Below are 144,179 nucleotides of genomic sequence, written 5' to 3'. Positions count from 1 at the left end.
ACTTGCTGACATAACCCACAGCTGTAAACAAACTAGAAAAATTCAAGCAAGATGTAGATGTATGGTTCCAATCAGTTTGTTACTGCTGAAAATCAAAATACCTCTGAAAAAGAAAAGAAAAGAAAAGAAAAGAAAAGAAAAGAAAAGAAAAGAAAAGAAAAGAAAAGAAAAGAAAAGAAAAGAAAAGAAAAGAAAAGAAAAGAAAAGAAAAGAAAAGAAAAGAAAAGAAAAGAAAAGAAAAGAAAAGAAAAGAAAAGAAAAGAAAAGAAAAGAAAAGAAAAGAAAAGACAATCATTATTTGTAAAATTATGCATTCAGGACCTGTAATTCACATTTCCACACAAGATCTTCTCTTATTAGTTTTTACATGTTTTATTACCACATTTGCCAATGTTCATGTTGCCTGGTAAGTTCCGTAGAGTAACAGTGCTCAGAATCCCTTGGACAAGAGATACAGCAAAAACAATTTTTATTAGGGAGAGGAAAGAGACATCAAGATAGAAAACAATCTGACAGTGGTATCAAAGAGATTGATTGACCTTGGGAAGTTCTACATAGAACTCTGTAAAGATTTAAAAGTAAGTTGTAAAACATCATATTGCAAGAGAAATTAAAGAATGTAGAGTACTGCACAGAGAAGAAAATGTTTGAGATATTAATACCCACTGATGAGTTCTACGTAGTGTAGACAAAGAAAACCAGATAGAAATCATATTAGAGAGCTCTGTGAAGATGTTAGGACAAACATACATGGTTTTCTCAAACTTACAGGGTTCCATCAACTTAATCAGTTTCCAGTTGTCACCTTAAATTTCTTTTGATACTGTAGCTAATTAAAAATTTTACTATAAAATTTACTATACTTTAGCATTCTTTTAAAGTAATGTAACACGTTAGTATTATTTACAAGTTCACAGTATTAAAAGATGTCACAAGTTTTGGTATATCAGTAAGGATTTTTAAATACACTGAAGAATAGTTAGTAGCACCATATAACAGCATACAGAAATAGCTATTTCAATTTATGAAAATGTGTTTTAATCACTACTTCTGCTGATGGTTTCATTATGGTGATCACAGTCAATAAATTTCAAGTTATCTTCTGCTTCCTAAGATTATCTGCACTTTTGAATTACTGCCATGAAGGTCACTTCTAGGTATCTGTGTAAAGAGATAAATGCATCTGAGGACTGAGAATTAGAGTATAGCAACCATCTTTGTTAGGATGCTTGTTCAAAGATCTTTAACAGGCAAGGATGGAACTGATTTTCACCACCAGAAGTGGTGAAGACTTCTCTAAGATAACATGAAGTAAATTTATAGAAGTTGTATAATTTACTATCACTACCAGCCCAGTACTAAAGTCTGCGAGTTGATGCCTTGTCTTCAGAAGACCGTAAGTTTTAGAACTTACATAAAAATTCTGATTACTTGGCCTCTTATTTAAATAAACCTTTAACATTCACCCAATTGAATCTCTGGAGTTAGGACTTTAATATAAAATATGAATTATAATTTTGTTTTGAGAAACTAAATGAAAACATGTATATATATATATATATATATATATATATATATATATATATATATACATACGTGTTGTAAAGATCATGACTCTTTTTGACTGGTATTATTTGGTTACATTCTAACACAAATGTAACTGTGTAAATTAATTATATTCTGCAGTTTTATTTGTGAACTGTGTAGAAAATAATACAGAAACTCTCAATTGACAAAATTATTTCTTCGTTACTTCATCCAAGTTTTCAGATCAACATTGCAAAACAGATATAAGGAAAAATAGGTAAACAAGAAAAGATAGGGATTGCACAGACAGTGAACTAGCTTCTCTGAAGGGAAAATTTTAAACAGTAACAAACTGCTATTCATCACAGCCAGTCAGCTTAGCAACCAGTTAGGTAAATCATGAGCAAAATTTTTTGTGAATAAAAGCTACAGTTGACTGTGAAGATGGGTGTGCAACCCATCTCTGAAGATTTTCCTTGTTCTGGAGCTTCCACAGTTGATAGGTATAATAAGCTGCCTTACAATTTCAAAGAGTCTTTCAAAACTAGAGAGCTTTGCAAGTTCATATGCACACAGATTTATACATATAAAATGCCTTACTTCTAATGTTAGCTATTAATCACTTAATCAGATATTATAAAATCCAGGTGACTGTAATAAAGGCATGAAGAACACAATGTACACAATGTGTAGAGTTCAGACAACAAGACACTAATGAAAATGGGCAGCAAGAAAAGAACTGTAAGCTACATAATCTTTGTAAAGAATTCTGAGGAGAGTCTGGAGCAAGGCAGAGAACAGAGGTGGGAGCAGTGGTCCCGTGAGTGTCTCAGCTGCCTGAAGCCAATCCTACAGGCATGATAGAGGACAACTATTGGAAAACTAGGCAGTGTTGTTGGCACTTGACAGGCCAAAGGGAAATAGTTTCAAATTGTAAGAGGGGAGATTTAGGTTGGATATTAGGAAAAAGTCTTCTACAGTGAGGGTGGTGAGGCACTGGAACAGGTTGGACAGTGATGGCTGCCTTATCCCTGGAATCATTCAAGTCCAGTCTGGATGGTGCTTTGAGCAACCTGATCTAGCTATAGGCATCTCTGGCCATTGAATGAGATGGCCTTTAAGCATCCCTTCCAATTCAAACAGTTCTATGATTTGATATTCAGTTTTTGTGAGCTAGAAGTTCTTCAAAATAAGAGAGGCAAAGCAGATAAAGAGGAAGTATGCTTCAGAATTTGTTTGAAATTCAGGGGATTTTTGTTTCCATCTCTAAAATCTTGATTTCTTATATAGAACAATGACCTTTTCTTTTTTTTCTCTTGAGAATGAGGGAGGAGTGACTGTATTGTTTTTGTTTTAACACTGTAATGCAAAGCGCCAGGACTTCTGCAAAAAGTTTAGTGATCCCAAAGAGAGTATGTGAAGGAAAATTAACATTAATCATTTTAATAGAGAGGTACCCACATTTGTTAGGGTGGCTGGCAGGTAGAGTGTCCACCTGTGTTTTCACCAGCAGATACTATTGGCAGCAGACTGGTAAGATGTCCAACAACACTCCCCAGCATCATAGCCATAGATGGTAGCAGGAGACAACGAAGCATAGCATATCAGAGTAAGCAAGGTCATCCACAGAAAGCAAGATACAGAACAGTTTCTCATAAACAAGTTTCTTCTATCTACATGCAGAAGTTAGAAGTAGTCTACCTGTGCTTCCAAGATAACAAGAGTCCTTTTTCATGGGTTGGAATGTTTATTTCAATCAGGTTTTTTATTAAGTTTCTTAAAAAACAGCAGGAAACTGCAAAGCTGCAATTATCCTTGAAGAGAAAAAAAGAAGTTTAATCTACTTTGAACCTGAAGACTCCTCACCCCTCCCCCACAAAACAAAAACAAACAAACCCACTTAAAATTGAACACCAGCAACTTAAGGCTCTTCTTTTCAGAGGTAACAGCTGTGGTGAGTTTTAAGAGTGCAATACAGTAGCCACATATGATATAGTTGCTAGTGATGACTAATCCACAGCTGTATGTCTAAGTACAAATACCTACTAAATGCTTCATCCTTCATAAAATGAGGTGAAAATTAGAAGTAGAGCTTCCATTTTCACTATCAAAGCTAAAATTAAAAGTAATTTTACTGTTGCAAAGAGGTACAAAATAGCTTTCCAGAGCTCTTTTCTGATATTTCTGTCTAATATTACACACGAATCAAATAAACATGATCACCAGAACAAAATTTTGACTTGCAAGTATTCACATCTATCACACCATAAAGCTATGCTCTGTAAGCATACACCTAGGCATTTAGCTTTTCTCCCTCTAGGTTCTCTGCTTCCTGTTCCCTTTCACTCTGTAAAAAAACAGTGATTCACTATTGCCTCAAGTAGTAAAGTTATATTTGGAAAGCCCATCTTTCCATGTCATTGTTGAGAACGATCCAGGAAAGATTAGTGTCTGTCGAGACTTTATACGGTTTAAATTTTCTTTCAACTGTAGGTCGTTATCCTGGCAAATCTTTAAATTCCATTGGCATTATTGCTTTATTAACCTTCTTTCTACTTATTTTGTCCACCTTCTTAGACTCTGTTATTCCTCTATATTATTTTGATGGTGTATTAGTTCTTTCTGTCTGCTCCACAGTTGTTTTTTTGTTTGTTTGTTTGTTTGTTTTTACAATAAGACATAAGACAAAGTAATAAGTCCAACACTTAAATAAATTGAGAATTGTCTTTTTTCACACCAGAGTGCTTGAGATACACAGAAAACATGCAAAGATATGCACTGTACGGAAGAAATGTTAAGTGGTGGTAAATATGTTGAAACATATCAAGCTGCCCAATCATAGGTTGCTATTATACTCAGTAAATCTTTCTGCTTTTAGCTTTACAGAAGAGGCTCTGCAAGCCAGGTAAATCTAGACATTCAGACACTCAGTGACTATTGACAGTCTTTTTATAAGCCTACGGATTCAGGTATTCAAATTTCCTGAGTCTTGTGAGTCTCCTGATTAAACAATTTCGTTGCACAGATATCTGTAACACTTTGATATATATTTTCAATTCAAATGTCTGAAGCACAGGAACAAATACCTCCTCAGCTGAAGAGTAATGCCATGTATACTGAATACTGCAGGAGTTTTGCTGCATTGCGTCATGACCAAAGAAAAAGAAAATGGTCCAACAGCAAATGGTTCATGAGCCAGTGCCACATTTTTCCTACCATTTAACAATCCCACAAGTTCCATTCTGTTTGTTATTTCTGGTCAGTTTTTGTAATGGTTTGGTGTGGACTTCTTTCCCCCGAGACTAGTTTTATGATGATCATAATAATATATCATCTTTTCAGATGATTAATTCACTTATATGACAAAGAGAAATCAGAACTTACATTTCAGAGTACAGAGCTGAGCTAGTGGCTGCTCTGAAAAACATGATCTAACCAATGACACTACCATCTTATCAAGTACAAGTTGATCCAGACATTGTCTAAACTACTTTGTTCTGCTTGTAAGGCATACACAAAGTAATCAATACGCCTGAATTCTCAGTTCCACTGATAATTTAGTTATTATAGATAACAATAACTTCAGTATTAGTAGGATTAATCTACATAAATGTAGTTTGGATTATCTCTTACAGAGTTGTACAGAGTAGTAATGGGTCATTGTTTCTGGTTTTTCTTCCTCCCTTCCCTCCCCCCCCCCCTACAGCCTTTCAATTTCTGGAAGATTTAAACCAATCTCGTCAGGGTAAATTTTTGACATGTAGGGTAGTTTTTGTTACCACTGAGGAAGTAACATAAATTTCATCAGTTATCTCCCCCCTCTCATTTCACTCAATTTGAAATAAATACTTGGGTTTTATGATTCAAAAAGGAAAAAGATGTAAGCATATTTGGCGTGAGTACAAACTGTTAACAAATACTTTACCGTGTGTAAATTTAAAAAAAAAAAAAAATCTTAAATAATTCTGTATTTATCCCTTTCATGTATCAAAATTAGCATTTAATTGACAAAGTAATTATTTCACAAATACTTTAGGGATAAAAAGCAGCATGTTTTTGAACTATGTAGATAAATATATTTAAATGCACTCTTAGAGAAATGATAAATTTGTCAAATCTTCACAGCGGAGGAGGGAAAAGGATCGTTTCACATTAATAAGGAAGAGAGAAGATGACTTCACGAGCAATTAAAGGTTTTGAGACAGTGTAATAAAAATAATTTCAAATACCTCATTAAGATTAAATTGAAAGTCAAAGAATATGATTTCTGCATTACTTTAACTGAAAGAATTTTTTGTTGTTCAAATTAGGTAATTAACCAAGTTGGAAATGAAAGTAGGGATTACTAAGGAAATAAAAACATTAAATAGATTTAAGGAAAAGAAAACCTTCCAGTAAAACTAAAATTAGTTTTAGATCATGTTTTCAAAAAATTAATCCATTTTAATTTGCTTCAGAGGGCAAATGTTGTGAAAGAAAGAATTATCTCCTGTTTCACCAAAGCACAGTGTTTACTGTGGTAGCTTTTAAATCTGGTGTTGTTAGATTAATGGATATGCTCTTGACAATAATTAGACACAACTGTTTTCATAAACTGGACTGGACCATATTGTTAATATTTCTGCTTCAGGAGCATCTACACATACTATGCATATGTTTCCATATATATATATATATATATATATAGTAATATCACATCACTTTCCTGAAAAACAGTCACAATTTACTAATTTTTTCTGTTTCAGTGTTTTTAACAGCACCTATATAATTCTTATTGATTAAAAGTCATTACTGAGCAGCTTCTCCATTTTATTATAGAAAAAAATCAATAATTATAAATGTTTTTTGTTATTGTTGTTGTTTATAACTTATCTCTTAAAACTGAATATATCTGGAATTTTATGTGGAATTGTAGTATTCCACACTACTCTTTAATTTGATATTTTTAATTCTTTTTCTTTGGAGTAAATGAAAAAGTGCATATTTTATGTTATCCATAACCTCGGTTGTTTGCAGATGACATAAAAGGTTTTCAATGTCCTCATCAATAAACATATTTTGTGCCAATTTTTAAAAACTTCTTTTATGAATTGCTTTCAACTTCCTTAGAGTTTATGTTTATTCATTTCATTCTTGCATTCTTTCCTATATCAGAATGAAGGGTTGGCTGTGGCCCTTGTGTGTGGATATTACAATGGCCTACAGAAATAGCAACTCACCACACTGTCTTTTCTCCCTAGACTTATAAGAGCAGAGAGTTGTAAGTCAGCCACAAACTTCTCAGCTCAAGTACTGTTGGCATCTCTTCCTGCAGGCTCTGGTCCATCCAACACAAGTCAGTTTTCCAGCCAGTTGGCTCCCAGGTATCTAGGCTTATTTCTTTGCAGATGCAAAACGTGGTATTTCCCTTTTCTAAACTTAAAGAGCTTCCTATTTGCCTGTTTCTCAAATCTGTGACCATTCTTCTTCTAGATCACATCATAACCATCTGGTACATGAACCTGTCCTCCAAGTTTTGCATCATGTGCAGGTTTTCTGTGAGTAAACTGTCCCAGCATCCAGATCATCATCCAGTCTTTTTCTCTTCAGACAGACAGCTCTGGCGTAGTTGCATTCTGCAGTGAAGCAAGGAATCACCTATGCAGGGCAATCAAATTCTTGTCAGCAAGAAGCAGCCAGGTACCACTGGGTTCGTGTGACAGTGGATCTGATGCAGCAGGGGCAGGGCCAGGCGTAGTGGCATCACACCGCACAGTTACAAAAGCGGCTACCAGTGGGTGCTGCAAAAAACAGGGAGCACTGTGAACAGGGTGTGGAAACAGGGCATGGCACATCAATAAGAGCATTGCATGGCAGTTGATGTAGGAAGCATGCTGCCTCCCTGCGGCCTAGGACAGGGACATTGAGAGGAGCCTCCCTAGTCTGATTCCTTTACTGACAGTTCGGGCCGGCAGCAAGGAAGTTGATGAGAGAAGCCTCAGGAATACCAAAAGGGACTTCGGGGGACTGAGGTGTTTAGTGGACAGGATAGGGGTACAGAGGTATATCCCTCTATCCTTTCACTCCAGCAAGAAATACCGAGAGGATCAGGAAAACCCACCTGATAAATACACAGTAAGAGGCTGGTGCTACCACAGGAATTTTGGCTTTTCTGACCAAAGGACAGTCTATTCTGTGCCTGGCCAGATGACTGTTGATGAGGTCCACCTGGGTCAAATGACAAAAAAATGACAGCCCAGGAGCTGCCTGGGCTTGTTAACAGGGCTTTAAACTAAAGATAAAGGGGGAAAGAGGGAGATAGCAAGCCTGCCTACAACAAGGTGTGGGACAGTAAGTATAGCTGAATTAAAAGGACAAAGTGTTAGCAGGGGCCCTCAGCATTCTTCATCTTACAATGATGATGAAGGTAACGGGGAGACTAAAGGCAAATACTTCAAAGGAATTCAGTAGTTATCCCCTAAAGCAGTGAAAGACCGTTTGCCCAGTTGAAGTGGTTCGACACCAACACACGCAGCTTAAGAAACAAACAGGAGGAGCTGGAAGCCACTGCATTACTGGAAAACTACAATGTAGCTGCTGTCACCTAAAGCTGGTGGGATAATGCCCATGACTGGAGCATAACTATCAATGACTACAGGATGTTCAGAAAAAAAATAGTCAATGAAGGTGGGAAGGGGATGTTACTTTCTGCATCAAGAAAGGAAAAGAATGTGAAGATCTGTCTCTGAAGAATTATAACGAGCAAATGGAAAGCCTGCGGGTGAGAGTTACAGACCAAGACAAGAAAGGGAGCCCTGTGGCTGGTGTCTACTAAAGGCCACCTGATCAACTGGAGCCTGTTGATGAAGACTTCTTCCTTAAGCCAGAGAACTTAACCACCCTGGCCTCTGCTGGAAAAGTAGCACAGTGAGCTGCAGGCAATTCAGGAAGCTCCTGGAGTGTATCTAGGTGACTTCTTAAGCCAAGTAACAGACAGACCCAACAGGGGGGAATGCAATGGTGGACCTATTTTTCACCAATGCAAGTGAACTGATTAGTGTCATTGGGACTGAAGGCTGTTTGGTCTGGATTGATAATGGAGTGATGATGGTGGAGTTCAAACTCTTGAGGGAAATTGGACAGGCAAAAGGTAAAATCAGGAAGCTTAGTTTTAGGAAAGTAAAATTCTAGCTCTGCAGGGAGTTAGTCCACAAAAACTGTTCAAATCTGTCCTCAAAGAAAGGGAGTGGAGCAGAACTGGCAGATCTTTAAGGAAGCTATTCTTAGGTGACAAGAATTCTTCATCTCCAGGTGTAGGAAGTCGGGAAAGGAAGGCAAGAGAACCTTGCCTGAATGGGAATCTACTGGTCACACTGGAAAGCAATACAAAAATCACAGACAGTAGAAGCAGGGACAAAAAATCTGAGAGGAATATAAAAATGTGGCTAGATTGTGAAGAGATGGAGTCAGGAATGCCAAAGTTCAGCTGGATTGTCAAGGAGCGCAAAGAATAAGAAAGGCTTCTATAGATACAATAACGGGAAAAGGAAAGTCAAGGAGGCTGTACACTCCCTAGAAAGCTATATAGATAGGTTAGTAACAATAGGAAAGGAGAAGTCTGAGGTATTCAACAGCAACTTTCCCACAGTCTTCACTGGCAACTGCTCTACAAAGAACCCTCAAGCAGATGATTCAGAAGGTGGGAATAAAATGAGCAATGGCCCACCTGCTGTAAGAAATTGTGCCTACATGAGGAGTGTGAACATTCACAAGCCTATGGGTCCCAAAGGGGTGCATCCCAGACTCCTGAGGGAATGGCCTGGTGTAGTCACCAGGCTACTCTTGCCTTTTGAGAAGTTATGGCAGTCAGATGAAGTCGCTGGTGGCTGGAAAAAAGGCAACATCATGCTCATTTGTAAGAAGGATAAAAAGGATGACCCTGACCTGTTAGCTCATCTCTGTGCCAGAGAAGATCATGGAGCAGATTCTTTTGGAAGCTATGCTAAGGCATGTGGAAGACAGGGAGGTGATACGGGAGAATGACTTCATGAAGGGCAGGTCCTGCCTGACCAACATGTTCACTTTTTATGATGGCATAACTGCATCAGTGGACATTGATGTCATCTTTCTGGGTTTCAGGAAGGCCTTTGACATGGTACCCCACAGCGGCCTTCTGTCCAAAGTGGAAAGACACGGTCTTGATGGGTGGACTGTTCAATGGAAGAAGAACTGACTGCGGGATCAAATCCATAGAGTGCTGTTCAATGGCTCCATGTCTGGATGGAGACTGGTGACAAGTGGTGTCCCTCCGGGATCAGTACTGGGACCAGTACTTCATCAGTGACATCACACTGGAGTTGAGCACACTCTCAGCAGGTTTTCTGATGACTCCAAGCTTTGTGGTGCAGTCGACACACCAGAGGGACAGGATGTCATTCAGAGGATCTAGACAGGCTTGAGCAGTCGGCCAGGAAAACCTCCTGAGGTTCAACCAATCCAGGTTCAAGGTCTGCACCTGGCTTGTGGCAGTCTTCATTACTAGAAAAAGCTGGGGGATATGAAGATGAAGTACAGTGCTGCCTATAAGGACCTGGGGGTGCTAGCAGATGGGAAGCAGGACATGAGCCAGCAGTGTGCCCTTGCAGCACAGAAAGCCAAGTGTGTCCTGGGCTGCATCAAAAGATGTGTAACCAGAATGCTGAGGGAGGTGGTCCTGTTCCTCTGCTCTGCGTTGGTGAGACCTCATCTGGAGAACTGTGCCCAGACAAGGAGTGTCCTCAGTATAGGAGAGATTTGAACCTGTTGGACTGTGTCCAGAGGAGGGTCTCAAAAATGATCCAAGAGAAGGAACACCTGCCCCTTTGAGGACAGGCTGAGAGAGTTGGGGCTGTTCAGACCGTAGAACAGAAGGCTCCGCAGATATCTGATAATGGCTCTTCAGTATCTAAAGATGGGGATATAAGAAGAAAGTGGACAGGTGAATTACAAAGCCTTTTTTCAAAAGTTCTTTTAAAATTGATTTTGGAAGGTCTTAGCTGAATAATTGTGCTATGTTCAGAGCAAGGTGACAGGAAAAAAAAAAAAAGGAAAAGAAGAGTAGAAACTACAGCAGAATTAAATCAGATACAGTATCAAACTATGTTGAGGAAAATGAAATCAATTACCAACAGATACGAGGAAAATCATTATTAAAAATATATCTTAAGTCCTCTACAATATAGCACCTTAACTAATTCCTTCAAAATATGTGGACTGGAAACAAGTGAAGTTATAATGGTGTTTTGGGAATAAACTCTTGTTGATTACTCTGAAGAAGAATCAGACTGTTTAGATACTTAGATTTTTTCCCCTAACTTCAGCCTGTCAAGGGAGAAAGATTAGAATGGTCAGGTGCCAGGATTGCTCAGCTGATTTCTCTGAACATAGTGGAACAAAAAGGAACTAGAATCCAGTTCCATCTGGGATTTACTCTTTTGGGAAAGATCATGAATAATAATCATTCAATTAATTCAGTGTGTTATAGTATCATCATAGAAAATTAGAGACACCCTTTCTTTCCGATAGTGAATTCAGAGAAACTCAAAGGTAGCCTGCTTACCAAAAAGTGAGTTGCTTTCAAAAGAATGGGTTCCCCTCTGAAGTTACTCAATTCCATTCTTTAAAATTACATAAAAAATTCATTTGACCACAAGTTGAATATCTCTGGTCTTTAAAGTTAGCATTCATGTACAGAAAACTGCAAGCTAGAATAGTTTTTTAACATAACTTTAACATAATTTTGCTTTGGATATGAGAAAAGATCTGTCAACAAAATCCAGAAGTGTATGAAGAAGTTCCTCATCCTCTCTCTCTTCTTCCCACAGAGTTTTTGTGGGTGCATCTATTCATCTCTATGTATTTGTAGAACACTCATATAACACAGCAATGTACCAACCTATTTTTGCAAGTCTGAAATTACACCCTTTCTGAATGTCATTATTCCTGCTAAACTTTCACCTTAACACAAATGGATTGAAGGTCATAATTTAACTTAATATTCCAAGTGTTCCTTGCTGGGGGGGAAAAAAAAAAAAAAAAAAAAAAAAAATCATTTCTTGAGAAAAAGCTTGCCTTTGAAACTCGTTATTCTGTGTATAATCTAAATATGGAGAAAATTTCTGTGGTGATTTCACAGTGATATGCAGCTCAGCTCCACTACGCTGCTTTCTCACTCCTCTTCCTCAGCTGGTTATGGGGAAAATGTATGCTGAAAAAGGCTCAGGGTTGAGATAAGGGCAGGGAGATCTCTCACCAGATACCATCAACACTCAGCATAAGGGAGGTTTGTGTAACTTATTGGCTGTTGATAAGAAATCAGGACAGTGAGAACTAAAAAATTTCTTCTCCCCACTCACTTTCTTCGACCTCTTCCTCTCGAGCAGTGCAAGGGAATGGGACGAGGAGGCAGGAATGGGGACTTCGGTCAGCCCATAACGCTCCATTTCTCTTCCAGCCTCTCGCAGGTCCCTCCCACGGCTGCCGTCCGCCCCCGAGCGATGCCCGCGGGTTTCCCACAGGCTGCAGCTCTACCAGCACCGCTCCGTAGCGCAGCGCCCACCCACAGGGCAGCGCTGCTGTGACCGGGCTGCTGGGTGCTGTTACCTAAAGCCTTCGCGTAAACCTAAAGCACTGATGTAAAACATTGTATTAGGAACAGTTTTCATACAAAGAGCACTCTTGGCAGACAACACGCTTGCATTCTTCCAGGCATTTAGAATGTTACTGTTCTGAAAGAAATATATTAAGCCAATAGCATCCAGACAAATCTAGTCGGTACTGATAAACTTGTACTTCTTTTTTTTTTTTTTTTTTTTGTAGTAATTTCAGCAACCAGAGAAAATGAATCAATAGTTGATCCAGAGAACAATGAATAGGAAATGTAATGAATGCTTACAACCACAAAAGCTGAAGTCTAAAAGATACAAATCATCAACTTTTGTAAAAGTGTAAAAACACACATCAAATTTAAAGCAATTTTCTAAAATCCAAGTGGAACAAAAAATTTTTAACAAGTAGTGCTTATTAATTTCCTGCAGAAGATTATAGTATGCTGAGTTAGTTTTAAGTAAGAGAATGAGCATTATGTAAGTAGTAGTTTTCATGATATTTAAATGACTACATGACAATAGGACAAAAAAAAAAAAAAAATCTTATAAAAATTTTGTAACATCACTGTATACTTCTGAAAACAGGAAAAGAAAGTATAATTTCATAAACCATCTGCAGACTGATTTTGCGATTATTTTTCTTGAATGCCCTTTCCTTTCAAATGCCACAGTTGGTTTCCTCTGTTGATGCAGTGGGCTGAGAATTTATGAAATTCATGTCAAGGCTGAAACAAAATCCAGTGCTTTGCCCAAGAGCATATCACCAAAAATGCCACCACAGTTGATGGCATTAGAACAAGAGTCTGCCTGAAGGACAACTATAATATTGGAGCTGACATATTTTAATAATGAAGAAAAAGTTCTTTAGACTGCCTTCAAATGATAATGTCACTTTTAAAACCCAATACAAACTGGAAGAATGAGATCCAAAGTAATTTTGTCTGTATTTGATATTGAAAAGTTTCTAAAGTGTCACTGCCCAGCAGGCTGATGAGCACTCTCATCTCTTTCTGAAGCCTTGAGGAAAGATAAGTGGAGATTCAGTCCTTGAAGTACTATTGCCACACTGTAGATATAATATAGAGATAATTTTAAACCTGATTTTTACAGATGAATGTTTGTCAGTACTTTCCTGATCAAAGACAATTATATGTAAAGTCACTATTTAATAAATATTAATAATAAAACATTATCTCTTCCATTCATTTTTAAACAGTATTCTCCAAGATATCAAGACTGAGGAAAGTACTTAAGGAAATATCACTGAAGTCAGGGACATCTAATATAAAATAACTTTAACTGTCAGTTACATCTAATGTAGATCCAGACTGCAGTAACATCACATTTATTTCCTTAATCAAATATCATAAATATTCTTACTGTGATAAAGTGGGATGGCGTCAGTACTGTGTTGCAACTCAGGAAGCTTACATGTATTTTATTGTGAATTTTATTGACAGACAAGGCAATAGTCAGGTCTACAAGCTAGATCTTCTTTCCATATTCTGCAAGTGACTCCATGCACACAAGTTCTAGGCGGTGTTATAAACCTACAAATGAATAGTTTAGGAAAGTGGAAGGTAAGGTGTCAAGTCCTCTCTGCCCCATACAGTTGAGAGTATAACTGTGCTTTTTTATTGTTGGGTGTTTTTTTGTTTGTTTTTGTTTGTTTTTTCCTGAAACTGGACATTACATTTAGGTAAAATCATAGACAATTCAATTAAGATTTCTTCACAGCTGATCTCTAAGAAATGAATAACAGAAACATTTAACTTGAAATATATCTTGAAGTGGTTTCTTAGTTCTTCTCTACTGATGGCTCAGAGTGCAATCAGTGCTGATATGACACTGATTGCATTATTTCAATAATACTTTCTGTTATCCTGATAAGCACAGCTAATTACTTATTGCAGAATAGCGCATCCTTTTGTTCTTTAGCAAGGAATCATTTTATGAAGGCTGTATTTAGTTCCTGTCTTATCATGGTGCATTTAAACCAGGAAATACGATCAGAGGAACATGCAATGCACTTTAAAACTTAATTTCTGAAGCATCTCAGCTGCCACCTTCGTATAGCATAATCACTTTTAAAAGGAAAAGGAGATGAGTTTTATTTGAAGTCTTGCTCATTTCTCACTTCTGCACTGGAATCTTCAGATTGTGATTGCAGCCACAACTCATCTGCGTGGGTGCAAACACTACTTTCTTGAAAATGAGAATAACACAAAATACCATTGATGTTCGCACTCCTTCAGCTCTCCAGTAAATCACACTTACTTGATCATGCCCCCAGCTCCACAGCTCAGTCTGAATAACGACCGATTTTGACTTCTCATTGGAAATAGGTCAATGTTGGAAAAACAGACCATTTTCTACAGAAACAACACAAGTGTGATTATTTTAGGAATGTAAGCTCGTCAGTTGCTTTGCATAGGTGTTATTTTTTTACAACATTCAGACCCTGATCAAAGCCTTTTGGAACTAGTAAAGTGTAACTATTAATAGCAATAATAACAACAATAAATGATAGACAGAAGCAACTTTGACTAGACATGCCATTAAATGGAAGAGTCAGTGCAGAAGAAAGTGCGTCAAACTGAAGTGATTTTCTTTGCAAATACAGAAGATGAAAAGTATCTGGAAACTTTTGATAAGTGATGAGTTATCATACAGGGCAATTGACAATAGAAACACTAGACCGCATGGGGGTACTAGAATAATTTAATCCTATTTACATTTAGTACTGCATAAGGAATTTGTGCAGTTAACTTTGAATAATGTATGCCTTTCTGGTGACCTTACTAGAGAGTAAGGTTCAGTTTAAGAAAAATGAGATTAATATTAAACTATTCAAAGTGGTATCATAAAGATTTACAGATTTAGAATATGAAAAGGGAAGATTTTCAGGTAGAAAATAAGAATTTGCATATGAACAGAAAACAGAAACTGCGGCTGCAATGGGCAGGAAACTAAATAATGAAACTTTGGCAGACTTATAATGACAGAAAGTAAAACAGATGTTTTGGGACAGGGAAGGTGACAAACAGCCCACTTAGTGACAGTTTCACTTTGTTCATAGATCTCTATAATTTAACACCCTTTGACAACTATTATGTGGCCTTGGAATAATACAAGGATGAAGTTCAGAAGTGGAAAGACGGGATCAGGAAAGCCAAAATGTAGACAGAACTGAATGAGGGATGTGAAAAATAACAAGAAGGGATTCTGTAGATGTGAAGCTCCTCCAAATGTAATGCCTTCTATTTTATGATTTTGGCCCACAGTGTCAGAGGCAGATGTTGGTGGTACAGCAGTAGGGGTCAAACCTTCCTGCCAATATTCCATTACATTTTGGTGCTGTGTGACAGATGGCAGCAGGGGGGCAATCTGACAGAATGGTGTCTGACATGGAAGTGCATATGAAAGAAAGGTGTGTTTCTGAATTCCTTCATGCAGAAAAAAATTGTATCCATCAACAGTCATTGATGCTTGCTGAATATTTATGGAGACCAAACAGTGGATGTGAGCACACTGATATGGGGTGGAAGGGGGAGGGGGGGAGATGGGGAAGGGTGTTTTATCAGTGACAACAGTGATATGTGAAAAACAAGCCATGTTCCAGATGGCCATACACAGCTGTCACACCATGAAATGAAAAGCATCTTGATCAACTCATTTGCAAAAATCAGCAGATTACAACCAGGGAACTGTATGTGGAGCTGAATATCGGCTTCACTGCATTGGAAATGATGGTGGCAACACTGGAGTATTGCAATGTTTGTGCCAAGTGGGTCCCATGACTGCTCATATAGAAACAGAAAGAACACCATATGCAAGTTTATAAGGACCTATTGAGTCTGTGGAGTGGTGACATGTGAATCCCCCATCAAAGAAAAAGTTAAAGTCTCTATCAGAGAAAGTGATGTGCAGTATCTTTTTGGGACAGGAAAGCAATGATCCTTCTGGATTCCCTGGAACCTGGACAAACCATCATTTCTGACCTCTGCATTGTGACACTGACAAAGCTGAAGGCTCAAACTTTCAGAGTTAGACCAGAGAGGAAGACAGTCTTTCTCCTGCAACACAACGAAACCAGGCCCAGTACTTGTTTGAAGGCTGTGGAGTACATTGATAATCTTGGCTGTACTGTCCTATCACACCCACGTTATAGTCTGGATTTGACAGCTTCTGACTTCCATCTGCTGGAGCTGTTGAAAGTTGGACTGCATGGACAACATTTTCCTAACAACAATACTACCATAACAGCTGTGAAACAGTGGCTCACCTTTGCTGTTGCAGATTTTTATAAGCACAGCATGCAGGCTCCTTTTATATTGCTGGGGAAAATGTGTTGCTAATGTTAGTGACTATGTTGAAAAGTAGCGTTTAATAGCTGAGAATTTTCACTATCAAATAAGTCATTGTGCTCATTATATTTCCATGGGAAGACATAGGAGGCATTACTTTTGGAGCAGTTGTCGTACATTTGTCAGAACAGGCCAAGAAGAGTGAACCCTCTCTGGTAAATAAGAAGGGAGAACTGGCTTCAACATAGATGGAGAAGGTGAAGGTATTTAATGAGTTCTTTGCCTCAGTCTTCACTGGCAGTCAGGATTCCAACACATCCCTGAATCTCTGTGCTGGGGTAAAGGAGAAAAATCCCTCCCACTGTAAGAGAAGAGCAAATCCAAGACTGTCTCATGAGACTCAATGTGTTTAAGTCTGGTGAACGGACAACATGCATCCCAGAGTTCTGAAGGAACTGGCTTGTGCTGTCAAGATACTCTCCATCATATCAGGAAAGTCCTGGTTGTTAGGAGAAGTCCCCAGTGTCTGGCAAAAAGGAAAACAATCACTCCCATTTTTAATAAAGAAAGAAAAGAATATCTAGGGCTAGTAAATCTCACTTCTATTCCTGGGAAGATCATGGAGCAGATCCTCCTGGAAGCAATGTTAAGGCAGTTACAAGATGAGGAGGTGATCTGAAACAGCCAGCATGGCTTCACTAAGGTCAGATCAGGTCCACATGAACCTTGTGAGGTTCAACAAGGCCAAGTGCAATACATTGCTTTTGGATCAAGGCCATCCCAGATATGTGTACAGACTGGAAGAAGAACTCCTTGAGAGCAGCCCCGCAAAGAAGGACTTGGGGATCCTGATGGGTGAAAAGATGGACATGAGCCAGCAGGGTGTGCCTGTAACCCAGAAGACCAACTATATCCTGGGCTGCATCAAAAGAAAGGTGGCCAGGAGGCTGAAGGAGGAAATTGCCTCCCTCTACTGTGCCTTCATGAGGCCACACCTGCAGTACTGTGTCCAAGCCTAGGGCGCCCAGCACAATAAAGTCATAGATCTATTGCAGCAGATCCAGAGGAGGGACATGAAGATGAACAGAGGGATGAAGCACCTCTCTTATGAAGACAGGTTGAGATAGCTGGACTTGTTTAGCTCAGAGAAGACTCTTTTGAGACCTCATTGTGGCTTTCCAGTACTTGAGAGAAACTCATAAACGGGTGGGAGACAACTTTTTACATGGTCTGATAGTGAAAGAACAAGGGGGATGTCTTTGAACTAAAAGAGGATAGACTTTGGTAAGATATTACCAGTACATTTTTTATTCAGAGGGCACAGGCTAGGGCCTAAAGAAGCTGTGCGTGCTCCATCCCTGGAGGCATTTAAAGGCCAGGTTGGATGGGGCCCTGGGCAGCCTGAAAAGGTGGGTGGCAGCACTGCCTATGGCAGGGGAATTGGAACTGGATGATCTTTAAGGTCCATTTCATCCTAAGCCATTCTATGAGTCTATGATTCTTTGATTCTGTAATTCTAAGACTACAGCTAAGCTACTTTAAGTAATAGCATGTTGGAATGTCATAGTACTTTATATACACATATTATCTTGAGTTAGATTTTTCTATGAAATACCTGTTTCAAGTACTACACATACACTGTTGTGGGTTTTTTTTTTCTTTTTTTCTTTTTTCCATATTTTTGTTTCCTACAGGGTTGTTGCAGCTGTGTTTTGAAGCCTGCATTATTCATATATGAATATATAGTGTAAATGTCATATTATCGGTCTCTGCATGAGCTTAGATTTTTGTAAATTCTTCTTCCCATCCTAGAATAACTGACTTCTGGAGCTTTTAATTTAAGTCTTCCGTAATTACTAGATTTTCAGTCTATCATTTTTCAGACTATGGTTAAAATAAAGCTGTTGATTTTGCTGTAGATAAACGCAGAGCCTCTGACACTTAGCATTCACAAAACATTTATGGATAGATTTCCTGAGTTTAAAACTGAAAGCTAATTGCACTGAACACTGAGAATATTGTAAATGTTCTGATCCAAATCCAGACCATGATCCCAACAGAATTATTTGTTCATCAGTTATGTGGAGGGAATTCACACCACCACTGAGTGCTGCTGTACTGGACATGGTTGAACTCCAGTATGAACTGGAGTCAAAGGCAGCCAGGTGGTATGCCACAACTAACATTTCCAATGCATTCTTTTCCATCCCTTTGACTGTAGTTTGCCTTCATTTGGAGAGGCATTTTGCATACCTGGAACTGTTTTCTCCAGGGATGAAAACACAGTCCTACCATTTGCCATGGGCTGATTCAGGCTACCCTAGAACAGGGCAGAGCTCCTAAACACCTGAAATACATAATTGATGATATTGTCATATGGGGAAATACAACAAAGGAATTTTTCAAGAAAGGAGAGAAAATTATCCAAACTCTACTGCAAGCCAGTTTCACTATTAAGTAAAAGACCAGCACGGGAAATTCAGTCCCTAGGAATAAAAGGGCAGAATGGACGTTGTCACATTCTGATCAATAAAATCCCTGCTATGTCTCAGCCAAATAGTAAGAAGGAAACACAATCCCTCGTACGTGTAGTGGGTTTTTGGAGGATACATAGGCAGACTACAGCCTTAAGTCCCCTCCATCAAGTGACCTGGAAGAGGAACAATTTTGTGTGGGGCCCTGAACGCCAACAGGCTTTTGAACAAATTAAGTGGAAAACAGCCTGTGCAGTAGCCCTGGGATCAGTCCATGTGGGACTTGATGTAATAAACATGCTCTACATTGCAGCTAGGGAGAAGGATCCCACTTAGATCCTTTGGCAAAAAGCCTCAGGGGAGAACCGAAGTCCACCCCTTACATTATGGAGTCAGTGATAGAGAAGGTCCAAAGAATGCTACACTCCAACTGAAAAGGAGATATTAGCAGCATAAGATGAGGTTTGGGATGCTTCAGAAGTGATTGGTACTGAAGTGCAACTTATATTACCACCTCAACTACCAGTGCTAAACTGTATGTTCAAAGGGAAGGTCTCCTCCACATACCATGCTATTGGGAGCAAGTGGATTGAGTTGATTACACAATGGGCTTGGATGGGGAACCCCAATCATCCAGGAGTCTTGGAAGTGATCATGGACTGGCCTGACGGCAAAAACTTTGGAATATCATCAGGGGAAGAGGTAACGTGTGGAAAGGCCATGCCATTTAAGGAATTACCAGAGTGAAAAGAAATATGCCCAGTTCACTGATGGGTGTTGCTGTCTTGTGAGAAGTATCGAAGATGGAAAACTGCTGGTTGGGATCCTAAACAAAAAGTTTCAGAGGCTAATGAAGGAGAAAGAGATTCGAGCCAATTTGCAGAGGTAAAGGCTATCCAACTAGACTTACATGCTCTCGAGTGTGAAAGGTGGACAGTACTCTATACTGACTCGTGGATGGTGACAAATGCCCTTTGGGCTGGTTACAGCAGTGGAAACAAAACAATTGGTAGTGTCGAGGTAAACCAATTCGGGCTGCTGAATTATAGAAAGACATTCCTAGCTGAGTGGAGAATTTGGCCATAAAGGTTCATCACATAGCGCTTACGTACCCAGGAGCTGGGCCACTCAAGGACATGAAAACAACCAGCAGGTAAATCAGACTGCTAGAACACTTCAAACCATGACACTGATTAATTCACTTTCTTTTGAAATCAAATGTGAAGAACAAATAAAATGAAATGAATCTAGAAATGTTCTTTCTTGTAAGGCAAGAGGTTTTTTTTTATTATTTTTTTTTATTTTTTTTATATATTGTGAATGGAAAGATTATGTAAGGTTTTACGTCTGTGACAGTACATGTACTCCATCTTTACATAACAAACATGAAGCCATATCTCCTGTGTGTAACTTCACTTTTTCATAAGTTTTCAGAAAACAGTAAGAGAAGTAGAGGCATAATCTGAAGCCCTTTTAAAGAAGAAGGAAATCAAAAGGAAAAAGGAGAACCTGAGGGAGCTGGATCTGTTAACCTGGTGACAAAGAGTCTTGAGCGGAGCTTGTGAATGTCTGTAAGTACCTGAAGGAGAGTACAAAAAGACAGAGCCAGGCTCCTTTCAGCAGTGCCCAGTACCATTACTGGAAGCAATGGGCACAAACTGGAACACAGCAAGTTCTTTCTGAACATCAGGAAGCACTTCTGTGCTGTACAGATAATGGAACACTGGTACAGGTTGCCCAGAGATTATATGAAAGAAATCTTCTTCTTTAATGTATTTGAAAACCATCTGGAGATAGTCTTGGGCAACTTGCCCTAGATGTCTGTGCTTGTACAGAGAAGTTGGACCAGATGACATCCAGAGGTCCCTTCCAATGTCAACCACTTAATGATTTTATGGGATTTCACAGATGCTTACTTAACTTTGGATCTTTCCAGGTAAGCGTGTCATTTACATGTGCTTTTTAGTTCCCAGCTCTGAATGCAGAGGAAAATCATTTACTGATGACAATGTTTCAGTTTTCTTTATCAAAAACATTTTAAGGTACATAGAAAATGCAGTGGTTTTGCAAAGACTAAGCTGACCAGAGGATCAGAGAACTGTAAGACTGTTTTCACTCTCAGAGAAAATACCAGAAGAACAATCAGGAATGTGACTGAAGGGTACTTAGGGAGGCATAGTTAGATTAAAGATAGTCACAACATAGTCTCAGAAAAGCCTTTGCTTGTGTAATAAATCTCACAGAATCTTTTGAAAACCTGATACAAAGAGTTGGCAGGGAAAAGCAGGGGACATAATTTACTGCCATTTTAAGAGAGCTTTCAATGCAGCAGAACACAGAAAAGATTCATCTACAAGCTTAGAAGATCTGATGTGAAGAAGCAAACTGTCTGAGTGCAAAACTGATTGGGAGTTGAAAACAGATGGTCCTGAAGAGTAAAAACACATGAGAATATGCAGATGAAGGCTACAAGTGGTCAGCCACAAAGTTAAGGGCTGAATTCTATTCAATTTCTCTCCCACTGACCTAGAACAAAAGAAAATTAAGAAAAGCAATAGAAAATGCAGAAAACCAAAAGAAAACATGAATGAATTCTAAAGATTAAAATAGAACAGAATGTGTTGAAGAGGCAACAGATTATGTTTAATGCTATTTATCTGAGGACTAATGCAAATACACCGGTAAGTACATGTGTGTATATATCTCTGTACATATTCATGCAATTTTTGTTATGTGTGTTGTGTTCTTTTGCCATATACTTCTTCCATCATTGGTTTATTTCAAGTAATGGTTTTCAGAAGTTACCACTTAGTTGGGCTACAGTCATTCACAAAGATGATGAGGGATTAACTCTCCTCTACAGTAATGCTGTACATTCCTCCAACCTTTTATCATTAGATTCCAAGTTCTTTATAAGGTAAAGCCCTGCCTTGCTCCTTTGTCACGAGTGATCTCAATACTTTCCTAGATCGTGGGTAAAATTTTCAACTTTGTGACAGAATGAGTAAATGATTCCCCTGAATTTACTCAGCCTTCTGAATGACCTACCTTTCTTTTGGGAACTTAATTCACGCCAATTCTATGAAAGATGTCATAGGGACATTGTATCAGTTTCTGAGTGAAATTATTTTGGTATCAGAAAACATTTCCTTTGGTTCAGAAGGATGCTACCTGTACATTATTTTGCCATAAGCAATCAATGACAACTCTTACCTAAGGTGTTAGGATGCAGTCTCCTTCTTTTTCTTCCTCACAAAAAATGTATATCCAGAATATAGGCATCCCTTGTTGGACACTTTTATTTACAAGGAAGCAAAAAATATGTATGAATTAGACAAACATTCTCAATTACTTATTATTTTGCCATTAAATTGTTAACCTTTACATACTTATTTTAAACAATTAGTAGAGCACAATATTCCTTCTATGCTTTCAGTAATTCAGCCCCCACATAACCTTTCAGTGATGCCAGTAGGACTGTTAAGTCAGTTTATACTCTCTCAGGAAAATCAGAATTTGAGGACTGACTTGTAGCTCATGTGCATGTACGTGCATATATATTTTCTCTTTTTGAAAAAAATATGAGATTCCCTGGATTTGCTTCAGGCATTATTACTTTTTTTCCCTGCAGCATACACTATAGTTGGTAAACACTTTAGCAAAACCTTCAAAAACAAAATGTGCTGCACTTTTAGAAATGTCTGTGATTTTCTTCCTACACCAAGTACTCCTCTTTGCTTTTGTGCTTTTACAATATTTCAGTAACACAGCCCAGTTCTGTCATGTAGTTATCCAGACTCTCTTATCTTTTGTAGTGAAAACTGATTGCCCTTTCTTTTCTCTCTCATCTCATAAATAACCTCATATGCTGGCCACATGAGGTAAAGCCATTAGCCTGAATCAGTCCTCGTTGATTAATCTGTTAAAACTTCTTCAGCAAGTTATGTGAACAAACAAAACTTATAGATCAATAGATTGATGCATTAGATTATCAAGCAAGATACCTATATTCAAATGCCCTTTTCAGCTTTTCAGCTCCTCAGCTGAAAGAATGCAGATAACTTGAAGAGGTCTATTCATTTCACTGAATAAGTAGAAAAAAAGAATAATGTTACAAAGATACAACTTCAGATAATATTGCAGCATGGTTTCAAAATTCAGATCTGATACATCATTTTTTTCTTATTAATGAGAGTCTGCATTTCAGCATTCAAGAGAACCATTCCAGTATGCTTGCCTGCTTAACAGATAGATAACTACTGATCTAATATGACATGAAATTCCTTTTCCCTTTTTGGGAACCACATGTATAGTGCCTCTAGGTACCAAACCATTTATGTTATGCCAGCATACACGTGTTAAGAAAGATCATTCATACAAATGTTATGTTGGAAATAAATGCTCTTAGCTCATTATTAACCTTTCACTGAGATTAGACAAGACAATAGCCACACTAAAAGTAATCATCTTTTTTTCTGTAGATATAAATAAAAACAGCAGTTAGGATTCAGCTTTTACCTTTAGGTCTAGAAAAATATGTACCTTCCTGATTCAGACCCTGGTTAACACTTGCATAACGTAGGGAGGTTGGACAGGTAGTGGTGCACCAAATCACCAACCATCAGTTATTCTGTGGCTTCTCAGTGAAGCTAACAAGGCAGTTCAAAGGCAATCATGATTCTGACCCTGAATCACTGGCTTGCACTCCTGCCTTGACAACAGCTCATGCCTATCCTCAGGAAGGTTCTTGACACACAGGAATGGAACTACCTCCAGTTGACCCCATGGACTGTCCCCTGGCTGGTGATTCCTTGTCATGGCTACTCCAAGGGGAGCCCTCACTTGTCCTGGTTCCCAGACATAACAAAGCAGCTGGACTGCTCTGCACCCCAAAGAAGTGCAGTCATCAACCCAACAAATATATTAACTGCTTATGTTTAATTTTCTTATAAACAATTCTGAAAGTGTTCATCAACACATGACCTACTGAATTCTTATACATACTAATTCATCCACTTCATAAGGATATCATCTCTTATGATATGACATGCCAATATTTACAGATACAAGATAGAGAAGGAATGCGAGAAACCAAACTAACTCAGGCTAGATGCAAAAGCCAAGCCAAGCGCCTTCTTCAAATTCATGTCCTCAAAACTGAGGTACAACTACTCTACCTCTTTGAAGGTCAGAACATTTATTTCTGCCCACTAGCTTCACTTAAATGTTTCCAAAATCAGCTTACTTGTTGACAATGCTAGTGAGCTTAGTGCCTAAGCTCTGCCAGAAAGCTAATTGTGCCATTTTCCCTCACTCTTCACCCACAAGTCCACCCCAATATACTCAGATACCCTGAAATATGTCTAGAAGATTTGAACAACCCAGATTTTCACAACCCCCACTCAAGCAATTTGATAGTGATATAGTATCTTTAGCAACAAGAATTGAAGGGGATTGTGGAATAGATTCCAGCTTTTCCTACAGGAACCTAAATGAACATGTCTCAGCTTCCAAGAAAATTCCCTAATTACTCAGTTATTTGGTATTTTTTGAATGGATCAAATCTCTCCTCTATTAGCTCATGCATGAATAAATTCTTTGCCTCTGAACAGTAGGAAGTATTGTGAATAACAAAGAATCTCCCCATGTGAAATTCATGCAAAGTGATTTGTCTACAGACACCCAGAAAAGCTGTTACTTTTAGGAAATAAAAAAGATGCTCTGAATAGCATATACGAAGATTCATTCTCTGGACTTCATTTCTAGCTACTGGTAGAAGTAATCATCTCATATTTATGAAATCATTCATGGTTTTGTTTTAATTTATGGTAGCCTTCAACTTTCATATTCTTAAATGCCTTTTTTTTTCATCTGCTGTGAAGGAGATGAAGCAAATCTCCCTTTCTTCCTTCTTCTATTTTGTCTTATTTGAAGGCAAGCAATCCTTCAGTCTTCCAGATTACCTCCAGAGAAAGTTTCCATAGTAGCAGACAATAACTATTCTACCAAGGCCATTTGTTTATTTACAGTTTCTTTGGAGATGTTTCCTCTAAGACAATGATTTTTCTGTAACACATTTAGTAAGTAAATTGGCTTTGTTCTTTATTAGGCCCTTAATTTAACTTGGAAGATGTGTTAAGGCACACGAGGGATGAGCAGGTGATCCAAGACAGCCAGCACAGCTTTACCAAGCGAATGTCATGCCTGACCAGTTTAGTGACCTTCAGTGGTGGAATGGACAAAGAGAAGACAAATCATGTCATCTACCTGGATTTGTGCAAGGCCTTTGTTATGGTCCCCATCACGTCCATATCTCTAAATTGGAGAGATATGGATTTAAGGGGTAGACTGTTCAGTGGATAAAGAGTTGGTGAACATCTCAAACAGAAGGTTATGGTCAATAGTTCCATGTCAAAGTGGAGGGTGATAAAGAGCACTGTCCCCCAGGGATCCGTCTCGGGACTGGTACTCCATAACGTTTTTATCAGTGACTTAGATGTTGGGATCAAGTGCACCCTCAGCAAGTGTGCTGATGACACTAAGCTGATTGGCGCAGTTGATATGGCAGGGAAGGGATGTGGAGCAGGAAAGGGCCCAGTGGAGGGCCACAAAGATGATCAGAGAGTTCAAGCAATTCTCCTGTGAAGACAGGCTGAAGGTGATAGGGTTATTCAGCATGGAGAAAACAGTTCTGCAAGGAGAGCTCATTACTGCCTTCCAGTATTTGAAAGGAGATTAGAAACAAGAGAGAAATCAATTTTTTTACATGGGTAGAAAGTGACACGACAAGGGGGAATGATTTTAAACTGAAGAAGGAAAGACTTAGATTAGATTTGAGGAGCAAGATTTTTACTGAGAAGGTGGTGAGCTGCTGGAACAGGTTGCCCAGAGAGGTTGTGCCTTATCCCTGTAGGTGCTCGGGCCAGGTAGCATGGTGCTCTGGGCAATCTGATCCAGTTCATGACCTAGCAGTTGCCAACCCTCTCTGTAACAAGGGAGTTGGAACTTGATTTTCCTTGAGGTCTCCTCCAAACCAAACCATTCTATCATTCTATCATTCTATTAAAGACTTCTTTATGTCATATGTCACCTTTTTTTTTTTTTTTTTTTTTTTTAATGCCACTGATTTTATGGATAGTGATGAAAGAACTTCTGAATTGCTAGAATACTGTGAAGCCTTTTCTTTTTTTCTTCTTTCTTTTTTTCTTTTCTTTTTTTCTCAATAAAAAACAGGATATGTGTAGTTCTTTCCTTCACCACACTCACGTTTTTTTTCCATCTTCATCTTGTGACTCGATGTTGACCCTTCTAAAGTGTTTGAAAAACAAACTGGGAAACATAAAACCTATGGAATCTTCCTAATAGAAGTAAATAGTTTGAGAATTGAAATACAGAGCTACTTTACTACATAGAACATTATGGTTTTCTCTTTTGTTGATTAAACAATAAGAGGATATTTTTCTTTAAGGCAGAATGTTTGTATTATTAGCTAGTGCTGTCTTTTGGTTAGTGTCAAAGAACGAGATTTTATTGTTACAACAAAATTAAAGCAATATTTATGCTGCTGTAAAACCATATGAAGTGATTTGTACAGCCACTAAGAGGTTATTGTGTTAATCAGTTTTGTTGGGGACCTAACGGTCCCTGACTAAAGAATGATCCTGGGATAGAACAAAGTATTCCGACAGTTTTAAGGAAAGTGATATTTGCAGATACAAATATCTGCAATATTTGTAGATACATCTGCAAATTGTTTTGTAGAGAGAGCTGACCTCACTAGTTTACCTTGTTTTATGAAGACCCGTTTTACAAGCAGGTGTTCCACTTGGGCTCTGTACCATGCATTGGCCATGCAGCTACAGCATGCAAGTGGAAAAAAACCTGCAGACTCTGGGGAGGCTCTCTGGAGAGAGGCTGTGGTGGGAGAGAGGAAAAGTACATTTTGAAGCAGGGGACACCCTGCTGGCACTACTATCAAATCCATCGCTGGTATATTCCTTCTCCCTCACCTTGGCATTTCACTGTCTCCTAAGTGTCAGTAAGTAATAGTGCACTTCCTTAGTGCACTAATTTACTGGGATTATCTAAAAGAGATGCATATGTGTGTGTGTGTGTGTGTGTTTATGTTGAATAAAATTTGTAACCCTCTGTGCTGCTCTGAGTGTAGTTTGCTCGCCTCTACTCCTGAGACATCCTGTCTCTTGGATCTAAATGTACCATGAAACATCTGTTGTACACCATTAATCATGTTTGAGGCACTGGAACATCTGCCCAGGGAAGCTGTGATTGCCCCATCTCTGAGGCAAGTTCAGGCTTGGTGAGTTCCTTGGTAGTCTTATCTAGTGATTGGCATGCCTACTCGTGGCAGTACGGTTTGGAACTAGATGATCTTTCAGGTCCCTTCCAAACCAAGCCATTCAATGACTCTGTGATTCTGTATTTATTATTATGTTAACTGCAGTTATGCAAAGTTCAAAAATGAACATACATATTGAGAAGAAGCACTCTGGAATATCTTCTCAGAGGACTATTTCATGCTATTTCCGTACATAGTATTGTTCTGATTTTAATATGAAAATGTTCATTGCACTTCTTAATTCCTGTATAAACAAAGCTCTAATTTATTGCTTTATTTATAGAATTATTAACTGGAGATATATAAATGGAGGTATTAATTAGTCCCTGGTTAATCTCCATCTAATCTGGAGATTAAATTCATCCACTAAAGATTCCCTCTTTGTGCCTATGAGATATAGAATCCTAGAATCATACAATCACAGAATCCTTATAGTTGGAAGGTACCTTTAAAATACATCTAGTCCAACTGCCCTGCAGAGGACAGGGACATCCACAGCCAGATCAAATTGCTCAGAGCCGTGTCCAGCCTGGCCTTGACAGTCTCCAGAGATGTGGCATCCACCACATTTCTGAGCAACCTAATCCAGTGCCTCACCACTGTCAGTACAAAAGCCATTTTACTTATATCCAACCTAAATCTACCCTCTCTAAATTTGAAACCATTTCCCTTTATTCTCTCACAACATACTGTGCTAATGAGTTTGTGCGCTTCTTTCTTATAGCCCCCCTCCAGATACTAGAAAAGCTGATAACAAGTCACCTTGGAGAGTTTTCGTCTCCAGGTTGAACAGCTCCAGCTCTTTCAGCCTGTCCTCATAGCATAAGTGTTCCATCCCTTGGTCCATTTTTGAGACCCTCCTCTGGACACAGTCCAACAGGTTCAAATCTCTCCTATACTGAGGACACTCCTTGTCTGGGCACAGTTCTCCAGATGAGGTCTCACCAACGCAGAGCAGAGGAACAGGACCACCTCCCTCAGCATTCTGGTTACACATCTTTTGATGCAGCCCAGGACACACTTGGCTTTCTGTGCTGCAAGGGCACACTGCTGGCTCATGTCCTGCTTCCCATCTGCTAGCACCCCCAGGTCCTTATAGGCAGCACTGTACTTCATCTTCATATCCCCCAGCTTGTTCTAGTAATGAAGGTTGCCACAAGCCAGGTGCAGACCTTGCACTTGGATTGGTTGAACCTCAGGAGGTTTTCCTGGCCTACTGCTCAAGCCTGTCTAGATCCTCTGAATGGCATCCTGTCCCTCTGGTGTGTCGACTGCACCACAAAGCTTGGAGTCATCAGCAAACCTGCTGAGAGTGTGCTCAACTCCAGTGTGATGTCACTGATGAAGTACTGGTCCCAGTACTGATCCCGGAGGGACACCACTTGTCACCAGTCTCCATCCAGACATGGAGCCATTGAACAGCACTCTATGGATTTGATCCCGCAGTCAGTTCTTCTTCCATTGAACAGTCCACCCATCAAGACCGTGTCTTTCCACTTTGGACAGAAGGCCGCTGTGGGGTACCATGTCAAAGGCCTTCCTGAAACCCAGAAAGATGACATCAATGTCCACTGATGCAGTTATGCCATCATAAAAAGTGAACATGTTGGTCAGGCAGGACCTGCCCTTCGTGAAGTCATTCTCCCGTATCACCTCCCTGTCTTCCACATGCCTTAGCATAGCTTCCAAAAGAATGATCTTCCCTGGCACAGAGGTGAGGCTAACAAGTCAGTAGTTTTCAGGGTCATCCTTTTTATCCTTCTTACAAATGAGCATGATGTTGCCTTTTTTCCAGCCACCAGTGACTTCATCTGACTGCCATGACTTTTCAAATGTCATCAAGAAGGGCTTGGCTACTACATCAGGCCATTCCCTCAGGACTCCGGGATGCATCTCATCAGGTCCCATAGGCTTGTAGATGTTCAGGTTTCACAGGTGGTCATGAACATGATCTTCATTTACAGTGGGAGGGATATTTCTTCTTCAGTCCCCTCCTTCCAAACCAAGCATTTCAAGGCCATATGATGAGCAGTTACCAGAGAAGACTGAGGCAAAAATAGTTGCTGAGTACTTCAGTTTTATCCTTGTCTGTTGTTACCAGCTTGCCTTTGTCATATGCAGCATAAAAGTGGCTATGGAGAACAATCATGTCTCTTGTTTGTCCGTACTCTTCAGAGTACTTTATAGTTTTGGTAGTGAAAAGTAGTCTAGCTTTCCAAGAAGTTGTAACTATACAGAAATGCTTACTTACTTGTAGGGGAAATAAATGGATTTATTCTACCCATATTTATTTAAAATCACTTTACATTTATGTAACTCTTTACCTCTGGATAAATTAGACAAACTGACTAACATGCCAGCACAGAAGTATTTCTAATTTACTTAACCTGATGCAGACAGAAAACAAAGCTTTCAAATCTGGTCACCTTTCACCAGTCAGCGCAAGCATTTCCTACTCAGTTCCTGTTTGAACAGGGAATTTTGACACTGGTCCTAACTTGCTAGTTTTCATTAGTGTTTGTAGTCTTTATTTCTAAACTTCAACAATGAGTTAAGAATTGAAGAGAAAAAAAAATGTTCAGAACCTAGTCTTGCTGGTACATCTGTTAAATAAAGTCTGTGTCTTGCACTTCACTGACCTTCCAATCGTACATATTTCATGTACACTGTACAAATTGCCCATTAGCATTGTCCATTTTACTAAAACTATTTTTGCTTTTTTATATATAATAAATGCATATCCACCCTTTTCCACTATTACTTTATATGCAAATATGTATGAAACCTCCACAACAAATCTACCCTTCCTGTCATGTCTTCTCAGTACACCCTATAAATCCAAACTTCAAATTAAAATTAATCACAGAATTACTTCATGTACTTGCATGTCTGCATACAACTGAATGTTTTTTTTATCATAACAGTTGTCAGCTCAGCAGAATACAATCGTACAAGATCACAATACTTAATTTGACATTTATTCTTTGGAAATATCAATTAAAAAACTGTAATACTACTGGAACTCTCCAAAACTAAAATGAGACTTATGAGTCTACCTCAAATTGACTTACTATTTTTAGTTTATCTGACTTCATCTGCAGATAAAAGCAAAATTTTTTATTCTTGGATTGTTTTCATTCCTTCTTCCTTTCTTTAAATCATGAAATTAAGTATTTTCTTCAAATTTACAGCAGTACTGGAATTTGCCAGGTTATGAGGAAGACAAGAAGGAATTCAAACCAGCATATTACTATTACAGTGCCTATTGAATGTGTTTCAGCTTTTGTTTAAGGAAAACAACTGTTTACAAACATCTTCAGGGATCTGCCCTAAGGCAGAATAGTACTGAGTGCTGGGAAGTGTGGGATGGTGGGGCAGGTACCTCGAGCAGCAGGCACTGTAGTGGTTTGGAACTTCACCTCTGAGCAACTGCATAATCTTGAAAAACTATCGGAATATTGGGAAGTCTGCTGTCGCCCCAACAGTTGTAGAAAAACACAAATAAGTGCAGTGTTCTGGGGCCAGGCCCATGCCTACCAAGTTCAGCACTAGTCAGCACCTTGAAAGGAAAGAGGTCTCTAAATTTGATGTCAGTGCAACAGGCCCTGCAGTTGCTCCAACTCATGTGAAAGGCTTTCAAGTCGAAGAACAAATCTATGCCAGTATCAGTCACCCTTCTACAGAAGACAAAAACAAAAAAAACAACAACAACAAAAACAGCTGCAAAAGTCAGCTTAATGAACATGAACATAAAATATTAAAATTAGGATGGAAGGGGAAGATAACGATGAAGCAAGAACATTATGAGGACGGGAGAAGGAAGAGTCAGAGTCTACGCATCCTTGGCGTAGACTATATCAGGAGAGAGTACTTCAAGGACTCAAAAAGTTAGTTTTGGTACAGCTGCACTGGAGATGGAGGACATTAAGCAGCTGTCTACATTCTCTGGTCTTTCAGAAAATCCCTCTGTTGTGGGATTGCTAAGAGTACAGGAACAGCAGGTGCTGATTTCTACTACAACAGTGCACTAGCAGGAATACTGCACCAGTTGGGACTCTCTGATTCCCATGCATAAGCTGATTCATCAACTGCGAGCCAAGTAGAAATCAGCAAGAGTTGCTTACCCTTTAATAGTCCCATATGGCCAGTCAAAAATCCAATTGAAAGTGGAGGCTGACAGTGGACTGTTGCAGCCTGAATGAAGTCGCACCACTGCTAAGAGCTTCTGTTCCAGGCATGCTAGAACTCCAATATGAATTGGAGTCGAAGGCAGCCAAGTAGTGTGACACCACTGACATAGCTAATGTGTTTTTCTCAGTCCCTCTGGAAGCAGAGTGCAGGCCATGGTTTGCTTTCTCCTAAAGGATCATCTAGGATACCTGGAATTGACTGCCCCAGAGGTGGAAACATGCCCATATCATTCAGCATGTGCTGATCCAGACTGCACTGGAACATGAAGAAACTCATGGACACCTGCAATACACTGATGACATCGTGTGGGGCAACACAGAAGAGGAAAGTTTTTAGAAAGGGAAGTAAATAATTCAAATCCTACTAAAAACTGTTTTGCCATAAAGTAAAGTATGGTCAAGGGACTTTCATGGGAGATGCAATTCTTGGGAATAAAATGGTGAGGTGGATTTTGTCAGACACTCATGGATGTGATCAACATAATAACTGCTATGTCCCCACAGACTAGCAAAAAGGAAACTCAAGCTTTCTTAGGTGTTGTGGTTTTTGAAGAATGCATTTTCTGAAGTCTGTTGTAAACCAATCTGGCAAGACAAGATGTAAAAAACATGCTCTACACCACAGTCAGCAAGAACTGCCTGACATGGAACCTCTAGCAGAAAGTAGCAGCATTGAAAATTTTGGAGATATTCCTACAGTTCCAATCTGACCTTAAATTCTTCAACTAAACTTCTCAACACAGATTTTTGTGTTGTTCATCTTGATCAAGGTGTAACTTGTCTGATATTCTGGCCATTCCAAACAGTGCTGTCCATGAGATGAATTCATATGAGTCTGTCAAAAATATGGAAAGTGAAAGCAAATGATAATTGTTCTTTGCTGCTCTGTGAATTAGAATAGTTGTTATTTTCTGACTTAAAATAATAGCTGAACATATTCCATTTGTGGATTGAAAATGGAATTCTAGTGAAAGGCTCTCAAAGGAAATCTAGCTTTTAAAATTAAAGCTGAAATTTATTTTAAGTGTATTTGCTAAAAAGACATGCAAAAACTGGACTGCCTGCAAACATACAGAATTAAGTCTTGAAAAATGGCTGGTGTTCACAGTTAAGTTGAGGTCATGCCAAGGAAAAATGTGAGTTTAAGTCTCTGAAATGACTGACAGGCTTCTCACAGCATGTGCTTTGAGATGACTTTAACTCAGAGAACACCTCTCAAATAACTGAATGAGAAACAGAAACTTATAAAAGCAAGATTTTTCATACTCTGCTGCATCCCAGCATGCTCCACATTGCCCCAGAATAGCAAAATATTTGCACAGGAGAATTCCTCACCCAATCTCAAACACTAGGATTTACTAGCTTAGACTTTCAAAAGTGGCCTCCACTTATCAACTGAAGAGCATAAAACCAATGGTCCTGCACCAATTATGGAGAAATATTTTCTCTTTTTCTCTTTTCTCTGCAGTCAGAAAATTTTTATTACTTCAGTTCTTATATTTTTTTATTTCCAGGGTTGTTATGGAGAGTTTTGTTGATGTTGACTGTGAAACACATGAAAATTATTTACAGATTTGTTAATTATCATTGTTTATCTCTCAGTGACAACCTAGGAAGAAACATCATCTCAGGTGACACTTTTGTATAAAAACCAAATTTGTCTCTCCTTCAGCTGTGAAGCACCACAAGAATGCTAGATGACCCATTTACAAGTTTAATTGATGTATTTTTATGAGTAATTGTTAATGGTAATTATAATACTCCTGCATAATAAAGACATTTTTTAAAATATTTCATGCCACATTAACCAGGATTTAATCAGATAATATAAACAAACCATTCAGCATACCATGTATTAGTAGTGTGTGAAATGGTATTTGTGGTTTAGCAAACATAAAAACACATTCAGAAAAGAATAAACTTCATTAAAATATCATTAGATGCAGCACGTAATGTCAAGGGAAAATAAGTATCAAATCAACATCCACTGTGGGCAGATGAACTAGGCACTGACTGCAAGAAAAGTCTGTATTACTAAATAGCCTTCACTTCTGTCAAGGAGCTAGCAAGTACTTCTGTGGCAGTCCACCTTTTCATAAGAAAGAAGTAGTGAAAATTGGGGCTTCTAGGAGCTTTTTACATATGGCTGTAAGGTAAGCAGACTTTCTTCTATGCAGAGTCTTTGGGGCAAGTTTTCCACAGAATACTGTTTTATTCCTTTGTTTCTAAAAGAAAGTACTGTCTCTTTTGTTCCTTTCTTCCTCTGAACGTGTGCTGTGCAGTTCCTAATCTGATTAACTTCAAGAGATGAATATAGAAAACCTTGGAACAACGATTACACTTAGAGGAAAGTCTGAATAACTGCCTACCTACCCATTAAACTATCACTTTTATTTGTATTTTCTATTGTTATTTTGTTCAGAATTCCACCTCTTCCTTTTCATATCAATGTATGTTAACAAGAATCACTACAAAATTGGTAAGTTTGTAATGTTATACGATCTTTAATTCAAAAACTAATGTAGTGAACAACTGGTGTAGTGTCTGACAAAGTGTGAGTAATTTAAGAAGTTAACTGTATATATCTATTGTACGTGTCATCTTAAGTACAAATTCTGTTGTACCTGTAGCAGACACTTACATACAGAGAAGCAGGAGGACCCTGAGATCACAAATAGTGTAGGAAGAAAGAGAGAAAATTAGGATATTTGCTCACACTTATTTCTAAACATTAGAAAATTCGATCAGGAAAAAAAAAAAGTTTTACCTATTTAACAATGTTTTAGCAATGTCACATGAAAATCAATTTTAATTCTGATACAAGAGAAGTGCTAGTTGATGCTTTTAAGACCTAGCATTAGGCCAGGAGTAATTAAATGCTATGAATTTGGAGCTATGTCAGAAACATCAATTCCTTACTGAACCTACCAATGTATTTTCATAGTCCACTTCACCCTCAATTTCATACAGCCATCTCCTATCACTCTACAACTGCTGCAGGGAAGTAAGAGGAACAGTAATCGTAGCTGCCTCAAAGTAATTTGTGCAGAAGAAAACTCATAGTCTTCCTCTTCATAGGAGGTACAGACAAGTCCAGTTATCAACAAGGGAAATTTACACCATTCCCCTTTCACAAATGCAGCAGTTTTTAACAAATATAAATTCAAATTGTGGAACAATTTGGTGTAGAAGTGTAGCCATTCTTTCCTACGTGATTGAATCCAAAGATACTTAGTCCTGAGATGGATAGGAAATTGGCAGTTTGTAGGAAGCTGACTACCATCTTCAAATGGCAGCCTGTCAGTAATAATTCTCAAAGAGAGTAAGCTATAACACACAAAATAAGGTGCTTGCTCCTGCAACTCCAGAGCCTGGTCACCAGGGCACTCTCTTCTGAATGTGCACAAGGCAACAGACTGCTGTTCTCAGAAAGATGGCTAGCTGCCCTGATGCTGCCATAAACTATGAACTTGTTTTTCATAAATACATGTAAAGGCAGTAAAATGTAGAAGATGTTTATCACTATTTCTTGTTGCTTTGGAAAGCTCAGAGAAGAAATCTGTATCTTTTCTATACAATTTAAAAACAACAACAAAACAAACAAACAAAAACACTGATACACAGAAAACGGATACTGCATTTATGCAATTTTGGTCTTACTTGTGGCATCTTTCCAAAACACTGAATGAAGAGTCAATGTGGAGGAGAAAGCACTTTCTTCCTATTACAACTGGATTAAAAAGTATCTTCAGTGGCATGCTTTACCCTACACATCCAAAGGGTAATTCAGGAATCACATTTTGAATGTTTTTAAGTGAACTTTATTAAGAATTAGCTGGAGAACTGTAGAACAGCAGGGAGTTCTATTCTGTAAGTAATATATAATCATTGCCACTTTAAAGAGACTCTGACACGTGAGACATGGAAGTGGCATCTAGTTTGTAACACAGGAATGTTTTATTCCAATTTCTTTGGACCTACTCTTAAAGGATATAATTAACATCCCTATTAATATCTAACATCATTGTTCTCCTAAACAGAAAACTGAGCTTTGCAAACAGAACGTAGCAAACCAGCTTGAGAAACTGGACATGACTACGGATCATGTTACTGTCACTACATTTGTAGCAATTCAGAGTTGTTGATTTTTTGAAAATTATTCCTAGCTTTTCCCAAGCAGGGCCGAAGATCAGCAGGCATGAGGAACTAATTGACATCTCACATGCAGATTCTGTTACAAATGCTGTAGCAAGCACGTGGTGAACATGCACAGGTGAGGGACCTGAACATTTATGCTTGGAGGAAAATGAGTAAATGTTACGAATAAGTAATGAGTGATTTTCTGTAAAGTTTTGGCATAACTCAAGCAGTATCTCATTTTGTTTAATTTCTGTTTAGTTTCTGTTTGCTGAACGTTTTGCAGACAAAGCAGTGGGTGAAAACTATTTCAGGAACAATAACATGGAAGTGTTTACAGACTGCAAAGAAAGCTGTTCATTGTGAGGGAAGATTTTCAGTTGTCAAAATGAGACAAATCTCAGTTCTGTAAGATGTTAACACCCATAGACAGCTGATTACAGAACCTGAGGGGAAGAGGGAGGTGACGAGGGCAAACAATTAAAGTCAAATACAGAAACAGTATAAAAGGAGCAGGACCATTATTAGATAAAGTGCTTTTTAACCTAGTAATTTTTGTTCTACGCGTGGCCTTTCAAAAAAATTCACTTCTAATCTACTAACATATGTTTAATTACATTAAAATTAAACGGAGTTAGCTGTTTGGAGCTTGTCCCTCTGCCACCCGGTAATTAGCACATCAGCGTATGCAGTTCCTGTTATTCCACCGAAAACCAAACCGCTTCTGAACAAGGCAGAGTTGGGTGAGCAATACTCCCACCTAGCGATAGAACTGTAACCCATGTGGAAATGTACTTGAATCAGAAAGACAAAATCCGGAGCACCTTCCACTGTGTGTCACGAGTAGTAACAGCTTATTCAACATCGTCAGTCTGCAAATATAAAGTGCATACGCTATATCGAGAAATAAAAGGCTTGTTCTTATGATGTCCTGAACTATAAGGACACCTTTTAATCGGCGATAACAAATAATGTGTTATTCCCAGCCAGCCTCTGCATTTCTTCTAAAAACTATCAGCATGCTTGAGAGAGAATGTTTTTTTTCTAAAAGACTTTGAAGTACATTGCTTCACTTGGCCATCAAAAATTGTATAGCCCCCCAAATTCCCATATTACTGTCCCAAAAGTTGTCAAAGGATGGCAAAATCACTACTTTTGTGTTTTGAAAATGCTGAGAGACATGAGGTATTTTCTGAATAGGGAGACAATAACATTCTGATACCTCTGTTTCTTTGCACAAACCAGCCTTTGAACATAATGCCTTCAAGCAATGTTGTATCATGCTTATTGGAAAACAATTTTAAAATCACCTCTGCATCTTAACTCTCCAACTTCTGAAAGCAAACCAGTCTTGACTATGTGCAACATCACTGATGATTAAGTAGTAACACAGCATTTATCAAAACAGAGAAGTAGCAATTTTAATGTTTTTAACAAGTCTATTCACTTAACAAATAGTGTAAATGTGACCAATTTTAAGGAGTATTTAAATGTTATTTAGCTTAATACATGAAAAAGTTCAACTAACTTTTTTTTTTCTTCTTTTCAAAATGGCATCCTAAATTTCTTTTAACATGTCCACTCCATTCAATGGAATTCAGTCAATTTTTGAATATTGTTAATCTGATGTTTAAGGAAGGGGGAAAATAAAAAAAAATAATAATAAAAAAAAAAAAAAAAAAAAAAAAAAAAAAAAAAGATCTATTGAGGACTTCCTTTGCTAAGCCTACTCAGAAACTAAAGGTACCCCTAGCTAGAACTGCATTCTGCTTGAAACTCCAAACAGTATTTCTGTTTGGACTGATTCAGTGCAGTATCTACTACTGGTTCTAGGGTTTTCATTCTTTTCATTTGTCCACCTAGGATACATGAAATATCCATAGCATAGCCACATTTTGTTTCTTCTTTCTATTTTTCTGAGAGAGAATAAAAAATGCTGCATAGTTTTTCTCTTTTGTTATTTCTGCTTCTGTTATTTTCTTGTTTGTTTTATATAAGCTTTAAAAACATATGTCTGTATAGTGCCTCGTGCTTATGGAATGCCTTAGGCCTTAGACCTTCTATTGTCTGTCAGCATTCTACCCTTAGGTAATTCACATTCCTTTAAAATTAATTGGACTGTGAAATGAGATACTTTCCATTGTCTGATGATAAAATAAAAATAAAAAAAAAAACTTGCTTTGCTTGCTTTGCTTATATATTCTGTGTAATATGGAAATATGACTGACAGCTTCTACTTCCCTAACGCTGCCAGGGAATTCATTTCCTCCTCAGCTTGCATTGCATGGCTGGATTTTATTTTGGATTTGTTTGGGTGTGGGTGAGGAAACTGAAGATTTTCCCCAAGTCTTCAACTAGACTAAAATGTATATATCATAAATTCCATCAATACAAACCACGTATGTACCCTTAGTGATTTTACCTATGTATGTGCTAGCTAGTTACAATCTTCTAGGTACCTGTACTCTCTTAGGTGAGGAAATCTAAACTCAAATGACTGGACTTTTGAGGGATGTAAACAGCAGAGTGAAAAAATAATTATTCCATGGTACTGACCAGTACTCAATTTTGTCAGTCATCCAACCTCTGTATACCATTATATAAGCAAACAAGTTCAATATACTTGTCAAAAATACTAAAATTTTTATACTAAAATACTAAAATTTTTGACAAATGCTATTTAGAATGAATCATTTTTAAACAGTGCCTGCAAAATAAATCTTATTAATGTTTTGTAGATTTAGTATATTGTTTGTTGCTGTGTTTCATTAATCATTATTCTGAGGTATGGACAGAGATATGACAGTGCTTTGGAAGATCAGTTAAGTATTAGATGGTTTTCTAATTAACAAGGTCCTGTTGCTCAGATATGATTATATTATTTATTGGTACTTGGCAGTCTAAAATAATTGATAAGATAATGATGAGACTTAAGATCTCAAGTGAATTTCAATGTCTTCCAGAAATTTCAGGCAGAAGCTTACTTCCTCCAGTCCTTGCCTCTACTGCTCTCCAAACAGCTATACTGAACATCTGTTGCAGGCTTCCCAGAAATCTGCCAATTTTGAAGTTTGAAAACCACTCTGCACTCAAGAGGAGAGAAAAAGCTTTCATGGATAACATTCTGCCAACTACTATGTCTCTTATATATCAGTTGGTAGCAGCTGTGGCTAAACAGCACGAGGATAGACTTAATTCTTGATAGGCCATTTAGGACTTCATGGGTCATAACCAGCATCTTAAATTCCATCTGGAGACCACAAAGGAGACACTGTAAATACCACAGAAGTATATCAATTGGTCCCAATAAAATACCCTCTTCAGTAAGTGATGATTATGCACTGCCTGAGTGTCAGCTCCTAAGAGATTCTAAGGTAGAACCTAAGTGTAAGAAAATAACTCCCTTCACGCCTCCACATTTGGGGGGAAAAAAAAAAAAAAAAAAAAAAAGACATAAACATAAATCAGACTCCAAAAAGTAGAAAAGTCACAATGTGAGAGATAAATCTAAGAAACACATAATGTTAAAATAAAAATGGGGAATCCATGCATCCAAATTACCAAATATTATATATGTCTTACAAATGCCGTCACCATTTTGGTAACTGAATATGTGCCTGCTAATAGTCACGTTTCATCTAGAATGTGTTTTCTCTCACCTTGGGGGGCTTGAGAATTGTTTCTTTAATACAGAGTTGAGGCAGATAGTTCAGCATCACTGGAGCAAGGAGAATGTGTTTCCATTCTCTGTTGTTAAACAGTTAGTAGCAGCTTATATGGATATGCATTTGTTATCCTAATCTCACTACCCATCTAGATGTATCTTGTACTGGATAGTTTTAGTCTTATTTCTTTATCCCCAAAATGTTCAATTTAAGTCTTAATGACTCATTCAACACTCTAGTGTCTGGTCTGAGACATAATTGCCTCATCTTATGTCTTTGTGGTCAGCATAACTGTACTGTACCAGTATTAGACTCACTGATTGATAAACACTATGTATGAACAAATACAGATGGAAGCAAATCAGTGTTCATTCTGATTTGATGTCATTCAGATATAAAAAACTTACATAACTATGTTAGTAAACTATATACAGATATAATTATTATTATTATTATTTTTCAAAATGAAGGTTACCCACAGATGTAGCTTCTCCAGGAAGCCTCTTTCATTAGGAAAAAAAAAAAAAAAAGTTTATGAGTAAGTATAAAACAGCCTATTTTGCCCCTCTCTGCAGCTGTATTCCTTTGCTTTTGTCACTGTACCACTGTACCACTTTTTCTGCACATATGGTTCAAAATATCCTCCAACTGCTTTGAGACACTTTAAATACCTCAGCACCTGCCACTGCAACCTAAATCCTGCTCCCTCCTGTGTACATATAAATACTGAGGCACATATGGTACTTTATCAAAGTCCTGAACACCTAGTCTATATTATTTTATGCAGAGTGATAATTTGCTTTCAGAAAGCTCTAACATTCATCAGATCACAAATTCAGACACATCTCCTCTTGAGACCTTTAGAACTACTACTGTGCTTCATCAAGCGAATTAAAGAAAAGAAAGTCTACATCACATGGAGAAAGAAGAAGCTTTGCTTGATTACTGGAGAAAAGACTGTCAGAGCCCTCTTAATAGGTACGATACATTCCAGTTCAGACTTTAATAAAATGTGCTGCTCTTACTTTTTTTTTTTTCACTTGTATTCAGAAGCTTGAAGTACAGATTTTTCTGTTTTGCAAAGTTTGCGATTCAGTGCTAAAAGCCACCTACCTTTGTTCAGTTTCAAAATAGTCATAACTTCAATATTTCAAGATTCCAAGCTCATCATGAAAACAACCTCAGTAATCAAACGTTCTACTACAAACCAAAGGAAAAACATGCTCCAGTTAATGTTTCTCAGAATTGGGGCAGCAATACTGTAGAATAATAATATGCATAGAACAAGTTTCCATAGAGCTAATAAGCAAATCTGACAGAATAAAAGAAGAAAGGGAAGAAAAAATAATGTGGGAAAAGAAAGAATTAAATGTTACATTTGACATTTGAACATGGAAGCGAATATAACAGAGCTCAGAGTTTCATATAAGCAGGATAAATATCAGCAAGAAAACAGAGCAACAGGAAAATGTAGCTGTAATATTAACTACATTGTTTGGTTGCTACCCATGACAAGGCATGTGCAAATGAACTTACACTAACTACTATGAAAAGTCTCCAGACAACAGTATCACAGAATAAAGATATTACAACTCACTATCATTTCTATGCTTTACACTCAATTTAAAACTCAGTCAGTTTTGCACTCATTTAATATGCATTTTTGTTGTATTCATTATTTATTTATTTATTTTTAATAGAAAATGAGGAGAATTCAGCAATTCCAATTGTTCACATTTTACATGCAGGAGTTCAAACTTTCTCTCAGTTTGAATCTGATTGTAATATTAATTCCCATTCCAAGACAATATTTGCACAGAACAATTTGCAGGCAGAAACCTTGTTTGAATTTTTCATTTTCAGCATTTTTCATCATACCGTTCACACACACACAAAAAAAAGAAATAAAATTTCCTCAGCACTATTGTCTTTCTTTTGAACCCCGCACCTTGAAAAGAAAAAAAAATATATTTGGATTGAATGTTTTAGTGAATATTGTTGTTTTCAAGATATCTATCTTTCTTCTTCATGAATGTTAACTACTGAATGAGATAAAGATTTTTTTTTTTTTTAGATCATATATAAGAGCTGTCTTATTCTTTTATTACCTGGTATAATGAATGCACTGAGGTTGATTAGGGAAGCATTGTTTTGATTGGAAAATTGAGATTTGCAGTGTATGAGCGGGAAATACTTAGGATTAGGAAGAAGCTTCAAGTTCTATTCATAGTTAATGTCTTTGCTGCATAAATAATTAGAACCTTATGCTGTTCAGCATGAGTACCAAGTCCAGGCACTGTGTTTTCTGCTAGTAATATCTCCTTGAGGAAGTGTATGTTCATTGGCTCATGCCTGGCTATAATAAAATGACTGGGCAGACATTTTTTAAGGTAAGACATATTGTATTGCTGATTGGAGTATATGTTCCTTTGGAAAGCCAGACCCATAAGACATGGAAGTTAAGCTTTCCACATGTGAGAAAATGTGGGAATGCATGAAGCGCTAATTTTTCACAGGTAAGAATTTATGAGCAGACCAGCATCAGTGAGACTGTAGTGTGTGCTTACTGCATGCCACCTGATTAGTAAAAACAAGTAGATTAGGCCTTTTACTGACACATAGGAAGTCTCATGGGAGATTTAAACCTTTCATAGCTGTTGGAAGGGCAATACAGCAAGCAATCCAAATGAGTCCCTGGAGAACACCAAAGGCAATGAATGACAAAGGCAAGAGAGATGCTCTGCTGGATCAGCTGGCAGCCAGAGGTTCCTTCCAACCTCAACTACTCTGCGATTCTATGATTTGAAATCATTTTATTTGGCTATGGAGGAAAAAAGAAAATGCTTTTTTACCAAAAAATATTCAATTACCTACTGCCAGTACTAATAGCAATTTGGTGATAAGGCAAAGGGAAATGATTTCAAACTAAAAGGGAGAAGAATTAGATTGGACATAAAGAAGATTTTTACAATAAGGGTAGTGAGGCAACTGCACAAGTTGTCCAGAAAGGTGGTGGATGCCCCGTTCTTGGAGATATTCAAGGTCAGGCTGGACGGGGTTCCAAGCACCCTGGTCTAGCTGCAGGTGTTCCTGTTTATTGCAGGAGAGGTGGACAAGATGACCTTTATGGGTCCGTCCCAACTCAAGTGATCCTATGATATTATTTAGTTTTCTTTCCTATACCAGCTACAGCTTCACACAATGCCATATGCAACTGGAACAGAAACTTATACCAACAGAGTGGCTACACTTTATAGTTACACTGTGTGAAGTTAAATCAACAGCCAGTAAGCAAAGCAGTCTCTCAGCTCAATTCCCTTATACATTCTGCAGTTTCCCACCAAAGCAGAGGTTAATTTTTTTTGCTTTATACTAAAATTAAATCTCCACACCTCCTGAGATAACTGCTCCTTCAACTCCTATATCTCATGCAAATGAGTACATTCTTGATGTTGAAGGAAATTTACACCACTGTAAGACAGACAGTACCTTCTCTATGTGCCTTTTAGTTCTCCTTCATCATAGGAAGCAGAAAAGTTTCATGCACAATTTCTAGAAGCTATTACTACTAGAATACATAATGCATTCCAAGACACAGATTCTGTACAAAATGCTGACAATGATCAGCTTGGTTTCACATAGTGGGAGTCTCCCATTTTATTTTAAATAACTTCCTTTAGCATCATGACAGGCCTATGGCAGAAGGGTGGGCACAGTGGGAGTTAAATGTTGCACCACATTTAGAGGCAGTCAGAAAATTCTCCCATGGATTATTTTTATTCTTGCAGTGATTTTGCTTCTACAAGAAAAATGGTTTATTATAAAACCTTTACTGCTGGGTCCCACACAGGAGTTAGCTGTTCCATATTTAGACACCTCCCATGCAATCAGCAGTTACAAGATTTAGCTTGACTATAAAGGACAATACTGCACAGGCAGAGCTAAGTGTTTCTAACATGATAAACACTGCAGCACTGAAAGATCTCTAATGTGTTTCTGTCAAGTTATTGTATGAACAAGGACTGTGGTTGCTACAGCACAACCAAAAGTCTTAAAGCGAGAATTTTTAAAAGAGGAACAGCAAATAGAATGATATACTCAAAATCCTATTTTAGCAACCTTTCCTTTATCTTACTATGGAGAGTTTTATTCTGAATCTGCTCTTCCAAAATCCTAACATTTATGTAGGAAACCTTTGCTCCTATCAACCCATTGCTGAGTTGAGCGAGATTCGTCACTGTGCGTAGGGAGGAAGGGAGGAAGAATCTTGACAGATAGAGGGCAGGAGTATGGCAGAACCATGCCTACACTGAATCTCACTGTTAGTGGACAACTTTACTTCTCTGTAATATTATTGTGGGACTGCTAGAAAATTCCCTTTCCTAAGAGAAAAATATGCTGTCAACTGGAATCAAATGCCACTTTCCACAAGTTTTAGACTAGACAGCTGAGAGAATATCAGAATTTGATTCTTTAGTTTCCTAATATAGAACTGTGCTCTGCACATATTCACCTGCAATAGTTAAGAACTAAGCAGAAGTCTTATATTTCAAAAAAGCACATATGCACTGTTTTTGGGGTATCATAAAGTTGGAACTTGTCAGTATTTCCTGTAAGCACCACTAGACTTTTCAAAATGTGGAAAGATTCATTGGAATCTTTCTTTATTAATGCCCCCACAGGAGAACACCTATGCAGGACAGGTGAGACATTGGGTTTGGTGTTTCTTGTAATTGTCTAATTTATATAAATATAAAGTTTCTGAAGGTCCTAAACTTTGCCTTTTGCAAAGAGCTGGTGGCAACTGGGAATTTCACACAAAAAATTATTCATATTTGTCAGTAATCTTTTAGCCATATGTGCAACAGTACTACATACTGCAATGCTAGCTCAGTAGTCCATAAAGCACAGGATCATAAAACTATAGAATCATAAAATGGTTTCAGTTGGAAGGAACTTAATGATCATCTAGTCTAAAACTCCTGCCATGTTCAGGAACACTTTCCACTGTCAAGGCAAACTTCAAATACTTCCAAAATTGGGCAAAATTTCTCTGATATAATTGTTCCAGTGTCTATTTCATCACCTTCATTATGAAAAATTCTTCCCTATATCCAATCTGAATCCACCCCTTTTCAGTTTAAAACTATTATAACTTAACCTTTCCCACCTCTACAAGCCCTGGTAAAAAGTTTTCTTGTCTTTCCTATAAGTCTCCTTTACAGAAAGACCAAAATGAGGACTCCCCACAGCCTCTTTTCTCCAGGTTTAACCTGGAGCCATCTCCCTCTGCTTTTCTTCATAGAAGAGATGCTCCAGACCTCTTTCTAATCACGGTCCTCAGCTGGACCCGTTGCAGCAGCTCTGCACCATATTTGTACTGGGAGCCCCAGGCCTGGATGCAGTACCTCAGATAGGTCCTCGTGAAGGCAGAGCAGAGGGAGACAACCCCATCCCTCACCCTGCTGGCCACTACTCTTTTGATCCAGCCTAGGATGCTGTTGGCCTTCTTTGTTGTAAACACACTGTCAGTTCATACCCAGTTTTTCATCCATGAATGTCTGCAAAGCCTCGTTTGCATGGCTGCTCTCTATTAGTTCACTGTCCAGTCTGCACTGACACTGTAGATTGCCCTGTGTCACCAGTGAAGATATTAAAGAGTTTAATTACATACTCTAATTTTCATATGAAAATCATTCGATTTCTAGGAATACTGTCAAATCATTTGATATTGTATCAACACAATTCAAATTTAAATGAAAAATATCATAACCTTTGCTGGACTACTTGTAAGGCTATTCTGAGCCTCTTGTTTTACATTCAAAAAATCAAATTCACTTTGAATTACAAGATATTTTGACAATCAATGTTATCAGTAAATGAAACTGGTAAGGAGACACCAAATTATACATGTGAGGTTGACAATTGATTTTACACGTGAAACACAAAGGAAGTGCAGTTATCTGTGAAGAATAACAGCTCCCAAAGATAACTTACATAAAATTACTTTCTTTTTTTTTCCTTTTTTTTTTTTTTTTTAAGCATAATATATTTTTAATCTTTTCTAGTTGTATCCTTCTAGATCCTGCTTAACAGAGCTTAAAATCTTTGTTTTTCTGCATAGGTCATCAATAAGTAGGTCACTATGCTGACAAAAAGATGATCGTTTTGTCAGTCCTTAGCATCGTCTTTCATTAATCTGCATTAGCATGTGGCTGGCAGATCATGAAAATAACAACTGCACTTCCATAGATTCTAACTGGACATAATTGTTTCTGGTAACATAAAAAAATTTCTTTATATATATAAAGAAATGTTTCTTAGAAAATTAAACATTTTCCTACGTTGACATCATAGTACGTTAGTGACCTAAAAGATTATTTTTTTTCTTTTCAGAAGCAAAGATACACACTTTATTTTTCTAACATAAATTTTATATCAAACTATTTTTTAAAAGTCTTATAATAATAGCTGAAAAGCTGCAGTCCAAAAAAGCTCCAGGAAATTGACATTTAATTGATATTAAAGGAATTCTGTGAAGCACTCTGCATCAGTGTAAGTGTTGCATATATGGGCTGATGGCAAAGTAATAGAACTTTGCTGGGATTATGTAGTACAATTAAAAGACCAAGCCTGCTTTTAAACAGCATTTTACTAAAATGACTAGTGTTTGAAACACAATAATACAACATCCTTTGAAGATCTCTTGTAAATTCCATTGTCCTTTATCCACTTCTCAACCACTTTTTAACTTGAATTAATTTTGTTTTAGCCTAATTTCAGTGACCAACCTTCAGAAAATAGATATATGTGAATTACACAGCACTCTTTGTAATTCATGTCAGAACTTCTACACATTCCATCTATCCATAAATCTTTTTAGTAAGACAACAGAAAAAAAGGCACTATTCAAATCTCTAAAAGCATGAAAAAAAGGATGTAGTGACCACAAAAAGGATGGATGATGGAAGGAATGATTTCTTTTGTTCTTTAAAATCACTGCCATTTCAATAATCAAACTGAGATGATTTGCAAACAGTGCATCATGACAACTGAGGAGTAGTAAGTAACAGCTGAAGGCTTTGGCAGAGCCAGCAAAATCCTGCAGCTAAGTTGTTAAATAAAAGGTAATACAGAACCCCAGTCTTAACTAGATTGTAAATATGTTTGTCTTTTCACACCTTATCCTTATTGGCTGAAGCTGAATCGTCTTATTTTCCCCAGTCTCTAAATGTGTTTATACACAAAGTATTTTGGTTCTCTAATGTTTCCATGGCAAAGAGATAAATGCCATCATCCCTTCTCACTGTAAACACAGACAATGTTTTCCTTCTAAAGTAAGTATTTCTCAAGAAGGAACTCAGGTAAACACTGTACTGAGACTCTTAACAACTGATAAGGTTCAGGAACTGTTTTGCTTCCACATCAACAAAGATACAGATTTATGTCAACAGAATACAATTTTTTAATCATAAGATTATGAGAATTGTAAAAATTTCAGCCTTCCATACTGCTTCACAACATGCAAATTATCTGTACTATGATGCATTATGGTGCACTGGTTATTTTCATAGAAAGCACAGACTTAACGCATATATTCTATACCATAATGCTTTCACTTTCTACTTATTATCTTCATGCTTTGTGACTTGAAAAAAAAAAAAAAAAAAGAGGATTGTTTGAAAGAACATCAGTAGAACTTGGGACTTAAAGTATTGCTGCTTGTTTGCTTTGGCATCAAGATCATTATTTCACTCCTAGTCTTTCACAGGACCACACCTCTTGGTCAGAAGTGATAGTGTAAAGGAGTGCTACAATATTCCATCCACATTCACTGATCCAATTTTAGGAAACCCAGAAGTCCTGTGTTAAAATTCATTACGCTACTGGCATATGGATTAAAAGTGACCAAGTTCTTTAGCATGTTCTACACAGCAAGCTAAGAGCCTACTTTAATAAACACAGACAAAAGCAGCAGCCAAATTATCCTGCTAAGAGAAACAGATCACAGATCTTAGCACAGAAATCACAAAAGTGACAAATCTGTGAACTGACTTGGAAGTTAGACGTGCAGCACGTACAAGCTGACAGATAGTGTTTTTTTACAGTATACTATTCTAACAGCTTTTCTTATACATGAATACCAGTAAATACTGAGCCGAGAGCACAGAGTCATTTAGGTTGGAAGGGACTTCTGGAGATTTTCTAGTCCAATCCCCTGCTGAAGCAGGGCCAGGCCAAGATCCTGTCCCAGTGAATTCTAAATACTTCCACAATTGGATTACTACTGTTAACTAACAAGTAGACTGGATATCAGTTTTCATGCAACAATTTTCATTGTTGCACGGCAGTAGTGCTGACTGAATAAAAAGAGAATCTTCAGCTATTTTACTTCCTACCTGACATTACTGTTTTACTAGAGAGTTTTTCCTTCTGACCAAAAAAAACCAAAAAAAAAACAAAAAAAAAACTTTAAAGCACTTGTAAACTTTCAAAATTTTTCAGATATTAGCATCTATACCATACACACAAAATACAGTGTAGTACTGTATAAAGTATGCCAATATATTAAATGAAAAAGTACTCTTACTTAGAAATACTGAGAAGTTGATATAATTACCATTCGCATGGTCCTGAAGATTTCAAAAGATAATTGAAGGCCCTAAGAGGAAAAGGTTTTATTTCAGCCATAGAACCTCTACAGAAAGGGAAGAGAGAAAATTCTCTTACAAACTTCAATTATGACCTAAGTAAATAAAGTAAGCAATAAAGTACCATTTCCTCTATTTGCATTCTACTCTCACTTGTGACAGTTCCTAAAGTTGCTAATATTGCTTATGCTTTTGTGATATCTAAGAATAAGACCAAAATCTACTTTCCTTCTCTGAGAAGATGATTAGGTATTTGTTCAATAGCACAAATAACCTGACAGTCATAAAATAAATTTTGCTTTTATAACATAAGCACAACCACATTTTAATACAGCTTCAACAGTGGAGAAAAACAGATAAACAAGATATAACATACTACCCCTTAACATAGCTCTGAATGATTTGAAATCATCCTTTTGGCTCGCTCTCAGCTTATTTTTGTGGGTAAGAAAGTAAGAAAGTTGACCTTTCATCCTCCTTATAAAATTACCTTGTTCAGATGTGCTTCTTTGTCCTTTTCTGCAAGAAAAAAACCTATTATCTACAGTGTCACTATACCAAACCATTCAGTTTCATTTATACTAGGGGTGAATTTTCACTGCCATTGTTATAAAGAATGTTTTTTCCACTGAAATTATTTATTCTTTAGTTTTCCCAGATAAAATATTTTCACATTATTCAATTAAGTATTTAAGTAATTTATTCAGTAAAGAAAACCCACACACTGAAAATTTTCACTCAGTTGAACAATATTCATGGTAATTATTTAAGAGGAAAATCAAACTCAAGGTAAAAGCCCAGTAAAGACCCAGTGCTGCATCTGAGTATATTATTAGAATTATTATAGTGGTAATCGGGCTTTCACCGTGAGGCTTTGATAGGAAGCACTATGAAAAGCATTTCAGTATCAACTATGTGCTTCATGCATTTGATGGTTCCCTGTTAAATGTTTGTCTGAGTGAACATTTTAATGATCCTTCTTAGAACACAACATTCTGAAACCAGCAAGGTTCTGAAAACTTCATGAAAATGAAAGTTCTACTGATTTCATGGAGCTACATTCACAGTATTTCATTATTCTCAGAAACAACTAAGTGGTATTATCAGGCTTTATTTCACCACAGAAAGCCAAAATTCTTCAGGAGGAAGATTTACCAACAGAAGAAACAGACGGCCCTACCCATGGACAAGAATGATAATAGCATGCCAATTCAGCACTTGTGAAAGGTCTTTGATATTCACTGAAGTACAACAATATTTCAGGACATAAATAAAGAGAACCTTTTTTTTCAGTGCTAGAATGCTTCAATGGAGGAACAGTAAAGAAAGTGCAGATCTTGTCCCAGTAGGGAAACTGATTCTCTGAAACAAAAGCATATGCTCTTTTGCACTATTACACAGCAGAACTAAAATGACTCCCCAAGCTCTTTGAAAACAAATTAGATATTTGAAGCTTGACTAAAACAACGAAAGTGTGCCCACCTCACTGAAAAGTGCTGCCAAAGAGAGCTTGATGAACCATTTGTGCACGGTTCATAAATTAGAAAAAAGGGAACTTGAATAGTCCCAGACCAGACCCTTTCATTACAAGGCTCAGTCAGACTTTCTTCAACTCAGACTGCAGTGAAGGGTGATCTACAGAGTGTGAAGTAATGCCTGGAACATAAACAGACTTCTGTTAAAGCAGAACTAAGAGGAGGAACCAGCTTTTCTTTCTTTCAGTCCAGGGGAGAGATGAGAATAATAGCAGATAAAATGATAATAAACTTTTAAAAAGCAGTATGAGGGAAAGCTAGTCAGATCTAAATAATACCACGAGTCTCAGAAGTAGATAGCACTGCAGTAAATGAATAAATGTACATTAATCCTTGTGTCATTGTTCCCACACAAATCTCAGATCTGAATTCCTATAAAACCCTGAGAGTTTTCTTACCTTTTTGTGGTTTCATTTCTTTTCTGAAAGGATCTCAACAATGTCATGAGCATATCTCTGCATTCCCACTAAGATACTCTGGAGATGAGCAAGGAACAAAATAAAGTCCTGTGAGATTGTCCAGGGTTATTATATTTTGATTTCTTTGGTTATACAAAAACATTTAGAAATATTAAAAATGTTAAAAGGGGAGGTAGAATAGTGTGTAAAGAATACTAAGGAAGAATACTTTAGGAATGCTAAGTTCTGCAATTCCTTTATTTCATATCACCTAGACAGAGATAAGATGTTCTGAAGCTTAGTTGTGAACTTTAAGAGAAAAATAAAATGTAAAGTCTGTTTTCCTGCACATTATTAGATATTCTTCATTGTCGGCAACCTCCTAAAGTGCAACTGCATGTCCTCGAATTTTTTTAAAGTACCTTCCTTATATATGCCAGGCAGTGGACTTCCAGAATATAAAAGAAATGCACTCAAACAATTTTTTATGGATGCTAATTTTTAAATCCTAAATTGAGTGCTTCTAAACATCGCCAGATTTTTATGTGCTCTGCATCCATCAAACTCACAGATTGTTGCTGATGTTTTCTGACCAATTTCAGCGAAAAACAACAACAACAAAAAAAAGGCTTTGAATTTTATATAACTGCTTCTAAATTCCTAATATACATATATGCACAGGTAATCAGAGCAACAGCAGCTTAACAAACCACTACTATTCTTCGTGCAACATATATATTTGTCCAAACAGATGAAAGTAAAACATTGCAACTTTCCTTAGAATTTCACTACATTTATTCAAAGTCCGTGGTCTAGAAAGAGAAAATGTTATCTGCTAAGTACCATATGTACTTTACATAGTATTAAACTAAACAATTAGATTTGGTCACTCAAGTTTTCTATATTTAAGCTGCTTCATTCATTCTTTAATGGGATAAAGTAAACACATTTACTTAAAACCTTTAATCCCGTCCCTAAGCTAGTTAAAACTAATTAAAAATTGGACATAAATTTTATTCTACAGAATTATTAAGGATTTCTTTCCTAAAATCCATTTCTCCATTTAGCCTTGACACAGAGTGGTTCTAATCACTAACTGCAGATGCTTTTGATGACTGCAAACTGCTCTGAATTTCAATAGGATAAATAATTGTTACTGTCAACAGAAAATATTTCATTATATTCAGCAGTACAAACTCTGCTTCCAGTCACAATTTGAAGTCACATAGCAAATTAAAGGGAGTTACACCAGGTTTGTATGTGCAATTTAAAATAATTCTTAGATCATACATTTTTCTTAAGAAGTAACTTTTTAGAAAGCTTTTTTTAGGATGGTGTCCCTTTAAGTCTAACTACATGTATTTTTATCATTAAATAAACTTAAAGCAGAGTTTGTTTTCTATTAAAGTCTTCGTTTGCAATAGCACTCACAGTCTATATTTGCATGTAAACATTACTGCCTGTTTCATTTAATTATAGTCAGACAGTCTACTAAATCGGTATTATTAATTGCTGTGCTGATGCTATGTAGTAGCACAGTGATTTGCATGTTATCTTTTATAAAAGAAAAGCAATGTACTGGTATTCAGTTCAAGTGATAGTTTTTGTTAGAGTTCATGAAAACCATGTCATTTCCTTCTCCAAAAAAAAAAAAAAAAAAAACAAGTATCATAAAAATCTGCTTGGGTGGCTGAACAGTTCTCTCCACTTTGCAGCAGTTTAAAACAACTTAAAAATGGATCAGATACAAACCCTTTTATTAATTTCAGATCTCATACAGTAATTATATTCTGTGTCATTACAAAAAGGCATCTGAGATTAAATTAGCGTTTTGTCATTTAAGGAGAACATCCTATTATTTGCCTGGCTCAAAATTTTCTTAATTAATCTCATTAATCAGAGATCCAGTATCATATTGGAACAAATATATAAGACAAATTGTCTTACATTTTATGCAACTTATTTTTCACTGATTTCACTACAGAGACTCTGAAAGATTTTTCAGGAAAAAGAACCAACATAACATTGTCATTAATATAACCCTACCAGATACAATTTGCCTGTAATATTCAAGTGTAGTAAATTATTAATAAATTCACACATTCTTTATTAATATTGTCATAAACCAGTCACAAATGAAATCATTATTTTTGTCAATACATGATCCTTGCAATAGAACAAATCATGCTGAGGCAGTGCTAGTGTAGACACTAGGTACTTTTCTCACCCTGTAATCAGTTCTGGTGTTCTTCATAACTGTAAACCACTCCTGCTTCCTCATTCACTACGTGAGCTTTATAAAATCCTTTTTCAGATAACTAGCATAAACCCTTATTTAATTTAAGTGAGTTGGTGTGGGGGAAAATGGAATTGTGAACGAGTCACCAAAGAGCTTATCAGACTCCTTGATAGACCCCATCACTGTGAAACCTTGGGAGTCTGGAGTGTAAGACAGAGAGCAAACGGTATCTGTTTGTGTCTAAGGGTAAACAGGGGTTCTTTTTGTATGCATCAATCTTATCACACTGAAGAAACCTTTCATCCTTTATCACTGTTGTTTGGGAGAAGCTAGGTCCAATTAACTGATTAGAGGGACAGGAATTTCTTGCTTATAAGTGAATGGTATGTAAGATGTATGTTGAACACAATAAAGAAGAATTATTCTGAGAACTATTCTGATGCTACAAGAAACTGTGAGAGCTCTCTGACTCGACTGAGCGCTAACAAGTTGGTGTAGGTACTTCAACAAACCTTTTTGACAGTAAATGCAAAGATGAAGAAAAGCAGACAGTGTCTCACTCAGGAAACCCATTCTGGTACAAACACACCAAAGAACATGTGTGTTCACCACACTCACTCAGGGACACATACTTTATTAAAGAAAACAGGGGTCTTCCAACACAGAAGAGAACTACAGAAATCCTTTTTGAGGTGGCCAATAACTGTGGTCCCCATCCCAGTATAACATACAAATAGAAGTATCTACTTTCTAACCTCTCACTCCATGTGGATGAAGTCTACTATTGAGAATGAAGAATTTGTAACTATTAAAATAATTTAGTCCTTACAAAATCTAATCAAACATATTTATCACACAGATAGCGCTGAAGAGTAGTCTCAGGTCCCAAAAGAACCAGAGGAGGCACTTGGAATAGAGATTATTTGTGCCAAGCACTGTAAGTACGTAGCCAAACCACACAAACATTGCAGACTGAGAATGTAAGAGTAGCAGATGATCACTCACTAAATGTAGTAGTCAAACAGCAGCAATGAGGGGCACAGATACATTTTTATGGAAGCTGTAATCTTAAAGGGAGCATAGAAAAAATGAAAGTAGCAAACCACACATGGCTAGGAAAAATGAAACAGCTTTTATATTTTGAGGAAGAATAATATCAAACTGTACTGTGTTGGGCCCCAGTGCAATAGAGCAATAAAGACCAGCTTCTCTGCAAGAGATGGTGAAGGAGGGAGTAGGAATGACGCCATCAACATCCACAAAGGTGGATTATTTCAGTGCCCAGACATTTGCTGTAAAAATTACTGTGTAACCACTCTAATACAAGTCTGTCATCAGTAGCATTGAATAGAGGATAAAAGTCTTTAACAAGCTTGAAAATTTTCACAAAATTGCAGAAAGGTTAATTTTTAGGCCTTGTCTTCATACAGATCGAGAAGGAAAACCTTGGCTGGTCTGCTTTGAACCGCATAAATCATGATTTTCAGATGATACAGTAGTAGACCTTGACTTTGTGAAAGTAAATTCCTCACTTATTCATTTCCACATGTCGTCAACCTCTATTATATTACAGGACAGTTGTTGAGAGTAATATTTATTCAACATATGTATTTTATACACAAAGCACACACAGAAGCAATCTTTTCAGTATTTTCAAGTATATATATATATATACAAAGAAAAAGGCTTGAGCTATGCCTAGTGATTCCTTCCCTCTTTCCACTTTATCAAGTTCCAAATTTGATAAATAGCATCACAACTTGATTTATTGCTTTTTGTGTCTGAACCGATATCCTGTGTGGTTAAAATGTGCAGACATATGCAAAATATATGGCATTTTTACCTTGCGTATTATCACTGCCACCCATGAACATTTAGATGAGATGGTACTTTAGTTATTTTACTTCTGATAGATTGTCTTAAAATTATGCCTTCTGTGTATCCTCTGAATAGACACTGTCCTTGGAGGGGCTGAAATATACCCTTACTCAAATCCAAACACTGTAGATGCTGAATGAGGATTGGAAGTATAAAGAAAACCTGTCTGAATTTATAGATACTCAAAAATTAGTCTTACTTGTTCTCTGAAACAGTAATAAATGCCTTAATTTCAAACTGCTTTAATGCTTAACAGCTGCAGGAAATAACATCACAAAGTTTCATAGCCGTCTCTTATGCCTTGGGAAGCTCAGTTTCTCCTGCCTCAAAAGTGCAAGACTGAACTCCTGAGAATCAGACTGACTCTATCAAGTCTTTGAAAGGCCATGTCTACACTGAGCAACAGACACATCTGTGAGATTGTTATACACTATAAATTAGTGACTGCATTGCGGACAATCTGAGTAGGCACAGGCCAGTAATGTGCTATGCTGCACATTTAGGTTGTCCTTCATGTTTGCCTTGTGCTATGAGAATTCCTTGACCACAAGATAAAATAGCCAGCTAATCATAATTGAGAAACTTGTAGGCAGTTTTCACTTGGCACTTGTGTTTTTACTGCTTATGTGTCCTTGTCTTTGTTTTATAATGAAGTAGCCTGCTCTCATGTGAACATCCTTTTTTCCTAATAGTAAGAAAGATGAAGTGGATTGTTTTCTTCTACAAAAATCTGCTAAGAGCAATAGAGGCCATAATGGCTGTAAATGCCTCCACAGATGGGATCTGTTCAGGGATTTGTTCAGAGCTGAAAATCTCAGTGTTTCCAGCACCCAAGAGAATATAAGAAAATCTGTTCTCTTTCTCCTTCTAGTGTTAGCTTCGTTACATGCTATTTTACACAATGACTGTATGAGTATACTTCTTACTATGATCATAACAGCACAAAAGATTACATCAGTATAGTACAGAGATCTGTAGTATTAACTCAATCCATTATTGACAGTGCTCAGACTCACAGAAATATTTTATCTTGGGTTTATGGGTGACTTTTCCAAAGGAAAATATTATTAGGCTGGTCATAATGTGCGTACATCATCCACAGAATCTTGGATATATATTATTCCAGAAACAGACTGAATGTCTCTGCACTCCACTCCTCAGCACTCCACCTTCCAGCAGATGTTCACATGGTGCTATGTCAGATATCTTTTCATAAATTCTGCAGATTAACTCTGCTTTCCTTAACACACCAAAAATACTCCAAGTTTATTAAGAGAAACAGAAAGCTATCAGCACCACAGAAGCTAGACAGATGTCCAACACTTGTTAGGGCTTCATGTCTCTTGCCATTTGATATTTGAGTATCTTAGACCAATTCTTATATTGTTATCTTTAACTAAGAAATCAAATTATTTTCAATTTAAGTTATTAATAAAAAGAATTTGGGAAGGCAACACTCAGCTGCATATTCTTGATGCAGTGATTTTACTGTGAAGATTTGTCCTGTTTTATTTTCTCTGTAATTGATACTCATAGAAGACATGCAGCACAATACCACTAAATATGGCCTAGTCCAGTGCTATATCAGCAATTACTTTTATTGTAAAGGACTTACTGAAGATAATGTTTACACCTGGAAATCGTAGCTGATGCTGCCACGACGCATTACTAGTGGCATGTTGTTGTTCTGGCTTGAGAAAGTATTAGAAAGCCTGGAGAACGCTGTAGAGAATGAGTGATATCCAAGGGATATTCAAAAATTCACCTGAAGCTCATGTCTTGCTAAGTATCTCTCTTACAACAATCTCAGTGACTATGAACCAATGGTTAAAAACAATGTTGTACTATTCTATTTCTCATGGCTAAAAGTATTCTGAAGGAAGCAACACAAATTTGAAGATCAGAAAGGTCAAAATTAATACCACTTTGAGTGGCTGGATGCCTCATTGCAAAATAGCTTGCAGTATGTCTGCCTTATTGCCCGCCAGTTCATTGGATGGCCACAGTCAGTTTCTCCTCTTAACGATATGTACTCTACACAGAGCATAGGCAGTTTAGTTAATTATCCTGCCAGTTTAGACAAAATTAGTACTTCAAATAACTACCTGCTGTGCCACAAATTGTTATAAATAAAAAAAGGTTTCAGAACCAGCTCCTTTTAAATAAAAGCAAAAAGTCTCAGTGCTTTAACAAAAATGGAGAATGGTTCATTGGGGCTGAAGTTCAATATATCCCACAGTGAGAATTTAAACTCCAGAATAAGCCAACCACACATTGAAACAGTCCTTCTGATGACATGTTTATCATGGATACAATACATGGGATCAAATGATACTGATTCTAATTCTGCTTTCATCAGAAGTATTTGATTTAATTGCTTTTAAAAGATTATGATGGCTACAATTCTTGGTACCAGCATCTCCAGAAATACATTTTTTACACTCTCTGCAGTTAGAAATTTTTTCATCTGAAATAACTCATTACATTGCTCAGAAAACTCTCTTGACATCACACACAGTCACTATGACTTCTACATTAATACAGCTGCCTGTTCTACTGTGTTGTAGACTAAGTATAAATGACTGCTAAAGTCATCAGCACAGGCACTGGGATCCTGCTTCAGAAGTTCTCTAGCAAAAGTGAATCCTTCTTTTAATTGTATAAAAGGTCATTGGTTTTGTTTTAATCTAAACGAAGCTAAATAACCTACACAGCACATACTATCAGGCTTTGTCAGCACCAGGACTTAACTGTAATACAGCAGAAGTGTCTATGGATATCAAAGAGTTTTCAGTTTAACTGCAGCACCTCCCAATATGCATGTTACTTACATTCATTGACTCTAAGAAAATGATAACCTTCCTAATGCCTCCCAGAGATTTTAATTCAGCTTTATGTGCACAATCTCTTGTGCCAAAAATGTTCCTGAGAATCTTCTTACAAAGGATGAATATTGTTTTCCATACTCAGTCACCAGTTCTATTTTCTACCAAAGTCAGTCAGTTGTATTTTACAATAAATACATTACAGTACTCTGACTGTGAAGTTACTGCTTTTGTTATTTTTTGCCATATAGAATCAAAATGTCACTTCAGAATGGAAAAGATCTACTCCATAAAAACAGCTTAAAAATGACATAACAGGAAAGCTATAGTTCCAAATGTCATATTAAAAGTTATTATATGATTCCATCCAGGTAACTAGCCTTCTAAGATTGCAAGTTTGTGTACCTTATGCTTATACTGCTTATTTAGCTTCAAACAATGAACTGAATAATGCTGATATAGATTTGATACCAGAGATTAAGAATAATTCTAACAACATTAGGTGTTCATTCTACAAGCACATTCTTTGTGATTTTCTTTATCAGTTATTTCTTAAAGCACCAAATAAGTGCAGTAAACATCATCAAATTAATGAAACAAAGTTGTGTTCTCATGTTCATGAGTTATCTTTTCATCTTTTTTTTTTAAGAAGCCAACAGATCCAAGTATGAGAAAGAAAAGTAACAGATGTTGTCTTAAAATGATGTGAAATACTGCATAGTAAAAACAAAACTATTCTAAAAATGAAATATTACATTGTGTTAGATCAGATTTCTGCCACATTTTATTAAAATCCAGTCATGCAAAGATTTTCATCACAGTCCTTTCTTGATTGTTGCTGTACTAGTAAAGCAAAGAGGTGAGGTATTTATCTACTGTTCATCCACAAACGGGAAAAAGCATAGGTGGCCTCAAAGACAGCTAATGTAACTTTACCATCCACTGAAGTAAAATAATCTTCTTCCTTGAGAATTGCACTCAGATGATATTGACTTAAAAAAGGAGATTTTAGGGGGGAAAAAAAATGTAATAAACAGCAACTTGAACCTTGTTTTACACTCTCTATCTGTTTTTAAATCAATTATGCTTTACCATTGAAAATGTAACACCAGTAAGTAAGTCATGCAAGCCAGAATGAATCATTAACATCTGACATTAGAGTAAATAATCCTCTTGAATGAAATTTGCTTTTTCACATTCAAATACTGAAATATATGCAATGTGTCATAGTTTACCATAAATAATATACGGAAAAAAAAAAAGATATCTATTTCTGTGAGTTAAATGTTATCTTTTTTCGTTTGTTTGGTGTTTTATGCCTCTTTTTAGCCTAACAGAAATGACAGATAACGAATTGGATCCCCTGCATCTGTCAGAGACTATTCCAGATGAGACAGATGAACATGTTAAATGTCTACTAGCCAGCATCAATTGCCCCTCATGCAAGACAACACAAAGAAATCTTCTCTATAAACAAGTTGTCTCAGCTAACATTGTCCTTATATGTAATTTTGTGTAGTCATATGTTTTTTCATAATATCTTTAAATATCTCTTTGTCATAAATAATGAAATAAACATTTAAATATAATCGAAAATTACCAAAAGCTATCACAATAGTAGATGGAAAAAAAAGTTTTTTCAAATTTTCTTGTTTGAATTCGTTATTGCTTTATGACTCATAATATAATCACACAGTAGAGACAAATTAGTTAAGTTTAATCTTTTACATTAAGTTTACTTTTGTTTTTTTAAAAATAGGCCTGTACACAGTATGGTTTCAGTTCCTGTTTTTCCCTACAATCATGGTGTTTATCATTACAGAATTTACTATCCTTGATTTCAGAACATTTCCCTAAGCATCAAAATCAATCTGAATTCTAATAGTGTTTATTTCACTACCTGCAAATTTTGCTCTCTTGATGTTACCCAACAAGAAATCACAACTGTACTCTTTATCCAACTATTTAAATAATTAATGAATATATTAGAATGGCACAGCACACTGAAACATTTTTTGGCATTTCTTTCCACACTTTCCGCACTTTCTCTCTCTTTATATATATATATATTAACTTGCATGGGATAGTTCAGAAGAGCAAACAAAGATATTGGAGTTTATGATTGTTTCTCCTTGCTTGTGAGTCCCCACTGTCTGTCAAAGCAAAAGTTGAATTCAATCTACAGATTAAAAGAGTCACTACACACTTCTCATTTTCTCATTCTCCAGAAATGTAATAGCTTGTTCCAGAATCTTTCTGGAAGTGACATTAAGTTCACCTTTTTATCATTACACACATCTCTCTTCCCTTTTTTTAAACACATATCATGTGCTTTCTTTTCTCTCAGTGTCTGGGCATCACTCATCCTCTATGAGTTCTCAAAACTATCAGCTCATTGCTTCAGAAAATTCTGAAGGTTAATTTCCATCTGTCCGAGTCAGTTTCAAAAACATCTAACTTACAACTTAATTCATGTGTTCCTCTAACCCAGCCAGTATCTTCTATTCCTCTGCGATTTAAAGTGACTTTGTTAAAAGACTGGTCAAGATGAAACTTGGGTTTCCCACCTCCAACACAAAAAATTGTTTACTGTATCATTTGGTATTTATTTATATTTCTTGTTATGGGGCCATTCTCGCTTTTGTATACTTACTTCTACCATTTACAGATCTTATTTCTATCATCTTAGATGGATAGGTGTTGGGTTTTTTTTCATTTTTTTTGTTTTTCTCTGTAAAAATTCGTCTTATTCTTTTGTATTCACCCCTGCCACAAAATGTCCATTTCTTTGTCTCCTTGTTTTTCCTTTTTTGTCTCCAAGTTACAGATCTGCTGACACAATCCAGAGGTCTTTTCTAGACATACTGCAAGATTTTCTTCATGAACCATTGCTGGAAAGTTGCCAATGTGAAAAAGCCCCTGGGGGTTCTGATTGACAGCTGGCTGAAGAAGAGTGTGCCAGGATAGTCAAGAAGGTGGCAGAGTGGCAGGAGGACCAGGGAAGTGGTTGTACTCTGTACTCAGCAATGGTTACGCCACATCTCACAATATGAAGTATATTGAGTTGCTGAAATACATTTAGAGAAGAGCAAGAAAACTGATAACGGGAATAGAAAAGAAGACATATGAGGGATTTGAAGTTGTACAACCTGGAGAAGATGAGGTCGAGGGAAGACTTCATCACTCTCATAAACTAGCTGAAAGGAAATTGTAGCAAGGAGGATGTCAGTTTCCTTCCTCAGGTAAGAAGAAACAGTACGTGAGGATATGGTCTCAGGTTGTGCCAGGGGAGGTACTGATTGGATATTAAGAATAATTTCTTCACAGAAAAGTTGGTTAGAAATTGAAAATATTTGCCCAAGGAAAAAGTAGAGTAGCCATCCCTGGAGGCATTGAAAAGACATGACAGCATGATGCTTAGAGACAAGATTTAGTGATGGATTTGGCAGTGTTAGGATGATGATTGGAACTAATGATCTTAAGTGTCTTTTCCAACTGAAATAATTCTATTATGTAGAGATGAATCAGATAATTTGCTTATGAGCCCTTGTCACACCCTCCATGCATAACATGACATGTTTTGCAGCGGCTTAGCTTTGCAAACTTGAGTTATTATGAGTATCTTGTCACTTGTGTGAGGGTGAAGCAAAATAGTTTGGAACTTCAGCAAACACCATTTACTATCCCCTTTCAAACTGCTAGGAGAACTGGTTGAAGCTGACACCTAGACATGCCAAACTTTTATCAGTTGTGGTTGAAGGGCTCTATAAAAAAAATTAGACTTGGCATGTGGGAATGCCTTTGGAGCTTGATCTAAGTCCTCAAAATCAGTCAGTTTCTCTATCGGCTTTTCACTACAAAGCTTACTTCAGATTCTACCTTGGCAGATTAGTTTCACAGTTCTTCAGCCCTCAAAATCTACATTTTATAATGATAAACCTGGCATATTTGCACCTTCTAATGCCTGTGCTATTTTATTCAAAAGACTAAGTAAGCTGCATTCCTCCACTGACTTCCTTCACATTCTGACACAGATCTGTTCCTAGTATATTTCTGAAAATTACTAGGCAGCATACTCTTTCTCCTGCCCTTTCCAAAATACTCATTTTATTCTAAAAACCATATTATCAGGTTATTACTTTTAAATCTTTCTATTAATTAGCTTAACTAAATCTACTTACCTAATTCTATTTTCAGCTCTCTGCTTCCGTGTTGTTATTTTTTATGTTTGTTTGTTTGTTTGTTTGGGATTTTTAGCCAATTACAGTGAATAGGTCTTCCATCTATGCTGAGTGCTCAGGCAAACCTATACTATGCTGATGTACAGTATAATGTATCTTCAGCTAGTTCTCAGTCTTCACATTCTTTCTGAAAATGATGTGCATGTCTATTTCCTTACAAAATGCTGACAGTGATCAGTGTGGTAGAAGAACTTGAACAGACTAAAACGAAATACACTTTGTTCATCTTCATCTGTTTTGGAGTGGTTATTCACATATGAAGTCCAGAAGTATATTATCCAGCTAAGGCAATATATTTTCACTGTTGTAAAGCACACACAGAGAGGCCATCTAGCCACCAAATATGGAGTTAGAACTGCTAAAGCAACCTATGTGATTTCTGACAGAACAGAGTTTTATATCCTTGTTTATTTCAAGTTTCAAAATCGAATATTGTGATTATGGATCTACATCAAATCTATAAACACATAATCTAAACATACCTTAATGCTCTCTAGAAAACTTTAGGTCCTGCATTTTTAAGCATCCTTACCTTTTTTTTTTTTTTTTTTTTTTTTTCCCCATTACATTATGTAGGATGTATTTATTTCATCCTTATTCACACTGAATAGTAGTTTACTGCATTAATAATCCCACTATTACACCACTCAGTGTTAGGGAAGAAAATTACACTCATAAAGATAGTCATGAAACTACAAAAACATTTTAATTCTTCAAATATGTGGGTAAAGAAATGTTGTTTTTGCATAACAATGAGATGTTACTACTCCAAAGAGATCCAAAGAAGTGCTACTGATCTCTGATATAAGGCAAATCATGTTTGCAGAACAGAAGACCTGCATTTTGGAATAACATCAGGAGATGTACTGGTACAAATCAGTACTGTGGTTTGAATGGTAGCCAGAGGGGAAGGTTAACTACAGGAGGTTATTCCAAGCTAATCAAGAATATGAGGAGAACAGGGAGGGGTTAACCAAGCATTAAACAAGCACAGAACATCCACAGAGGGAATTAGAAGCATTGGATAGCCTGTGAACCCTGGACTAGTGAAGCCTGTAAAGCCCTCAATTAGTGAGGAAACAAGATGGAGTTTGAATAGGAGAGTAGGAAGTAAAAACTGATCTCCGATCAGACAAACTTTTTCTCAAGATTGCCCACTCTTGAAAAAGCATAAAACAAATTGTGATTCATCGCAAATTCTGCACGAGTCTGAATTACTGAACACAAGCATTTCTCAAAAAACGAAAATGTTGATTTTCAGTCACGTAAAGGTTCTATCTTTTAAAGAAATGATTGCTGTTGGTGAATATAAAAAAAATAGGGGTATTTTAACAAACATGATGATGTGTTGAACAATCAGTCAGTTCTCTCAGAATGGTATTCTTTTCTTTCTTTCGTTCAGATTGATGTTTACCAGGAAACAGCCAAATATTCGCTGTCGAAATGTGCTCAGTAATATTACTAATCCAAATGTTTCTTCACTACTAGAAACAGAATTTCCTGTCACATCCAAAAAGGTAATAAATAAAATTTATGCATGCATAAGATGAAAAAGAAGGTCATAAATAACTCTTACTTACTTTTGCTGTTGCTGTTACTTACAGTTTAAACTCTACCAGTCATTACTTGGAATTTGATTAAGGTTATAACAGCAATCTAATTATTTCCTTAGCTCTAACTTAACATTTAAAGCTGTAGATTACCCTTATTTTCACAGTTATTAAAAAAGCAATAGGAGTTGTTTTTGATGCAAGGTGTGCAACATCAGCTGAAAAACATTTTGTTTCTTTAAAATATGAATTTTTTTACATGAAGTGCTTACTTTTATATGGAAAAACAAAGAATTCTAGATGCCGTATTCTCAGTTATAAGTTTGCTAAACATTTAAAAAAAGAGAGCAAAGAAGAGCTAGAGATAATCCTTTCAATGAGCTAAGAGTGAAGCATCACTGTGTTTTAAGTGTTTTCTCTTCTTGTTAAGTTTTTAATTCGATATATTTCATGCAAATAACTCCTTCCTTGGGAACTTAGAACCATCTCTTCTCATCTCCCCCTCTCATTATCCATGTTGTCCCTTTGCTGAAGAGAAGTTAGAAAATGTTCTTAAAAACTTTCTTGAGGGTAGAGATGCTTTGCAGAGAGATCTTGATAAATTGGATGGTTGTACAATCACCAATGACATGAAATTTAGAAAAAGCAAGTGCCAAATTCTGCACCAGGGATAGGACAAGCCTGGATATATGTACAGAGGAAGGACAAGAGTCTTGAGAGCAGCCCTGTGGAAAGGGATCTGGGAGTTGTGGGGCAAGTTCATCATAAGTCAGCAGTGTGCCCTGGAAGCCAAAATGGCCAGCACCCTCGTGTGCATCAGGCCCAGCACTCCCACTAGATGAGAGGAGGGGCTGTCCCCTCTGCTCTGTGCTTTGCAGCTACCGCCAGCACAGCGCAGCTCCAGGCACAATATATGAAAGACACAAAGTTATTAAAAGAGTGTCCTAAAGAGGGCAACAAAGATGGTGGAGTGTTTACAGGGCAAGTTGTGTGAGGAGCAGCTGAGGTCTCTCACTGTGCTCAGCGCAGAGCAGAGGAGCTGAGGGGAGGCCTGATGGCGGCTGCAGCTCCTCTCAGGGAGCGGAGGGCAGCGCTGAGCTCTGCTCTGTGTGACAGCGACAGGGCCCGAGGGAACGGCATGGAGCTGTGTCAGGGGAGAGGCAAGGGGTGTTAGGAAAAGGATGTTCTCCAGTGGGCATGGAGCAGGCTCCCCTGGGCAGCAGTCAGGGCATTAAGACTGCTGGAGTTCCAGAAACATTTGGACAATGATCTCAGGCCTGCAGTTTGAATTTTGGGTGGTCCTGTGTGTAGCCAGGAGTTGGACTTGATCTTTTTAGATCACTTCCAAAACAGAATATTCTATGATTCTACCATTCTATACCTTTGGGTTTTTGTTTTTAGCAGTGATAGGAATCAAAGGGCTGACTGCCTTTCAAACTATGGGGACGTGCAAGAGATTTCAAAACTGCATATGTATAGGAATTCAATGCATAAAATTGTTGACTCAATGTAGCAGATGCTTTTTTTTTTTTTTTTTTTTTTTTACCTAATTGTGAAAACTGTTATTTAGATGACAACAGTGCAGCTCCTTTGATAATGGCATCAGTGAGAGTACATTTTTCTGCTTAACACAGCACACCTCATTCTTTCCTGATGAATGCTGGGTACATTCTGCACTCTTTCTCAGCCTATGTTCACACAACAGTCACACAACTATGATGAGGTAGACACTAAAATGCACCTGCACATACTCAAGTGTTGTATTTCTCCACAGTAGAGCCCCTTTCTTCCAATCTAAGCCTGGAGTTCACAAAGCCAGTTTCTCAACAACATTCCATTCTTATTAACTGGTCATAGTCAATATGGAATGATTTTGAGCACAGTCCCATTCTTCAATGAGCAGGTAAAATGTAAAGAATTTGCAATGCTTTTCATATTGCTTGGCACATTTGCTACTTTACTTACTAAATTGACTTTATGCATGAATGAATATCGTGTAATATGTAGAGGAAAATAAAATGATATTTCACAAGAATTTTCCATTTTTATCATAAAGAAAATCAAGTTGCTTTTTTTTTTTTTTTGATAAAAATGTCTTGGAACAACAACAACAAAAAAGAATAGAATAAAATAGGCTGAGAAAATATAGGAAAAAATTGGCTGAGATACACAGTAGCTTGCAAAAACAACAAGAATGAAACAGAAGGAAAGTTAATACAATGTATGTTCAGTTATAATTGATTGGTAAGTGCATTTAAAATGCAAAGGTGGGTTACTTTCTAAAAAAGCTGACCTCACACATTGAAGCTTAAGTGAGATAGCAACAGAATGTGCCAGTTGTAATCATTGCATTTGATGTACTTGTTTAGAAGCCTCACAGAGTGGATAGGAGCAGCTACCTTTTTGGGTAGGCATAAAAATTATTATGAAAAGGTTAACAGAGTCATCATAGCAATTAGAACAGGATGCTAATGGTACATTTGTGCCAGGTTTAACACACTTTTGATGCTAACACTGAGTCAGTACAGCTATTATATATAGCATAATTTCCAGAAATGACTTTCTGAAGATATCTTCTGAAAGGTTAAAAAGGTAGTGCAGTTATACCTAATTGGGTGAAGCCACTGCTTACAAGGCATAGAATGATTTGGAGTTTTACTACTAATTTTCCTTCTTGGAAACTACATTTTCAGCACACTATAATAATCTACTTATTTTACCTTTCTTGTAGTTCAGAATTATAGCCTAAAACTGAGAATTTTCCTTTGTTTCATTTCACTACTCCTATATCTACAGCAGGTGTCTGAGTAATTCTGTGATTCCCAGAGGTGAAATCAGAGGCACAGGGAGCAAAATGAGTAAGAAAGTAATGGAAAAGAATATTCCCAAGGTCCTCACAGTGGATCAGCAGCAGAAAACATATTTTATTTGGTTTCCTGTAACTTTGTTATCCTTGCCACAGTACAGTGAATAATTGTGTAATGCCTTGATTAATAAGGACAATATATCCAATAAGTACTTTTAATATTAATGTTATGTAGATATCCATTTAAAAGGAAAGAAAGAAGAAAATGTGTGCTGTAATAAAATTTATTGATTAAAAATATGAGAAAAACCCTTTAGCACCAGTGCTAATTGCACCACATAAACAGCATTAGGAAAAGGCACATGGAAAAGTCCTGTCAAATAATAATTAGAATTTATCTCTTCCTTTGTAGTTCTACAAAACAGCTGAACACACAGTTCAGTGGAGTAGAGAAGCCATTATATTTTGTAATGCAGTCTTAGGGGATTGAGGTAATATAATAAAGACAGACTGTTTAAAGGCAGCTGCATAAAAGCGGTTTCTCTCAACTGCAGATATCTTTTAAAGGCCATGATTATTAGCAGTTCAGTGGTTTATTCTGCTTCATCAACAGAGTCAAATTTCAGTTGGCCTCAGTGGTACATTTACACACTTAAAACATGCAGTTGCATATTAAACTGCCTGTTTCTCACAAGCAATTATACTTTCCATGAGTAAACAGATCTTTTTTACAGATCTGTGGAAAAGTTCAACATTGTTCTGGTAACCAGATTGAAAAAAAAATAAAAACTATATAAAAATAAAAAAGGAAGATCCATGGTTTTAATCACTGTTCATTTTCTCTTAAGGGCATTATTAGATTTTTCTCCCAGAGTACTGCATACATTATTTCTTGACAGAACCATCTTTTGCAGGAGAGCCGCTGCACCCTCTACCCCACTTGATCCACATATCCAATTTTGATGATACAATTACTTAAGAGTTAGTAAATACAGCACACAGATGCCTCTGACAGATGGTACACCAGATATCAGGAAACCATAATTTCTGTAAACTATCACCTTTGAAAGTATTACTTTGTAATGCTTACTGCAGGTATTCCAGTAACCTACTACATAGAAAAAAGACACTAAGCATGCACAGACATCTCCAGGTCTGGGGAGAAGGGCACTGGGATTCACCAAGACAGCCCCAGCTCTAGGCACTGCACACCTCCTATGGACGAAGCCAAATCAGGATGGAACATGAACCTGTAGTAGTCCTGTCTGAGCTGGACCTGGCAGCCCTGGGACTGACCTGGGATCCTGGGCAGGTGGGGAGACTGGAACAGGCAGAACGGGAAGAACCATCTGTATACTGCTGCACTGAGGAAAATGAAATTAGGTTGAGCTACTGCTGAGATGTTACCTCCATTTTTTAGTGTTTATGTGTGCTATCACCTAAATAGTTGGTTAAAGCAAGTTCATACCTAATTCAAAGCCATCTTCTATACTTAACTGAAAAACAAGAAGAGATACGAAGATGGAAGAACTGCTTTTGGATATGCATCACTGTCAGGGCATAAAGTTTAGTCCCCATCTGAAAAAAGAACGTTTTCACTAGCAGCATCCTTTCATTTCTTCCAGATTTTTTTTGTATTACTATCTATGTATTTTTTGTAATACTAAGAAGTAGTATGCCATTCTAGGGACTCGACTTGCCAGTGTCAAAACTAAGAGGATGGGATCTTGTTCTCTGCAATATTTTACTCTAGTCAATTTTATTTATTTATTTATTTATTTAACATAAAAAGATTATGCCTCTGAGAAATAGTGAAAAGCAAAATTTATTTGTGGGGCATTTGGCATATAGGCAGAATAAAACAGCTGCAATGTCAGGTGCCCAGCAGTATCATTCATAAAAAATGCACTGAGATAATGTAGAAATGTTGCCTCAAGTACAAAGGTTTACTTTGATCCTTCCTATTGCAACAGCAAAGAAATTATTAAATGGACTAGTGCCCTGAAAAAAACTTTAGAAGTCTGATCCGATAAATGCTTTACTTCCATTTTTTTTTTTTTTTTTCCCAGTTCTTCCTTTACCCATCTAAAATTCACAGCCAGCAGGTATTCCAAAGAGAACACATATCCACAGTCAGCTTCAGTATTGTCTCACCTGACAGGGTGCTCCAGTAGCTCTTGTTCACACTGTGTATTTGAATCATGCAGATGATTGACACCTTTGCAGAAAAATAAAGGGCTATAGTTCTTGCTTTAAAGAAAAATGTGAAGGAAAGAGACTCAGTCCTCTGCAAAATCCTGTTTAGGAACACAAATGTTTGTTTTCAGAACCAGCGGAGAAGATCAAAATCACTTATTATGTAGGTATTAGGGTTACTTTTTAAAACCACTTCACAATGATGACATCAACTGTAAGATTAAATGGGAAAAATAACTTTGAACGGGAAGCAATTGACTGAAGATCATCAGCTGGCATTAGTAAAGATGCTCTCAATATCTTTTTCACATGAAAATCTAGAAGAAATCTGTTGATAATTTTAGAGCAGTTGCTTCACATTAACTATGAAATACTGCTAGAAGTGAATATTCTTAACCAATTTCAACAAGACGAAGTGCCAAGTCCTACACTTTGGCCACAACAAATCCACTTTGTGGCAGGCTTGTGGCAGTTTGGCTGGAAGACTGTTTAAAGGAAATGAGCCTGGCAGTTTTGGCTAACTCTTGGCTGAACATGAGCCAGTAGTATGCTTAATTCATTGCCAAGAAGGCCAATGGAATCCTGGCTTGTTTAAGAAATACTGTAGCCAGAAGAACTGGAGAGGTGATCATTCCCTTATACTTAGCTCTGGTGAGGCTGCACCTTGAGTAGTGTGTTCAGTTTTGGGCACCTCACTACAAGAAAGTCATTGAGGCCTTGAACTATGTCCAGACAAAAGCAACAAAGTTGGTAAGGAATCTGGAGCACAAGGCTTAAGAGGAGTGACTGAGGGAACTGGGATTGTTAGTCTGGAGAAGAGGAGGGTCAGGGAAGACCTTATTGCTCTCTACAACTACCTGAAAGGAGGTTGTGGGAAGGTTAGCCTCTTCTCCCACATGGCTAGCAATAGAATGAGAGGGAATGGCCTCAAGTTGCACCAAGGAAGTTACAGGTTGGATATTAGGAAAAATTTCTTCCCTAAAAGAACGGTAAGGCACTGGAATGGCCAGAAGCTGGAGCATAGGAAGTTCCGCACCAATGTGCGCAAGAACTTCTTTACGGTGAGGGTGACGGAGCACTGGAACAGGCTGCCCAGGGAGGTTGTGGAGTCTCCTTCTCTGGAGATATTCAAGACCCGCCTGGACGCCTACCTGTGCGACCTGGTGTAGGGATCCTGCTTTGGCAGGGGGGTTGGACTCGATGATCTCTGGAGGTCCCTTCCAACCCCTACGATTCTGTGATTCTGTGAATGAGCTGAGGGAGATGGTGGAGTCATAGTTCCTGGAGGTGTTCAAGAAACATTTAGATGTTGTACTAAGACATATGATTTAGTGGGAAAATTTTGGTGGTAGGTAGATTAAACTGTATGATCATGAAGGTTTTTTCCAGTTTTGATGATTCTATGAGTCTATGATTCTAAGTGTCATAAGACCTCAGACACATCACATCACTACTGTTTCAGGACAAAGCAATGAAGTCCTTCAATGAAACTCAAATAACTAGTAAGTTTGTATAGATTCTTGTCCTATACATGTTTCTAGTTATGTTTCTGATCTTTCATCATGTCTCTAATGTTTCTAATTCATCACAACAGTGCTCAATAGAAAGAGATTTGAATAATATGAAAAGGAAAGAGACTGATAGCTAAGTTTCTTCTTTCTCTGTTATAGGACATCCTTGACATAGAAATGTACTGAAATCAGTAGATTTCATAGCTGTATTCTAGCCATATGTTCTACTTCAAAGACTAATCATGCACTCATTTTTGACTTATTCAGTTGTCCGCCCTATCGGATATTAATATCATAAAGCAATATCATGGAAAAGAATGTTGAAAGATTTGCTAAAGTTGAAGCGAAGGACAACAACTGCCTCCTCCACTTTCACAAGTCCAGAACTGTCTTTCTACAAGGCTATCAGGTTGGCAGAGCATGACTTAGACTTGGTAAATTGATGCTAATTCTTTACAGTCAATTTTCTCTCTTCTTTAAATTTAGAAATGAGGTAACTTCAGAGGAACTTTTCCTAACATACATGAAATACCAAATGGAGACTTAAAAGATGGATCAATTAGAAGCAAAGTAGCAGTAATATATTTGTTCTTGCCTATTGAGAATGAACTGTTTGAAGCAAAGTTTTGCTGATAGGTATTTTAGATCTTTTTATAGAAATCATAAAGTGTTCATTATGAATAAATTTAAATATCAAAGCATAAAAAATCACAGATAAGGTAATTAAGTGAAAATACTAGATCCTTTTAGTCCTCATGAAAAAAAAAAATTTAGTAAGCACAATGTTTAAACAGCATCAAAGAAGAATATACATCAAGCTTATTCTGAAAATCTTTTTTCTATTCATGTCTGTTATATTATGCACAACAAAAGAAACATTTGACTATTAATTTTATATTACCACAAATCTATTGTGGAGTCTATGAAAGAGTTTAATTATTTTTTTACACAAAGAAGTTGGAAAATCTGCTACCCCACAAACTGTAAGAAATAATTTCTTATTTCTGTGATATGAAATACAGTGAGAAATCAAGCACAGATAAATTCTATTAAATTAGCAGTTATGGACTCAATTAATTATATGGAATGAATCCATAAATTAGAATCTTGGTACTGCAGAAGAAAAGAAAATTAAAAAAAAAAAAAATAGAGAGAGAGAGAGACCAATGTCTGGAAAAAAAACAAAACATTAACAGCATGTATATAAGACACTACTATTTCCCAAACTGAAAACTCACCAAGTAATTTGAATATTGAGGTTTTTTTTTTCAGGACTTATGTCAGCTTAAAATAGAACTGCAAAAGATATTCTATAGAGAAGTATATCTTCATTAATATGAAATGAGTTGTATTAATCTTTCCTGTTTCTCCTGTTAGAAGTCCCTAAGAATGGCAAATAGAAGCTTTGCTTAATGATGTCTAGATAAGTTTCTCTTGAAAGGAGGATTACTACTTATTATTAATGGTAATTAAAGTTGATTTCAGTCAGTACCAGCATTACTGTGTATTATTCTGTTAAATACCATTTGCAATTTGAACCGACTGAACCGTAAATAAAAGGAACGCACACCTTTGATGATATTTTTTTATTCTATTAACTGTAAAATGATAGTTTGTTTTTTAAAAAATGTTCACTATTTGAACTCAACTTTCATCATGCATGATCAGTAACACTCCATTTGCAGTACATTAAATTTCAGTCAACAAATACACTTGTCACTCTCTACAATTTCCTGAAAAAAGATTGTAAGAAGCTAGGGATTGGCCTTTTCTCCCAGGTAATAGCAACAAGACAAGAGGTAATGGCCTCAAATTGCACCAGCGGAGACTCATGTTGGGTATTACAAAAAGTTTCTTCTCCGAAAGAGTGGGAAGGCACTGGTACAAGCTGCACAGGTACATGATTGAGTCACTGTTCAAGAGCCATGTTAATGATGCACTGAAGAATGCTGTTTAGTTAAAAAAAAAAAAAAAAAAAAACAACTGAAAATAGGGAAAAGTAGTGTCTGTGTTTTCTAGAAGCTGAAGAGTTAGGATACACTGATAAATCTACACAAACATGAATTCTTCCATGGAAACCATCCCTAAGTAAAAAAGATTTACCTATGACTCATAGGCAGAATACTATTCTCCCATTTCTTCAAAGTAAGTAGCTTTTTGAGGAAATCAGTGACTTCTACAAACCAGGGGAAGAGCATAAAGCTGCTCTACTATTTTTTTTACAGAAATGACAGAAGGTTTTGCACTTACAATGGCTAAGCCTCATGGATTGGCACAGACACTTGTCCCAGCCATACCTCCAGTGCCTTACAACCTCTCACTCGCAGGAAGCTTTGAGCTAATAAAAAAGTAGGGAGAATGGGATCTCATATCTGCCAAAGTCTTCAGGCAATAAGTAACTACTGTCAACATTAGCCCTAGATGAAGCCAGCTAACAGGAAGAAAAGAGAAACAAGGAGTATTAATACAAAATGAATAGTTATGTAAGTAATAATTTTTTAAAAAATTGATATTGTTTTCAGGTGCAGAAAAATCTATTATCAAATCTACTCTGGTACAGACATATTCAGGAAAAAAAATAAAATATTTGCATTAGATATGGAGGTTAATAGTAGATAGGTCTAGTATTAGATATGGAGGTTGGTGGCTCTGCATGTGTCAGGGTGTTTGGAGCCTGATGATCCTTGAGGTCCCTTCCAACTCATTGTATGATTCTATGATTCTATGAAACTGTGCCTGCAAACTGTGCAAACTGTGTCCAGCTGCCATCCTTGCTCCTGGCTCCCCTAAGATCCCCAGTGCACTGTTGTCCTGTGCCCTTTCCCCCTGCCCACTTCCCTATTATAAACAGAGTCTTAAGACATTACTTTCTCTTACCGTTAGGATCTAAACAAAATAAACGATAACAAAAAACAACAATTAATCTGTGTAGCAAAGAGGAAGTAGGTATTTCTTCATGATACACTTAGTTCCCTCCACAGTTCACAATCCTAAAAATAACTGACTGCTGCCTTTGTGTTCACTCAACTTTTTCTACTTGTGATCAATTTGATTAACTTCATATAATTAATCAAAATATGAAATAGATAAACTGAAACTTATACAAACTAATTAGAAATTTTCTCATTATTCATAATCAATTTATCAGTAGAAGTTTTCACAAGTGTAATAAAAACAAAAAAGCAATACAAACACCATTCTCTTTGTGTAAAATCACATCTGATTAAATATATCATTACCTCTTAAACAACAGCAATTACTGTTTTGCAAGATGCATCATGCTGCATTATTTATTTTTCCTACACAGCCCAACAACTACATTTCTCGTTGTTGCTAATGGAAAATCAAATCATAATGTCAAAATGTCAGTATGTTACCCTTTTGGAATATTACCTTTTCTGCACACCTTGGATGGCAAAGTTTGCTACCCAGTTTGTGAGAAATGTGGTATCTGTCTGTAAGGGCATCCCACCCCAAATATATCACACACATATCCTGACATATTTCATATACCTGTCTGCAATCTTACTTCCCCTTTTCCTTTCAGAGGCCAGCACAAGATTCACACTGTAGTTACGGAAAATTCTGGAGTCAAGAATACTACTGAAGTCAGCTGTATAGATGTCAGTGGTTTACAGGCTGGTTCAGCCTGGTTCCATGACTAGCAGGGTAGAGGGATCTGCAGATCCGCGCCTCTGGAAAGGGAAAACGGGGGACCCTGAGTAATTAAAAACAGAGGTAACAATCTGAGGAGAAACAAACTAATTTACTAAATATGGTATTGGAATGCAAGATAACACACACTATAATAAAATATAATTGGAATTGAAGTTAATAAATCAAATATAATGCAAGAGAGTATCTGAAAGCTGTAGGCCTTACACTAGTGCTGAGGCGATGCATGTGATCAGGATGAGCAGCAGGGAGAAGAGCCAAAGAAGAAAGGGAAGGTCTTGTGACCTTGCCAGGGGTTATATCGCCTCTCTGAATGCAAAGTCCTCTGGGATATTTAGTTGTTCTTCTTGTCCAGGTACCCAGAACTGGAGCATTACCTCTTTAACTCCTGGTGCACTACATGCTGTTATGATGTGGAATACCAGTAAACAAAAATCATAAAACCACAACAATAGAAAAGCTGGTTGTTCAAACAAGTAAAGTCATTTTTGAAGACTCCTTCAAATTTTATTTTAACATGAATGGAACACCCAGAAGCTTACAGGCAAACTGAAGAATATAAAAATCCCAAGCCAAAAATGAAGAGGAAATAAAACTGAGAAAAAGGAGAAGTATTATCATCAAAATGTACGCATTTTTAGTAAAGTTGGAAAGCTATTACAATTTTCTAAAAAGATTCCTGAAGTGAATTTTTAAATAATAATGGCTTTAGAAGAAAGTTGTTCACTGCTACGGATCTGAAAATTTACCAGGAGGAACCAGAGTATTTTAAAATCAAAGCTGGTCTTAAGAAAATGCACTCAAAATAATTTAATAGGAACTTCATTATATTTCTCCGAATTCTCAGTCAAACAACAGATAAAATAATCATTCATGTAGTGAAAATTTGCTAATACAGACTATTTTTGATGCTTAATACATTTATTCATGCGGTATGTACTTAACTCACTAACTCTTTCCTTTTACTACTTATCCCATAACTTACCTAAAATAGAAACGGTGGAAACAATTCCGTTCTTAATCTAAGTGACATTTAAATGAGATAGAGATATATTATGTATGTTACATGCCTTTAACTATGAATTTCCTGATTTCTATGTCTCCCTCTCGAGTCTTTTACAATTTTGCCATGCATTAAAGATTAATTTTTATTTAGTCCTTCTATTAGTGCTATTGATTGTGCCATTTTAGTGCAAATAAAGTAAATGTTGAAGAATAGGAGGACTACCAGTGAGCAAATGTCAGATGGCTAGAGACATTCCAAACTCCAGATCACATGCCATAGGTGAACCCCGCTAAATTCCTTTCTTGAGATTCAGTGGTGTAAAGGTCAGAGACAACTGATCAACTATGACTTTCCTTCTGTCAGAAGTTCCTACAGTTTATGTGTTCTTCCTACTACAGAGGTGGTTTTCACAGGCAGTGCCTCCTAGTTTGCAGTAACATACTATTGTAACTTCCTCTAGCCTGTATTTTGCTTGTCCTTCATGCTTACAGTCTCTTCCAGTTTCAAACCTGGCTGAGCTTCATCAGTAGTTAACAGAGAGAAATAGCTGCAGTGTCCTGGGAAATAATTTTAACAGAGCTGCTGATATTTTTTTTTTCCTCCTATATCTGTAGATTTTTTAATCTTTTTACAGAAGAAAATAACCAAATTTATGGTCTCCTTTTTATTCTCCTATTCTGGTCATCTGTGGCCTATGGCATTTAACATAACTGTTTGCAACTCCTTAACAGTTCAGGCATTTAGGTGACATTCAGATACTGGAGATATTCAGTCTAATTCTGTCCATATATCTATGTTAGCGTGATGCTTTACCGAGGCTGTTTTTCAATAAAACAAATCAAGCTAAACAGAGCATAGCTCTTAGGTCTCAGTACTGATTCAGAGGTGCTTCACATTCTTCACATTAGCAGTGCATTATTTTGTGCAGATACAGGGTTGGTATGCAAGATAAAACTCATCTATTTACCCCAGTTGTTCTTTAGAAAGAAGCATACTGCTATTCCTATAAAATATATTCCCTGACAATAATGAAAACATTTTATCCGAATTTTAGGGCTCGTTGGCGAATCAAGATTGCTTAGTTGTGCAGCAAAGGCATAAGTGCTTAGAAACATTCATTAAAGCATCTAAAATTGTTTTTGTTTGGGATTGTTTTTTACATCAATGTTTATTAAAAAAAATTCATCTGTATGATAATTTAAATGTTAAATTGCAAAGATAGCAGTGACACCCAGTGTATCTTTTAGTATTACTGGGACAAAGGAAAGCAAGATAAGATTCATGAGAAAATAAGACATGAGGCAGGAATTTGGAATCACTATTTCTAACACAATTTTTGTAGGGCTTAGAAAAAAAAAACAAAAAACTTGGTTATTCAGACAAGCCATTTCATCTGATAAAAAAAAAAAAAAAAAATCTGGCTAACTTTAGACAAAGGATTGAAACTAAAGCTTCTCTTTCAGAGAAGAGAATGAGATTGTTTTAATAATTAAACAATGTGTGAAGGAAGAATGGTAACACAGTGAACCAAAAAAGAGAATACAAAGAGAACTGAAAGGCAAGAAGCTGAGATTTCTACTCTTAGAATCATAGAATCATAGAATTGCATAGTTGGAAATGATCTGCAAGATCATCCAGTCCAACCGTCCTTTCATTTTTGAGTGTTGAGAAGGAAATGTCACAGCAATACCACACCCCCAGAGAGCTATCATTGATATACAATTGGTACTGTCATAGTTAACAGTGCGTATAAATGTTCTCTTTTTTATTCACTTAGAAACAATTCATGGAAAACATCTTGATTTTAGGAGTTTCCTTTAAATGCAATTAATAACATTTATTAATAATATAAATAAATATTTATTAATAATATAAATATAAAATAACAATATTTTTTTCTTCAAAAAATCTGTCCCTCAAAAAATAGCCAATTAATCCATTCTCCTACGTGCCTGAAGAAAAGAAAGGTGCATTGCTGGCATCAAGTAATTGCATTTGCTACTTATTTTCTAGTGCCTATTATCATAGTTGGGTTGGGGATGGGAGTAGAGTCCCCAGTACAAAAAAGACAGGGAGCTGTTGGAGAGAGTCCAGAGGAGGGCCATGAAGATGATCAGGGGACTGGAGCACCTCCCCTATGAGGACAGGCTGAAGGAGCTGGTCTTGTTCAGCCTGGAGAAAAGAAGGCTGCGGGGTGACCTCATTGCAGCCATTCAGTACCCAAAGGGAGCCTACAAAGAGGAGGGGAATCAACTCTTTGAAAGGGTGAGTGACAGCAGGACAAGGGGAAATGGTTTTAAGCTGAGGGAAGGGAGATTTAGGTTGGATGTCAGGGGGAAATTCTTTACAGAGAGAGTGGTGAGGTACTGGAACAGGCTGCCCAGAGAGGTTGTGGATGCCCCATCCCTGGAGGTGTTCAAGCCCAGATTGGATGGGGCCCTGGGCAGCCTGGTCTAGCATTAGGTGGGAAGGTTGGGTGGCCCTGTGTGTGGCAGGGGGGTTGGAGATTCATGATCCTTGAGGTCCCTTCCAACCCTGGCCATTCTGTGATTCTGTGATAGAGGGAAGTGGGATTATTTGTACATAAAAACCTTCAAACTACCTTCCAGAGCTGTGCCATATAAAATTTATGCTTCATATTTCATCTCTAGGACTATGGAAGTGATACTGCTGGAAACATCTACATACTAGCAAAATACATCTACACTGAGACTGCAGCTCGGAAGATTGGCTAGTTTCCCAATACAGTTAAACTGGTTCTGCTAAAAGCAGAATGTAGGCTATCTTCAGTGCTAAATTCAAAGGTGCATTGAAAATGCTAAATTCAAAAAAGTTTGAATTCCTCCATGATAAACTGAAGTAGTGTCGGTTTAAAAAACAAACAAACAAACAAAAAACTTCCACTATAGCTAGGTATGAGATCTATAGTTATTGAATCTTCAGCATCTGGAAGATTTGAGGCCAGAGTATAAGACAACTTTGTGGCTTTCAAGACCAAAAAAAGCTAGCCTTTCTGGCTAGCAACTGTACTGCAGAAATTGCACTGCCAGATCTGCACCTGAAGTGCTCAATAGCTCATGATGAGGATAACTTCAACTGACCCATAATGACCGCACTACTTGCTTCTACAGGTCACGTGCAGGATGAAAATTACATACATACACAGAAAATATAAGCATCATTTAATTTAGAAATACATAATGCTGCAATCACCACAATTAAGCCTCTTCATGAAACAATTTAAATAAATACCAGCTTTTCCAACACCTGCTTAGAATGGAGAAATACATTACCTACATAAATATTATAGAATGCATATGACACAAAGTCAGTTTCCTTTTATATACATCAGCATGATTTCTGTCCTTCTTTCCATTGCTGGCACTTTGTAATATATATCTGCAATGGAAACCTTAGGAAGAACAGGAAGAGAAAGAAAAAAAAAAAAAAAAAAAAAACAACTGTAAAAAAGGAATGAAAAACATTAATTGGGAGAGAGAATTACTGAATTAATTTATTTCTCTCCCCTCTTTCTTTCCAGTGAATAATTCAACAACTGTATCTTTTTGGTAAGGGTTTTCTGTAACTGTTCACTAATGCACAGAAATGCAAATACAAGCCACAGATCTGTGTCCCACAAAATTCTACATTCTCAAGAAAGCAAGATAAAGAACAAAACATTTTTTCTTACTATTCTGGCCCTTCAGGATAGGAGGATGGATGGATGTTTTATTCTTCCCCTTCATACAACTCAAATGTGTCCAGGCAGTGCAATTTTCTCTCAAAAATTATCTGATTCCCACTCTTAACCAAGTTATTGTTGTGGTTTTATGTAAAATGTCACCTGGTTCTGTCTAGTTGGTCAATATTAGATAAAGCAGCTCAGTCCTGCATCCTGCATCTATTTAGCAAAGAAAACAAACAGATGATGCAAGTGTTTAACTGAAAATGCACCCCATTATATAACACAATAGGGAATAAATGTTACAGATAAGAAACATTCCATTAAAGAATATAGAAAAAGTACTACAGTTTCTTTAACTGCTTGGATATCCTTACAATATTATGTTCCAGTCTATGCACACGGGAAACATTATTTTACATAATCATGTATACTAATTGAAATTGAAGTTCGCTTATTTGAACAATTATTCAATTGCTATATTGAATATAGTAGTGGAATTAGGTTTTTCAATTACATTCTTTTCCTTTCTAAGCCACTCCTTTTCATAGATTTCAACATCGAAACTTTCCTACTTTTTTGATGCACTGAATTTTTTAGTTTCAGTGTTTAATTTTCACAAGGGAAGTAAGGCAAAGAAAAAATGTCTTAATTCCTCTTCACACCTCTGGCTACTTTCAGATTTCAGATAAAATGGAGAACTAAAAACCAGGTTTTGTTTGAAGTCTTGCAGATTAAGAGTAATCATGTTTTCCATTGTGTCACAAAAATATATTAACATGCATTAGTTTATACTGTGAGGTTAAAGCATTCTTCAGAGGAGAAGAAAACTAAGTTTTGAATACATGATGATGAAAGGAAGTGCTTTTTTCTTTAGCCTAATTTTTTTTTTTTTTTCTATTTTAATAAGAAATTATCAGCTCTTAATATCATTTACTGCAGCTTCATACAGCTAAGCTTTTCATATTCAGTACTCCAGATGTTGTCTCACCAGGGCAGAGCAGAGGCAGAGGATCACCTTCCTCAACCTACTGTGCAGGCTTTTTCTAATACACCCCAGGATGCCATTGGCCTTCTTGGCCACCAGGGCATACTGCTGGCACATGGAGAGCCTGTCATCCACCAGAATCCCTAAATCCCTCTCCACAGAGTTCCTTTCCAGCAGGTCAGCCCTATCTGTACTGCTGTGTGTGGTTTTTTCCCCCTAAGTGGAGGACCCTTCACTTGCTCTTCTTGAACTCTTCAGATTCCCTTCTTCACAACACTCCAGTCTTTCCACGTTGTGTTGAATGGTAGCACAACCATCTGGTGTCAGCCACTCCTCCGAGCTTTGTATCATCAGCAAACCTGCTGAAGGTGCACTATAACCATTTATCTAGGTCAGTGATGTAGATTTTAAACTTGACAGAACTCAGTAACAACCCCTGGTGAACACCACTACTTACAGTCCTCCAACTAGACTGTGCCAGTGATGACAACCCCCAGTGATATGCCAGTCAGACTTCTCAATCCCTCTCATATCATTTATAAATGCTGAATAGTTCATACTGAATAGGAGCTAGATAGTCCGCAAAGCCTGCATGTTCCTGTGCACAAAACAGTATTTTTCCTCTTGCATATTAAGATTTAAATTGCCACCAGAGGCAGAAAAAAAAAAAAAATCTTACATAATTTAGAAAAGATACAGAATTTTAGTTGCAGTGCAATGAATATAAGACTAGAAAGAGACATATAACTTCTGAAGCTTAAGAGCAGTACTGATTATAGCTGAGTAAATAAAAACTATGTAGTCTTATATAAAATGCATTAATAAGCACATAAATACGTATAAATAAAGTTTATAGAAACTGCAGGACATCACTGAAATATTAATGCCATTAGTAAGAGTGGCCTATAGAATACATGTGCTACAGCACTGTTTTGCTTATTGGATGGCTAAAGAGGTGTATGCATACATGACTTCTGTACTATAACAAAGTTCCAAATCAAAGACAGACCCCAAACTGTATATTAGAGCAAGAAAAACACAGAACAAGAACAAAGAGAAAACTACTTTGGAAAAGTAAAACCAGATCCAAATTTAACAAAGAAAAAAGTTCTTTCAATCCTGAGCATATCTAAGATATATATATAGTTTTTTTTGCAGATGGCTGCAGTAAAGATGAAATCTGAAACTCGGATATTGAAAATAAATCTTATATGTTAGATTTTCAGTGTTTTTACTAATCCCAAAGGATGTAGGAATGTAGTAACTGAAGTAACTTTCAAAGTATCTGAGATGGTTTTTGCTCACTCTGTATATTTTATCAAATTTCAGAAGGCTCATAGAAGTGCCCTTCTTATGAATATATTCTGTTGCAAGTCTAAAATGATGAAAGGGTTAATTGCATTTCAGTTCATTGCCTACCAGGGAGGAGATAAAAATGGAAATTTTCTAAATGCAATTCTTCTGCTCTTTCTAGTGAAACTATGTACTGTATGTTGAGGACATCCAAGGACAGATATGATTGCTTCATTGAAGCAGAGTTTTCTAGCTATAACCCTCAGCCAAAAAATATTTCATTAAAGAATTTCCCACTTACTGTGCATCATTATTCCTGTCAATGCACTCCCGGGGAGGAATGATGACAGTCATTCAGGGTGATATTGAGGCCAGTGATTTCCTAAATTGTTGATAAGGCACTCAGAGGCTATGGCAAGGAATACAACAGAATTTCTTCATACTGTTTCTGCTGCAAAGAAATGTCATACCAAGATTTTAAGTGCAAGAAAACCTTTCCTATCAGGCTAGTTTTATAGCCATTACCTTTCTTTCTTTTAACACTTTGCTGCTAGAATGCTGAAAATATACGTGCATCCACCCCAGAGTGTGCTCACAAAAGCTCTAAGAAGGTCAATAAAATTTTCATAAGAATATAAAGGGAAGAATGGAAATTATAACACTAGCTAGGAAAAAAATCTTCATCTACAGACAGCACACAGCAAAATTTGGCGTATTACCCTTAAAGCCTGATGGTAATGAAGTTTATAACTAAACGTATATTGTACCTTGTCTGGAGAAAATGCATTTGTAATGACTTCTACAGAGCTGATAATAATATAGGATTTTGATAACAAATAAGCATAACCACAGAATTCTTACTGGCCCCTATTCATTTTACCATATTGTTGATTTGCCTAAAGCCTGTCTAACATGCTACCAGCAAAGACAAGAACATTCATTTTTTAGCAAAAAGAAAAATGCTGTAAAAGTTTTTGTAACACACCATGATAATTGTGGGAAAACATTAACTGTTGAGTTTCAGAGATCCCCATATGTAGTGTTTGGGTGCTAAGAGTTTATTAATGAGTTTAATTATTGTGCCACACTTTTGTCATACACTGTATAACACTGTATTCAACAACCTTTAACAAAATATTCAGTTGCCTTCTTGTCTTGCAGTAAAACTAGAGAATAAAATCACCTGCAGAATATGTAGAAAAAGATGATATACCAAGAAGGCTAATACAGAGGAAGTCTAGTGAACAAGTTCTTGAAGTATTTTCTATGATAAGATATTTTCAGAAATATGCCACAAAATAGACAGTCTTAATGCCACAGACCAGAAATAACTGTAGATGTAAGGAAACAAAAGTAAATGTAATGTGCATAATTACTGTCTTTTCAACATTTTACTTCATTTCAGAAATTTTGGTACAATGAAAAATCTTGTTTCAGAACCCAGGTGCAACATATTTATAACACCAAATATAGTACAGTCACCATTTATTTCACTGGCATTCTATGTCACTGAAAAACTGGAGTGGTAGAAGGTATACCAAGCGAGGAGGTCATGATATTTAGTTTGCAAGCTAGTAAAAAGAAATTACTTCTCACAGAGAAGCAGAATAACTATTCTGTCTTAAGAGACCACAAATGGCCTTTTTTTCCTCCATTAAGGCCATCCAAGCAGAGCTCCATTTATGAAGGTGATTTTCTGAATAGGAAGCTAATGTCCATCTAATTTCATAAGAGTATTAAACACCTGTTTCATAACAGTCATTACTAGCTACGTCTAACACAGGAGACTTACTCCAAGTAATAATGACAAGAAAGCTAATATTTCTTGTGATAAACTGACATGTCTGTTAGCCACTTAAGTCTACCTTATTTATGTGTTTACCTGAGATTTTTATTATTATTATTATTATTTTAGCAAAAAATAGCAGTTCCAAGCAATATATTATGTTGGTGAATTGGCCTTATGCTTTTAACAGCCTGCTATCACTATGGAATCACTCTTACCATTCCTCAAGTAGAATTATTTCTTTCTGACATCAGTGTTGTTCTTTGTTCTATTCCCAGCTCTAATCTATGGCTGCCATTTCAAAGTGACCTAACTTTGTCATCTTTGAGATTATCATTTTCCCTTTGACTCAACTAAATATGAAAATGCAGCTGAAATTTACTGCAAATAACATCAGCAGGCATACGTGCAGAAACAATCCATTCCAAGATTCCTCATATTATTTAGAATTTATTGGGGTTTTTAAAATCTCAGAGTTTCTTTTAATGCTTTACTTTCATGCTTAACATCATCAGTAATAGGTTTAGTCTATGAGAGAAAGAAAAGCTAGATCACCATGAGACAGAGTATAATCCCAGACATTTTATAGTGATTTTTTTAATATAGGCAAGTGAGCAAATGAAATGCAAGAATGCATTACAGATTTTTTATTTCATACAGTTAGTCAATTAGATGTAAATGTCTTTAGCTGGAAAAAATAAGAAACAGCTTTTTTTTCTTTTTTTTTTTTTTTTCCCCAGCAGTTTCAAATCAGTTAGCTGGTTGTGAACTAATTCCATTTTCAGATGGAGTTTGCATAGTGTGTTTTGCACTGAAATCCTGAATGGGTCTGAACTCGCTGCATATCTTTATACCAACAGTCCCTTCAACTTGTAGCCTTTATGAAGGTTATGAGCTGGAAGTGCTCAAAGGATCTCTTATTAAAAGCATAGCCAAACAAAAAAGTGAGCTTGTTCTTTTTGCAGTGGACTAACATTAATCTTCTCTCTTGTGTTGTCACATCATTCCTTATGGAGATGACTTATCCCTAGACTCAGAAAATATATATATATTTCAAAGCATTTAGTCTTTTGCTGCTTGTCAACAGACAAGATTGCATCAAACATAAATTTCAATTTCTCATTCAAAAATGTATATGGAAATTCCACAGCAAATTCCTCAAATGACTTGGGAAAAAGTCATTTTTTAAACACCTGTGAGACTGTAATACCTCAATTTACCTGACTTTTTCATAACAGATATTTTCCTTCTGTTGCATAGCAAGTGTAAAAGCAATCTAGGCTTCAAAATTCACTTACTGACCAAGGAAGGCAAACCATTGTGCCCCTGTTGTGACTTGTGACTTCTATTCACCTCTAAAGATTTACCTTCAGAAAATGCGTGGCATCTGCTTGTGGTCCATGAGCAGATAAAATCAACAAAATGTAATGCACACAGTTGGAGTTAAATAAACTTAAATAAACCAGAGAAGAATATAGAGCTTTTGAGAAGAAGACTGAAGATTTCAAGATCAGTAGATATCCATTTCAGCATTATTTAAAATCAAAACAAATGCAACATTTCCTCCTAGAAAAAATTATGTAATTTTGCTAGGCAGGGATATTTTTTTTTCTTCCCTCCAGTGTATCTTCATATATTTACTGAAGAATAGGCTTTCATCAAATACATAGAAAGAAAATGATGCTTTTAAATACAATGGAACATAAAATTAATTTGTGCATAGTTTATCTCATCATCTAAGAGCACAATGTTTAACGCTCAGCTTCTTCTACTTATAATCTACTGTTAGCCTGCCTGGCCTGTAAACTGAACAATGCCTTCACATTCAGGAAGAACAAACAGAGTATTAGAGAGCTCCAAAAGTTCAAAATTCAGAGAAGTGAATAAAAACAGTGAAATGCTGAAATAAATAAGAGCTTTCTTTAATAAAGTGCTATATAGAATTCAGAGATTTTTTATTTAGAATAAGAAATTAATTTATAAACTGGATGTATTGAACTGAATATCCATCTTTCAGAGGCAGGGGAAAATGCCACATTTCAACTGCATGTACTCATTAAGAAATAGAACTACACTGTGAGAAATGCACATAAAATAATTCAATATATAATCTGTAAGCAAGATGAACTGAGAAATGTAAGAACTTTGGTTTTATTTAGAAGATAGGAAAAACTCACAAAAAAGTCACACAGTTGTGTTCCATCAGACATAGGCGTTCCCTTCCAATGAATGCTACTGTTAATGTAACACAAAATAACATCTGCCACTACAAAAAACTGACATTTTTATTCTAATGTTTTTCATAGAAGATGTTCCTTCTATTCTGAACACTTTTGAAATGTACTGAATTGTTTTAATAACAATTCTGTCCTTAGAAAACAGGTGAGCAGTTTTGTTTATTTTAACAAGCCATTAATTTTCTCTGACTTGGAAGATACAGGCAAAGCTAAATAATAGAAAGATGTAAGACAATCAAATTTAAATTGACAAAATGAAACAGTATGAAAAATGAAAAAAATAGTATGGTAATCATGAATATTTATTAGCATCAAAAACATAATTGTTTTATGGTTATCATACCAGTGAAAGATTTTCATTATTTGCATATTCTCTCATTACTTCTCACCACTGGGAGAAAGCAGGCTGGTTCCAAGAAAGCACACAGGTACTTGAAGGATGTTAAACTTCATTGGTTGCTACATATCAATCTGTTCAGGATAAAGAGAAATACTGAAAAGGATTTTTCATTTTCTCGAAATGTTCATGATTACAAAAATGGTTTAATATCAACAAATAGTGTTCTTTCCTGACTATTTATTTCCTAAAATAGATTAAGTGGCTAGAAATACATATCTACTCTCCCTTTGGAGAGACTACTCTTTTAAAAAAAAGTTGTAAGTTGTGATTCATTAAATTAAAAAAGAAGGGTGGAGCAATCTAACCAAAATTTTACCATCTCTTCACTGCTGAACAAGCTAACTCAAAATGAGCTGCAGTTTCCACCTTTACTCAAGGCAAAAAGAAATGTGTTCTCAGGAACATGAGATCAAATTACATACTCTCATCATGCAGCTCCATACAAATGACTTCTGCCATTCTTCTATTTCAGCTGATGTTAAAACTCAGCATTTTTAATATTGTCAAGGTCTACATAAAACATACAAATATGTATATTATATATATGTATGTGTCTACATATTGTAGTCTGTATTTTTTGAATTAGGTATTTGTTTTGATTCTGCTCTCTGGGTTGCTCTGTACACAACAGAATTGCACATAATAGAATTTCACTGGGCAATACTGATACAATACTCATAATAATTGTGTGTTCTTTTCACCACTAACATGCCTGTAATAAGCATGCATTTCCAAAAGGGAATTTGAGAAATAAATCTGTCCTTGACACAACCTGGCTTAACATATATGTTACTCTACATTAGTGTATTGGTTTCTTGCCAGGAATCTGTACAGTGAAGGTCACTGTCTTATTCTTGGTTGATTCCAGGACTATGATAAGACATCCTCTCCCACGTTGCACTGTAAGACTAAAAAGTAACTACAACTAGTTCACTGATAACTGCAAGTCATGATGACCATTCAAAAGATGCCAACTTTCATGCCAACAATCCCACCTTCTAATATGAAAAAATGTGTATGTCTTAAACAGTCTATTTTCTGTAATCATTTAACTTGTTAGAGGAAAGAAATATGCCAGTGGAGTACACTGAAAATTCTTTCACCATATGCAGAATGGTCATACATAGATCACCACAGAACACCACAGAGCAGTATCAATCACAAGATGACACAGAAGAGTCAGAAAAGTATACTGAAAACAGAAGCAATAGCTTTCAGAGTTTTAAAACATATATTTATTTATTTTAATTTATTTATTTATATTTATATATTTATATTTATTGTGCCAGAAAATACTAAAATTTAGAAGGGAAGAAAGAGATCTGTAATGATGTATCTGATGAGAAATTAATCCTGAACAAACTTATCTGAGAAGGACTTACTTCTGCCATAGCTGATCTCATACAAAGTACACAAACTACTTTCACCTGGTTCTTCTACCCTCAGATATTATTAGAAAGCTAAGTTATTCATTAAAAATGAATGTTACAAAACCTTCTGATTTTCTGTCTGTGATGGGAATTGTGAATGGACTTCATTCCCAGATAAATATACAACTGAAATATTCACTGAAACTTCAGTGAAACTTCCCTGTAACTTTCTGCTCCATAAAATACAGCATGGTTATGAAATAAGAGAATGTGAATTCAAGCATCCACTCATTAAAAAAAAAAAAAACAAACAGGGAAGTTTTCCTGCCTCTGTCCAGGAGATTTAAGCATGTAACAGTCCTGGGAAGTACTAGAAACAGTTAAATAGTCTACATTTCTTTCCTTTCATGTTGAGTATGCATAGAGGTCCAACATCTCAAAAACTTTCATGAAAAGGTTCCTGGTAGGTTCACATGAACAGAAGAACTAGTCAGATGTGGCCTCATCAGCCTAGAAGCAAGACAACTGAGAGTAGACAGAATTCAGTCCTGTAAAGCCATTACTGTCATAAAGAGGACAAACATTATCTGGACTTTCAATAACTTGCTCAGCATAAGAACTTAAGGACATCAAATAAACAAAAAAACGTTAAAAATTAAATAAAAGGAGTAGTACATTTATCCCGTATGCATTTAAGATGCAGACCTCTTTGTTATCACCTACCAAGTGTACCAAAATACTTACGTTTAAAGGAAGCTGCTCTGCATCAGTAGGATATAGGAATGCATTTGGAGCTCATGAAAAACTTGAAAAAACAAACAAACAGAAAACAACCACAAAATCCTCTTTCTAAGAAATCTATTAGCTGTAAAGAGTGACAGATTGGGACAAAATGGGGGGCATGAGAATTGCCAAAAATGCTTGTCTGACTCTTTCACACTTCTTGAGGTACTCAATTTAGTGTTTGCCAGACTTAACTAGACAGACCTTCTGTCTCACCCATTAAAGCCATATTTATTATATATACAGCAACCCACAGAAACAGCTACATCAACTGTGTAGTGTGCCTGAGTCACGTTCTGCCTGTGAAGGGAGGAGATGACCAGATTCAGAAATACCTCTGGTTAAGTTGAGGTGATACTATACATGTATACAAGAGGAAAAAACATCAATTTTAATAGGAAATTTCTACAAAACCTTTATTCTATCAGCATTAGCCCTTCCAAAATTATATCTGTCTAGCCTATATGGTCTTGTAGGAACTTCATGTGAGCCTTGAGTCAATTAATAACCGTAAGAGAAAGAGAGAAAAAGACATCACTGGTCCTGGATCCAGGCATCTGGCCTGCAGGCAGGGATGTTCCATTTGGCACAGAATGAAGAGAAAGGAGAGGGAAGGCAACACCCCAGCCCCTATTTATAGTAATCAAGAAAAGGGGAAAGAATGCTCCCACCCTACCCCTTATTTATACTTATAGTTGGTTCCAGTTCCAGGACTGGTTGAGACACCAGATATCAGCGAAATCTCAGTTCATGCATTGGACACCAGGCCACTCACATGACTTGACCATTTCTTGGGCATCATTCTGGACTTTTCCAGGAATGATTGAGAAATCCTTCCTAAGGGAATGAACACCATTACCTTCCTGTGACGCAATTGTCTCTCAAAGCATTGTCTGGGCTTGCATTAACAGTCACTTGGAACTTGTCCCTTACAACCCGCAATGCTGCTGCCACAGAGGTAGAAACACTGTCTGGCCCGAACAGTATTAATTGCAACATCACTGGTGAAAGAAATGAGGGGAAAACACCTTCCTTGAATGTCACTAAATTAATCTGAATTTTAATTGTTCTCATTAAATGAGGAGCTGATGTAGCTCATCATGCAAGTTATTTAATGATTTTTCCCCTCATTTAATGAGCATTTCTACTGAGGCAATGATATAGTTTATCATAAAATTTTGACAACTTTGTTATATAACTTAGGGCTCAGTGTTTATAACCTGTCTGTGTAATTTTTGCAATACAAAAGAGTCTCGCTTTTCTATTCTGAATAACGCTGACACAAATTGAACAGTATATTTTAGCAATTATGTTCAAATAAAATCGAAAAACACTGATAACAAAGAGAGGATGGAAGTCAAGGTGAAAGATAACTTAAGCACTGAAAACTGCTGATACATTAGTGTTAGCATTTTGTTCTCTTCTCTGTGCCTTTCTCCAAAGTATGTGGATAAGACTGGATTTATAAACTACAGGAACTCTGTAGCACTAAAGAATATATTTATAGAACATCATATTCATATTCTTCATATTCAGATGAGGCGTGTTGATTTTTCTCTCTTCTTTGACCAAATTCAGAAATGTTACTTCATGTTAGCTTCAAATTTCTAACTATTTTAAAGTGCTGCCAAGCAAATTTATTCTCAAAATTTAAAGAATAATGAAAAATAGCTTTATAGGGCAGCACAAGACGCAAGAGTTTGAAAGCTTGTTGAGGCAATGTCTGAACCTTGTAAAGAACTTGTTGGCTCAAATAACTAGACAGAATGGAACGTTCCTTAATGACTGTACATGTAGCTTGTTGACTCAGTTAGCCCTAATGACTGTCTGAAAATGAACAAATGGTGCCTCATTGATTCAAGTTGGAAGATGTCAATCTATGCAATGTCACTTTGCAGAGAAAGAGGGATGGACTGTTTATCTTCACTTCTTCTCATGACTCCACATGACTGATAATCAGAAAATGGAGAAGGCAGTGCTTGACCAACAAAGACCCTCATCAAAGACTCTCAAGTCTTCTAGACACAAGTAGAGTGCCACCCCAGTGGTGGTCTTGAACAAACTAGACTATGTAATGGTCAACACGCATGTTTACCTTCGTTGATCCAGAGATGAAGACCCAAGATTCTTGACAATGCTCAATCTAGGAATAGGGAAGTATATCTATGTCTACATTTCTCTCTCTCTCTTTCTCTCTCCCTATCTCTCTTTCTTCTTCTTCTCTTTCCTCTCAATTTACTCTGTTTGGTGGGATTCCAAACATTGACCTTTCTTGCAAGCCACGTAGTGTTGGAAGAGACAGGTAAGTACGCTATTAATCAACATCATCATAAAAAGAAAAAGGAAAAAAAAAAAAAAAAGATATCAGTTAGAGGCAAACTAATCCTGAGTTGCACAGATGCAATTTGAATTATTAATAATTCAGAAACACGCAAGGAAAAAAAATCATTTTTGTAAGAAATAGGGACACAATAATCTCACGTACAGGAATGAGAATGATGATAATAAAAATTTTAGAAATCATTTTCTCAGATGCTACTGAGTGGTATCCTATTATTGTGTATTGGAAATGAATACATTATACTTTCTCCAAGGAGGGAAGAAAAAAGGTCAACACTGTAGTAATTTAAGGACGATTATCATTCTCATCAATCAATTCTGTGGGAAATTTCTTCAACTTAAAGAGATTTTTTTTTGTAAATATTAGAACTCAGGATTGCTCTGAAATTCCTTTTCTTCAAAAATTCAATGTCAAATGAATGTCAAAACTGGATTTATTTTCAAAAAATAAAAAATCACATATAAGGAACTCAACTTACTGAATGATTTATTTAAACATCCTAAATTAGTGAAGTAGAAATTTATTATAAAATGTGTAGAAACATCACTGAAACTTCACTAAAATAAATAAAGCAACCTGCAAAGAACCAATATTATCTCAACCAGCTACAAGATCAAGTTGTTTTTTTCAGTCTTCCAAACTCTTTTGTAATTCTGAGAAACTGTTCATAGTTGCCCACTTCTAAAACTCCAAAATTATATGCATTATGTTAAATTATAATTACTTCAGTCTTGCCTCAGGTAAGTCCACAAACCTCATATGCAGTCAGTGTTATTTTCAGCTTCTATTGTTGAGTTTGACCTATGACATTTGGTTCACAAAGGTATGATATTTAACAGCTTCAACAAAATCTATGGATCAGAATATTTGTCTTTGTCTGAATGAATTTAAATACATCAGAATTTAAACTCACAGTAAGCTGCCCAAATCAACACACTTTCACTCTTCAAATGTGTTCTCGAGAAGAGGAATAAACAACCATCTTCAGCCCAACAGTTGGCCAATGATTAAGCAATCAATCCTGTATTAAAAATGAACAAACCAAGACATTCAGAGTGAAAGTTATTTTTTGTCCGAAGTCGCACTGTAAGCCAGCGATAAAACAGAATAGACAACCAGGAAAAGACATCATGATGATCTTCCTGCTTATCCTACAATTTCCAGACTCAACCATGTCTCTACATCAGTTTTTGTTTGAAATAAGTTTTTTTTTTTTTTGGGGGGGGGGGAAGAGACAGGGGGGAAGAGAGTTGGGGAGGGAGAATCTCATCTATTTCAGACTGAAATGACTAAGAAAAAAAAAATTACATAGAATCAACATACTATCTTCAGTCATAATCCAAACTTCCACGTTGCCAAAATTAGAAGTTCTTTCCTTCATTTAAATTTATCTGATGATCAGCCCTCACTTCCTTCCCATACACAAAAATAAAAATCATGTAAGGAAAAAAACAGAACACGGAAAGTCAGGCAGAAGAAACAAAGAAGGAAGGAAGAAGAAAGGCAGAAGGAAAAGAGCAGATAGAAAGAAAAAAAGAAAGGAAGGAGGGAAGGATGGAAAAAAAAAAGAAGGAAGGAAAGAGGAAAGGAAGAAGGGAGGGAGGGAGGATAAGAAGGAAGGAAGCAGAGAAGCAGGGAGGGAAGCAGGGAAGGAAGGAGGGAAGGAAGGAAGCAGGGAAGGAAGGAAGGAAGGAAGGAAGGAAGGAAGGAAGGAAGGAAGGAAGGAAGGAAGGAAGGAAGGAAGGAAGGGAGTAAAAGAAAAGAGAGAAAGAAAGAAAAAAAGAGAGAAAGAAGGGAAGAAGAAAAGGCGGAAAGAAAAAAGAATTGCACAAAGATAGTTATATCAGAAGGAGGACTTTTGGGTTTCACCTGAGCTGAGACTGTCAAGCACTTTATAGGATTAGACCCCATACTGCCTGTTACTCCAGTTTTTCACAGGGGTATGTAAAAGGATGCTAATTTTTAGCAGAATGAATGAATATGAGGCTTTCACAAAAATGCATAAGATGGAATCAGTAAGTGAAGTGAGGAGTTGTTCACCTTGGTCCTGTTGTGCCATGTGACCTGGGAAGTACTGAGTTGTCAGTACCTAAACTTCTTTATCTAATGAATGGAGACAGTAGTTCTTTTTTTTTATTTCTAAGTCATATAAGTTGGAATTATTTGGGTAGCACTATAGCAATCTGCCTTGGTAGACATCATCAAAGGTGACTTGGAATTTGACTTGCTACTAGAATCCGTATTTTGACAAAATTATTTGCAGCTCCACAACAACTTTCATGTCTCAAACTCTGAGATTTGGTGCATCACAGATCAAACTCAATTTGAAAGTTGTCAATGTACATTTTGATCGACAGGTAGCAATACATTTTATATTAATCTGAAGGCAATTTGTTTCTGTTTTAAACCCTCACATATTTTACTATTAGTGCTGTAAGTAATTTGATTAAATCAAATAATCTTGAGCTAATAAACCTTTCCATGGATGAGCGTTCACCCAATACTTCCTCATTCTAAATACACAGTGAAGTGACAGTAGAAAATCCAATTGCGTGTTTGCTACAAAGTAACTTTTTTAGTTTACTACAAAGACACAAACAAGAATCAGAGTAGCTAACAGGGATGTTCACTCTGTTTTGGTGACCAAAAGGCATTGCATCACTTTGTATTCCAAACACAAGTTCCCTATCTTGTTTCTATTCCACATTGAAACAACTGTCAGTTTGAACAAATTATCATGAATTTTGCTTACTTGGCATTAATCATGAATTACTGAATATACCATTAGCACTGAGACACTGCCAAAACTCATTCTTGGCTTCTCCCCTGTTTAAATTTAAAAGCATGCTTTTGAAGGACAAGAAAAAAAAAAGAAGTGTTCTACTTCCAGCTTTGAGAAGACTGATGAAGATCATCACTCAGGCTATTTACAGAAATAATTACAAAAGAAAACAAAATAAAAAAAATTAGGGTTGCTTGGGAAATTTTTCACTGTTTTTTTTTTCTTTAAGGATCAAGGTTGATCTATTTGAGATTATCTGGTGAAATCTTTTCTTTTTAGAACTGCTTAATTCTTTAGTTTTATTCCGTATAACTCAGTAAGTTTTCATTCTTTTTAATTTTAAATATATTTATGCTTGTAAAGGTTTGGTCTTATAAATAACGTAGATTAGTGTCTTTGTTTCAGTTGGGATGGATTTTTTCTTCAGAATGTCAGGTGTGATGCTATGTTTTTCGTTCTAGGAGAAGAAACAATGTTGATAACACACTGATGTTTATAGTTTCTGCTAAGCAGCATTGCACAGAGCCAAGGCCATTCTCAGCAAAGATCCCAAGGGGCTGGGAGAGAACAGAATTAGGACAGCTGACTTAAACTGGCCAAAGGGATATTCTGTACCATACCACATCAGGTGGAAGGAGTTTTGAAGGGAGTGTGAGTTAGATCTTTCTTCTGTTGCTCAGGGAGCTAGCTGGGCATCAGTCAGAAGGTGGTGAGCAATTGCTTGTGCATCACTTGTTATATGCATTCTTATATACATATGTGTAGTCATAACAATTATGCTTTTCCTTTTCTTTATCATAGTAAATAGTTACATCTCAGTCCACGAGTCCTGCTTTTTTTTTTCTGTGATTCTCTCCCCCATCCCACTGGGACCACATAGCTTAACCGTGCTGGGCCACCTGCTGGGTTAAACCACAAAAGTCAGGTATGCACACAAACAGAAGATAATTTGGCAGAAAAATATACAAGGGATTGTAAACTAATTTCTTGTTTATTTGCACTTATGTTACAAAAAGGATTTTATCTGATTCTAAGTAATAAATTTATATGTTTTAGTCTTGGATCTACTTCTTGGTTTTAATTCCAGATGACTCTAAAATGACATTTCGTGGTTTTTTTGGTGTGGATGCCGCTAGGCAGACATCTCCATTACCATGTCATGTCAAGAATATTTCAGTGGACTAGGCCATACAATGCAGTTATTTTAGGGGGGGGGGGGAAGGGGGGGAGAGGGAGAAGTAGTAACCAGTAATTCATTTTAGACATATTATCATGTGAATACGTGTGTAAAAATGTAAAGTAAGCTTGCATTCCAGGGAACAATATATCTCTAAGGAAATGCAAATTAAAGATAAAAGTCCACCTTCAAAACCTCCTCCTTTATCTGTCTGTTTCCATCTAGGCTAATAGATAGCTTGGAAAATTCCCTATACATTAATTCCCCTAGCTTACTTCTCTGAAATTCACATCACAAGAAATACCTGCAGTCATAAAAACTGATTTACGACAAAATTCCCTTCTGTTTTGATGTTTCACATTGTGAAAGACAAGAAGAAATCCTGAGCAGACTTGACAGTGGGCTCTGGTTTGGCTACATCATCCCCTCTAGCAAATGAACTGTCAAGGTTGGGCAACAAAACTGAAACATGTCTATCGTACTGCAGGCCTGACTCGCCATTTACATTTGCTCTTTTGCACACGCAATGTTGTTTACATAAATACGCCCTGCATATAAATGACAGAAGACCTCCACACCCTGTGCTCTCAGAAACAGTAATCTGATCCAGTAGCTAGAATCAGTGTACTCTACAACATGCTCTTGATATTCAATGTAAGTAATTAGCAAACCCACATGTTCACTACGGATATGAACAGGGGAATTTTCTAGCACAGAAGAAAATGGAAGAAGCTGGTACTTTTAATGTATAGATTTCTACAATTTATCATGTAAGAAACTCAATAAATCAAAGAAAGCTAAGTAATATGTCTAAAAATCTAAAGTTTTCTAATTACTTGTCTATCTGTTAACAGATTAAAGATAAAAGTCACTGTGTTAATTTTGTTGAACTATTTCTATAGTTCAACAAAATTACTATAATTACTAAGTAAAACAAGTGGAGAAATAATTGTTTTTCTTGTCCACAAACCCATTCTCTAAATTGATAATTTCAGCTGAACTTCACATATTTTTCGACATAGAACTTTGCCCAGAAATTTGGAGTAAAATCTACTGGTAGACTAATTTATTTTTTGTGCCTATGAAAGGCCATATTCTTTCTTCCGTTCTCATTGCATGTAAATCTCTGTAGTAGAAAATGAAGATATATCATGATTTCTTTTTCTTATTCTCTTCCTTAATTAAAAGCCAGAATCGTTATTTGACTTTCTTTGCCTCAGAAGAGATTTCCTTGAGTAGAACTGAGTAACAGTGCGGTAAAACATTAAGATGCTCATTCTATATCTGTCTGTAAACACTAAATTTATCAGAAGAAGAAAAAGGTTTTGGGTTAACTATTTAGATTTTTTTTTAATATTATAATATTATATTTAAAAATTAACAAAAATAAAAATGAAAATGTGGTTTTGATTTTTTTTCAACAATTTACAAAAGTTAGCAAAATACTTATTTAAAAAACAAACAAACAAACAAACAAACAAAAACTTGCTTGTTCCATGATGCTGTGAAGGTAATGTATCTTGATTATTTCATCACTTTAAGTCTAATCTGTCTAATTAAAAAGCAACTTTGGAGCTTAGTTCTGGGCAAAAGCTTCAGCCTCTTGATTTTCAATAAATAAGTAAAAAAGAGGTATGGAAATGATGTCTGTGTATACGTAATCTAAAAAGTTAGCAAAGAGAGGCTCTAAATAGAATTACAGGACTTAAATTAATGTGAGTTTCTTAGGCATGCATAAATTGGCTGTGACGCTATCAAATTATAGCACATACATAGTCTACAGATCAGATTTCATTTCCGGTATGAATTATTGATACTTTTTCTCTGCCTTTTCCACGAAAGAAGCAAAACCTGTTCATTTTAAGTGAACTAAAGATATATCTTTTCATATATCTTTATAAAGAAATATATAAATGTATCTGTTGTTTTGTTTTGTTCTTTTTCTAGATGATGCCTTAAACTCTTTTTAGCAGTATATTAAACTCTAGATACAATGAAAGTGCTTACCAGGCAGACATTAGTGGTGTATAAAATCCCCTTAAACATCAGTAGTTTGGTTTAGCAACCAAACAGTCCTGATTACGAAATGCAGTGCTCAACAACCATTACTACCATTAATTTGGAATCCACAGTATCCTTTAAATGTTAATTAGCATCTCTAGACTGAAAAAAATGAAGATTTCGTATATTCTCCAGAAAAATTTTATTTGGCTGCAAGCAACAATACAAATATTAACTGTTCTTAATTTCCAAAAAGAAGGAAACAATTTTCTATTATCAAATAAGAATATTTGTCTCTTTTTTTTTTTTTTTTTTTTTAAGAGCACAAGTTATTATTTAACAAATCCTTTTCTGTTATGTAGATATCACTAGTACTAAAATACTTCAATATTCCAAGTTGTATTATGGGAGTTGCTCCAAAAAATAATGCCTTCTATTTATTTCCATGAAAACTACAAGAGATACAATGAGCACAGTAAGTCTGCTTGATAGAGCAAATTCTCAGATACAAAACACTATTTATCAACATTTCCTTCACCATTAGCTGTGCATTTTCATCTGCAATGATCAACAGCCTGCATGCCTTGCTTGTAACATTCTTCATGGCTGTCCAAAACATTGCTTATCTTTCCTATTGCAATCACTGCTGCTGAAACATACCACTCTTCTTCACTGTGCTGACATCCATTATCTCCATGAATCATCACAAAATCATAGAATGGTTTGGGTTGGAAGGGAACTTTAAGATCATCTATTTCCAGCCCCCCTGCTCTAGGCAGGGATACACTCCTCTAAACCAGGTTCCTCAAAGCCCCATCCAGCCTGGCCTTGAATGCTTCCAGAAGAGGGCATCCACAACATCCTTGGGCAATCTGTTCCAGTGTCTCACCACCCTCACAGTAAAGAATTTCTTCCTTATATCCAGTCTGAATCTATTCCCTTCCAGTTTAAAAATCGTTTCTTGTCATCCTGTAGCTATCTGCCCTCATGAACAGTTCTTCCCCAGCTTTTTTCTGTAGGCTTCTTGCAGGTACTGGAAAGCTGCTATAAGGTCTCCTTGGGGCCTTCTCTTCTCGAGGCTGAAAAGCCCTAGATCCTTCAGTCTGTCCTCACAGGAGAGGAGCTCCAGCCCTTTGATCATCTTTGTTGCCCTCCTCTGGACCTGAGTCAACAACTTCTTTTCCTTCTTGTGTTGGGGGCTCCAGAACTGGGCACAATACTTCAGATTGGTCTCATGAGAGAAGAGAGGAAGAATCACCTCCCTCAACCTGATGGGCTGCTAGCACACGTTGCCAGCTCATGTTGAATCTCTCATCAATCACCATTCCCAAATCCTTCTCCTCAGAGCTGTTTTCAGAGCCATTCTCTGCAGAAGCTGTATTTGTGCTTGAGGTTGCCCCAGCCGAGATGCAGCACCTTGCACTTGGCCTTCTTGAACTTCATGATCTTGGCATGGGTCCTCCTCTCAAGGCTGTCTAGGTCACTCTGGATAGCATCCCTTCCCCCTAGTGTATCAATGGTTGCAATTTCTTCCACATGGAGAAATTCAGTGACACATTTTTTCTTCATCTGCACTTCCATGTCAGATGCCATTTTGTCACACTGTCTCTCTGCTTACTTCTGTCTCATGTCAACAAAATGTAAGAGTATTGGCAGGAAGGTTCAGCTTCTACTGCTACACCACTAACATCTGTCTTTGATGTCATGGGCCAACATAATAAAATAAGAAGCATTACTTTTGGAGCAGTCTTTGTATAATGTGTCAACATTCAGTGAAAATATGGTTGCACAGAACCAATTGTAATTTCCTGTAGCAAATAGTACTATTTAAACATACCTATCCTCTCAGAACAGGACCTCAGTCCCAAAAACTCTGTCTAATGGTAAATTTTATCAGAAGTAGTTTTTCTGTTAAAAAAGTTCTTTGAATTCTTTGCTCAAGCTGCATAATGTTGTTGAACAAGGTTCATGAGAATCGGGTTCTCTAGAGAAACAGCCTAAGGAAAGTACATTCCTTATACTTGGAAAAAAATGAGGTGCATGTCACTTGACTCAGACTCTAGGCAATAACTCTTCTTTTGTTTCTTTTCTCCTAGAGTAAGATGTCAGAAATCCTTATTACTGGCCATCTATCAATATCAGTGCAGGAATTATTTCTCATCAAAACAGGCACAAGTAAAAGTAGACTGACATCAAAGAATAGAAAAAGTAAAAGATAAAACAGTTACATGCAAACACTTTATGGTGCTTATATGTCACTAAGAATGAGAAAATATGTGGAAAAGTACACTTCAAATAAAACACTTTCCAAAACATCATTTTGCTCATTAGTAACTTTTTGTCTCTCATTATAAAATTATTTACATTTACATTACCTACAAGATATCTAGAGGTAAAATTTCACTACCGTATTTTTCTTTGTTTTGCTTGCCCTTGTCCCACTCAGCTATTAGAATACTGATTCATTTGAAAAAGTATTGCTCAGACTCCAATTCTAGGAAAAAAGAGGCTGTTTTTTCTGTCATTTTTGGAGTTTGGAGATAAACAGTCTAAAATGAAATTCAAAATACTTGAGTTATCTTAGCTGTACTATCGCTACTGCTAACAAAGCTCTTGATATCCTTCATAATCAATTAACTCCACATATTATTGTCACTACATTAGCTCAAATGAACAATAGGCCTTCAGGTTTTTGCATTATTTCTAAAACGAGTGACTTTGATAATTTAATAAGTTTAATAAGGTTTTTACTATCTATTTTTCCCTCAGCACAAAGTATGAACCTACCTGAAAGGTATATAGGTTTGGTATATGGCTCATGGCTGAGGAAATCCAGCCTGAAGTTCTGAAAACTTTCAAAAGCATTGTTTAAAAAGACAAGTTTATTGGAACAGAATAGACAGTCTCACTTCTTTTCTTTCCAAACATCTTCACAGGCCAGCTTGGCTTTCTTCCTGTGTCTGAATGCTATATGGAACAATTCATATTTGTGTATGGTTTCATGAAAAAGTTTGAATTACATTAACAGTTTGTTATTACATAACAGTGTCATATTTCTCTCTCCATTCTCTGCATGTCCTGCTTCTGCCTCTGCTGATTTCCTTCCTGATCCACATATTTTATGTTTTATTTTTTTTCCACCATAGTCACAAAGTAAACCCATCACAAGCAATATGCATTTTCTCTGAGTATTTAGCTTTCTGCTGATTTAGTGAGGTCTCTTTACATCAGTGAGTATGGATGTCTATATTAAGGGAGTTGTCTCAACGCAAAGAAAAAACCTTGAGATTAAGCATCAAGATATAGGGATCATGTTCCCCCCTCTATTGGCTGCAGACTATTTCTGTGTCCTCGGTTTTCTCATGAAACTAAATTCTAAAAAGCATTTACTGCTGGCCACTACATGTCCTGATTTTCTTGATATCTGGAGTAAGACATTAGCATCTGAATTTCAGGACCAGTGAGTAGCATGATGGAACATGAGAGGAAAAGAGAAAATAGGAACAGAACTCTGTGTCTCAGCTTGCAAATTTTTGTTGAAATGTAAGCATGTCAAGTACTATATAAAATAGGACATCCAGGACCATACTATAGAATAATATTATATGGAAATCACATTGTATTATAGTTTAACTAGAATCATTGATATCTCAAATTATAAAATCAAAATACTGAGTGTGGGTTTCATCATAGATTGGACCTACATGTATGAACAAATTATTCTATTAAAAAGGATCTTAGGGTTACTTATCTGGTTTTAAAGGAGCCGAACTAAACGTGGCTGATTAAATAACCTGAACATATAAAATGACTTCTGCCCAAGTGAACTGAGGTCTCAATTATGCTTCATTTCAAGTGTCCAAATCTGGATACTATGTTTTGACAAAACCTTTTCAAACCCTTCCACCTTTGAAAGCTTAAAAGATTCTGCTCAAGTTTTGTAGAACTTATCCATTTATCTTAACCTAAGTCTCACTGCAAAAGTCAAAATAATCATCATGCTCAAATCACATCAGACCTATATCTGGAACTGTACAGGCTCAATATTACTGTAAGATTCCATTAAATCCCAGATATTTAAGGAGATATGTTAGAAACACCATAAGATATTGAATTTCCACGCTTACAATGTATGCAAATGTCTAAGCACAAAAGTAAAACAGGTTTAAGACCAGAATTTGTCATCTCTGCTCTGTAACCACAATCTGGGAATATACTGTGACCCTGCCACTGGAAGCAGTTTATCTCTTCTCTACTCCCACTTTAAAACATGTATAAACTAACACAGGATATCACTTGAAAAAACTGACGCAGCCTGTGTAGCAGCAGATGACAGCACTTTTTACCGAAAGCTTTGAAAATATTACACAAAGTAGCTATATGAAAAGGCCTGTACACTCATCATTTATCTATCTTTTAGGAAAAAAAAAAAAAAAAGTCAATTTAGAAATCCTTTTTTTTTTTTTTTTTTTTTTTTTTTTTAAGACCTGGTCAATTCTATGCTTTTAATATGAAAAAATGTAGAGTTTATTTTTAGTTAAAAAATACTACGTTTAATTTTCCAGTTTTAGTTATTAATTCACAGCTCCTTCTTCATTCAATGCTATGAAATAAAATTTATTCTGAAAGGTGAGGTATTGTCCCCCTTGTAAAAGGCATCTTTAACTCTGGGTATTTCTAGTCTAAACCTGTATGCCTCTGTACCCCATAGGTAAAAGTTAAGCAATAATTTCCTCTGATGGCAATGAAAGTAATTTAATCAAAAACATAAAGACAAATAAAAATCCATAGGAATATAAACCCATTTCTAGAAATGGACATGACTAAAATGCAAAATAAAGAAAGCAACAAGTCTATGCCTAGTGACACCGTAAATATTAGATAATGCTCAGTTTGTGTTTGACAGTCTCCACTATTCTCTTATCCTAGGGGAAGGAATCAAGGCTAGTACTTTAGTTCCTGAAATAGAAGAGTATCATCTTAAAAAAATAAAAAATTTCATTGTGGTAAGCTATCTTTCCCCCAAGATCATTTTACAGTGAATTTCTTAACGTTTAACATTTTGGTAATCGGAGTTCAAAATGTTCACTTTAATTTTTCAGACTGTGCCAACTTTAAGAAACAACAGACATCACTGATTGAAGAAGTCACAGTGGCCGTCAAGTCCTGCTCATGGTACACTTAGGAGAATCTTCTCTAAGCAACCTCTTAAGAGCACAAATCTTCATGAGAAGGGAGCCACAGTGATGGTAAAATAGCACGCCTCACAGACTCCTATACTGGACACACAAGTCACACTTCGATTTCTCATCTACCTGCTTACATAACATTTCTATTCATACCCATTATGCTTTTCTTATAAAGAAATTTTTGTCCTTTGCTGTAACTCTGTCAATAGTACATTTCAGTTCCAAGATACAAAGATGTCCCTGTGTGTAGCTCTTCCTCTGTTGATTTTTATTGTGTGTGTTTGTTATTTTGCTGTTTTGCTCTGAGATCCAGTGAGGTAAAGCTTTCAAAGACAGGTTAAAGCAGGTTTCTAATAGGCATGGCTCTGTTTATCAGATGAAATGATGAAAACTTTTTCTGTTTAATTATAGTTCCCTTCAGCCATATTAAAATAAATGCTGAGCTATTTCTCTATAGAGCAAATTGTACAGATCTCCACAAAAACTTATAATTGAAACGTGAAGTTCTCTCCTGTCCTACATTTGCAGGTTTTTACTTGCATTAAACAAACATAGTATGGATGTCCGCTTAAATTCTGCATTTTTCAGGAAACTAGTTGCTGCTATTACTTATTCCTGTATTGGGAAAGTTTTTGTGTCTGTTTGCTGGTAGCTTGTTTTTTTCTTTAACTCAGCAGCTATCAGAATAAACCTTGTGAAACCTTTTGTGTCAAAGAAGTCACAAAGGAAAATAACAGGCACAAGTATTAAAATTGTTTTCGATTTCTTCTTCTTCAGTCCACAATAAACAAAACACTACAGCTATTAAATGCCACCTATAAATATGCCTGTTTTCTAAATATCAAGTGACAGGTGTTTATAAATTGTTATTAAATTGGCTTTTAGAGCTTGCTTTTGAAGTCAATGTTACAGCAGTTTTCTGCTATGTTTATGGAGTACATAGTTAAAAATACCACAAGATGAATGTATCCATAAAGATTAAAAACTTTCAGGTGCTTTCTTACCTAATGATATATTACTACTTCAGAAGCGTTTTAACATCTGCATAGTATTTCTTTTAAGGAATTCTTACAAGATTTAGTGTAAAAATTTGAAATTAACCATTCGAGTTCACAAATTGTGAAATATTATGAAAATAAATAATTAATTTTACTATACAGAAAGGACAGGCAATGATCTGTTGTCCAAAAAATGATCTTCACAACATTCTATTTAAAAATGCCTTACAACTCTTTGTTTGTTTGTGGAACATCCTCTTTCCCACAGATCAAGAAATGGTAGTTCAAGAATCACAGTGGAGTTTTATTTCCTGTGAAGAATCTCTACATTTTTTAAGCCCAACAAATAATGCATTTCTGCTTTAAAATCTTGTCTCTGAGTAGATTCTGAAGAAGCTAACAAATGCGTGGATTAATTCTGCATCAAACCTTGTGAAACTGTTTGTTCAGAGACAACAGATATTAGCAAAAAGCAGCAGGACTCATCACAGTTTTGTCCTTTATCTGAGCACAGAGTCTATGTACTTCATCTAACACCAGGATTAATATTACAGATAACATTCACATCCCAAAAGAAATGTTTGTACCTGGGGAGGAAAACTGCACACATCAGTACAGGTTATGGGCTGGCCTGCTAGAAAGGAGCTCAGTGGAGAAAGATCTGGGTGTGCTGGTGGACAACAGGCTGGTGATGAGACAGCAGTGTGCCCTTGTGGCCAAGAAGGCCAATGGTATCCTGGGGTCCATAAAAAAGAGCATGGCGAGTAGTTCAAGGGATCTAATCCTCCCCCTCTACTCTGTCTTAATGAGGCCATATCTGGAGTACTGTGTCCATTCCTGGGCTCTCCAGTTTAAGAAAGATGGTGAACTTCTAGAAAGTCCAGTGGAGGCCACAAAGATGAGAAAGGGCCTAGAGCACCTCTTGTATGAGGAAAGGCTGAGGGACCTGGGGCTGTTCAGCCTGAAGAAGAGAAGACTGAGAGGAGATCTCATTGCTGTGATTCTTTGTGTTTATGTACATTTGGTGTGCATACATTACTGGTAGCCAGATAAATTCTGTATTTGCTTATTGCTTTTTCTTCTACAGATGAAATCTTCTTATTTGTTATCAAAGACTCCTATATGTGAAAAAAATGTGAAAAAAAAAGACATTTGTGTGTGTTATTCTAAAAAGGCAAAATGTTTTTTTTTTTTTAATTTTTACATAACTACAAAATACTGATAATTAACTAAGCACTTACATCACCTTAACTGGAAAAAGGAAAATATTACTCCTATTTTTAAGAAAGGGAGAAAGGAAAACCCAGGGAACTACAGGCCCTGTAAGCCTCACCTCTGTACCTGGGAAGATCATGGAGCAGATCCTCCTAGAAGCTATGCTAAGGAACATACAAGACAAAGAAGTGATTCAAGACAGCCACGAGATAAAGAGCTGTTTAAGACGTAGTTTCACCAAGGGCAGATCTTGCCTGACCAATCTGGTGGCCTTCTATAATAGAGTTACAGCTTTGGTGAACGGGAAGGGCAGTGAATATCATCTACTTGGACTTCTGCAAGGCCTTTGACATGGTTCCTCACCACATCCTTTTCTCTAAATTGGAGAGGTGTGAATTTGAAGGATGGACTGTTCGGTGGATCAGGAATTGGCTGGCTGGATACAGACAAAGTATTGTGATCGATGGTTTTGTGTCAGGGTGGAGGTCGGTCACAAGCAGTGTCCCTGAAGGGTCAGTCTTGGGACCAGTGCTCTTCAACATCTTAATCAATGACACAGATGATGGCATTGAGTGCACCCTCAGCAGGTCTGCAGACGACACCAAGCTGAGTGGTGCAGTCAATACATCGGAAGGAAGGGAAGACATCCAGAGGGACTTGGACAGGCTGGAGAAGTGTTCCCACATGAACCTGATGAGGGTCAATAAGGCAAAGTGCAGGGTGCTGCACTTGAGTCAGAGCAATCCCAGGAATTTATACAAACTGGAGAAAGATCTCACTGAGATCTTCTCCATTGAGACCTGAGGAGGACTTGGAGGTCCTGGTACATGAGAAGCTGGACATGAGCCAGCAGCGTGCATTTGCAGCCCAGAAGGCCAATTGCGTTCTGGGCTGCATTAAAAAAAGGGTGGCCAGCAGAGAGAGGGAGCTGATTGTCCCCCTCTACCTGGCTCTTGTGAGGCTCCACCTGGAATTCTGTGTCCAGGCCTCAGCACAAGAAAAACACAGAGCTCTTGGAGTGGGCCCAGAGGAGGGTCACAAAGATGATCTACTATGAAGAAAGGCTGAGGGAACTGGCCTTGTTTAGCTTGGAGAAGAGAAGGCTCCAGGGAGACCTCATTGCAGCCTTCCAGTACTTGAAGGGAGCTTATAAACAGGGACTGTTTACATGGGTGGATAGTGATAGGACAAGGGGGAATGGTTTTAGACTAAGACAGGGTAGCTCTTATTACGAGGAAGTTTTTCACACAGAAGGTGGTGACGCACTGGAACAAGTTGCACAAAGAGGTTGTGGATGCCCCATCCCTGGAGGCATTCAAGGCCCGGCTGGATGTGGCTCTGGGCAGCCTGGTCTGGTGATTGACAACCCTGCACATAGCAGAGGGGTTGAAACTAGATGATCATTATGGTCCTTTTCAACCCAGGCCATTCTATGATTTTATAATTCTATGATTCTATGATTCTATTTTCAATGGTCAAAATTGTTTTTTCTGTAATAAAGACTTGATTAAAATGCTAAGAAGCAATACAATAGAGCTGCTGAGATAAAACAAACCTCCACATTGCTCCTAAAGAAAATGAATGCAAATATGAAGTAAGCAGACAGTTCTCCATTCTGAAGGGAACCATCTACCTTCTTCTAGCTTTATACCAACAACTGAGTCTGTATTTTCAAATCTTCATCTTCTAGAGAATCTGAGCCTTCATATAATACCTTTGCACATCATACTCTTTAAAAATGATGCAATACATTCTTTTTTTTCTTTTTTTTCCAACAGATTCACTGCTTGTATTTCTTTGAAATAATCTGATTTTCTTTTAAGTATGCAATGGAAAAAGAAACAGATGGTACCAATAATACTATTAAAAAATAGAGGGTTCTCTGGGATTGCATAACTTACCAGAATACTGAATGACATATTTTGTTTAACTTTGGCTTGACACAGAAAAACATTAAGCAATACAAAATATGTCGTCAACAGCTCTGTCTTCTGAAACACCACCAGAGAAAACAAGAAAGCTTTGGGCAAATGAGCAAAAAGCTTTTTCTACCTGTTTGACTATTTTTATGACAATAAAGTTAACTTAGCTATGACAGAAGAGCTGTTGACATGATAGATGTCAGGACATCTGTTGACATGTTAGATGTTAGGAAGACATTCTTTACTTAGAGAGTGGTGAGGCACTGGCACAGGCTACCCAGAAGTTGTGGATGCCCCATCCCTGGAGGTGTTCATGGCCAAATTGGATGGGGCTCTATGTAGTCTGAACTGTGAGTGGTACCCCTTCAAATGGTCCCTTCCAACCTAAGCCACTTTATGATTCTATGACTGATTAACAAATTCCCTTGCTCTACACAAATAGGTGTAAACCAAGCTTTTACTTTCGTCCTCCTTTAAATTCAGAAGTTAACAGAAATGCAAATAAGACAAATGCAAATTTATTTATAAAATTACAATCCTACCCCCATAAATAAATAAATAAATAAATAAATATATATATATTTAGGACAGACCCTTATGCAAGAACTTTCATAACATATCATTCATAAAGAGTTAACAGCTTGTTTGAGTGTTTTAAGAGCCAATCACACACAACTGAGTATACAACTGAGAGACTGCAAGTATAAATACAGGGTTAAAAGCAGTTGAGCAGTAACAATGCCTATGATTTTGCCTTTGGCAGGCAGACAGAAAGACAAACCTTGCCATTTTGGACTCCATGTTGTCCAGATAAAATTCCCCATAAGCACTAAGTTCTTTTTCAAAAACCAGCTACTCATAGATAGAAGACTAAATTTGAAAATGAGGTTTTATCACAGACAATGCAATATTAAATAATACCTACCTAACTAACTACATTATTAAAGGCTCCATTTAAGATTTGACCAGGAATTACTGCATTTCACGTTTCCTGCAGTGGATGGCATTTCAGCGGCTAAGCTTCAGAAGAAAGCCATTAACAGGAGCTGTGAAGCATAGAGAATGTCCATTGGCTGCTAGTTTTTTATACATGTTAAACATAGGCTCAAGAAATGCATTACAAACATTGTGGGATTTTCTCCTTCTCTGTAAATCTTTCAAGGCAAGCACATGACTTTGATTGTTTCCTTTTCTGTTTTTTAGGTTTTGTTGTTGTTGTTGTTTATTTTGCTCTGTTTTTTAAAGAAATCCTAAACACTAATGTCTCTTGGCAAAAAAAAAAATAATAATAAAGAACAATAAAAACGAAAAATTGTCCAAGAGTTAGTGATACAACACTTTTTCTCAGACAACTAAATGGAAAGTAATCACGTGTGAGCTGTATTTGAACCTGGTATTTGTCAGATCAGATATCACAACAGATGTTTGGTTTTCACCAGGTACTCTGTCCACATTTGGCTCACATTTAACCTTCTCCCTATACACAAACCCTTCTCTGAACATTCAGTTTGCAGATAGTAAAGAAGACTTTAGATATTTCACAAAGCTCTGAACATACAGTTCAAAACCTACATAGGAGATCCACTGGGAAAAAAAGGTAAATACTAGAGTCCAAAGGCTTTGTTTTCCCCTGTAGCAGAAAATAAATATTGGATGTAGAAATATCCAGCATATGGCAACAGTGTAAACATTTAGAACATTCCACCTTCAAATGTAATATCTGAGCTGTTCATATCTGGACTCATTGAAAGCTGGGTTGCATTAATTGTGAAAACCAGAAAATTTTATAGTTGTAAAAAAAAATCTAAAAATAATCAACAAATAATATAGCTAAGAATATAAAAATATGAGTACCATTAAAATGTGTATTTAGCTTCCAAGTAAGAGTTGCTCCTTCTTAAAATGTAGTTAATTATATTAAATATTGTCAGTAGAAACACAGTGCTTGAGAAAGCATATCTAACCAAAATAACAAAATGAAATAGGGAGTTTCCTGATAAAAGTGTCATTATTAAAATACTATAAAGTACCTACTATAAATACTATAAAGCAATGGGAACACTTTGATAGGTTGGGATGATGTTAGGCTGAATAAAGTAACTCACCTAGCCTCCACTCATTCACAAATTCAATAAAAAGAGCTGTGAGCTGAACAGATAAAAATGACTAAGTTATAAGCTGTTCATTCCCTATACGTAGCACTGCATCACTGCATTCCACAGAAAAAAAATTAAATGATGAGGCCCTGGAATTTCCAGCTTCATCGCAAAGAAGCTCTTACTTCAAACAAAAGCTAACCTTCCATAGTCTTAAATGCTGCTGGTCACTTTTTAAGTCACCTCGTAAGAGATGAGGAGCAGGTGATTTCAAAGTGCCTAAAGTGAGGCAGAAGTACAGCTTGGCTGATATTCCAGATCTCAGGTGGGAAAAGGGGGCATATAGTCACTTGAAGCAAGGTCAGGCCACATGAGGGGACCACAAAGAAGCTGTTCATCATTGTGATAATTCTCACAGCCAGAGCTGCGAGTTCAAGCTGATTAGTCCTGGAGGGACAACTAAAAGGGCTTTTTAAATATGTTAACAGATAAAGAAGGACCAGAGATAACATTAATCTGTTTCCTGATAAGAACAATCACCTCACAAACAGGGAAGCAGACAAAGCTTTTTTCATCTCTACCTTTAACACTGATAATGGGCCATGGGACCACCAGAACTCTGAGGACCTTGGCTGTGGTAACAACGAACTCATAGCTGTCTCCAAACTTGTGCAGGATTTGCTGCTCTGGATGGATTCACATAAGTCTGTAAGGCCCAATGGGATTCATTCCAAAGTGATCAGAGGTAAGACTGATATCATCTCTCAATCACTTTTCAGTTGACTTGGGAATCTGAGAAGTGCCTGTCAAATGAAAGCTGGAAAATGTTCCAGTTTTCAAACAAAATAAAAAAGGAGTCCTGGTAATTACAGGACTGTCAATTTCACTTCAGTGCCTGGCAAATTCATGGAGAAGATTCTCCATTGAAAAATAATTAAAAGACAATACAGTCACAGGTCATAACCAGCACAGGTTGATGAAGGGAGGGATGTAGTTTAGTTACCCACCTGGTTGATAAAAAAGTTTTCTTTTTGAAATTTAGCAAAGCTTTTATACTCTTTCTCACATTATCCTTCCCGATTAAATGTCCGGCAAAAAGATAAACAAAAACATAACACAGTGGGTGAATAATTGGCTCATAAGTCAGGCTCAAAGAATAATAGTAAATGGAATTACATCTTGCTGGAGGCCATTCACTAGAGAGAATCTACGGGGCTCCATTTTAGATTCAGTTCTTTTCTATGTTTTTTATAAAATATGTTAAAAAAACAAATCGGAAATAATACTAAATGAAGAGGAGCTGTTAAGTCCCTTGAGAGTGGAGAGGCTTTATAGAGAGATCTTTACCAATTAGAGGGCTGGGAAATCATCAACCACATGAAGTTTAGCAAGAGCAGGGAACTGTTCCACTCTGCTCTGCACTGGTCTTACTTCTAGTACTGCATGCAGTTTTGAGCACCACAACATAAGAGGGACAAAAACTATTAGAGAGCATCCAAAGGAAGGTTTTGAGGATGGTGAAGGGTATAGAGATGAAGATGTATGTGAAGTGTCTGGGGTCCCTTCTTTTACTCAGTTCAGAGAAGAACAGACTGAGAGGAGGCCTCAGGGCAGCCTACAGCTCATCACAAGGGAAGCAGAGGGGCAGGAGCTGATCTCACTGTCACCTTTCTCTCTGGTGACAGTGATAGGACTTGGAGTTTTGACAGGGAAGGGTCAGGTTGGATATTGAGAAAAGATAGACCAGGTTCTGGAACCTTCCTGGTCACAGCACCAACCCCGCTGGAGTTCAATAAATATTTGGACAATGCTCTCAGACATAAGGTTTAATTTTTAAGTAGTTCTTAGCAATAAGACCTGGGTAGGCTAGATTGATGGGTTGAGACAGTCTCATGGTTCAGAAAGGCTAAGTGCTAGGTTCTCTGTTTAGGTCACAACAACTCAATGCTTTACTGCACTCTGTGAGAAGGGTAGCTGGAAAGATGCCTGTCAGAAAAAGGACCTGGGAGTACTGGTTGATATTCAGTCAGCTGAATGTGAGCTGCAGCGTGCTCAAGTGGCAGGTAAGGACACTGAGAGGAGCAGGAAAACCCACCTTATAAACACATGGCTGAGAGGCTGGTGCAAATGAAAGAATTTGGGGTTCTTTGATCATGGGACAATCTACTCGGCACCTGGCATGAGGTCTGTCTTTGGGTATCACCTATCCTAAAGGGGGAAACAGATCCTTGCTCAGGAGCTGCTGGGACTTGTAGAGATGGCTTTAAACTAGATATGAAGGGGGAAGGGGATAAAACCAGACCCACTAGAAATGAGCTTGAGGGAGCAGTAATGGAATTAGGGGTGAGGAGAGGGGATCAGCTGAAGTGCATCTACACCAATGCACGCAGCATGGATAACAAACAAGAAGAGTTGGAAGCCATTGTGCAGCAGGCTAACGATGATTTAGTTGCCATCACGGAAATATGGTGGGGCCGCTTTCATGACTGGAGTGCTGCAATGGATGCCTACAGACTCTTCAGGAAGGATAGGCCAGGAAGGAGGGGTGGTGGCATGGCTCTCTATATTAGGGAGTGCTTTGATGTTACTTGTGGCTTGTGCTGTGGGCTTGTGGCTGGGGATGATAAGGTTGAAGCCCAGAAGGGCTGATAAGGCAGATATCCTGGTGGGCATCTGCTACCGGCTGCCAAACCAGGATGAAGAGACAGATGAGGATTTCTATGAGCAGCTGGAGGAAACTGAGCAATCACCGGCCCTTGTCCTCATGGGGGATTTCAACTTCCCCAACATATGTTGGGAATACAATGCAGTGCAGAAGAAGCAGTCCAGGAGGTTTCTGGAGTATACAGAGGATAACTTTCTGATGCAGATCCATGAGAGCCTATGAGAGTAGCTGTCCCACTAGACCTGCTGTTCACAACAGAGAAGGTCTGGTGGGAGATGTACAGGTCAGGGGCTGTCTTGGACAGGGTGACCATGAAATGGTAGAGTTTTTGATTCTTGGTGGAGCCAAGCGGGGAAACAGCAAAACTGCTACCTTGGACTTTCAGAGGGCAGACTTTGAATTCAGAGGACTAGTAAGGGGAGTTCCCTGGGTTTCAGTCTTAGAGAGTAAATGGGTCCAAGATGGCTGGTTGCTCTTCAAGAAGGAAGTCGTAAAGGCGCAGGAGCTGGCTGTCCCCCTGAGCCACAAAATGAGCCAGCAGGGAAGAAGGCCAGTGTGGATGAATAGGGAGCTATTCTTGAGGCTCCGGAAGAAAAAGAGAATCTACCTTCTGTGGAAGAAGGAACGGGCAACTCAGAAAGAGTACAGAGAAGTTGTTAAGATTGTAGAGAGAAAATCAGAAAGGCAAAAGCCCAGCTGGAACTCAACCTGGCCGCTGTGGTAAAAAGGAACAAGGAACTCTTTTACAAATATATCAACAGTAGGAGGAGGACTAAGGAAAATCTCCATTCTTTACGGGATGATGCTGGGAATATGGCCACTGAGGATAAGGAAAAGGCAGAGGTTCTGAATGCCTTCTTTATGTCTGTCTTTAAAGGTCAGACCAGTTATCCTCAGGGTACCCCATTCTCAGACCTAGTAGTCTTGGCTGAGGTGCAGGCTGAATCCCCCACAATTCAGGAGGACATAGTCAGAGACCTACTACTCCAGCTGGACTGTCATAAGTCCGTGGGGCTGGATGGGATTCACCCAAGAGTGCTGAGGGAACTGACAGAAGTGATAGCCAAGCCGCTTGCCATTATCTATCAGTGCTTCTTGTTTACTGGTGAGTTCCCAGAAGACTGGAGACTTGCCAATGTGACTCCCATCTACAAGAAAGGTTGTAAGGAGACCCAGGGAACCACAGGCCTGTTAGCCTGACCTCGGTTCCAGGGAAGATTATGGAGCAGATTGTCTCGAGGGAGATCATGTGACATTTGCGGGACAACTGGGGGATCAGGCCTAGCCAGCATGGGTTCATGAAGGGCAGGTCCAGCTTGACCAACCTGATCTCCTTTTATGATCTAGTGACATCTGGTAGATGAGGGAAAGGCTGTTGATGTAGTCTACCTAGACATCAGCAAAGCCTTTAACACTGTCTCCCACAGTATTCTCCTGCAGAAGCTGGCAGCCAGTGGCTTGGACAGGAATACCAGGTACACTCTTGGCTGGATAAGGAACTGGCTGGAAGACTGAACCCAGAGAGTGCTAGTGAATGGAGCTAAATCCAGCTGGTGACCAGTAACGAGTGGTGTTCCCCAGGTGTCAGTGCTAGGGCTTACCTGAGTGGATAGTGATAAGACAAGGAGGAATGGTTTTAGACTAAGACAGAGGAGGTTTATATTAGATATTAGGAGGAAGTTTTTCACACAGAGGGTGATGACGCACTGGAACAAGTTGCGCAGAGAGGCTGTGGATGCCCCATCCCTGAAGGCATTCAAGGCCAGGCTGGATGTGGCTCTGGGCAGCCTGGTCTGGTGGTTGGTGGCCCTGCACATAGCAGGGGCGTTGAAACAAGATGATCATTGTGGTCCTTTTCAACTCAGGCCATTCTGTGATTCTATGATTTTATGAAAATGAATTGTGTGGTAATGCATTGTTTAGTCCTTTCGATAGCTTTCGATGCCCCAGCATTGCAGATTTGCTGTTTTCTGCCAAAATAACTGACCTAAGTGACTAACTTACATATAACATCAAAATGAGTCCTGTTCAAGAATTGTGCAGTCATTAAGAACATAGCATACTGAAATAAAATTTTGTGTTAGGCAAACCACTCAAAAAAAGAAACTTTTATTTTTCTCATGTTTAACAGAAAATAATACTAGCAGTTAGTGACTGAATTATTGCTCCAAGTGCAGTGGTTATACATATGGATATAGCTATATGTGTAGATCATTAGCTACTTTAGCAAAAAGAATGTATGTTCTCATGAATATTTTCTGCCTTCCTCACTTTTTATGCAATGATAAAAGTACCATGTAGCACATACACAGCAGATACTCTAGCAGATAAAAATAAAACTCCATTAAGATCACTATGTAACAGGATATAACTAAAATGAGGGTTTCTGCAAAGACCAAATTACAGTTATCATTTCAGCCAATTTGTCAGCTAAAAATACCAGAGCTGCTATAATTTCTCAGGATATACTCCAAAAGACTTCAAGAGTTAAATGCATTTAGTGCCACAAGACATTGTGCGAGGTTTTAGAAGCAAGGTTTTAGGAGAAAAGATAAGCAGACATTTCCTATGCAAAAGGAAAACCTAACAAGAGATAAATCTTGCAGATTTCAGGAAGCTGGACCCTACACTTCATCTTAGAGATGTCTCTGATACTGAAGTTAACACACAGAAAAATTAGATTCTCTTTCTAGTATTTTTTTTTTATTATTATTTCAATAAATAAATAAGTAAATAAATAAATAAAATAGGATAACTTAAAGTATAATTCAGTGGGCCAAGTAGTGAAATCTGAGCTTGAGTCTGTGGAATTGTGTCAGAATTCAGTGAGATAAAGTATTTACATAAAACACTTGTGATTCACCTTCAAGTACACATGTATATCATGCATTCAGTCCATATTCATGAATGATAGCAATTCACAGTCCTATGCTATACTAATAAAAGCACATCATCAGTATCTATGACCAGATTTTTTTCTCTTTGAATAACGCCATATTCTGGAAAGAGAAGTCTCTTTGACAGTAGAGAGTTATGGTAGGTGCTATTATGGTGCAGTGGATGATGCTGCTACTGACTTTACTCTTCTTAATTCTAACACATCAATCCATGAAACCAAAAATATGAAAAAAACTACATTTTTCATTCAGGTGCACTGTTGTTTATATTTTTAGGTCTGTGGCAAATGAAAAACAGAATTCAGGATGAAGCTCAATTACAGAAGCACTTTTGCTTGCAAATTAATAGTATTATCTGTTGACAAGAATGTCTAAACATCAGTTTTCCTGTCAGGCTAATGCTTCTGTTCTTGAACAGTCAATATACTCAGGACTAACGTTATAGAAGGCAAAATAACTAACGCACAATTTGTTGACTAATAAAGTCAAAGGGTAACTGCAACCTAAATTTGGAGAATTAAATAATTTCTGATATCATGTCATCAGTCTCAGAGATTATTAGCCCATTTGCAGACTTCTATCAAATACTCAGGAGCTTTGAATATCAATAATTGAAATATAATCTTCCATAAATTGATACAAAATATTATTTAACATATAGTTTTATTTCTGCAGTTTCAAGCAGCAAGATCCTTCTTATGAAAATTTCTAAAATTTCTATCATCAATTTCTACTGAGTCTTGAATGTGCAGGTCAGCCTGTGCTCCATCTGGTGCACTCTCAGCTATGCCAGAGCTGCAGTAAACTTTGGACTGCCTCTTTAAACTTTCCCCTATTCTTGATCTTTACCCTCATCCCTCTTGTGATAGCTGGATGTGTATCAGAACTTTCTATCTGCAGACCAGGGTGGATGACTTATTTCAAGCATGTCTAATCAGCGGCCCACAAGCCACAGTGGCCCAGTACAGCTTGCAGTGAGACTACCCCACACCATCATATTGATGGCTCTGCCCCAGGTGGTTTCGTATCACTCAGTAATCAGACCATCACTCTGTTAGGATTGGCACAGGGACTGCCTGGGATGAAACTAGGGGAGAGGGAGGATGCAGCAGAGTGCTGACTCTGCTCTCATGACAGTTGTAGACACAAAGATGCATCGTGCCCCGTGAGTATGGCACACACCTGAGCCACTTGTTGAGAAAAACACAGTGATTGCTAATACTAATATTTCAATATTAGTATTAATATGCCTCATAGCATCTTAGAAGAAAACAGAATCCAGAAAAAGAAAAATCATGGATAAAGGAAGAGTGTTCAGGAAAAAACGGACAGATGAGTAATTTTTGGTTGAGACAAATAATATGGCACTATGCTTAATTTGTAAGAAAATAGTGTCTGTTTTAAAAGATTACAATTTGAAAACGCATTATCAGCAGAAACACACTGCCAAATTTGATACATATCAAGGAATGCTTTATAAAGAGAAAATAGTGGAACTGAAAAAAAGTCATCTCAACAAAATCTTTAAACAAAAAAGGTTAAAATTCAAACAGACTGTCAAAAAAGCTAGCTGTCTGATTAAAAAAAAAACATTTACCGATGATGAGTTTATTAAACAAGTGTTTGGAATATATAGCAGATATAATGTGTCCTGATAAATGGATTTTTCTCAAATAAGTTTGTCTCACTAGATTGTAGTGAGGAGATCTGAAGAAATAGGAAAAACTGTTGAAAAAATTTTAGAGAGCAGAGCTAACATCATGCCTTAGCAATAGATGAAAGTACTGATGCTACAGATGTGGCTCAACTTGTTATTTTCATTAGAGGCATTGAAGATGAATATAATGTCACTGAAGAAGTGGCTTTTTTGGTGCCACTGAAGAACACATTTAAATCTCTTGATATGTATGAAGCAGTAACAATTACATTAAAGCGATTTTCTTTAACCCATGTCAACTATATTAACTATAGCTACTGATGGTGACCAGCAATGTTTGATAAAAAAGAGGAGCTTAAAAAATTAATAGAAGATGATGCAATTGCCACTGGCAACTCATGTTTGATGAAATATCACTGCATTACACATCAAGAAAATCTATGTGTGAAAGTCTTAAAAATAGATACTGTCATGCAAATCATCATCAAAGCTGTGAATTTCATAATGTCCAATGGACTGAATCATCACCAGTTCCAGAAGTTCCTTAAAAACGTGGATGCTGATTATGAGGACATTGTTTGCTTTTCTAAAGTCAGAGTCAAGTGCTAAAAGGATTTTATGATTTACAAAATGAAATCAAGTCATTTATGGAATCAAAGGGAAAATTTGTGCCAGGACTTGAAGATGAAAATGCCTCACAGATTTAGAATTCTTGGTGGATTTGATCACTTATTTAAATGAGTTAAGTATGTATCTTCAAGGTGAAAATGAACTTATCTGTGCTATGTTTCAAACTGCAACAGCATTCAAAGTGAAACTTAAATTATAGCAAGCTCAAGTTATGGCAAATAATGTCATACATTTTGTTATGTTGGCGAAACACTTTCCTCTGAAAATTGAAAATACACAGCTATGCTTTCAAGTTTGATAACAAAATTTGAGAATAGGTTCAAGATTTAAAAGAAAAAAAAATCAATTCCTTTGTATACTCACAGCTCCATTTTCAGTTGACATAAATACGTTACCTGCACATTTTCAAACTGAATGTATAGAGCTGCAATCAGACATTCAATTCAAAGAAAAAAATGAACATGTTTCTTTACTAGACCTATTTTAACAGAAAAAAAAAACTTGTGTTTCATAATCACACCTTATTTGTGTCATTGCTTTTTGGCAGCATGTACATTCCTGAACAACTGCTTTCAAGGACAAAATGGGAGGTGGTGTGGATCTGCCTGAGGGTCGGGAGGCCCTTCAGAGGGATCTAGATAAGCTGGATCGCTGGGCTGAGTTGAATGGGAAGAGGTTCAACAAGGCCAAGTGCCGGGTCCTGCACTTTGGCCACAACAACCCCATGCAGCGTTATAGGCTTGGGGACGAGTGGCTGGATGATTGTGAAGAGGAAAGCGACCTGGGGGTGTTGGTTGATGCTCGGCTGAACATGAGCTGACAGTGTGCCCAGTGGCCAAGAGGGCCAACGGCATCCTGGCCTGCATTAGAAATAGTGTGGCCAGCAGGAGCAGGGAGGTGATCATCCCTGTGTACTCAGCACTGGTGAGGCCACAACTCGAGTATTGTGTTCAGTTTTGGGCCCCTCACTGCAGGAAAGACATTGAGGCCCTGGAATGTGTCCAGAGAAGGGCAATGAAACTAGTGAGGGGTCTGGAGCACAAGTCTTATGAAGAGCAGCTGAGGGAGCTGGGATTGTTTAGTCTGGAGAAGAGGAGGCTCAGGGGAGACCTCATTGCACTCTACAACTTGCTGAAGGGAGGTTGTGGTGAAGAGGGGTTTGGCCTCTTCTCCCAGGCAACGAACAGGACCTGGGGAAATGGCTGCAAGTTGTACCAGAGGAGGTTTAGGTTGGACATGAGGAAAAACTTTTCCTCTCAGAAAGTGGCCAGGCACTGGAATGGTCTGCCAAGGGAGGTGGTGGAGTCGCCATCCTTGGCAGTGTTCAAGAGGCGTCTGGATGAGGAGCTGTGAGATATGGTTTAGTTTGTAGTAGCAATGGCAGTGAGAAGACGGTTGGACTAGATGATCGGACAGGTCGTTTCCAACCTTGTGATTCTATGATTCTATGATTGTATGAATCACAGAAAGAGTAAAATTTTATCAAAAATCTCAGACCATGAACACCATGAAAACTCACTGAGAATTGCAACCCTTTCATTGAAACAGACACTGATGTATTATTTTCACAAAAACAAGGTCAAATACTCCACTACTTTTATGTTTGTATTGCCGGTTTGCTTTTTTTAACGTTTTAATAAAAAGTATATAAAAATTAAGTTTTGTTACTTGTATACCTTAACTCAATTATATATTTTATATGTGGCCCAAGACATGAAAACCAAAAGGCTGGACACTCATGACTTACCTCTTTCCTCCTATGATTCTGAAGCCAGAGGTCTTGCTATCTAGTGCTTCCTACTCTAAGCATCTGCTCCAGGGAAGTGCAGAGGTGGGGCAGATTCGTGCACACTTCCATCACTTCCATCACTATCCTCTCACAAAACAAAATGGGGCAGTTTGCTTCTGAATACATACGGGAGCCAAGACTTCTCATTCACCAGAATGTGCATAATAGCAGAATGGCTTTCTCAAGTCTATTAACACTGGTTTCATCTGTATGATCTCTTACATGAAACTTCAGATCAGTAGGGAAAGGAGTTGCTGTAGTATGTATATTGTATAAGACAAACCTGTGCAGCATAAGTATTACACTATAATTTATTAAAGACAGTTTGCACTCAGCGGTAGCTCTTTCATGAAATAATATTGTACATTTTATATTCTCATTTTACACTGCTTTCATTGAACAAGGACTTTCTCATTATTTAAAGAATAAAACGTGTCATGCTACTGTTAATGTCAAGGCACATGATAAGCTTTAGATGTTTGATTTGGGTGTGCCAAACATAACTATCTGCCTTTCCCACAGAGAATAGCAGGCCAACATATTTCAGCATTTTAAAAAGAAAATCTTTCTTACTGTTCCTTAGTAGCAATGCATTATAAACCACAATAATGCTTACAACTTTTAGCCAGCCATAGATAGTATAAAGACTTACATACACAAAGACATACATTGTCACAATAGAGGAACTGAGTCACTTATCCAGCAACAGTAATGTGCATCAGGGCTACACTCTCACCAAGTCGCAGACTTCTTGTGCTTCAGCAGAGACACTGACTCTTAAATCAATTGAATCAGAGCTAGTCTAGGACTCACATAGCATGGATAATCAGAAGAATGGGAGCACAGAGCAGAGTCAAGTGCTCTATACAAGTCCAGCTGTAAACATAACCAGGGTTTTTTCATTATTACTTCATTTACCATATTTTCAACATGCCAGTTTTATTTGCTCTTTGTTTTCTCTCTCAAAAGTGCATCCACAAGTACAAGTTAAGTGTATAATAAATATTTGAAATAAAAAAATAGTATCTCTTTGTCAAATTCTTCATCTCTCTTACTTAGTCTTAATATAAGTTGTACAGTGATACTTTGCCGACTCAGACCTAGGGAACTCTGTGCCCAGAGGCTTCAACCTTTCAGACTGCAGTACTACATTGCTTTTTTCAGTAAGAGTGGGATTAGGATTCTATTCATTTAGTGCAAGTTGAATCTCAGAATTCATGGAGGTACTTCACAGTTGCTGGTTTGACAAATGATACTGTGGAGAGAATGGACCCTATGGATAGAAGTTAATTGTGGCTTCCTAATAAGGTATTCATTGTAATTACAGTGTCATTATTGATGGAGTGACTTTTATTTCTAATGTTATAAGCTATATGCTATAATTTTCTAGAGAAAGACAGTGAGTAGGTATACCAAACTGACAGCTCGGTTTATGCTTGACTGGCTACTGAGTGCTATTCCAAGCTCACAAAGCATTTTAAGGTAAATAGAAATGTATCTTCAGCTGGAAAAACTCTGATTTCAGCAGAGTGCAACCCACAGAAAGCACCGAGGCACATGTATGACTTTTTGTGCCTGAAAGATTTTGTGTTGTAATTCGAACCTGGCTAAAAGTGACTCCAAATTCCTCATAAATGAAAAACATGGGCACAATATCATACCAGCAAAAATTCCACCTTAAAAAACCTACTCACTGACATGTATTTGTTCATCTATTATGATTCTTAGCATTCTTCTTTAATGCACACCATTGGCACAGTTCTGAAATTCTTATGTGACCAAATATTTCACAGATTTATAAAAGCCTGAGAAAAATAAAAAGTATATTACAACTGGGACCTGACTTTTCAGTTTTCAATGGCTCCATATGGAGTTCTAATCTGTTTTTTCCACAATTCAAACTATAACAGTAATTATATTTGTCATTCATTTGAAAATAATGCTAATACACTAAGTATTTTCTTTTTACAGAGAAGACACATCTTAAATTATATAAAAAGGTGGATTTTCTGTTTAAATTAGCATGAAATTTATGCAAAGCCATAACCCATATTTCACATTTAAATAAGTCATCATCACAAGATTTCAGTAACTACGAGGACTCACACAATGGTCCAATAATCCTAAGAAACTGCAATTTCTGTCAAAACTAGGAATACTCTTAAGCCATTTTTTCAAATTGTGAGTTGAAAAGTTGTGTTTTCACTGTTTCACTCTTCTTATTAGTCTAGTCATTCTACAGAAAGACTGAAAGTTCCGTTCTGATATGATTATCACAGAATCACTGAATCACAGAATCACTACGGTTGGAAAAGACCTATAAGATCATCCAGTCCAACCATGATTTTTTTCATGGTTGGACTGGATGAATTATTGGTTGGACTTCATGAATTATTTCACAATTAAGCTTCCTGAATTCAGTATCTCACACTGAGCTCAATTGCACTGAGACTTCCTGTACTACCATGATAAAACTCCCCTTAACACAATAGAACAGACACCAAAATATACTATTTTTTCCTCCCCTCCCCTCCCCTCCCCTCCCCTCCCCTCCCCTCCCCTCCCCTCCCCTCCCCTCCCCTCCCCTCCCCTCCCCTCCCCTCCCCTCCCCTCCCCTCCCCTCCCCTCCCCTCCCCTCCCCTCCCCTCCCCTCCCCTCCCCTCCCCTCCCCTTCACCTTCCCTCCCCTCTCCTCTCCTCTCCTCTCCTCTCCTCTCCTCTCCTCTCCTCTCCTCTCCTCTCCTCTCCTCTCCTCTCCTCTCCTCTCCTCTCCTCTCCTCTCCTCTCCTCTCCTCTCCTCTCCTCTCCTCTCCTCTCCTCTCCTCTCCTCTCCTCTCCTCTCCTCTCCTCTCCTCTCCTCTCCTCTCCTCTCCTCTCCTCTCCTCTCCTCTCCTCTCCTCTCCTCTCCTCTCCTCTCCTCTCCTCTTTTTTTTTTTTTTTTTTAACAAGTATGTGAAAATCAGAACTGGTCAAGGGGAGAGTCTGTTTTTTGTCTCCTCCTAAAACTGAAACACTTTTTAATTTCTTGTTCTTATGCATGAATACTAATGCACCTTTATATCTGTTAGTATCTTCCTATTACATCAGGGACCAGTAAAGCCTTCTGTTGTTAAAATAATCATTTGTGTTTTGTAATACCAAATGATACCACATTGTAGAACAACTCAGGTAGATAGCCTTGGATTATGCTTTAGTTTATGTTTTAGGTTGGTTAATATTTTCAGTTATGTCTCTCGGTTTTGCACATACAATAATTGTTGATTTTCATGAAGTGAAAGAGCCAACCTGGAGAGAACTACATTTCAGACAGTTAATAAGAGCTACTTGCCTTCAGTTAGAAATTATGAAAAGAACTATTGAAATTGTTCATTTTAATAATGGAAAGGTTTATTTAAATATTTCATCTTTATTGAATTACTTTTTTGAAAATAAATTTGACATTCCTCAGGTTTGTTAAATTTGGTGTTTTTGTCTAAGAATGCTATTACACTTTCTTCACTTGCAATATCTGTGTATGTGAACTCTGTTTTCTTGCCTTAGTCTTGGTTTTCTTTCATGAACAGATGCTTGTTTTTTGAGGGAGGAACAAAAATGTTACAGGTAATATAGTAATTTATGCAATTCTGCTATTTAAGATGCTGAATTGATCACCTGAGGAAAGGACTCAGTCAACCTTGGGAGCACAGGTGAAGGGAATTCACCTATGTGACTGGAAGACTCCATTTAAGGGCTTACTGCCACCAGGGAAGGATCTCTTTCTGGAGTCTCTCCCCTGTGTATTCTTTCCTACAAGCCTAGATCGTTGGATAGAGGTGAGCGTTCCTTTCCTGTTTGTTTCTTCTCCCATTTTCACCATGATAATTTTTCCAACCGTAATACCAACTGTAATGGATGCCCTTCATTATCACTAGAATTCAGACTGCACTGTGGTGGGATATATAATGCATGCTGTGTAAGCACATTCCCTTTTCACATACAGTGATATGCATTAAGACCAAGGTTCAGGGGACAGTTTACATTGTAATTTTAACATGCACTTTGCAGTGAACTGAATTAACTCTCAAAGTGGAAGGCAAGTGAGTGCATAAATCCTAATCTAAGTATTCAGACAGATAAAGGCAAACTTCTTTCAAATGCTGAAGAAGTTATCTGTTCAATTCTGTTAGTTAGTACAGATTTTTTCTTAAATAAAATAATTTATTAGGATGTTCTTCAGCTAGAGAGGATGTACATTCTGTGAGTGAACTCAACACAAATTTCAATTAGTAATTAACAATTTCTCCTTCCTCTTCAATTTCTAGCAACATCAGTTCCAAAATTATTTGTAATACTATCTCTCAATGAGAATTATAACTTATAATAAATGTCTTCAGAAAGTTTTAAGTGGACCTACATGATTGCAGTGTAACAAACACTTCATTACCTTATTCTTGGAATTTGTACTGCAAAATATGTAAGTTATTCATTCATAAATCCTCTACAAGTTAGTGAACTCATGGTGTTAGGTTCTTTTAAAATGGCACTCTGAGTGACAGTTAGCCCTCTACCTAACTGCTGTGAGAGCAGATGATTATGTTAGATTTGTTCCCACTCACAGCATTATTCACAGCAGGCTTTTTCTGGCTGTCTCTCTCAGGTGATTCTAGGCCTTATTGTAAGAAATATAACAGTAATTTCTGTAAGCTTTATTCAGTATTCCAATACTACTAAAATAGCTGCACTCTCCTGATTTTAGGTACTTATTTTGAAATCATTATATTATCACAGATTTTCCAGCATATCACAATTTATATGTATGCATGTACATTTACATGTCCACACATAGAAATCATATTGATTCTGTATACTGCTTTTGCATTTGCACTATTTGTACCATAAAGTAAGGAAATATAACCTTATTAATGTAGAGTGGAGGCTCCAAGTGGTCTTGTTTGTAGACTTTACATTTCCTTTGTGGTTCAGCATTGCAACCGTTCTTCTACATACTGAATGCACAAATTTGGCATAGACATATTACTCTCTGTACAATACTCAGCATATGCTTACACAGTGGGCAGTATGTAGCACTGGTGAAAACCACAGAGAAAAGTACCTTATCCCCCTGTCTTTTCTCTTGGGTACCATCAGTAGAGCCTTTTCTCAAGATAGAAAGTGAGGCAGAAATATATTCATTTCATATCTCATAGGAACATTTCAGGCTTATACCCCAGAAGATCTTGTTCAGTCCTCTATTCTAAAGAATAATATTGAAACAAGAACCAATAAAAAAATTAAGACTTCTACTGTGGATAATAGTCAAGTGGTTAAGGGCATCTTCAGTGTAAAATGTCAATTATTTTGCCCTTTCCAACTCCCACATCTACCATAAACAGAAAACACTAAATTTATGTCTGACTGCAGGCAAGTCTGACAAAAATAAATAAATACAGACAAATAAATCTACTACTGACACTTTTGTAAACTCGCATAAGTATTTTGAAGTGAAAACATTTATTGATTGAGTCTTGGCAGAAGCAAGCTGTAGGTGATCTAAGATTTTGAGAAACTCATTTCAGCAGTAAGGTACCTTGTGAATCTACCCTTTGAAGACTTGCTGAAGGTCACAAAAAGTAATCTGTATCAAAAAGAAATCGAATCCATCTTGCTGAGCTTTTGAAGTAGCTGTCTAAATACTTACTATCATGCTTTTGTGTTAGTTTGAAGAAATTGAAAGAACTTCAATAAAACTGTGAATGGTACTTGCTAAAATAAGAAGCATTTCTTTTTGCTCCTGAACTTCCTTAATCTTTTTCCATTTTGTCCATGTTTTCTGTCAGCGTTATGCAGTTATATGTTCAAGGGAGATGGTGTTTTGTAAATACTGTACCAACAACTGCCCTTAGTGTGTTATCAGGAATTGTTTCTCAAGACCTAATATGGTGTTTTGGGCAGTAGCATGGGGTGCTGCACATGTTTCAAGCCACCCAGTGGTTGCTTCCACCATGATAAGCACATAACACTTACCACTGTGAGATCACAGTATGGTGATATAATCAACATGCCATGCCTCCCCAGATTTATACTTTTGCCATCGCCCTTCCCCCCAGAGAGGTTTCATCCAGAGAGGCTTGTTTAATTATGGCACATTTCACGGTCATGAATAACCTGTGCAATAGCATCCATAGTTAAGTCCAGCCGGTCTCTAGCCCATTTGTATGTTGCATCCCTCCCTTGATGGCCTGAAGTCTCATGGGCCCACCAAGCAAGAAATAGTTCACTTTTGTGTTGCTTATTTTGTGTTGCGTATTTGAGCCACGTTAATTTTGGCAGCTCGAAGTGCTAGAAGGAGCTGCATTTTGGTACTATTTCAGAAGCAGCCCCAACCCCCTCATATATGGCTAAGATCTCCTTTTCAGTTGGAGTGAAGCATTCTTCAGACCTCCTGTGCTCTTGACTTCAGAATCCCAGGAGACAGCCTCAGGTCTCTGCTGAGGCTTTTTGCCACAAACTCTAAGTGGAACCTTTCTGTCCAGCAGCAGTGTAGAGGATGTTCTTTACATCCTGTCCCATCCCTACTGGCCCCAGGGCCTCGGCTGAGGCTATCTCCTGTTTAATCTGTTCAAAAGCCTGCTGCTGCTCAGGACCCCACACAAAATTATACTTCTTCCACATCACCTGATAGAGGGAGATTGCAATGAGGCTGTAGTTTGGAACATGCACTCTCCAAAAACCCACTAAAAGCTCAGAAAAGATTGTGTCTCTTTCTTATTAGTGGGTGGAGATATGGCAGTAATTGTGTTGATCACATCCATTGGGATGTGACGACGAACATCTTACCACTTTATACCCAGGAACTGAATTTCCAAGGCAGGTCCTTTTACTTTGCATTGCTTTATAGCAGAACCAACATGCAGAAGGAACTGGATTATTTGCTCTCCTTTCTCAAAAACTTCCCTTGCTGCGTTGCCCTACACATTAATGTCATCAATGTGCTGTAAGTGCTCAGGAGCACTTCTCTGTTCCAGTGCAGCTTGGATCAACCCATGGCAAATGGTTGGACTGTGTTTCCACACCTGGGGCAAATGACCTGCATTCTGTGGCCAAAGGAATGGAAAAGACTGCATTAGCAATGTCAGTGGTGGCATACCACTTGGCTGTTTTTGACTCCAGTTCATACTGGAGTTCTAAAATGTCCAGTACAACAGTGCTCAGTGGGGGTGTGACTTCATTCAGGCCCCGATAGTCCACCGTCAGCCTCCATTCTCCACTGGCTTTACGCACTGGCCATCTGGGACTCTTAAAAGGTGAGTGAGTTTTGCTGATCACTCCCTGACTCTCTAGTTGACGAATCAACTTATGAATGGGGAGCAAGGAATCCCTGTTGGTGTGGTACTGCTGTCTGTGCACCATTTTTGTAGCAATTAGTATCCGTTGCTTTTTCACTCGTAGCAACACCACAAGAGACAGATCTTCTGATAGGCCAGGCAAAACAGACAGCTACTTAACACCTTCTGTGTCTACAGCAGCTATTCCAAAAGCCCATCAATATCCTTTGGGATCCTTGAAATATCTCCTTCTGAGGTAATACCAAGTATAAACGGAGCCCCTGGGCCAGTCACAATAGGGTGCTTTTGCCAGTCTTTACCAGTGAGGCTGATTTCGGCCTCCAACGTAATCAGCTCTTGGGAACCCCCAGTCATCCCATGAATATAAATTGATTCTGTCCCTTGGTGACTCGAGGGCATTAGAGTGCACTGAGCACCAGTGTCCACCAGGGCCTTACATTTCTGTGGTTCTGATGTGCCAGGCCATGGTGTACACATGACTCTCTCAGGATCATGCTCTTGGTCTGGCTCATTAGGAACGAAAGTGGGGCTCTGCAACATTTTCACCATGGCATTTTTTTCTCAAATAACCTTTTCCATATCAGTCCATTTCTTTTTCTCGGGCATCAGATCATCTTCGAAGGGGTATCTTTCTTTTATAGCTAACAACATCCATTTCCAGAGGATGTAGGCCTTGTTCTGGTAGGTACTAATGCCTCTGTCAATGGCTGAGTCCTTAGCAATGCCACCCAGTTGACGAGCTTCTCTACTATCTAGCCATACACTGTTGGCCCCACTGTCCCAACATCAAAGCAACCAGGTGACAATAGGCTCATTTGGCGTGAAATGTCTTTTCCCAAATTTTTTCAAATTTCATTCATTTTCAGAGATCGATCAACAATGGTAACGATGTCTTGCTCACCTCCCACCCTTTCAGGACTTCTTGTCCTTCATTGCTGACCATGATCTTATAGATGGCCTCTCAACTGTACTTAAGGATGCTTCCCATGGATCTCGGAGGCACTCCTCTGGACCTCTTTCCTCCTCTTCTCTTATAATGTCTGCTTTCTCTTTCTCCTCTTCTTCTTTCTTCTGTTCTGAGTTAGAGACTCAGTGGAGACTCTCTAGCTCATTTTGTACTGTCTCTCTGAGACTCTTCCTTTCAGCTCCCAGACACTCTCTTTCAGTACAGAGACTCTCTCAATTTCAGAAACTCTCCCCCTCTCTGGGATAGTATGGAATAAGGCCCGATAAGCATTAGCAAGGCCCCAAATTACTTGTGTCTCCTCAGATCTGCCTGAGACACAACATCCCTGTCTCAAATATGTGTTTAAGCTCTCAGGGTCTTTCAGGTGTTCAGGAGTAAAGTTCCATGACACCGAAGATGCCCGTCTCTCTAAAGTCTCTCCCAAGTCTCTCCACACTCCCTGCCACTCAGTATTCTCTGGTTCTGGGGAAGGCTTCCTCAGAGTATTATAAATCCAGATACTGAGTGAAACAAGTAAAATAATGAACAGTATATTCAGATTAACAGTGTGATCAGATGAGTATTCAAAAAGTGCATAAAGGATTCAAAGGAGAGACTGGGAACCTGTATAAAAATCCCAAGTTCTGTAAAATTAGCAGCTCCCTCTGAAAGCAGGTTTAAGAGAGAAAGTGGAATCTTTTTATTTTTCTCTTTACAGAAGCAAGATAGCAGTGCTCAAAGTTTACAAATATCCCAGAATATTGGCATTACGTCTGGACTTTCAAGGTCACATTTTCAGTGAGCACCTGTGAAAGAGATAAACCTTCCCAACAAAGCTCTCTGAGAGCAGAGAGAGATTAGTTCTAAAATGCTAACAAGAAGCTTTTGCCTACATTCTCCACCAAGAATGTCAACGGTTTACAGGCTGGTTCGGCCCGGTTCCATGACTAGCGGGCAGAGGGATTTTGCAAAATCCATGACTCCAGAAAAGGGAAACAGGGGACCCCAAAATAATTAAAAACAGTGGCAACGATTTGAGCAGAAACAAACTAATTTACTAAATATGATATTGAAATGCAAGATAACACACTGTAATACAATATAATTGAAATTGAAGCTAATAAGTCAAATAGAATGAGAGAGAGTATCCGAAAGGTGATAGGCCTCACCACAACAGTGAGGTGAGATGCGCAGTCTGATTGAGCAGCAGGAAGGAGAATCTGATGAAGAAGCAAGCGCTCAGATGACCTACCAAGGGCTTATATCTGTTTCCCCCAAGCAGAAATGATAGCAACACAACTAACAGTCTTCTGGAGAATGTAGTTCTCTTCTGGGACAGGTGCCCGGAACTGGATCATTACGCTTTAACTTCCAGTGCACTGCATGATGTTATGATGTGGAATACCAATAACCAAAAATCATAAAACCATAACAATATCTTTCTCAGGAAATTTTATTTTAGGGCTTTGAAAGTTCAGATTTTGCTTTCAGAAAAGCTATTGCATCTATGATCAACTCTTACCTGTCATCAGGAAGATCAGGTAAAGTTAGTTTGGTTCTGCAATGTAGGACAGCTTTAATCACATCGACACATCATTGTTTCCTCCATCAGATTTAGCAGGAAGTTCTGCCACTTGTTTACAAAGTTTGATATGGATGTTTTTGCAGTGCCAGTTTTTCACTTGAGCCTAAATGAGTTTAATATAAAAAATGTAAATTGCTGAGTAATGCTAGGTGAGATCTGAATATTTTAACCACATCATTCTTTTAAAGAATAAATTTTTTAATTCTTTTAAAGAAAAATTTAAAGAAAAACAAGATTTCTAGAAGTTTCAGGTATGTTGCCCTCCATTTAGTCACCCAACAGTTTCACAATTTAAGTCACCTAGGAAACCAATTAACTTCTGGTTGTAAAGCATACATGTAAAGCATGGTTGTTCTTCATAACATTTCTGAGAAAGAGAGGACCTAGTTAGTCTAGAGAGGGTAGATGAGAAATGGATGTGAAACATTTGAACACACATAAATGTTTTAAATCTTCTCTTCTTTGAAATAAGTAAAATCACTGATATAACAAGCTTAGAAAAGTATATATACAGTGACTTCATGAAGAGCTTATGTAAATTTAGTAAATGAATGCTTTTTAGAAAATGCATTTATTTTTACATCTTGGAATTACTGGAAAGCTGCCTTAACTGATAATGGCATTTGATAAAAGTTACAGAATATTTATCATTGGCTATTCATTAAATACACCTCTCCAATTTTAGCTACTATCTGCCTGTGCTGTTTCAGATAAAAGTTGTGGTGTTTGTTTGTTTGTTTGTTTTTCCTGTTACAAACATCCCCCCTGAAATGACCTCATTAAAATACCAAAGGCTTAATCTTAATACCTCCACAGTTATTATCAGTTATATACAAAAGAATCAGTTATATCTGATCCATCAGCTAATACCTTATATTCAAAACCAATGGTCAGCTTCTAGTTTAGATATCCCATCTACAGATGGGATACATATTTAGTTAACAGCAGTCAGAGAAGCCCATCTTATAAGAACAAAAGGGAAGTAAAATAAAATTTTAGGAGATATATGAGGGAGAAGAAAAAGATTACTATTTAGCAAGGCTGTAACCTTTTTTTTAATGGTGAGTCCTTTAGCTTTCCTTTCAACTCATTGTAAATGAATCAGTATGTGGCATGTACTACTACGAATGGATCATCAGTAACAAGCAGAGTCTTACATAAAGAGTACTCGATTCTGTACTCGTTATCACTATCTGTCTATACAAGTGGATTTCTATCAGATAAGTATTCACTAGATCTGAAAGTGATGGGTGTCAAACCAGGATTCAGATGTGAAGTCTGAGATATTATTTAAAACCCAGTAAATTCTATTTAATATTCTTAGATGTATATAGCGTGTATGCAGACTAGAAGGAAAATGCAGTCATTATATATTAAAGATGTACTCCCAGAACAAAAACAAAAAAAATTGTCTTATTATTCGTGATTGTCTGAATATGCACTTAGAACACACACAAGCATTGTATATACAGATACATTCATGCCAACAAAGAGCAGTAAGCTTCTTGAAAACAGAAAAACAAGCAAATATGTAACTGAGCAAATTTTAAAAGCCAGCTCATTAATCACTGATTTATACAAATTCAGTCTATTTTCTGTGTTGGAAGCAGCAACTCAGAGTGGACCTGGATCATAACTAGGGAAGCAGACTGAAGGAGGGCAGTAAAATAACTTCTTCACACTCCGCCTTTAATCCTGTTGCTGTTTTGTTATTGCAGCTGAGTCAGTGTATGTTAAGGATTGTCTGAATTTCTCAGTTATCAGCACCAGTATCAATCTAACCTCTTCTAGCAGCAGCCAAATTTGAGACACAAGGTTCCCTGCTCAGTTTTGTCTATTACCACAGTTCCTTCTTCTCAGAAGAGGAGTAAATTTTACCTGCTTGGAAGTTCTGCAGTAGCTCAGCCTTTAGCCCCTTCTATATAACTTCTTATTCTCCAGTATATAATCAAAACTGTAAAAAGGCATCATCTTCTTTGCAGGCGACAGATATGATTCAGAAAACATACTAAAAACACCTTCTAAAAAGATGATAACTTCCTAAATAGAAAAGTGAATAAATGTTACACTGTGTCCATGCAAACATTATCAGAATGTCTAGGAGCTATGGATTAAACTGAGAGTTATTTTAAAATCCTCTAAAACAGGAGTGTCCAGCCTTCTGGCTTGCCTGGGCAGCACTGGAAAAAGAGAAATTATCTTGGGCTTTATAGAGGTCACTCTGAAAGTAATGCCTCCTATTTATTTCTATGGAAAATACAACACTTACAATGAGCACAGTAGCTCCACTTGATTGAGCAAATTCTCAGACACAAAACACTGTTTTTCAACATTTCCTTCACCATTAGCTGTGCATTTTCATCAGCAGTGAACAAGAACCTGCATGCTGCTCTTGTAACAATCTTCATGACTGTCCAGAATGTGGCTTGTCTTTCACTGTCACCACTGCTGAAACACGCCTCCCACCACTTCACTGTGCTCACAGCCATTGTCTTCATGAACATTCTTCAATAGTCAAGCAATGTCAATGTGCACAATTTTTTTCTGCATGGAAGAATTCAGTGGAACCCTTTTGCTTCATATACACTTGGATGTCAGACGCCATTTTGTCATACTGCCACTCTGCTGCCATCTGTCACACAGCAACAGTATGTCATGGAATGTTGGTTGGAAGATTCAATCTCTACTGCTGTACCACCAACATCCAACTCTGATGTTGTGTGTCAACATAATAAAAAAGGAAGCATTACATTTGGAGCAACTCTCATAAAATAAATTATATAGTTATTGTATGTAAGTAAAACAACATTTTATTTTTTAATATTTTTATTAAAACAGTTAAAAGAAAAAAAAAACAACAGAGCAACAGAAACATAAAACTAGTGGAATATTTAACCTTGTTTTTGTGAAAATAATGCATCGGTCTGGTTTGATGACAGTGGTTGCAACTCTTCATGAGTTCTCAAGGGGTTCAGTAACAGATATTTTTGATGAAATGTTTCTCTTTCTGTGCTTCATCCTTGAAAACAGCTGTTCACAAATGTACATACTGCCAAAAACTGATGATATGAGTAAGGATTGTGAAGCAAGGAATATTTATCTCTTATGAAAGTCTAGTAAAGAGACACGAACAGATTTTTGATTGAATATCTGATTGCAACTCTACCCCTTACATTTGAAAATGTGTTTATGTTGAATGAAAATGGAGTTTAAAAAAAAAAAAAAAAACCAAGAAAAATTGCTTATTTTTTGAAACTAAAGGAACTCTGAAATTCCTTTATAAAAACAGAAAGTATGGCTGCATATTTCCTGCTGTTCACAGGAGTGTGTTTACCCCATATATCCAAATGCTTAGACTTACTTGCCATAACTTGAGCTGACCACAGCACAGCACACTTCCCGTGCCCTGGTTTCAACTCAGACTATGTTAATAGCATGCTGATGTTTGGCTGTTGTAGCTGAGTGACCATTGTGCTCCCAGGCCCAGGCTGCTCAGTTGGGGGCAGGGTGCAGACACACAGTGTGAGCTGAGCTGAGCAACATGTGGCTCACAAGACACGGGTTGAACATGTCTTCTTTAAGTTATTATCCAGAGTATCTGGAAAAATAGGATCAGTCACATAAATTTTTTATTTTTAATTTATGATAAGACTTCAAATTTCTTTACGGTACAAATGTATTTTTTATCAGCCATCTCTCATTACGTGTGCACACTATGCCTGCACAGTAATGAGAGATATATTCAAGATAGCTTGAAGTCCATTTCTTCAATCCAATGAAATTAGAAGACGGACCATGTTTGGAATTTGTCTACTCTGAAATCACCAAGATAGACAAAGCATGCAAGAAGAAATCTGCAGTTAGACCTCTATATTTCTGTAAGATATCATTGGCTGTGCAGAAGTTTCCTCACATGTTCTCACAAGATCAGCAATAAAAATATTCATTTGCATAGGATCATTAATCTTTATGTGCAAAATGGTCATTTGGGTTTTCAGTTTGCTGTCTGTAGCTGAGCAGGAAGTATGCTGATACTGTAATTGCATTATAAGCTACATCATAATATACAAGATGCAGGGGAGCAGGATTTCAATTCATTCAATCTGCAAGACAAGCTCAGTTTGGAAATAATCCAACATGTGTATTAAAGCATACTTCATTTCTTGGAGAAATTGAAAGATGTGCAATGAACGAGACAGAATTTCTTGAGAGTTGAAAAATGATCAGTTTACGCAAATCACTCCATGAAATTTTGCTCAGGTTTTCAGTAGTTTCAGTTTTCTTTTTCTGAATGCCTGTTCTGGGATGCAGTAGCTGAATTTCTGAAGTGCTGAGATGTTGAAAACAATATAGACTATGATACAAATATGGGAAGAACTTAATGATGCTGGCTCAAACTTAAGCACTCATATTTAGCACATACTGCAAATCTTAATCTCTTTGCCTCCACTTCTAATCTTAAAACTAGGAAGGGGGTAATGATGTTAGATTAATGACCCGCAATAGTAACCTCACCCACATCAGGGGGGTTGGAGCTAAATAATCTTTAAGTTCCCTTCCAACTCCAGACATTCTATGATGCTGTGATTCTACATCTAGCAGACAACACATATCTGTGAATCAAACTGGCAGGTCAGCTCACCGAAATGTTAGAAGTGTGCATTGTTTAAAAATAGTTTAAAGAGAAAAAGAAAACATGTCAAATAAAGCACGACACCACACGTTTCAGCAGGGAGGATAAATCTTTGTTTATCTGCTCATTAATATTGTTAATTTGTGTTTTCTGTTGCTTCAAATAAAGTATGTTTAAAGACTGCAGTACACAAATGGTACTACCATAAGACTAAACAGGCAGCTTTGACTCTGTCATTTCCAGTTTAGTGACTGCTTTTAAACAATAAGATTTTTAGTGCAAGAAAATAAGGTGCTACTTCTAATATAGAACATCCTGACCAGACTGAATAAAGTTAGAGCCTTCTGAATCACAACACATCTATCTCTGAATTAAAATCATGAATACTAAGAATAGAAAATGGCCAGCCTTTGATATTTGAAGCAGTCCTGAAGGTAATTCAGATATCAGCTGCTTGCTGAGGAGTTGTCTGGTTCAATAGCTGAAGAATACAAAAAGCAGTACATTTTTTTTTTCCTGTTTTGTGTTTGTTGGGATGAGATTTTAGGAGTTTAGGAAGCATAGCCCCAAGCCACAGTAGAAATAACAGAAATATCAAAAGTAACAACCGGAGGGGGAAGACTTATATAAACCCATGTTCCACAATCAGTTAAAATGTCTATAGTTTTTGAAGAAATTTAGACATGACAGTTTCAATTAAGCATGTATAAAGAGGAATTTCTCCCTCACATCACCAGCTTCCTTGAAGATCTAAGTTCTGAGTTAATTATAAAAACAAACTGATATTTCCACTTGTTGAGGGAACACAAAAACTACACCCTTCACATGCAGGACAATCTTACACATCATGGTCTGACATACCATAGTCTAAATTGAAGTCTTCTTCTAAGACCCAGGTGCAAAATTCTCCAAGGAAAACATGCATGTGTACATACAGCAGAGAATATTTTCCTGAAATATGTGGAAAAAAATAGTGAAGTGGAATATTTCTAAGAATATGCATGAAGACAATCCGTTAGCTCCAACTAAATTCAGAATTGTTTACATTTTTCCATTCCAGGATATTTAAGTATGTCATTCTGCCTTCTCACTTTCTCCAATACTTTCTCTTTCTATAAATTCTGCTTTATAAATTGAATCTGGCTTTTATGATTTCCATTTAGGATGCAAAATGAGTTAGTACCTATCTTTTTTCAAGAATTTTTCAGGTTCTAAAATTAAAATACAATAACAGAAAAGTTGAGAGAATTGGGAAGCTGAGAGAGAATACTCAGAGACTATGTTTAAAAAAAATTCAAAAAGATATAAAATTTATTTTTTGGAAGGTTTTATTTGGCAATTAGAAGAAATAAGTATCTCATGAAATTTACATCAAAGCAAAATGTGGAGTGAAATAAGATACATGATTATGAAAGTTTCAATGGAAGTGTATGCTCTGAGAGTGATTGAAGAACAGTTCTGATGAGAGTGTGATTTGGAGCATCTCTACAACTAATACGAGATGGAGTACTTTCTTGCACGCTACACTGAAGGAATTCCTTTATTGTTAATTATCTTCCTTTTGCACAAAGGCAGTGTAAGTACTCCACAGAATTTGTTAGCAATTCTTTCCCTTCCTTCTTCCTACCCCTACAGAGTGGCAGATGCCATCATCTGATGTATTTTCCACCCACGCACAGAGAAATTATCCTAAAACTTCAATAGGTCTGAAATTTGCTCAGAGATGGAGGGGAGGAGGGAAAAAAAAAAAGGAAAGTTAGATCTATAAAGTAAAGTAATATTGGACATTTTAAAATATATGGAAGCTACAATCAGTTATAAAAAACTAGTTGAGCACAATTTCCTCTGAATTTCCTCAAAAAACTTTGATTGAAATACTTGGAGGTGGTTATTTAAGCAGATAGTAAACCACCCGAGAGGAAGCACTTCATTTAGTAGAAGACATGACCTCATTGAATACCTGACACTGGTCCTCAAGTGAAGTAACATAAAATAATTAGTGATTAATCTCAAAGAGGGGGAGGGGGAAACATTTTTCATGTTAGTCCTAATTTAATGCTTTCTTTTCTGGAAAGCACAGCTTTATATATAGTTTATGCTGGGAAGGAAATGCCCATTTGATTAGATTCCCAGCCATGGTCACTGCAGCAGGAGTTCACTTAGCTTTTAAATAATTACTTTTAAGCATTTTAGAATCACTCGCGGTCATCTCCTCTTTTAATTGCAAGATAAGACACCCACCAAAAACTGATGGGTTATAGTCTGCAGCTATTCCACCTGGATGATCTTTTCATGCATACTCAGTCTCACTGTTCATCTAATTATGAAGGAGTATAATGAAGCTGAAGTTATTACTAAGTAAATGTGTTTTTACCTCGGTTATATTTTGTATAACTGCTACTACCAGATGTGATTACATTTGCACATGTATAATTATGAACATATTATGTTCAAAATTATGTACATTAATGAACATAACATTGCCATGTTCATTCAGTAACTAATTTTAGATGTCACTTTTATGCATGCTATCACTGCTCTTTGTTGTTTGGTTATATTTTTGTTGTTGTTGTTGTTGTTTCTAATATAATATTTGAAGACTATAAACTTGGATTAAAAGGATGGACATGGTGAAAGAAAGTTCTTATTACCTGCTAATATCTTTTACCTTCCACCAAACACTTCCCCAGCTATGCTGAGTATCACTACTGTTGATTTATGTGATAGCAGTACACTTGAATCCATGATGTGAAACACTAGTCCTACTATTTAGCAACAGCATTAGAAATAGAAGTCAGGCAGAGCACGACAGTCTTGCTTTAAAAGTCATTTTGGTTTATGTTGAAAAAAGTGAGCATCAGTGTGAAACTTCATTTCTCTGAAAATGTTTGGTCAGGATGTTATAACTGTAGAATCATAGATTTTTTTGAGTTGGAAAGGACCTTTAAATGTCATCTGGTCCCATCCCACTTCTCTACAATGAACAGCATCATCTATATCTAGATCAGGTTGCTCAGAGCCTGGTTCATTCTGACCGTGAATGCCCAAGGACATGATAGTGCAGTGGGTTTTGTTTTGCATATATAACAGTAAATAATTCCCAGTTTCCAAAGAACAGCCCATACCTTATCTAGGAATGAGATTTTTTAAAAGATGTTCTTAAATCTTTTCTCACAGCCTCCCCATGTTCCTATATATAGTACTACTGTGTTATGGAAAACTGTCTACTGAGACTAGGGAGAATGACTTGAAGCTGTAATTCTAAGCTGAGGGAAATCAGGAGATCGCTTTTGTACAGGTTACTTATAACAACATTTAGTACAATATTAGAGTGCTCCTTTGAGAGATCCCAGCCTGTTTCATTTCAACTCTGCTTATGCCTGGGATGGATTATTTTGTCATAACTCTCCACCTCCGCACCATAATCTATACAGCCACAAGGAAAATACTGCTGTGCATTTGCAAGTATTTGTCAGTTGTCTCTGCAGTGCAGTTATCAACAGCCATTACTAAACAATAAATGTACTACAGCTGTCTGGCATAACCAAGCAAACATGATGTTTTTCCTTCAGCTTTCTCTTCTCCTTAATGCTACTAAACAAGAACCAAGAATTCTGGACAAGCCAGAGTGAGTGCATGACAAGGCAACAAGCTGGTACCTTTTGAAAAAAAATGGTTTGGAAACAGGAAAATATTTTAGTCTCTGTTTTTAAAGGCATTCATTCACAACACATTTAATTCGTATCTATGGACTGAGTTTGGGAAAAAGACATACTTGCTGGCAGTCAAACACTTTACTCAAAGGTTTGGCTATGATTTCAGCAAAATTAACTCACTGCAGACATGTCTTCAGCAAAGTGTTTCTTTATGACTGGAACATAAACACAGAGGCCAGAAAAGAGAGAAACTGTTGTACTGTTGTGCGCTCTGAAGTGTTGTGCGCTCTAAAACAATTTCAATCCAGTCTTAAAAGCAAAGTTTTTGTTTTGTTTTGTTTTGTTTTGTTTGTTTTGTTTGTTTGTTTTTTGTCCCTAAATACAAAGGGGAGCCAGGGTTTTACAGAATGTCATAAAAAGGAAGAAAATATCAATGTCAGTAGAATCTGTCCCTCCTGAGCCACAGGTCTAAAAGTAACATTTCAGAGAAGAAAAGAAGCTGCCTTTTTCTGGAATATAAAAAGTACCAAGATCATCAAACAAAACAGTAAGAAATGAGGTGTTATCTACTTGCACTGTAGAGACTTCTTTAAGAATGTTACAGGCATCTGGATTTGATTACTTGAGACAGGCACTGACAACAGGAAACCAGAAATGTTTGTAAGATTTAAGAATCACCCACCACTACAAATGAACCCATGAGGAAGTTGCATATAAATGAAAAACTGTCTTCCAGAATTTAAGTACGGTCCCATCCACAGACTTTACAAAGTACATTTATCTAGCTCTCCTGCACTATATTTCTGGACTCGTGTCAGTTTGGAGTCATTTCACATTCTCAAAACTTGTCTTTCCCTAGATTTAGCATAGTCAAATCTCTTGAAAAATTTTTGAGTATTTGGCAGTGAGCAAGTATACCAAAATAGTGTCGTCTTCTACCTTTATCTTTAGAATTCCTGTTTGAAAAAGATGGTCCGTCAGACTGAGAGAAATCAGTGACACAAGATGACATTGTAGATGCATTTCTAAGTAAACTAGGGGATGCTGAAGATGCCATTTTTAAAGTTAATGAGATTTGTGCACAAAAATTTCAAAGCCCCTTGAGAGTTTACCCCTGTGCCTGGAATGATTAATTCCACTGAAATGTCCCTAAAATATAATTTGCAATGCAAACATGAACATATGCAGACAGATGCTGCCCTTTGCAAGGCAAAAAGAGTGCTTAAGATAAAAGTCTCAATATGTGTTTCCCACTCTATTAAATGTTACTGGTTGACTTCCATAAATCAGACCCTTATTTGAAGGTCAGACTTGGAGGTGTAGCAGGAATGAAGTGAAAAATTACAGCGTCCTTTTTTTTCTGTTTTTATCTTTAAAAACACAATAATCTGCATTTTATTTCAGTTGCAAATAAATTGCCCTGTTTTTTGTTCCTTAACTGAATTATCTACTTAAAGGATGTAAGTAGATAACTATTACTCCTTAAATTTGGTGAAACTTCTTAAGTTTTCACTGTATCTGTTGATAGAGAAGATTTACTGAGCAACAACATACATGACATTTTTAGTCTTCATTATGTAGAAAAATTATCAGCTGAATTACTTATACCATGGTATTTATTCTAAAGTGTTGCAGTTCTGCAGTATATAGGCTACCAATATAAAATCAACATAAACTGTTAGTACAGCATCTAAAACTTGTTTCACTTGAAATTCTCCATCAAACATCTTTTTTTTTGAGGACAGAATACACCTAACGATCAGAAATAAAACTTTGTTATCTTCCCCTCCATAAACACTCAGTGAATTAATCAATAGGGCAATACTGAAGAGAGATCTCTAAAGGTTTTTGATAGAAATGGAGAGGGAATTCTTCAGTGGAGTAAATGTAGCAAGCAGATGGAATGCATTTCCAAGGAAATAGACACAAAAGCTAACAAAGCAGAGCAATAAAAGATTTCCCTTTTACAGTATCATGACATACATTTTGAAGACACTATGCAGCTTGCACATGGCTGTTATTTGTTTTTCCAATATATAGGTCAGAAAATTGTTTGTTTTATTTTAATTTTATAGCCATTTGGGAGAGTTTTTACTGTTTATATCACATTTCTTCTATGAAACAGCTATTAGTTGTTTTGGATATCTTCTAGTGCTTACTCTTTTCTTCAAGATTCTTCATGCTAATATATTCTCCAAGTGATATTTAGAATGGTTTAATGTGAACTAAATAATGAATAAAACATGCTGCTCTGTCCCTAAATTGTCTTAAAAGAAATTCATCTGAAACTTTAAAACCTTGATCTATCCTACATGTGTATTTCCTTTGTTCAGTTGTTCTGTTCCCACAAGTCTTTCTTCTCACTATATCATGATATTCTGGTGAGTTTGAAACTTCATTGTAACATTCTTCACAGGCATTTTCCTTAATGGAGGGCTGCTGCTGTATGCTTGTTGGTTCAGAATTCTGTCCTAATACTCAGCAGCAAACTTTCAGTGGTACTTAGTGATCCTTAATATACTGAAAAGGAGCCTTGCTTCCCTGCACTCCTAGTGTTGACCTCTCAGAGGCACAGTAAACTCATTCTTCTTCCCAGCTTGTGCTGATGTTGTGATGGAAGAGTCAGTGACAAGGTGCTACTTTCATTGTTGGAAAACATCTTGCTGAACTGCTCTGACTGGGGTATTCAACAAATCACATACGCAGGAAATACTCTTCCAGATTTTATAAAGCTAATAACATACAGAATGTTCATTAGCCATCCATAGAGATTTCATGTAAACAACTAGACACATATTTTTCTTTTAGCTACTCTAACAGAATCACAGAATTGTAAGTGTTGGAAGGGACCTCAAGAGATTATCAAGTCCAAACCCCCTGCTAAAGCGAGTTGCCTACAATGGTTCACACAGATAGGTATCCGGACAAGTCTTGAATACATCCATAGATGAAGACTCCACAGCCTCTCTGGGTAACCTGTTCCAGTGCTCCATCACCTTACTATAATGAAGTTCTTCTGCATGTTAGTACAGAACTTTCTATGTTCAAATTTTACACCATTACTCCCTGTCCTGTAGGTACACACCACCCACTACCTGCCTCATCCGTTTGCCTTCCACCTCTCTTTAGATGGTTACAAACATTAATCAGATATACCCTGGTCTTCTTTTCCACTAGTTGAACAAACCCAGGTTACTCCGCCTTTCCTCACATGGGAGATGGTACAGGCCTTTTATCATCTTAGTGGCCCTCTGCTGGACAACTTCTAGAAGATCCTTGTCTTTTTTGAACTGGGGGTCTCAGAACTGGACATAGTATTCTAAATATGGCTATGTCAGGGCAGAGAAGAGAAGACAGAATACCTTCCTCAGCCTGCTGACTACACTCCTTTTAATGCACCCCATGAGGTACCTTCTTGGCCACAAGGGCACATTGCTGGCTCATCATCAACTTGATGAGCTCCTCTTCAGTGGGTCATCCCCTAACCTCTACTGATGTATGCAGTTATTCCTCCCCACGTGTAAGACTCTACACTTGCTCTTTTTAAACCTCACAGGTTCCTCCCTGCTCAGGTCTCCAGTCTTGTTGAATGTTAGCACAGCCTTCCGGTGTGTCAGCCACTCCTTCCAGCTTTGTATGGTTAGCAGACTTGCTGAGGGTGCACTGTATCTCTTAATCCGGGTTGCTGATTAAGATGTTGAATGGGACTCATGAATGAACACAGCACTAATTCCTGGGGTACATTGCTAATTATAGGTCTCAAATTAGATCTCTCCAGAAAGGCAAATGTCTCTGTTTTACTTTGTCTTTGTGAGAAAACAGAATTCTTTGGTATGATTTCCTTTTTTCTTGATTTTGGATTTATTGTGTATTTTACATGTATGCATGTTGTCAAATAGTCACATTACCAAAAGCAAGATTCAAACATTAACCTCTTACTTAAAATGAGAGATGAGCACAGGGATGAATATGTAGTATTTTTGTATCTATAAGCAAACAAAGAAAAAAAAAGTAAATAAATAATCTTTCTGATTCTCCCTGCCCTATTGTCATTTTATGACTCATCTCAAAAAGAGAATGAATGTACTGTCCTTGGACATTTCAGGCACTACTTTTGTGACAAATTCTTCTAATGCAACAGGGAATACAATTGGAGAAGTTGAATGTCCCCTTGGTCAGCAAAACCTTGCTGTGTCTTTTGAGATAAAGGACTAATTGGACAATTACATAAATACTCATTACCAACAATATATGTTATATCTAGGCATAGATAAAGACAATCGTTTGTAGGCAAATGCTGTCCAGCACTCCTATGCAACTGTAGGATCTCGAAAGCATAAGTTATTTCAGTGACACTGGAAATTATCTGCAGATAAAATTTAATGAATTAGTGCTATTTTCTCTTAACTTTTCCTATCTCTGTTTTTGAGGTGTCTGTTTTTGAATTATTCTTCTGGAAGACGGTAAAGAAGGAAAATACCAGTATTTTTAACATCGAGACTGAGAAGAAAGAGGAAGAATAATAAACTGAAGGCATCTATGTGTTGCTACTAGTATTTTAGATATAAAGACATTTGCTTCATTTTTAGAACATCTGAACACTGAGATATTTACTTTGGTCATTCATTTTGTCATTTCATTCATAAGTGTGCCTCTTGTGCTGCATTTCACAGCATGAAAATGTTTTAGCTACGTTTTTGAAGATGTAAAACTGGAGGCATATCAACTTTTATGCCTTAGCATTCAACCATGTCACTTAAAATTTTTATTTAAAACTGGATGTTTCTATTTGTAGAAAAGTTTATCTTATGTTATTTTGCATATTGTCTAAAATTAACAATATATACAATTTCTAATTAACAAATTTAATAAGTAATTTTCCTTCATATCACCTAACACCAGCACAAAGCTTAAACTATTCAACAGGGAATTAATATATGAATTCTGATTTTTCTTTAATGGAGCACAAAGCAGTCTTCAGTGAATTAGATAATCCTTGCTTTTGACAACTTCACACTAACATCTGTAATACTATAGTGCTCAGGCTGGATACAAATTTCATTAACATCAATAAGGTGTTTATTGTTTACTTAAGCTTTGAAATGTGCCTAAAATGTGAGAGAAGGAAATAATGCAAGCAATTTGCTTTTTTTCTCCCTACTTTCCCCCTGCTTTTTACAACACAGTTTAGAGCTGTGTAGCATCTACATAGCTGCAGAAGACATGCATAGCAACATAGAAAGACAGCATCTTTCTGATGAAGATGCAAATTAGTCATCTCTAAAACAACCAGCAAAACTCACTATGAGCCTCTTCAGCTGAAAACTCAGAGATCTATGGTCAGTGCTGCATATTATAAGAGTTTTTTATAGAGGATTTAACACACATTCATACTGGTTCTGCCAATCAAGGAGTAAATTAGAGTTATTTGAATTGTATATCCAAATCTTGAAATTTTTAGTTATTCATATTCAGCTTTACTGCAGGCATCCACTTACCACAACTAGCAAAGCCCATTTTCCTTATATTGAATAATTCCAGTCTTCAAAGAAGGAAAAAATAAACATGACCATCACATATAGAATATGTTCAGTAGAGAAAGAATTCTTCTCCTCCTTCCTGATGCTTTACACACAGAATAAAATTGCTTAGAAATGAGAGCACTCATCTGTCTTCTTCTTTTCAAAGCTGTCTAATGATACTTATTGCAGGAAATTATTCCACTGAGATCTTTTTGATTTGGATATCTAGGTTGAATTTTGTCACCAGTACTGAAAAAGTTCATTTTCACTTGCATTTGACTTCTACAGTCACTTCTATAGTCAGATGTCTTCGGGGATATCTGAAGGAAGTGACTAATACTGCTGCTAATACTGAGATGAAGAGATAGTGCTGTTCTGTAGACACTAAGCCTTCTGCCATAATTTTCTTGCAATTTGACCTGGGAATATATGTCCCATAAAAATTCACTTGCCTTTTTTCTGACATCAGGATGTGGATGGTTATATGGGAGTACTCTAATGATTCTCAAAAAATCAAAAAAACTTATTTTCTTTTAAGAAGCTCAACCCACTTGTGTCCATTTGTTACATTTAACAATTGGTATTAAAAAAAGGAAGCAGATTTTGATATCACTAAGCAGGAGTTCATACAGTATTTACACAGTTCTGTTTGTTAAGTGTTTTCTAAGCACTTGGCATGGATTCTGACTGTATGTACTATAAATGAGTAAACAGCAAGTGACCATAAATAAAACAGCATATTAGCTTCAGGCTTAAAAGAATTGTAGAATGTCTTCAGTTGGAAAGAATCTTAAGTATCATCTAGTTACAACCCCCTTTGCCTTAGGCAGGATTGGACGAAGTTCAAAAGGTTTATTTTACTAAGAGCTTTGGATCTCAGTCAGATTTCATGCATAGTCATGCATTTAGGGTATGTAAATGACAAGTCAAGCACAAGTCTCCCACTCAATCTCACCTCAAGCTTTGGATAAAAGTTATTTATCCTTATAGTAAAACACTAATCATGAATGTTTTTAAAAATAGTAATACTATAAATATACTAGGAAAAAAAAAAAAGAGTGAAAAATATATATAGATATTATCAATTTATCTGATCTTACTCTTCAAACAGAGAAAAAAGTAATAATCCCAAACAGTGAAGAAAATATTCTTGAAAAGGCAGCTCACACAAGTCAGGAAATAAAGCCTATGCTGGACTCACTCCACTGGGGTTAACATCAATTCTCAAAGATAATTCAGAAGATGTTTACGACTCTCACTTTCATAATCAGGTAAAGTAATCAAAAAAGTAAAGAGGAACATACTTTTACCATTAAACCTAGATGTGCAGTATTTACTCACGTACTATAATTAAAGATCAACTTTAGAGAATTTTAGAAATAAAGTTTATGTAGCTTGATAACTGTTAAACACCACTCAAAAAAAGGATAATTCAACTACCAAGCTCCACAAGAGAATAAAAATGGATAGAATATCCTGTCACTTCAACACTCAATCACAGATAACCATGACATGATATCCTTTTATAACTGTAAAATCTACATTTACCCACAGTTTTAATGATTCCTTTTTTTTTTTTTCTAAATTTGCCTCCTTTGAAAATTATTTATGATCAGTACACACAGCCAATAACATAGTCATATACACGTAAGAGAGCCAATCTATTCCACTAATCTCCACATCCAAGCTCCTGTTTACATGTGTAACTTAACTGTCCAAGAAAACAAATTTAGATTTGTTCTTAGCCACCATAATAATTTAGTAAACCAAGAAAAGATTCTGTGTTACCGTAAAGTATCCTGAAATGATAAACAGAGAGGTAAGTACTGCTGCTTATTTCCTGTGAGAGGAAAAATAAAATCGACTGTAGTCCAAGATATTCTCCAATATATCTTAGGTTAGAGATCTTCATGTTACTATGCAACTCCACTTATATCAGAAATGAATTTTACTCAAAACTTTCTGAAATGAACATAAAAAGAATGTAAGAATTTTATGTTTTCTGATTGAGCCATCTAAGGGCCTTGATCTGAACTCAACTTGTAATTGTCCCATGAATTACTGGTGGCAGATAGGGGTTGGGAATCCTCAATAATTTTGTAATTGGACCACAGTCATCCTTCAGAAGATGACTTATGCATGCACAATGCATGTGGAGGATTGCTATTTACGTGCGTGTAGCTTGCAGGTACAGATCATATATATCTTTTCAATCTGATAATGCATACTCTGTAGTGTTTGAAAACTATGTAGCATCTTTTCAAAAACTGATTATTTGGGCCAGACTATGTGTAAAAAAGTATATTTTATGACCAAAATATACTACAAGAAGTGTCAAATGCTACTTGTTCCCCTCCCTGTGAAAAGAAAATCTGGTCTTTGCAATGGCTAATGAGGATAATAACAAAAAGAACGTGAGTATTTGGAATATCTTAGAAGATACGCCAGCTGATAAGGATATGTGCAGGGCGATGGGCCATAGGGTCAGCAAACTGAGGAACACAGAAGGAGCAGGAGGGGGGCAAGTTGTGTTTGAACGGTAGCTATTCAGTGCATTTGTGTGACGTAGTCCTGTGCCTGATGATCTCAATCTGTCCTATCCCCTATTAAATCCTCTCTCAGCTCTCTGTGTAATTTCTGTGTAATCTCAGTCATTGTCCTGTGCCTGTGGAAGCAGCAGGAGTGCCGGCTGAGGGACCAGGGTGAGTGTAGGGCTCCAAGACCTGTGGTCACAGTGTGTGGGGCTGCCTACTGTGGTCAGCACCTGCTTCTCTCCACCCCGTGCTCGTGTGGGGTGCATGTGTAAATCACTACCAAGCTCAGGTTGGGAGCAGCCAGTGAGCAGGGTCCCCCGGGTGGGTGAGAGGCTCAGAATGCAGGCAGGGTGGCTGGGCAGGCAGAAGGGCTGTGCTGTACAGTTCTGGAGATGGTGGGTGTGCAAGTGCTGGTGATGTCCTGGGGATGTGGTGTGTAAGTCTGCAGCAGGGCCTGCTGGCTCTGCTCCTCGTGTATGGGATCATGTGGAGTGTGCTGGGCAGGGCTCCGGCAGCCAGACAGGAGAAAGTCCTGAACCAGGGGTGAGGGATGGCATGGCTGCTCATAACATGCCTTTGACAGGGCTGAAACTATAAATTAAAAGTTAGCAAGATCGTATTTTCATGGGATGCTGGTTTTAACAGCAAAGCCTGTTCAAGAAATTGCCTCTCCTATCAGGGTTTCAGTTCACAAATCCCATGCTTGGGCTGTAAAATGAAATATTCAACTGTGTCTTTAACATTATCTAGACAAAAAAATGCACCATAAAGCATAGGGAAAAAAGGGAAAGGGAAAGGGAAAGGGAAAAGGAAAAGGAAAAGGAAAAGGAAAAGGAAAAGGGAAAGGGAAAGGGAAAGGGAAAAGGAAAAGGAAAAGGAAAAGGAAAAGGAAAAGGAAAAGGAAAAGGAAAAGGAAAAGGAAAAGGAAAAGGAAAAGGAAAAGGAAAAAGGAAAAGGAAAAGGAAAAGGAAAAGGAAAAGGAAAAGGAAAAGGAAAAGGAAAAGGAAAAGGAAAAGGAAAAGGAAAAGGAAAAGGAAAAGGAAAAGGAAAAGGAAAAGGAAAAGGAAAAGGAAAAAGGAAAAGGAAAGAAAAAAAAGGATTACTTTTAATCTGTATTATGTCAGTGAAGCCTCACTAATGACTGTACCTACTGAGATGATCACCACTTAGAGGACAATCTTATGCTTTAAATCAGTCTAATTTACCTGATACCAAGCAACAGACCTTCCAGTAGCACTACATGTTCCTACTGGTATTCATTGCAGGTAAGGTGTTTTTTTTTTTTTTTTCCCTCTTACCGTATTCACAGATAAGAAGAAAAAATAAATGTTGTCCATCAGTAAAACTCAAGGAAAAAATAAAAAAATAAAAAATAAAGAGAGAGAGAGAGAGAGAGAGGGAGAGAGAGAGAGAGAGAGAGATCATAATCAATCATTTCTTAAGGTTTGATGTTTTAATCACCTGCTGTATTTTTATTCTTAAAGTGGAAACAAGAACCCTGAATATGAGAGCTGGCATTGCAGACATTTCCAATATGGTAATTGAAAGAAGAGGTTTCCTTTCATTCTTTTCATCTTCACAATCCCTTACATCACGGATTCTCTCAGTACTGTACTTGGGGTTGTTCTACATACCACCAGCTGAGTATGATCACTCCCCTGGGATTGTCTGCTGTCAGCTCCTCACATAATTCCACCTACTTACAGGGGACTCTCCTGGGACCAACAGAAAGGACTCCATCTGCCTATATTGTATTTTTAATAAAATATGAGCATGAACATTGTGCCCTATTTTTCTTTTGCAGTACATGATAAGCCAAACTTTACAAATTGCTGCAACAGCCAGAGGGGAATTCCTGTTGTTTTGGAAAGCTTACAAAACTCTTCACATGTGTAGATAATGAGCACATGGTACAAAGTATTTTTGTCACCTTTTAGTGTGGAAAAAGGAAATGGAGTTTATCAATTTAGTCTCCTTGGTTGGATTGTTACAGCTTTTGAAAAGTGATGCTTTTAAAGAAATCAGAAGTGTCTGACAGATCATCAAGAAAGCAATTAAAGGAATATGTAACAAAGCACATGTTGAGCTGAACAGCACAAAGTGCAACAAACTAATAGTTTTTTATAAACTGGAGAAAAAGAAGGGAAATGCAAGAAGTTCCTAATTCCAAATTACCCAAGGACAAGCATGTGGTCTGACAGATCTATAAATTAATCCCTTGGGAGACTAGAGTCTTTATTGTCCATATTCCTTGCTTGTTTTCTTTCTAAATTCATTGCCTTGATAGGA

This window comes from Phasianus colchicus, chromosome Z, assembly GCF_987193195.1.
Source record: "Phasianus colchicus chromosome Z, bPhaCol1.hap1.1, whole genome shotgun sequence".
NCBI lineage: Eukaryota > Metazoa > Chordata > Aves > Galliformes > Phasianidae > Phasianus > Phasianus colchicus.
The sequence above is the reverse complement of the archived record's forward strand: the minus strand, read 5'-3'. Positions refer to the sequence as shown.